The following is a 144,179-nucleotide window of genomic DNA, read 5'->3' on the forward strand; positions in this document are numbered from 1 at the left end:
GTTTTCCCAGTAGTGATGTATGGAAGTGAGAGCTGGACCATAAAGAAGGCTGATCGCCAAAGAATGGATGCTTTTGAATTATGGTGCTGGAGGAGACTCTTGAGAGTCCCATGGACTGCAAGAAGATCAAACCTATCCATTCTGAAGGAAGTCAGCCCTGAGTGCTCACTGGAAGGACAGATCCTGAAGCTGAGGCTCCAAGACTTTGGCCACCTCATGAGAAGAGAAGACTCACTGGAAAAGACCCTGATGTTGGGAAAGATGGAGGGCACAAGGAGAAGGGGACGACAGAGGACGAGATGGTTGGATAGTGTTCTCGAAGCTACCAGCATGAGTTTGACCAAACTGTGGGAGGCAGTGGAAGACAGGAGTGCCTGGTAGACTCTGGTCCAGGGGGCCACGAATATTAGGAGGATATTGTGGATATTAGGAGTCCCTAATATTAGGAGTCTGGCACTGCTATCCAGCAGCATTTGCCAATGGCTTCTGCCTCAGAGTTGCAACTTGGGTGTTTCAGGAAAACCAGGAACTGGGTGCCTTTCTTTATGACTTCTGTCATGGGCACCCGCCCCCCAACACCTCCCCTTTATCTCCCTGCAATGTCTCATTTCCTCCAGGGAGACGCCATTTCCTCTTTAGACTTCCCCTAAGAGGTCAGCCTTAAGGATTCCTGAGATTTAGCCCCCTCTCCTCTCTCTCATTTTATTACATTTATCGCCCACCATTCTGCCAAGAAGCTGAATGTGGAAATGCATTTCTCTCCTTGTCCCGTCCTCACAACAACCCTGTGAGGGAGGTTGGGCAGAGAGGGAGTGGCTGGCCCCAGGTCACTCCCAGTGGGGCTCTTGGCTGAGTGTGGATTCGAACCCTCGTCTCTCCCAGGTCCTAGTCTGACCCTCTAACCACTACACCGCACTGCAGTTTTGATTTTAGTGGCACGTTGTAGGGAAAGGGGGGAGGCAGAGAGGAAGCATCCTGAGAAAGGCTTCTAAAAATAAAAATTTCAAGATTTGGGTAGACACTTTTATTTTGAACCAGGACAGCACTGACAACTGATTATTTCACGGCAATAAAAGGGTGTGCATACATCCAGGCTCATATCCCCCTTTCTGGAGGTGATGTGTGAATGTCCCCAAAGCCTTGGACCAGCCACCTCACCCGCCGCCAAGTCAGTTAAGTGGGTTTAGAGCAACATTGTGCCCCACCGTGGACAAGCCCTGACGCTCAGAGGGCCGTGTTGGAGGACCCATCGGCCCCTCTGGCCTCCCGGGGGTAGTACTCTGCCAGGATATTCTCCGGGATCCGTTTCAGCAGCTCTTTGGGGAAGATCCGCAGCAGCTGCCAGCCGATGTCGAGCGACTCAAATACGGTCCTGTTTTCGTAGGCGCCTGGGGAAAAACCAACATCGCCGGTGGGTTAAGGACAGGAGCGAGCCAGCGGTAAATCGCCAGCAAGCAAGCTGGAATTAACTCTTGATGAGCAAAAGCACAGGAGAGTCAGGCCTAATGAGCACAGCACCTCATCTCCGGCAGGTCTTGCCCCCATGAGACTAAAGGTTCCTGACTCCCCACAGTCATCTAAGTCCCCTTCTCTCCAGGGTTTCCCCCAGGCAATTGGAGACTATGCCTGCCTGCAGCTAACCTCTCCTCCGCCCTTTTCATGCCTCTCCTGGTTCTGGGAGATGGGAGCTTATCTCAGCAGGAGGGGGAGACACCCGTGAGTCTTCCTCAGCCAGACTCCTCTCTGCCTCTTGGCCTCCCTCCTCTCCTGCTTCAGCTTCTGCCTCTGAGTCTGGACTGCTCTCTGCCACCGACTCTCCCCGGTCACAGAGCCCTGTTACCTCTTCATCTTCCGACACTCCCCTCTTCCCAATCTTCTCCCTCTGACCTCTCACCGTCGTCCCAACACCAATCCCCGGACTCTGAGCCTTCTTCCCTTGGGCAGGGGCGAAACTAGGCTTTATATCATCCGGGTCAAAGACCCAGTTTGGCACGCAAACCAATGTGCATTTGCGTGTACACACAAAGGATGGGGGCCTCAATGGGACGCCTCGGGGGCTTCATCCGGGGTTCCCCAGCTGGGGCCTCCTACTGTTCCTCTGCATCCAGCCAGTCCAAGACAGTTAATATTGCACATTCAAAAGGAGGAAAAGAAAAAGGTGATGGTTTAGAGGCAACGCTACACATTTAAGACCTTGCCGTTGCCTCTGAGTGAGGCAGAGAAGGACTCCAGGTGCATTTACTGTACAGGATGTACGTGGCCTGGTTATGACCTGTCCTCTTGATCATCCCATAAGGTCCAGATAAGCCACATTTCCTTCTGGGTAGCCTTGCGGGGCTGCATGCCAGTGGTGGTCGGGACCAGAGGAAAAAGTGGGAGGAGCAACAGATGTTTAGGGAAGTTTTTAATGTTTGAAGTTCTATTCTGTTTTTAATGTTCCGTTTAAAGCTGCCCAGATGGGCGGGGTAGAAATAAATAAATAATAAACAAACAAACAAACAAATAAAATAATAATGCCACTTTTTGCACAGTAAGGTAGTTTAAACACCTGGGACTCAGCTACACAGCTGCAAATATAACGTTTTAAGTGTGTTCTAAGCGTGTTATACAAATGTGACAGGGACGCGGGTGGTGCTCTGGTCTAAACCACAGAGCCTTGGGCTTGCTGATCAGAAGGTCGGCGGTTCGAATCCCCACAATGGGGTGAGCTCCTGTTGCTCGGTCCCTGCTCCTGCCCACCTAGCAGTTCGAAAGCACGTCAAAGTTCAAGTAGAAAAATAGGTACCGCTCCGGTGGGAAGGTAAACGGCATTTCCGTGAGCTGCTCTGGTTCACCAGAAGCGGCTTAGTCATGCTGGCCACATGACCCAGAAGCTGTACGCCAGCTCCCTCGGCCACTAAAGCGAGATGAGCGCCGCAACCCCAGAGTCGTTTGCGACTGGACCTAACAGTCAGGGGTACCTTTCCCTTTCCCTTTACAAATGTGACACTAGATGGCGATGGTGAGCTTATGGCAAATTCAATATATTTTTCAAAATGCTTTTTAAGAAAAGCATTTTCACAACGTTTTTTATATGTGTCTAGATTCCAATGCACGAGAGAGAGAGAGAAAGAGACAGACAGACAGACAGACAGACAGACAGACAGACAGACAGTGCTCTTCTTTCTCCATCCAGACAAGCAAGAGGCATTAACAAAGTCCAGAGACACATTCCAGCCCTGCAGAAACTCTCAAGGAGGATGCAAAGCAGGGGAAGCACAGGCTTCATCCTGGGGAAGGGGTGTGGCCTGGGGCCGGCTGGAGATGCCTGGAGGGCTGCATTTGCCCTGAGTTCCCCTCGCCCTGCTCCAAGGCCACGCTTCTCCTTCCTGCCTCCGTGCCGAGCGAGGAGGACAAACGTCCCTCCCAGGTCAGCGCTTCCTGGCCACCTCCGTCCCCCACCTACCTTGTGCAATGAACTGCTTCTCAAACTTCTGCAGAAACTCCAAGAAGAGGAGGTCGTCAGCTGAGAGGGCTTCTTCCCCAACCACGGCCTTCATGGCTTGCACATCCTTGCCGATGGCGTAGCAGGCGTACTGAGCGGGAAACCACAGGGAAGGCATGAGTCAGGGTCCTGCCCGAGACAAGCGCCCTGACCCCGAGGCAGCCAGGAAAACCCCAGAACCACCCTCAAAAAGAAGCTCTGAAGTCTTAGCTATAAAGGTGTGTGGGTTTTTTTAAAACATGGGCATCGTAGATGCACAAAATCTACCCTCTGCATCAAGTCATCTTCTGCATTTAGCCACAATGTTCTTATTTGTGGGGTTTGCTACAAGATTTTGGGGTGCCTGGACTGCCCTTCTAATGTCTGGGTGCTGGACACTGGATTTAGCATGTTAAAATCAAGCAAGTCTGGATTTCTGTGTTCAGGAGATCACCTGGGGTGGACTATTAAGGAAAACAACCAGCCATTAGGAATCTCACCAGGGAGACGGACCGTTCCTTCAGCTCAGAGTTAGATCAGGTCAGAGTTTCAGACATAGTTTAGGACTGGGTTTCTGCAGAAAGGTTTCCATCTATAAAAGTCAGCAAGCTGGAGAAAAGCTCAGAAGTTTTGGAGCCTGTTTTGAATCCTGGGCTGCGGCGACGGGAAAAGCAAGACTATTCAGGGGTGTCAATGATGTGAGCCCCTCCATCAGGTTGTATATATACATAAATATGGATATGGATATATGTAAAAGACTCCACAGTCTCTGCTGTGCCTTGTGATAAGATTTTTAAGGTCTTAAATATATAATAAATGTTCATAAATGTACCAAGCAAACACGTACATAAATATATAACCCACATCTCTGAGGACGAACAGGAAAACAGCCATGAAGCCATTTTGGCTCCCAAACTGACCAAATGTTTTCTCTGAAAAGTCAAAGGAAAATGGAAAAGCCTCCCCATTGTCTTTTCCTTCACAAATCCTGTCTTAAGTGTATGTCTATGTGTGAATAGGGTGAGCCTGTGACCTGGCTCAGGAACTAAGTATTTATCATTACAAAAGACTGGCCAGGCTCCCCAGGGTATCCAATCAAGTGAGCATTAACAGGTAACCTGCCAGACAGGAGGTAAACAACGCACTCAGATTTCTGTTGTAGACCGCCCCTTTCTGTGATGTAGGTATGATGTTTCTGGGGGTGGTCTTGGACTCCAGGGTGGGCAATTTAAAATGTCTATATAAGGGCAGGCACACCTGGGTTCTGGGTCCTCCTCCTTTCCTGCGTGTGAGGGGAGCACCCTGTTGCAACAGATCAATAAAGATCAAGCTTACTAGCTGCTTTGCTTCTCAATCTTCTCTGGTTGGCCTCTGTTATTTTCTCCTACCAATAGGGAACCTACATAAGGACTCTATATGGGCTCTTGGATACCCCATAAAGGAAAAAGGGTTGATTTTTGTTTACAACAGCCTCATTTCTGAAAGAAAACACGGACTCCAGGTAAGAGCCTGGAACCTTGGGTGGCGTGCAACAAAATTTGTCGCTCCGTTCTCTCGATGGCTATGCGCTCCCCACCCCCACCCCTCTTTTCCACAGAGGCTCAAGCACTCACCAGCTGATTGGAGACGTCTCCGTGGTCCTTCCTGGTCATGCCTTCCCCGATGGCTGACTTCATCAGACGGGAGAGGGACGGGAGGACATTTATGGGAGGGTAGATCTGTGGCAAGAGAAAGCAGGTGGGCACCTCTGGTTTTTGGGAATACACTCTGTGTGTGCGTGTTTAGCCCACGGGCCCATCTGTGTCTCAGCTTAAGGTAGATTCCAGGACACCCTGTGCCTCCTTGAATTCCTCCTTGCCTGTGTGGCGTATCTCTCCAGCTACACATTCTCCTCCTTAAATCTGGAAATACTCTATGTATTTGCATTTATGCCCCACCTTTGCTGCAAGGGGTTCAAATTGGTGTACGTGGTTCTCCTGCTGTTTAATCCCCACCAGGGCCATCTTACACATAGGTGCTAGGGGTGCAGGGCACCTGGGCGCCATGGTCTCAGGGGTGCCAGGCCGAGAGTCCGGGGCCCGAGAGTTGAGTCCACAGAAGAGCCCGCCTGTCGGTCGGAGCGCCACAGCGGGCTCTTCTGCTGCGGGTGGCTCTGCGCCGCGAGTTTGGGGGCGACTGAGCCAGCAAGATGCTGAGGCGGCCGGTGAGGTAGGCCAACTTTGCTGCCACATACACCCGGACAACACCATTACTGGCCCCAACAACATCAAACATACCATCTCAGAGCTATTTAATTACTCATCTTCTAACATTGTGTATGCCATCAAATGCCAACAGTGCCCTTCAGCTCTCTATATTGGACAAACAGGCCAAACCCTGCGCCAAAGGATAAATGGACATAAATCTGATATCAGGAATCAGAGCAACCAGTAGAAGAACACTTCAATCTCCCAGGACATTCAATACAGGATCTCAAAGTAGCTGTCTTATTACAAAAGAATTTCAGAAACAGACTTAAAGAGAAGTTGCTGAATTGCAACTTATGTGGGTTAAACCACAGAGCCTAGGGCTTGCTGATCAGAAGGTCGGCGGTTCGAATCCCAGCAATGGGGTGAGCTCCCGTTGCTCGGTCCCTGCTCCTGCCAACCTAGCAGTTTAAAAGCATGTCAAAGTGCAAGTAGATAAATAGGTACCGCTCTGGCGGGAAGGTAAACGGTGTTTCCGTGCGCTGCTCTGGTTCACCAGAAGCAGCTTAGTCATGCTGGCCACATGACCTGGAAGCTGTACGCCAGCTCCCTTGGCCAGTAAAGCGAGATGAGCGCCGCAACCCCAGAGTCGGCCGTGACTGGACCTAATGGTCAGGGGTCCCTTTACCTTTACCAAACTTAAAACCATGGAGAGACTTGGTCTGAATAGAGACATTGTATTCTTATCTCATTATACATGATAAAGCTATTTTTAGCCATCCCACCCCTTGCTTTTTCCTGTAAAGACCAATTGCAGTCGTTAACAGTCGTCAACAGGTTGACCACACCTATCAGCCAATCACCCATTCCCACCACCCTTCTAAGTAATACCCCTCCCCACCCTCTCACTATATATAAGGGTCTGGTGACTTCTATTTCAGTGTATCTGAAGAAGTGTGCATGCACATGAAAGCTAATACCAAGAACAAACTTAGTTGGTCTCTAAGGTGCTTTTTGTTTTGTTCCTGTGAGGTAGGTTAGGCTGAGGGGCAGCAACCAGCCCGAAGTCACACCCGGTGACATTTCCTGGCTGAGTGTGGATTTGAACCCAGATCCTAGTCTGACACCATGGGCTTAGCTAGGGTTTTTGTTAGGGGAGGGGGCAAAACCTCACTGTGCCACCACTGGCTCGCAGGGAATCTTGCTGACAATCAATGTAACTCTCCTGTTCGGAATTTATGGAAGGAAGCAGTAATACTGACAAAAGAGGAAAGGCTGATGAAATTGTGGGAATATGTTGAGCTGGCTGTGTTAACAAGCAGAGTTCGAGACCAAGAGAAGGAGATTTTAAGGAAAGAATGGGGGAAGTGGAATACATGAAGAATTCCTGTAAACATCATAAAACGCTAGCAGGACTAGAATAACCAGAGCAGAGAAAGTTTAATAAAATGAAACGAGGTGAAAATAAAATTGTAAAGGAGCATTTTGCATATGCAGTTGAACAGGGGAAATGTTAACGAAACACAGAAGGTGGGGAAGGGAAGTCGTGGATAGTGAGATGATTTCAGTAACCATTTGTAAAATGGAAAACTAAAAATGAACTGGTGTTTTTTTAAGAAACAGAATTTAAGAGGACAGGGGATCTCTGGATTCAGGGAGGAGACAGCGTGGGACAGCAGGAAGTGAACAACGCATGGGCTGAGGGTTCAAAATCCACAAAGGGCCCCCAAATCCACATTAAGCCAAGGTGTGGAAGAGCCCTTAGCTGAAACAGGAAGACATTATTATTATTATTATTATTATTATTATTAACTGAAAATTTATACCGCCCTATACCTGGAGGTCTCAGAGCAGTTCCCAGAAACTTGCAGGGAGTTTTCTAGAGTGGCTGGGGTATAAATAATAAACTATTATTATTATTATTATTATTATTATTATTATTATTATTATTAACTCCTTAGCAGGGGAAGCAATGCCCCATGTTTAATATGTTCACTTCAAAGGAAAGGACTTACTTTATAGCCACATTTATCCACATACTCAGGAAAAAGACTTGGAGGGCTTGAGAAAAAATTGTAGTCTTGAAAAGCCTTTCTATCCTCGTATTGTCTACCCAATCCGACTGCCCATCCTTGAAGATTGCCTGAAGGCTTACAGGATTGAGAGGCCAAGTTACATTGCCCACTCACCTATCCAGTCTTCTACCACACCGAGCCCCTCAGCAAGAAGTAAAGGTAAAGGTAAAGGGACCCCTGACCATTAGGTCCAGTCGTGATCGACTCTGGGGTTGCAGCGCTCATCTCGCTTTACTGGCCGAGGGAGCTGGCATACAGCTCTAGGTCATGTGGCCAGCATGACTAAGCCGCTTCTGGCGAACCAGAGCAGTGCATGGGGATTCGAACTATCGACCTTCTGATCGGCAAGTTCTTGGCTCTGTGGTTTAACCCACAGCGCTACCCGCGTCAGCAAGAAGTAGTCCAGACCAAAGTTTGAAAAGCTCAAGCCCTCACAGCAGCCCAATTACAGTCTCACCCCTAGACTAGTCAAGAGCACAGAGAACCTTATCCTTACTTGAATGGATTCTATAACTCAGAAGGATTAGGGGCATATTCTGGGTCTGCACCTTCAAGCCATCTCCCACAAGCCTTTCCCTACCACAAATTTTTGTTACCACCATATGGCATGAGCATCAACAATGTCAACCTCTTTCCAAAGATGTGTCCTTTCTACAGCAGCCTACTCAGTGGAGGAAGCATCCCCAATATGTCCACTTCCTTTTCCTTTGCAAGGATAGAACCACGGGCAGAGGTAAGGATCAAAGGGGAAAGGGAAGCCACAGGTAAACCTACCTGTCTGTTGTGGAGCTGCCTGTCCACATAAATTTGCCCTTCGGTGATGAATCCGGTCAAGTCAGGAATGGGGTGAGTGATATCTGTAAGGGGGGGGGGAAGCAGGTAGATTAGCCGCTGGCCCTGCTAACATTGCAAGTGACTTCTCCGTTCCCTGGGCTAATCGTGGGATGTTGTTTTTTGCAAGTGTAACTGATGCAACATATAACATGCAACATGGAACTGGTGCAACAGCAGCACACAGGCATTGGGTTTTGCACCGAACCATCCACACACCCTTCTGCTTTATCAGTTTTGCAAGGCTCCTCCAGGGATCACTGCATGATTGCCATCTGGAGGGGCACTGAGGATCACAGAATAGCAGAGTTTGAAGGGAACCCCGAGGGTCATCTAGTCCAACCCACTGCTGTGCAGGAATCTTAGCTAAAGCATACAGGACAGATGGCCGTCCAACGTCTGCTTAGAAACCTATAAGGGACCTTATGAGTGCGGGATGTGAAACACAAGAGCAGTCAAGTACAACATTCCTAGAGTGAACATGTTTACACATGGGGAGGAATGTTTGTCCAGCCAGCAGGTCAACTTCCTGTTTCCTTCTGGGCTGGGAGAGACTTCCTCTGCATGAGACTAGAGGTGGGCGTGGCCTCACCTGTGCAGGTAACAAAAGCATAGGACTGGCCGCCATCTCACTCTCTTTTTGACTACATGCATTGAAGAAGCAACATCTGCTTAGCCGAAGATGCTCTCTTGACTTCCAGCCAAGAGAGGACAAAGGGACTGTCTCCTTATGAGATAGTTTCCAGGTATATGTTACTTTTCTAAGCTAAGTCTGCCTTCTGGGATCCAATTGTGAACAGAATGTGAGTGAGTAAACTCTTTTTATACTTTTATAGAAGATTGTGTCGTGTCTTATCTTTTATGAGGGAATAAGGAGGAAATATCAGAACAGTTATTATAGAGGCTTTAGCGAGCCTGAGCAAATGCGTCTGCTGTGAGCTTAAAAAGGGGAATGTTACTCTGCTAAATTGTGAACTTGTTAACACAAGTTGGAAAGGCTATAATCGAACAATATATCCTCTCCTGCATCCCTGAACATTCCCACAACGAGTGCATCTGTTCCAGTTTCAAATGGCTCTGACTGTTTTACTTGTGCGTTCTGGCACAACCAAAGCAGAACTAAGAAACGTGGCATTTGTGGTAGAAAAAGGTATGGGATCTTGGTATGGGATTCCTGCATTGCAGGGGGTTGGACTAGATGACCCCTGGGGAACCCCTCCCAATTCTATGCTTTTATGAAACCACCATGAATGCACAATAAAAAAGACACCTGGAAGGTCTGTATGCCATTCCCCCCTTCCCAGTGCCCCCAAAATAATTCCCCATCTTGCACATCCACCTGAATTAGGAAACTTCCCCACCACTGACAGGTCCAAGGAGAGCTCTGTATTCCTCAAGGATACCTGAGCCTTAACTTACCTCTGTTTGCAAATACTTACCTCATATCTTAAGACTCTTAACATCATCCCCAACATTCAGAAACACCTCCCCCCCACTATATTTTACAAGGGTGTGTGTGACTTCTGGAAACACTCATCTCTATCTTATCCTCTCACATCTGCCCCTCCCTGTCTCACTTCTTCCCCTGCAGAAATAAATACCTACAGATTTCATCCTAAGGTACGTTTCAGCCCCGATGATGACTGATTTCACTAAAGGAACCGAGAGGACGTGCGGAAGACCGTATGAGGAACTAAAATTTGCTTTTTATCGCTTGCTTCTCCTTGACCCCTGCTCAAACAGAAGCAGTTCCTTTTCCTTTAAAAAGCTAAGGCAGCCGCTGAGCTGCGGCCAGGAGGGTGGTCTAAACTTGAATGGGTTGAGACAGATGAAGTGTTTTGTGAGGCTGTGGTTTCTCAGCCAGCAGTGCCTTGAACTGGGAAGTTTGTTGCAGGAGGCTTTCAAGCAACGCTCCACAATCCAACCGACCCCACTGGACTACTTGAAAGATGCTGAGGGTCTCAGCAAACGACCAAATGATTTTTTCAACCTGTAGTGGCAACTGTAATGAAGTGTGCTGCAAGGTTTTAATCCTGTTTCTGCTGCTTCTTGTGTCCCTTACATCACATTTCACCCCACTGCAATTTACATTCCACAGACTTCAGGTTGCAATGCAATAAAATTCCATCTGTTTAGGGAAGCTTTTAATGTTTAACAGACCACTGTATTTTAATACTTTGTTGGAGGCCACCCAGGGTGGCTGGGGAATAAATAATAAATTATTATTATTAATATTAAAGCTAAAGTCTGCCTTCTGGGATCCATTTGTGAACAGAATGTGAGTAAACTATTTCATATACTTTTATACAAGACTGTATTGTGTCTATCTTTTTATGAGGGAATAAAGGGGAATTACCATAGAAACTTATTTTAGAGGCTTACACAAGCCTGGCAAAGACGTTATCCGCTGTACAAGTTTAAAAAGGGGGATGTTACTCTGCTAAATTGTAGAACTTGTTAACACAAGTTGGGAAGGATATAATTAAGCAACATATCCTCTCCTACCTCCTTAAACATTCCCACAGTGTGTGTGTGCTTTTTTTTTGGGGGGGGCATAGACTCCCAGTAAAATTTGCCTTCCTCCCTTCCCCCTTGTCAGCCACTCCTCACTCCCAGCTGCTGTTGCTGCCGGACATTTCCCCCAAACCACTTTCCCCATAGAAGTCAGCGGCCCAGGCTTTCCCTGAGCCTTTTCCCAGCGCCCCCTCCCCGCTCACCATCGTTGGGCATGGTCAGGATGGGGATCTGAGTGATGGAGCCGTTCCTGCCCTCCACGCGCCCGGCTCTCTCGTAGATGGTCGCCAGGTCAGTATACATGTATCCTGGGAAGCCTCTGCGCCCGGGGACTTCCTCCCTGGCAGCCGAGACCTGGTGGGGGAAAAGGGGTGAATGATGGGGCACAGAGAGGGGGTCCATTCCCTGCCATGTTAGGTGCCCCGGCCCACACCCTTTCTGAGCCGCGGGGTGACCCTCTGACCTCGCGCAGCGCCTCAGCGTAGGAGCTCATGTCCGTCAAGATCACGAGGACGTGCTTCTCGCATTGGTAGGCGAGGAACTCGGCTGTGGTCAGGGCCAGGCGTGGGGTGATGATGCGCTCAATCCTGTGGGAAGGAGGGAGGTGTCAGCACGGGGGTCTGGAGTGCTGAGCCTTGCAAGCCGAGCATCCAGTCTTGCCCAAGTCTTCTCCTTACTACATACCCCCCAACAGTTCTCAGACGAAAATAAGTGTGTCCTATTCCATTCCTATTCCTGAAGGGACGCGGGTGGTGCTGTGGGTTAAACCACAGAGCCTAGGACTTGCTGATCAGAAGGTTGGTGGTTTGAAGCCCCTCGGCGGGATGAGCTCCCGTTGCTCGGTCCCAGCTCCTGCCAACCTAGCACTTCGAAAGCACGTAGATAAATAGGTAACACTCTGGCGGGAAGGTAAATGGCATTTCCATGCGCTGCTCTGGTTCGCCAGAAGCGGCTTAGTCATGCTGGCCGCATGACCCAGAAGCTGTACACTGGCTCCCTCGGCCAGTAAAGCGAGATGAGCGCCACAACCCCAGAGTCAGTCATGACTGGACCTAATAGTTAAGGGTCCCTTTACCTTTATTCCATACCCTCCTACATTTATCCGATGAAGGAATACATGAAAAAACATGGTTCTGGAACTGGAATATTAATAGATAATGTGTAAAATGTGCAGGGGTAAGCAAGGAAATAATAAAAGAATCAACTGAACAATTATTAAACTACAGCAACACAACAAGATGGAAGAAGTAAAAGAAAATAATATTGAGGTCACACATGGGTGAAGGGGAGTGGGGGGTATAGGGGAATTTATAAAAAATTCTAATATAATATTTCTAATTGCATTGCATTTATATATAGCAAAGGGAAGCAAGCCTATATCAATTAGGCATATTTTAATCTAGTCAGCTATGTAATAGGCTTATGTTACAAAATGAACATGGATTTTGAATTTGATGTTTGTAATTCTTTTTTGGTTTTGGAATAAAGTTTTTTTTTTTTTAAAGGGAATAAAAGAAAATGAAAATATGGCTATCCCAACATTTATCCAATTAAAATAAAGATGTTCTATTCCATACCCTCCAACATTTATCCAATGAAAATAGGGCCACCCTAAGGGAAAGCGGGACATTTTGGGATCAGATCAGAAACCAGGACAGCTTCTGTAAATCTGACGGTTCCTGGAAAATAGGGACACTAGAAGGGTCTTCATTGCAGGGCTCTGTAGCCATTATCTGCACACACCATTACAATAAGGTGTGGGTTTTTGCATGCCTGTGCCCCTGTGCGCTGTTGCACGAGGCCCCTGTGCACTGTTGCATGGATGGGCGGAGAAGTGTTATCAGCTGATGCACAGGTGCTGCTTGCAGGTGGGGGAAGCACACCTGTGCTCTGGGAAGAGGCTCCTTCATTCCCACAAGCTGCTGGTCGGGTCGTCTTCCATTGAACTCACAGAAACCCCCAGGCTGGACCGTGATTTAATCAGGGGTGCTGCCAGGCTGTTCTGATTCGTGTATTTATTTCATTAAGTTTATACAAGGCTTGATTGTAAGAAAACCCCAAAGCAGTTTACAAAAAACTCACGTGGGGTCATTGCCCAGGTTCAGAAAGAGGCAGACGTTCTCCATGGAGCCGTTCTCCTCAAAGTCCGACTTGAAGAAGCGGGCAGTCTCCATGTTTACCTGCCAGCAAAGGAACAGAGGCTGAGTTGTAGTTTGCAACAAAAACCAGATTGGTGAAGAAACAAAATAATAAAATAAAATAAATTCCTTCCAGTAGCACCTTAGAGACCGACTAAGTTTGTTTTTGCTATGAGTTTTCGTGTGCTTGAAGAAGTGTGCATGCACATGAAAGCTCATACCAATAACAAACTGAGTTGGTCTCTAAGGTGCTACTGGAATGAATTTTTATTTTTATTTTATTTTGTTTCAACTACGGCAAACCAACATGGCTACCTACCTGTAACCAGAGTGGTGAAGGTTTTAGTCAAAGACAGCTAGAGCCAGTTCAGGCATTTAAAGACCTATGTCAAAAACCTACAAACCAACAAATTTCTAAGGGTTTCCGACTGCCCAACCGGCCAACATTCCGGAACAGCGCTGCAAATATAAATTGACATCCAAGATCAGTCAGAATAGCAGAGGACTGAGACCAAGACATCATCTGTCTTTGGATGACAACAGCCCTTATGTATATAATTTTGTTTCCAGGTTTTAGCAAAACTGCAAATCCTTTTAGCCGGTCAGAAAATGTATGCTGGGTTGGCACAAATAAGTATGGTACCTCTGTGTTTAGCCAGAAAATAGGCTAGCTTTGTTTTCTTCCTTCAATATTGTCAAACAGCATTTTCAAATGGAAAGTTAAATGGAGAGTTGCTCTGGTCAGTCGTTGTGAGAACAGGGTGCTGGACTAGATGGGCCAGGGGCCTGATTCAGCAGGCAAATCTTAGGTCCTTAACAGCTGTATATAGCTTTCTTCAGGCGTGAAGTGTTCTTCTTGTGGGATGTGAAACACATGAACAGTCAAGTACAACATCCCTAGAGGGAACATGTTTACACATGGGGAGGAATGTTTGTCCAGCCAGCAGGTCAACTTCCTGTTTCCTTCTGGGCTGGGACAGACTTCCTCTGCATGTGACTAGAGGTGGGCATGGCCTCACCTGTGCAGGTAACGACAAAAGCACAGGGCAGGGCAGCCATCTCTCTCTCTGTGACTACATGCATCGAAGAAGCAACATCTGCTTAGCCAAAGATGCTCTCTTGGCCTCCAGCCAAGTGAAGACAAAGGGAATGTCTCCTTATGAGATACTTTCCAGGTATCTGTTACTTTTCTAAGCTAAGTCTGCCTTCTGGGATCTGATTGTGAACAGAATGTGAGTAAATACTTTTGTAGAAGACTGTGTTGTGTCTTATCTTTAAGAGGGAAGAAGGGGGAAATACCAGAACAGTTATTATAGAGGCTTTAGCGAGCCTGAGCAAATGCATCTGCTGTAAGTTTAAAAGGGGGAATGTTACTCTGCAAAATTGTGAACTTGTTAACACAAGTTGGAAAGGCTATAATCAAACAATATATCCTCTCCTCCATCCCTGAACATTCCCACACTTCTGAGTCTTATAAAATCACATCCACAAGAGCAGTTAAGGCTAAATACCAATAATAATAATAATAATAATTCCTTTTTGCTGCAGGTGGAGGGCAGAGCGTAGCCATCACAATTAGCAGCCATCCATAGTCCTCTCTTCTTCCATGAATTTGCCTCATCCTCTTTCAGAGCCAGTTGCTGGTCATCCCTGCCTCCGGTAGCAGTGAGTTCCATAGTTTAAACTATGTGTTGCGGGAGGAAGGACTTTCTTTTATCCCACCTGCTGATAAAGATGACCTGGGGACCAGCGTCAAAGGTGGGCTGCCAAAAGGAAGTGCTTGCAAGGACGCAGCTGTCCACTAGAGGGGAGCAAGATGCTGCCAATTAGCTCACCTGGCTGCCTGGGAGATGCTCAAAGCCTGAGGATGCGGCAGGGAAGCTTGTCTTTTCCCAGAGGGAGGCCTCTTGTGCCGCCAGTCCTGCTGCCTTGGCTGAGCATCCCTCCAGGAAATATTTCCTAACAAACTCTCCTTAGGGCTCCAGAGCCAACATGGGCCTCTGGGTTATGGTTACCAGATTTTTTTCAATGAATCCGGGAACACTTTTTTTGTTTTGAAGCTGAGTAGCAACAGGGAGTCAGTAGTGGAGATGGTGAGGCAAAAGACCCTGGGCCCAAGCACACATGCATACAGTCATACAGGAAAAAAGGCAGGGCATTAATAAATATAACAATGAAAACAAAGATTGATTCTGCAATAGAACCAACGAATTAGAAGGCAGGGACGAATGCAGATAAGGGAGGCTCTTACATTACTGGCTAGAGCATGATATTTGATGTTGTCTCCCCTTATGGCTTTGATCTATAGGCTATCACTAAAATGAGGCAGCATTTTAAACTGTATTCTAACTTATATTTTAATTGACTGTTTGGGGTTTTTTTGTTTTGTTTTGTTTTTAATGTTTTTACTGTATTTATATTCTGTGTTAGCCGCCCTGAGCCCGGTCTTGGCTGGGGAAGGCGGGGTATAAATAAAATATTATTATTATTATTATTATTATTATTATTATTATTATTATTATTATACCAATAATGCCAAGGTTGCAGGTTTGATCCCCAGACGGGACAACTTCATATTCCTGCATTGCAGGCGGTTGGACTAGATGATCCTTAGGGTCTCTTCCAACTCTGCAATTCTATGAGCAGGAAAGATACCAATGGCTCCTTGCGCGTAAATGCAAGGGGACAAAACGGGAACAAAACTCACCCCCATGGCAGCAAAGACGATGGCAAAGTTGTCCTCGTGGTAATCCATGACATCTTTGGATTTCTTCACCAGCCCTGCTTGCCTGCAGATCTGGGCTGCGATCTGAGAGGGGAGGCGGAAGGAAGACAAGGCTACCGTCTCAAGGACAGAACAGAGGAGATGGCGCACCCTCCAACATTCCTCAGATGAAAATAAGGACGTCACACACACACACACACACACACACACACACCCTGACCTTCCTCAACACCTCTCCCATTTCTTGCACACACCCCTCAATCAGCTGGTGAGTTTTTAACCCTCTGCCCCAGTTTCTGGGGTGTTTTGGACATAACTTTATGACCACTGCTCCATAGATAATTATTTCATATTGAATTGTCATTATAGTTCATGCGTATAGGTAAATGTAAAGGGACCCCTGACCATTAGGTCCAGTTGTGGCCGACTCTGGGGTTGCAGCACTCAACTCACTTTATTGGCCGAGGGAGCCAGCGTACAGCTTCTGGGTCATGTGGCCAGCATGATTAAGCTGCTTCTGGCGAACCAGAACCGTTTACCTTCCTGCCGAAGCGGTACCTATTTATCTACTTGCACTTTGACGTGCTTTCGAACTGCTAGGTGGGCAGGAGCAGGGACCGATCAACAGGAGCTCACCCCGTCATTGCAGGGATTCGAACCGCCAACCTTCTGATTGGCAAGTCCTAGGCTCTGAGGTTTAACTCACAGCGCCCCCTGTGTTCCAGTTCATGCATATAGTTTGTAATAATTTGAGTTACTGTAAGTTGCCATGTATATGCAAGTCATTGTTTCAATAATTCATTTGCAGTTTATGAAGCATTTCTGTATCCTTCTGCCGCACTGAAGAAGAATTCCACGAAACAGTGGCTATATCCGGAATCACTGCTCACTGTTCACCACTTTGGCACCGTTGGACGTCATAAGACAAAGCTTTAGGGCTTGTTTTCACCAGATAAGAATCTGACCTATTGCTTCTTTCAGAGACTTGCATAGTCTACAAAGACTTTTTAGAGACATATAAGACTTATGTCTATTTGGTTCTATTTTTTCAAGCGAATCCATCGAGAGTGCACATTTTGTGACTTTCAGAGATTTATAAGATCTCTGTTTATTTGGTTTTTCATATTGTTCAATGTTCTGTATAGATTATATAAAGAGTTCATATTGATATTGCATTGTTGGACTTGGTCATTGTGTTGCCTTGGATATTACCGTGTTTTGGACAAAGATATAAGCATTCCTGCCGCAGGAGAATGAGGAGAGGGATAACATACGGTATTTTTTTGTGCAACCTTGAGCTCCTTGGAGGAAAAAAGCAGGCTGTGTGCCAAAAACTGTGATTCTTACATTGCAGCGGGGCTCGAGCCTTTGCAGTCCTTCCCACAACTCTGCAACTCTACGAAATAAATAAATGAAGGGCCTTTGCTGGCCTCTCAACCCACCTCCCTCCGTTACTCTCCTGTCAGGCGGCGGAGCGTCCAACACGCCAGGTCCTGAGTTTATCATATTCACTCTCGCCTGTCACTCCCGATTAGTCAGAGCAGTTTCCACCTGACTTCCTCCCTGGGTGTGTATCTGTGGCAAGGAAACTGGTCTGCTTATTCATTTATCTATTGAATATATACCCCACCTTTTCCTCCATGGGGCTCAGGATAGCATCGTGGTTTCCCCTCTTCCTCATTCAGCCCTCACAACGACCCTGTGAGGTAGGCTGGGCTGGGACAGACAGAGACCCAGTGAGCTGCATGGCCAAGGATTTGAACCCAGGTCTCTCTCATGGGCTACACACCTGGCCCCAGGTGCATTCACACGGAGATGAGCCTCAATGTTTCAACTAGGGCCAGGGTCTTTTCAGCACTGGCCCCAACTTGGTGGAACGCTCTGTCACAAGAGACCAGGGCCCTGCGGTTTCCGCAGGGCCTGCAAGACAGAGCTGTTCTGCCTGGCCTTTGGTTTGGACTCAGTCTGACCCTTATGTTTCCCTCCCCTTATGGTCTTGATCTATGGGCTACTTTTAAAATGAGGCTGCCTTTTAAATTGCATTTTAACCTGTATTTTAAATTGGTTTCCCCCCCTATTATGTTTTTACTGTAATTTTTATTGGTGTTAGCCGCCCTGAGCCAGGCTCTGGCCGGGGAGAGCAGGGTATAAATAAAATTTATTATCATTATTATTATTAAGTCCGTCAAAGGGCACCGTGGGGCAAGTTAGGCTGGCGTGTCAGCAGAGGTCCAGATTTCCAGCCAGGAAAGGGACAGGAGTGTCTGTGTGAATCAGGTTCAAGGTCCTTAAATTGATTTACAAAAAGCCCAGAGCAACATCACTTAAGGGTGCCTCAGGGTCCTCCTTGTGTCCCAGATGAGATCACCTGCAGGCTGGTTTCCAAACAAGGAGAAGCTGAACCTTGAGTGTCATGTGCCCAGTCCTGTGGAACTCTCTGCCACTGGAAATTCAGCAGGCAACTTCCATGCCAATTTTTCCTTGTCTGCTGAGATTTTGGCCCCAGAGAGCGTTAATTCTGTAGCGTGTGGCTCTTTGATTTTAAAAACGAACACGAGAATCCAGACAGAGGAAATTCCGGATGGAGCAAAACAGGGTAGGGTTAGGATCCGGACCTCAGGTGCATACGCTTACCTCATTGTGGGGGAGACCTGCAGCAGAGAAGATGGGGATCTTCTGACCCCTGGCAATGCTGTTCATGACATCGATGGGGGAGATCCCAGTCTGGATCATCTCTTCTGGGTAGATGCGCCCGTGTGGGTTGATGGGCTGGCCTGGGGAAAAAGAGGCAGGAGGAGGGAGGGGGTCATAGAATCGCAGAGTTGGAAGGGACTCCTGAGGGTCATCTAGTCCAACCCCCGCAGTGTAGGAATCGCAGCTCAAATGCAGCAATCACAGCTGGCCAGTCAGGGATGGGCTAGTCACTAAGCAGAGAGCAATGATCATATCGAAGCAGAGACTATAAGGCTTTGCTGCCTTGCTGATGTTGGTAGGCCAGCGGTTGCCAAACTAGTGCCCTCCAGATGTTTTGAACTATGGCTGGGGCTGATGGGAGTCTCACCAGTTCAAAGCCTGGTGAAAGATGCAGCAGCAGCCACAAAACAGTCGCCATTCCTGTCTTCTTAAAAGTGGCAAACACAGATTTAAAGCTCTGTGTCCGAGAACGCCATTCTTTTTTCTGTCCTGGCGCTTTCTTTGCAAAAACCTGCTCTTTATTACTCAATCTGAGCAAATGGAAGAATTGGCGTCTGTTCTGATCAAATCCTAAAGAGTGGGTTTTCATAGGGAAAGATTCAGCCCCCCCCAAAACCCCACAGCAAAACCCCAAAAGCTCAGACACGGAGTTTTTAAGTGCAGACTTTGCTGGAAAGAGCAATGCCGAAGGTAAATGTGGAGAAGCCCTTAGTCTCAGCCTAATCTACCTACAGGGATGTTGCGGGGATTAAATAAGAGGAGGGAGAGAACCATGGAGACCATCTTGAGGTATAAATGCAAAAAATAAATAAAGGCTCCCTATACCAGGGACGCGGGTGGTGCTGTGGTCTAAACCACAGAGCCTAGGACTTGCTGATCAGAAGGTCGGTGGTCAAATCCCTGCGATGGGGTGAGCTCCCGTTGCTCGGTCCCTGCTCCTGCCAACCTAGCAGTTCGAAAGCACATCAAAGTGCAAGTAGATCAATAGGTACTGCTCCGGCGGGAAGGTAAAAGGTGTTTCCGTGCGCTGCTCTGGTTCGCCAGAAGTGGCTTAGTCCTGCTGGCCACATGACCCGGAAGCTGTACGCCGGCTCCCTTGGCCAGTAAAGCGAGATGAGCGCCGCAACCCCAGAGTCGGTCACGACTGGACCTAATGGTCAGGGGTCCCTTTACCTTTTACCTATACCAGGGGTACTGAAACCCTCTTTCGTTGCCTGAACTGGGTCCCTCCCTAAGACCCTACTGATTTTGGCAGTGCTGGCGAAAAAGGAGAGGGGGGAATAGAGGTGGGGAGACCCCAGCAGCCAGATATAAAGGAAGAAGATAAATCAATGTGGGGGAACAGAGGAAAAACCACAGGGTTTTCTCTGCCTAGAAAAATGGAGTTCCTTACTTGTGATGGTGACACTCTGCTTTTAGATATGGGAGACCTGTTTAAGAGCAGAGGGAGATCAGGACTTTCACCCGTTCCAGCGTCTTTTTCGGAAGGGATGGGTCCAGCTGAATCTCTCCCCACCTGCACAGATCAGACTAAGGTCTCACCATTAATGTCCAGGAAATCTTCTGCCATAACGGTTGGTCCTTTGTCGATGGGTTTGGCAGAACCGTTGAAGACTCGGCCTGCGGAGAGACACGGGTGTCAGTGTTGGAAAAACGCCCCCGGGAAAGGCTGCCAACTTCCCAGGTCTTCAGAGCGTCTCTCTGGTGGTCCTCCATGGCTATAAATCTCCCTCAGTCCAGAGAGACCTTTCTCTCCTGAAAAGACCATGCCAGTCTTCTGGCATATCATAGCAGAAGAAAGACTCAATCGTAGTTCTAAAACTACTTTATTCACAGTCTTATATACAGAGACTCCATCAGTACGTCTGTGCTCCCTGAACACCAGTTCAGAAAACCAGCGACACACACAGAAGCGAAACTAAACTTCCAATAGTACTCAGATGGAAGAGATAATACAGACATCCTTTCTCTTTTTTCAATTTTTTTAAAAAATTAAATAAATTTTATTAGTATTTTCCACACAACAACAACACGAAAAATATCGAAAAATAACAATACACAACACACAGAAACCAGCATTTGAAAAACTAAAAAAGCAACAACTAAAAAAAATCCATATCTTACAAGTTAGTAATATATACACTATAAAAGCAACAACAAAACATTGACTTCCACCAATCCCACAGCACCTCCTTTATCTCTCATTGTGTCTTCCTGTTTTCCTGTTTACCTTATCATCTCTATCCTAACATCTAGATATAAATCCCTCTTTCTTATCCTTTCACTTCACAAGGTTATTCCAGACTCAGCCAGATTTCTGCCCTCGAACCTTGACTTTTGAGGTGTTCATTTAGGCGCTCCCATTCTTTTTTTACTTCCCTTTTTGGTTTTTGTCTTATTATGTCTGTCAATTTGACTTCCTTTCTCACACTCTTTCAGACACTCACATGATGTACACAAATCATAGTACCACTCACTGGTCCAGCTGGAGCAGCTCGGATAGATAAAAATCCTAACATCACCCCCCCATTTTCAGGTAACCGTAAGCTAGTGCAGCATCAAGTGACATAAACAAACAGTTGAGTATACCCCTGTTGTACCAGTTCTACCTTTGGAACAAGCTGCATATATAGCTGTGGCTAGCAGCTCAAACCAGGTTTCAGACATTGAGGTCTTGAGTGAGGTACAAGGTTTGTCCACAGGAGAGACAAAGCCACACCTGAAGGTTGCAAGAGTCAACACTGTTTCCTCAGACCAAGGTAGAGGAAAAGCTCTAGTCCCATGGAAGTCAGGTAACCAGAGGTTTGAACTGGTCAATCCAGTTGCAGGTACACCTGGAGCAGCTCGGATAGATAAAAGCCCTAACAGTCAGAAGGAGGGCCTGGTGTGAGACACAACCTCAGGGATGTGCGGGAATCATCTTTGGACACCTATCACCCTAATAGCATGTGGAGAGGCTGCTGGATCCGGCCAATGGCCCATCTAGTCCAGCATCCTGTTCTCACAGGGGCCAACCTGCGAGAAGCCTGTAAGCACAAGAGCATCTCTCTCCTTCTGTGGTTTCCAGCAGCAATTACTGCCTCCAACCGTGGGCAGCAGAGCAGAGCCATTCCATAGCCTTATCCAACGGGCTTTGGGGAATTGCCTCTTTTTAAGGAAAGGGCTGGTGATGTGATGTTTTTGCTGCAAAATGATCGTCAGCTGTTGGTTAGAGGGTGGTGCTGACAATGTCAAGGTTGCAGGTCTGATCCCTGTTCCTGTATTGCAGCGGGGTGGAGGGTCCCTTCCACCGCTACGATGCGATGCTTTAATAGATATTTCATACGATCTTTCAATAGATCTTTCATATATGAGAACAGTCAACATGCTTTTCTCACTGCACCAGGAGAAATGTCGAAAGCAGAGACATCACCTTCATTCATTCATTCATTCACTCATTCATTCATTCATATATGTGTGTGTGTGTGTGTGTGTGTGTGTGACGAAGAATGGTCTATGCTCCAATTCAATCCTAAACTGAAGACCCAAATTGTTAGAGCCGCACTTCTGAAGCCCACCCCATACAGCTGTGTTAACCAATCTTTTAATTTTTCTTATAAACTTTTACACACCCATTAGCTATGCTTAATTAAGTATATGTTTAAATCTATGTTCGGTTCTTGCTCCTATTTATTTAATAATTATTCATTTAGATTCATACTGTTATGCTATTTATTTAGATGTTTTGCTTATACTGGTCTATGACTGTGATAAAGTACTTGACTATCTATCATCTATCTATCTATCTATCTATCCATCTATCTATCTATCATCTATCATCTATCTATCTATCTATCTATCTATCTATCTATCTATCTATCATCTATCTATCTATCTATCTATCTATCATCTATCATCTATCTATCATCTATCTATCTATCATCTATCTATCATCTATCATCTATCTCTATCTATCTATCTATCTATCTAATCTATCTATCTATCTATCTATCATCTATCTCTATCTATCTATCTCTATCTATCTATCTATCTATCTATCATCTATCATCTATCTAATCTATCATCTATCTATCTATCATCTATCATCTATCTATTATCTATCTCTATCTATCTATCTATCTATCTATCTATCATCTATCTATCTATCTATATCTCTATCTATCATCTATATCTATCTATATCTATCTATCTATCTATCTGTCTATCTATCTATCTATCTATCTATCTATCTATCTATCATCTATCTCTATCTATCTATCTATCTCTATCTATCTATCTATCTATCTATCATCTATCATCTATCTAATCTATCATCTATCTATCTATCATCTATCATCTATCTATTATCTATCTCTATCTATCTATCTATCTATCTATCTATCATCTATCTATCTATCTATATCTCTATCTATCATCTATATCTATCTATATCTATCTATCTGTCTGTCTGTCTGTCTGTCTGTCTGTCTGTCTATCTATCTATCTATCTATCTATCTATCTATCTATCATCTATCTATCTATATCTATCATCTATCTATCTATCTATCTATCTATCTATCTATCTATCTATCTATCATCTATCTATCTATATCTATCATCTATCTATCTATCATCTTTCCATCTATCTTTAATTCTATTAATCTTAAATTGTTTAAAATGTTTTTTTTCTCCTATGTTTCTGGCTGTTTCTATTTTATCTGCAGGCTGCCTTCAATAAAGGGGAAAATTGGGGGGGGGAGGAATAAATAAATATAAACAGCTAAAAGAGACTCCTGGGAGGCCAGAGGGATCTTCCTGGAACAACTCTCTTGGGTTGAGGCAACTGGCTAAAATGTTTTACAATGTTTCAAATGGTTCTAATTTTGATTCCTCTCTTTTGTTTTTGTCAGGTTGGGCTGGGTTAAATGTTTAGCTGGGGTTGGTGGTTATTCTAATTTGGGTATAACTGTAAACTGTTTATTATTGTTGTTTTTGTTGTTATTGTTATTACTGGTGTCTATTGATCGGTTGGTTGGTTGGTTGGTTGGTTTGTTGCCTGTATAGGATGTTCTATTTTTTAATGTTTGATGTTTTGTTGTGTTGTATGTTGTAATCCACCCATATGTTGTAATCCACCCAGAGTGGCTGGGGCAACCTAGCCTGATGGATGGGATAAATAATAATAATAATAATAATAATAATAATAATAATAATAATAATAATAATAGTAATAGTAATAATAATATAAATATAAATATAAATAATATAAATATAAATATAAATATAAATATAAATATAAATATAAATATAAATATAAATATAAATAAATACACCATGTGAGCTGTACAGGACTGTGCAGAAAGCAGCCAAGTTCTACCCCACCAGCAGAGGGTGCCATGGTGGGGGTGGCACATCCTGGGCAGGATTGGCGGTGTGTGTGTCTTGTGCTTTTGCTGCACCTAATCCTCAGGTGCTGGAGGAGACTCTTGAGAGTCCCATGGACTGCAAGAAGATCCAACCTCTCCATTTCTGAAGGAAACCAGCCCTGAGTGCTCACTGGAAGGACAGATCCTGAAGCTGAGGCTCCAAGACTTGGGCCACCTCATGAGAAGAGAAGACTCCCTGGAAAAGACCCTGATGTTGGGAAAGATGGAGGGCACAAGGAGAAGGGGACGACAGAGGACGAGATGGTGGGACAGTGTTCTCGAAGCTACCAGCATGAGTTTGACCAAACTGCGGGAGGCAGTGGAAGACAGGAGTGCCTGGCGTGCTCTGGTCCAGGGGGTCACAAAGAGTCGGAAACCACTAAATGACTCAACAACAACAAACCTCAGGAGGGGAGCAGGCAAAGGAGACCGGGAGGTATGTGTGTGGCAGGAGTGCCAACTTGGCCCTGTGACTGTGGGTGCCCGGGGCCATGGTGCCATGCAGCGTGCCTGGCCCTGGCACCAAAATTTGTGCCCGGCCCCTTCATGGGGAATTTTGTGGGTGCTGGGGCACCCAGGGGCCCAGGGAGTTGGCACCTATGGTGTGCGTCACTCCAAGGGGCTAAGCTGCAGATTTTGCAAGCGCAGGACACCAGCCTTGTTTTCCGGGCTGTAGGTGCTTCGGTTGAGCAAAGGTTTCCCTCTGCTCTTTCTCTCCTCCCTTATCCCTCTCTCTCTCTCTCTCTCCTTTTCTTTTTTGTGCTTCAGTGATGTGTGTCTAAGACAAATAGAATGCGTCGTGGTGAATACCAAGCTTACTGGCCTTTCATGGTCTTCTGGCTTCTTCCTCCCATTTCCATCTTGGCATTGATCTTCATTTGCTGTGACAAGGACAGTGCTTTTCTACCGTCCCTCTTAAAGGACCGGAAGAAAGTTGTTGCGTGTTGGGGGGGGGGACTCGTTGGCGAGGGGGAGGCAGGGAGGGCGAATGCAGCTATATTGATTCCTCCCCTGCGGTGGCCGATAGCCAATCTATAAAGAGGAGGTGGTCTGGCGGATGTTCAAGACGGATCTTTGGGCGAAAAGGTTAATTTGGCCACCTAAGGAAATGAGTCGGTGGGGGGCAGAGGAAGATGATGGATGGTGGCTAACAGATTGAGGTTGAATCCTGACAAGTACTGTTTTTTGGGGGGACAGGGGGCGGGCAGGTGTGGGGGACTCCCTGGTCCTGAATGGGGTAACTGTGCCCCCGAAGGACCAGGTGCACAGCCTGGGAGTCATTCTGGACTCACAGCTGTCCATGGAGGCGCAGGTCAGTTCTGTGTCCAGGGCAGCTCCATCTGGTACACAGGATGAGACCCTCCCTGCCCGCGGACTGTCTCGCCAGAGTGGTGCATGCTCTGGTTATCTCCTGCTTGGACTACTGCAATGCGCTCTATGTGGGGCTACCTTTGAAGGTGACCCAGAAACTACAACTAATCCAGAATGCGGCAGCTAGACTGGTGACTGGGAGTGGCTGCCAAGACCATATAAACACCGGTTCTGAAAGACCTACATTGGCTCCCAGTACGTTTCTAAGTAAATTCAAAGTGTTGGTGCTGACCTTCAAAACCCGAAATGGCTTTGGCCCAGTATACCTGCAGGAGCATCTCCACCCCCATTGTTCAGCTCAGACACTGAGGTCCAGCGCTGAGGGCCTTCTGGCAGTTCTCTCCCTGCGAGAAGTGAGGTTACAGGGAACCAGGCAGAGGGCCTTCTCCGTGGTGGCGCCCGCCCTGTGGAACACCTTCCCATCAGATGTCAAGGAAATAAACAACTATCTGACTTTTAGAAGAGATCTGAAGGCAGCCCTGTTTAGGGAAGTTGTTACTGTTTGAGGTCCTATTATGCTTTTAATTCTGTTGTGAGCTGCCCAGAGTGGCTGGAGAGGCCCAGCCAGATGGGCAGGGTATAACTAATGAATTATTATCATTATTATTATTATAGGTGCAGGAGATGCGGCTGTGCGCTGAAGCTCACCTTGACTCGGGTGCTCAGGCCTGTCTCCTGCTCTGCCAAACTCAAACGTGGCCTTTTCACAATCAAGCCAAAGACCCACCTGGTCCAGGTGGGCCTGTCTCCCCAAGATCCAGCCCCCTCCTACTAAAAGGTAGGAGGACAACCATGGTTGGAGGGAGGTGGCAGCCTGGGAGGAGGACAGCCATGGCCCATTTTTGGCCCAGTAGCCTCTGGTCTCCTCCTGTTTTTAGCCATAAGGGCTGATAATACCCACTGGGTGACGCCTCCTCCATGGTACAGTGGTAAGAGCATTGGTTTTGCATGCAGAAGGTGTCAGGTTCGAATGCTGGTGTCTCCCTGCTGGGTTGGGGACAGCTGCCCCAAACCCTGGAGAGCATCGCTGCAGAAAACACACTGGCGAAGTAGAACCCCACAGCCGGCTGCAGTGAACCCTGGTGAGCCGTGGGTTCAATCCTGCTGTGTGCTTTCTCTCAGGCTCTTCTTCCTCTCCTCATTTATTTATTTAGAGCTTTTGAACCCAGCTCTTGAGCCAAAAAGGCTCTCAGAGCATCCATACAATCTGAACACAGCAGCCCTTACCCTGCAGGCTTACAATCTGTTTTTAAAAATTGAATGGCATGCCATGACACGACACACAAGGAAAAGGACACAGGGATGGAAGAGGAAAACCAAAAGTCAGGCTCCAATTTCTAGCTGTTGTTCCGATAATGGGCAGCTGGCACAGTCCAGAGGCAAGGAGGTGCTCGATGGAGCTGGGTCCCCAGCAAAGGTGATGAAATGAGAAGGGAAACTGATGGGATGGCTGCGCCTGAGACCTGATGGAGCTAGCCTTTTCACAGCTCATTCATTCATTCATTCATTCATTCATTCATTCATTCATTATATTTGCCACTTTTCACTGACATGAGTGAGAATACAGTATGGCTTACATACAATAAATTGCAACATTATTATTATTATTATTATTATTATTATTATTATTATTACCCCACCCTCCCCAACCAGAGCCGGGCTCAGGGCAGCTAACACCAATAAAATCACAGTAAAAACATAATAGGGGGGAAAGATGGGGGGGGGGGAGAAAAGGAAACATAAACCCCAATTTAAAATACAGGTTAAAATGCAATTTAAAATGCAGCCTCATTTTAAAGGAGCTGATAAATCAAGACCATAAGGGGAGGGAAACAGAAGGGTCAGACCGAGTCCAAACCAAAGGCCAGGCAGAACAGAACATCACAACTGCAACATGAATCATGTAAAACAATTACGAACCATCAGTAAAACACTCGCCTTCTATAAAACACTTTGCAAAATGGCTTACAAAATAGGCAGAACCGCATAACCACAAGAAAAGTCCTATTATGAACTTCACAAAGCGTTACAGCACTCATAATCCACAAAACAGCATTGACAACGTTAACAAGCTAACAACCCACAGCAACCCGGCTGAATTCACACTCCCTCTCTCTGCCTGCAGCCATGACTCATAATCGTCCACTCGGTGCATCAAAAAACATATCCATAGCACAGTAGATCTTGGGATGGAGGGACTCAGCTTCCCAGTTCTCCCACTACTGGAATCCTCAGCTACATTCCAAGGGAGGAGACGGACCAGCCTAATCCCAGGGTCAGTGTCTAGGCAGTATTTGCCAACCTGGTGCCCTCCTAATGTTGAGGACGACAACTCTAGGGTTGCCATACATCCGGAATTTCCCAGACATTACCAGGATCCAGCTGTTGGAAATTGGGTGGAAATTGCTGAAAATCTGGGTGTAGGCCAACCCATGTTGGAAGTGAAGATTTTGGCGAATTTACTGAAGAATAGATCCAAAATTTCTTTTTATTTATTTTTTGAGATTTTGCAAAAGTTCAACAACTCTGGGCAAAACTTTAAAAAGCTCCACAGCTTTGGCAACCCCAAACCACTTTTGGGTCTGGATTTTCACTTTTTGAAATATGGCAACCCTAGACAACTCCCAAGCCATCAATGCTTATCTCAAATTCCTGTATTGCAGGGGGTTGGACTAGATGACCCTCGGGTCCCTTCCAGCTCTACAGTTCTATGATTCTAGCTCCCTTCAGCCCCCCCACCATCAAGCGTTGCTGGAGTGAACCCCCCAGATGACTCCAGGGGGGCAGAGAGAGGCAGTTGTCTCCCAAATTAATAACAATCAATAAAAACACATTGCAGGCTTGATTATTGTAACTCACTCTACGTAGGGCTGCCCTTGAAGCTGACCCAGAAACTCCAGCAGGTGCAGAATGGTGCGGCGAGACTCCTTACGGGGTCCTCGCCACGGGATCACACTCATTCAGCGCTTTACCAATTGCACTGGCTCCTGGTGGAGTACAGGGTCAGGTTCAAGGTGCTGGTTTTGACCTTTAAAGCCCTATACGGCCTAGGACCCTCGTGCCTACGGGACCACCTCTCCTGGTATGCCCCACGGAGGACCTTAAGGTCCACAAATGACAACACCTTGGAGGTCCCAAGTCGCAAGGTGCTTAGATTGGTCTCCACTAGGGCCAGGGCCTTTTCGGTACTAGCCCCGACACTTGGTCCCAAGAGACTAGGGCCCTGCGGGACTTGACATCTTTCCGCAGGGCCTGCAAGACAGAGCTGTTCCGCCTGGCCTTTGCTTTGGACTCGGTCTGACCCTTATGTTTCCCTCCCCTTATGGTTTTGACTTTTAAAATGAGGCTGCATTTTAAATTGCATTTTAACCTGTATTTTAAATTGGTTTTGTTTTTTCCCCTATTATGTTTTTACTGTCATTTTACTGGTGTTTGCCACCCTGAGCCCGGCTCTGGCCGGGAAGGATGGGGTATAAATAATAATAATAATAATAATAATAATAATAATAATAATAATAAGCCAGCTCCCGTCTCCCACTCCAGCACCCGAAAGCCTCTCCCTGCCCCAGCTCCTTCCATGGCAGCCAGGGCCATCTCCCGCTGCCCTTTGGCCTTTCCCTTCTCTTTCCTTTGTTCCTGCAGCCTCTGGCGGCCTTTTCGCTCCCCCGACGGGATTAGCTCACACTTCACTTTGCAGCTGTAGCAACGCATTACCCGAGACGGATTCCTCCTCCTCCTCCCCAGTTCCCCCGTTTTCTACGTACCGAGCATGTCCTCCGAAACAGGTGTGCGGAGAATGTCCCCCGTGAACTCGCAGGACGTCTTCCTCGCATCGATCCCAGATGTTCCAGATGTTCCTTCGAACACCTGCAAGGCAAGGGCCCCAGAGGGCAAGGACCCAATTACGGGCAATTAGGGAGGATTAACGGCAAATGAGGCCAGGCAGGTCCAGATGGGAAGGGAGCAGGGAGAGGGGGCTGCGTTTTGCGCCGGGCGATCTGCGTTTGGAGGAATTTTCGCCAGCAAGATGAAAAAGAAGTGTCTCTCTCATCGCCTCTTTCGCTTCTCCCCAGACACTTTGGCTCTCTGAGTCTCAGTCTCCCATTTAAGCCTAAGAACATAAAAACAGCCAGTGGCTTGCCTAGTCCAGCAGCCCATTTTCACAGTGCTCAAACTCTAGGGTTGCTATATTTTAAAGAGCGAAAGAGGACACATTTGCCGACTTTTACTTACAACTATGGGACCCGGGTGGCGCTGTGGGTTAAACCACAGAGCCTAGGACTTGCCGATCAGAAGGTCGGTGGTTCGAATCCCTGTGATGGGGTGAGCTCCCGTTGCTCGGTCCCTGCTCCTGCCAACCTAGCAGTTTGAAAGCACGTCAAAGTGCAAGTAGATAAATAGGTACCGCTCCAGCAGGAAGGTAAACGGCGTTTCCGTGCGCTGCTCTGGTTCTCCAGAAGCGGCTTAGTCCTGCTGGCCACATGACCTGGAAGCTGTATGCCAGCTCCCTCGGCCAATAAAGCGAGATGAGTGCCGCAACCCCAGAGTCGGGCACGACTGGACCTAATGGTCAGGGGTCCCTTTACCTTTACCTTTAGTTCTTGCTGAGGGGCTTGGTGTGGTAGAAGACTGGATAGGTGGGTGGGCAATGACCTCTCAATCCTGTAAGCCTTCAGGCAATCTTCAAGGATGGGCAGTCGGATTGGGTATATGAACCTAGGAATCTTGATAGACTGCCTCTGGAACTGAAGGAGAGCTTGCTGGATCCGGCCAATGGGTCCCAACAACTCCAGCGTCCTGTTCTCACCGTGGCCAACCCCATTCCCTTATGTCTCGAAAGACAATGGAGTTTGACTCCAGGGGTGAAGTGAAATTGCTGTGCTGGCAGCACCAAAGTGGCTTCATGAACACAAGGGTAAATAATATCAGGGCTGCAGCAATGTCTGAGTGTTTTACCAGACACAGGAGGGCAACTACAGGCATAATGAATAGGGACACCATCCAAAAAACAGAACCAGTGTGGTGTAGTGGTTAAGAGCAATAGACTCGTAATCTGGGGAACCGGGTTCGCTTCCCCGTTCCTCCACATGCAGCTGCTGGGTGACCTTGGGCCAGTCACACTTCTCTGAAGTCTCTCAGCCCCACTCACCTCACAGAGTGTTTGGTGTGGGGGAGGAAGGAAAAGGAGATTGTTAGCCACTTTGAGACTCCTTCGGTTAGTGATAAAGCGGGGTATCAAATCCAAACTCTTCTTTCACTATGTCCATGGCCCAACTCAAGACCTTGTTATACCAACTACAGTCATACCTCGGGTTACAGACGCTTCAGGTTACGCATTTTCAGCACCGAGCCGAACCCGGAGGTACTGGAACAGAAACACTAAATCATGCTTTGCGCATGTACAGAAGCGCCGAATCACGACCCACGCATGTGCAGATGTGGTTCTGGGGGTTGCGAAGGTGCCTCCTGCATGGATCACGTTCGCAACCCGAGCGTCCAGTGTACTCAATATTCTCCGTGGGGAGGTTACATTAGTAATACGTTTGAATGCTGAATGTGTTAGTTTATGCCTAGAGTCAATGGACAAAGCAAACAACATTAGGTGCCCTGCTGCCGAAGTGTTTGACGGTTCTTGCATTTGTTTAAAAACAAAGAAAAATTTGGAAGGGAAAAAAGGAAAACGAGTGTTAGTTGGATCTTTGGCACTCTATATTGACACCCCCTTCCCTGACGCTTGGAGCCCCCAGCAGAGGCTGGAAGTGAGCAGATAAGGAAGAACAGCTCAGGGAGTCTCCAGATGGACGTTTGGTTGCAGGGGGCGTATTCTGCTGCATGTTATGGACACAACAGGGGGATTCATTCCATACCCCTCAACCGTCCCAATTTGAGCAGGGTGTCCCAGAATTACAAGAGCCATCCCGGCTTCTGATTGGATCCTGGAATGTCCTGTTTCTTGGCCTGGCACTCTGGTGATGCGAGTCAGCTGGGTGGAAAATTGAGTGTCCCGATTTTGATCAGCAGGATGTTGGAGGGCATGTTCCTCTCATTTGGTTGTTCTTTGTGATGCCTCCTCAACACTACAGTGCTATTGCTGTTACTGCCTCACCATAAAAGTGGGCAACTGCCTCTCCTCTGCTAAACACTTGTGGTTTGGAAAGTTATTCATTTATTTAATAATAATAATAGTAATAATAATAGTAATACAGTGGACACTTGGGTTGTGAACATGATCCGTGCGGAAGGCACGTTTGCAACCCGCATCTGCGCACGCGTGGGTTGCGATTTGGCGCTTCTGCGCATGCGCGACTGCCGAAACCCAGAAGTAACCCGTTCCGGTACTTCTGGGTTTCAGCGCATCCATAACCCAAAAAAACACAACCTGAAGTGTCTGTAACCCGAGATATGACTGTACTTTATTTGTACCCCACCGACTGAGCTGCCACTCTGGGCAGCTTCCAGCATATATAAAAACATAGTAAAACATTAAGCATTAAAAAGTTTCACTATACAGGGCTGCCTTCAGATGACTCCTAAAAGATATATAATTGCTCATCTGCTTGACATCTGATGGGAGGGCGTTCCACAGGGCGGGTGCCACCACCGAGAAGGCCCTCTGCCTGGTTCCCTGTAACCTCACTTCTGGCAGTGAGGGAACCGCCAGAAGGACCTCAGAGCTGGATCTCAGTTTCCGAGCTGAACAATGGAGGTGGAGACACTCCTTCAGGAATATTTTATTTATAAAATGTATATATGGCCCTTCATTTGAAGATTGCAGGGCACTTTGCAGTATAGAACATGAAAATACACAACAAAATGACAAAGAAAGAAGCAAGCCAATGGGAATCGCCCAAGCAGGACCAGAGCACAGCAGCAGCAACTCTCCTCAGTTGTGGTTTGCAGCAACTGGCATTCAGAAGCATTGATGCCTCCAAGAGTGGAGGGAGGACAAAGGACAAAGGACCCCCGGTCCTGAATGGGGCAACTGTGCCCCTGATGGACCAGGTGTGCAGCTGGGGAGTCATTCTGGACTCACAGCTGTCCATGGTGGAGCAGGTCAATTCTGTGTCCAGGGCAACTGTTTACCAGCTCCATCTGGTACGCAGGATGAGACCCTACCTGCCCACAGACTGTCTCGCCAGAGTGGTGCATGCTCTGGTTATCTCCAGCTTGGACTACTGCCATGCGCTCTATGTGGGGCTACCTTTGAAGGTGACCTGGAAACTACAACTAATCCAGAATGTGGTGGCGGCCACCGTGAACACATAACACCGGTCTTGAAAGACATACATTGGCTCTCAGTACATTTCCGAGCACAATTCAAAGTGTTGGTGCTGACCTTTAAAGCCCTAAACGGCCTTGACCCAGTATATCTGAAGGAGCATCTCCACCCTCATCATTCCGTCCAGACACTGAGATCCAGCTCTGAGGGCCTTCTAGCGGTTCCCTCATTGCAAGAAGCAAAGCTACAGGGAACCAGGCAGAGGGCCTTCTCGGTGGTGGCACCCGCCTTGTAGAACGCACTCCCATCAGATGTCATAGAGATAAACAACTACCTGACATTTAGAAGACATCTGAAGGCAGCCCTGTTCAGGGAAATTTTTAATGTGTGACATTTTAATGGAAGCCGCCTATTATTATTATTATTATTATTATTATTATTATTATCTCCTCTCAAGTCTCCTTCCACCGTTCCTCATAACGCTCAGTTTCCAGACCCTTGATCATCTTGGTTGCCCCCTACTCTCTTTGCCTGAACGGCCCCCCCATAGTTGGTTGCATGAAGAGGAAAACTGAGGTGTCTGAAGACCCTACTGGGTGACCCAACGCGCCCTCCTCTCTCTCACACACATGATGCGCTAAGTTTGGAGCAACTGGCCTTGCCCGCTTGGCGCCACCTGGATCCTTCCTGGCTTCCTTGGCGGAGAGGGGACCCGAGTCACCAGCATTCCTTCGGAATTGGCATTGTTGGAAAACTACTGGAACCGTAGGAGCAGCCCAGTGTTGCTCTCATGGCCAAGCAGGCCTTGGTTAGCCGGAGGGAAAACCACCTTCTTCTAATTCATAGCTGCCAACTTTTCCCTTTTCTTCCGAGGAATCCTGTTCGGAATAAGGGTTGTTGTTGTTTAGTTGTGTCCACCTCTTCGTGACCCCCTGGACCAGAGCACGCCAGGCACTCCTGTCTTCCACTGCCTCCCGCAGTTTGGTCAGACTCATGTTTGTAGCTTCGAGAACACTGTCCAACCATCTCGTCCTCTGTCGTCCCCTTCTCCTTCTGCCCTCCATCTTTCCCAACATCAGGGTCTTTTCCAGGGAGTCTTCGCATGAGGTGGCCAAAGTATTGGAGCCTCAGCTTCAGGATCTGTCCTTCCAGTGAGCACTCAGGGCTGATTTCCTTCAGAATGGAGAGGTTGGATCTTCTTGCAATCCATGGGACTCTCAAGAGTCTCCTCCAGCACCAGAATTCAAAAGCATCCATTCTTCGGCGATCAGCCTTCTTTATGGTCCAGCTCTCACTTCCATACATCACTACTGGGAAAACCAGAGCTTTAACTATACGGACCTTTGTTGGCAAGGTGATGTCTCTGCTTTTTAAGATGCTGTCTAGGTTTGTCACTGCTTTCCTCCCAAGAAGCAGGCCTCTTTTAAGGGAATTTCCCTTAAAAAAGGGGAAACGTTGACAGCTATGTTCTAATTGGGTCCAGCGTGCCTCCCCCTCCCCTATCCATTCTGAAGGGACCCCCGAAAGGCTCCCTTTGATCGGAATAATATTTGACACCGTTTGAAGGCAGTGACCTCCGGACCGCCGGACCGCCGCTTTAATTAGATCCGTGTGGCCCCTTGCGAAAGAATGTTCACACGTCGGCCAGCTGTTGCGGCAGGGCGGGTTGGGGGGCTGGGAAGGGTGGAATAAGCCCCCCACCCCAGCTCCGTGTATATCAGGCTTTCCCTAAGCGGCTTCTGCCAAAGGCCGGGCAGGGGGTGCCGGCGAGGCTGACTCCCTAATAGGATTAGAAGGGCCCTGCAGAGGTCTCTGTGGCATTAGAGGGCTGAAGTCTGGCTGCTCGCCAGCAGAGGTCCCCCGCAGGTCAACCTCGCGGGTCCCTCGCCTCCACAGGGCAACTAGGCTCAAGGCGTTGCTCATCAGAGCAGGGCAGGCGGGAAAGGGTGTTCTGCGCGATCTCAGAGGGCGAGGAAAGGTCAGGGGGCTTGGAGAGGCAAGCATCCCTGGGGAGGCACCTGCTTCTCTGCACAGAGGGGCAAACTGGGCAGCCCCCTCCCAGCAGAGAGAAGAAGACCCTCTGCCTTGCTGGGCCGAAGTCCCAGCCAGCCACTCACCCCCAGATCCAAGGCACAGGGGCTGCGCTTAGAGAGGGTCCCCTCCTTTCACGATCTGGATAGAGCTGCTGTGAGGTCACGGAATGCGGACAAACATTCTGGGTGCTGGTGGGGGAAAGGTCCGTCCTTGTACATCAATGTTGTGAAAGGCCAATGGGGCTGGAAGAAAACCTGCAGGGATGAGATTCCCAACTTCTCTCTCTCTCTCTCTCTCTCTTCTTTCTTTCTTTCTTTCTTTCTTTCTTCTCCGGGCGCCACTGCCCTTAACAACAGCCAGATGGCGGAGGGAATTTAGCAAGGAGAGCTGTTGTCTCCAAGTGAGGTCTAGCTGGCTTCATCTGCCAAGTCTCCACAGGTCAGGCTTCTGTTAGAGGCATGGCAGCACTGCTGGCGAAATAGTTGGCAACCCTCTCAGGAACAGGAGGTGATGCGATTGTGAGGGACGGGCGCAGGTTGGAAGATTGGGGCAAGAAAGGGAAAGATTGGTGGAGGTGAGGCAGCCAACTGAGAGGTACAAATGACTAGGAGAAAAGCAACCTTAAGTAGTAGTAGTAGTAGTAGTAGTAGTAGTAGTAGTAAAGGTAAAGGTACCCCTGCCCGTATGGGCCAGTCTTGCCAGACTCTAGGGTTGTGCGCTCATCTCACTAAAGAGGCCGGGGGCCAGCGCTGTCCGGAGACACTTCTGGGTCACGTGGCCAGCGTGACAAAGTTGCTCTGGCGAGCCAGCACCAGCGCAGCACACGGAACGCCGTTTACCTTCCCGTTGGTAAGCGGTCCCTATTTATCTACTTGCACCCGGAGGTGCTTTCGAACTGCTAGGTTGGCAAGCGCTGGGACCGAACGACGGGAGCGCACCCCGCTGCGGGGATTCGAACCGCCGACCATGCGATCGGCAAGTCCTAGGCGCTGAGGTTTTACCCACAGCGCCACCCACGTCCCACAGTAGTAGTAGTAGTAGTAATAATAATAATAATAATAATAATAATAATAATAATAATAATAATAATAATAATAATTTATTATTTATACCTCGCCCATCTGGCTGAGTTTCCCCAGCCACTCTGGGCGGCTCCCAATCGAGTGTTAAAAACAATACAGCACTAAATATTAAAAACCTCCCTGAACAGGGCTGCCTTCAGATGTCTTTTAAAGATAGGATAGCTGCTTATTTCCTTGACATCAGATGGGAGGGCGTTCCACAGGGCGGGTGCCACTACCGAGAAGGCCCTCTGCCTGGTTCCCTGTAACCTCACCTCTCGCAATGAGGGAACCGCCAGAAGATGAGAAACTTATTTTTTTAAAAAAAGGTGGTTGCTGTTTTTTGAAATCTCCCCAGTGCCCCAGTTCAAAAGTCGCCCCACACAACCTGGACCATGTTCCACTGTCCTGTGTGCGAGTGTCTCTGGAGAGACTTGGCTTCCCTTACAAAGGGCCCGCCCACTTTCCCCTCTGGCCCCGCCCACCATGGCTATGTGGCCCCCGGAAGGCTACCCTGAGAGGGATGTGGCCCGAAATCTTCCCCACCCACCAACATCCTTTCCGGATTCCTGCTTTCTGTATCTGCGCTAGGGCTTTCAATTTGACTCCCGGAGATCTCAGCCTTCGATTTGCTCCTCCGAGTCTCAAGTCAGTATCCCTCTAGCGCATTATGTATTTATGGCCCTTGTACTTCCAGGTCTTCTTCACCTGCCCAGGTGTCTCAGCCTTGACTTTTGGCTTGCAGTTCAAGAACAACATGAAGCATCAGCTTCTCTCTGCTGCAGAGACATCTTAAGGAGAGAACGAACCGCATCCTGAAAAGGCAAAGGGCGAAGGCTGCTGCCCTGTCCGCTTTTACTCGGGAGTAAGGAAGGGGAAGAATACTGTCCCAAAGGAAAACAGAAAACTGCTGCCATTTGGATGGATAGCATTCAAAACTTCAGCAAACCTTGCTTTTTGAAAAGATATCCCACAGACTAAAAAGTATATGTTATTTCTTATACGAATATTGCGTGTGGCTCATTTAAATCTTATTGTCAATAATGCAGCTCACAGGGGAAATACTTTTATTTTCATTCATCTTTTATTATTTGTAAAGGGGATCTTTCTTTGAGCTGATACTTCTACTATCTCTTTGGAGCTGTGCTGGATCTTTGTGTTTTAGTCCTCCCCCCAAAATAGTTTAAATCTGCCACAATTTGCATGCTCCTACAAGAAGTGTTCGCTACCGTGATTTTCTTTGGAGCCTTCAAACATTCTGTAAATGATTACATTATTTTCTGCATTGTTTTTGACTTTTCCCTGCCACTGGAATGTGTTGAAATGACATAATTAATTATGTTGGCTCGGCCATAGCAGATAGGGAGAAAATAGCATAGGTTTTGGCAGAAGGAAAGTTGTAAATAAAAATATAAGAGCATTGCTTGATCAGGCCAAAGGGACCCGTCGGGTCCTGCACGCAGTTCTCACAGTGGCCAAGCAGATGCCTGTGAGAAACCCACTAGCAGGATTCGAACACAAGACCGACTCTCACCTCCTGTGGTTTCCAGAAACTGGTCTTCAGAAGCATTTTGCCTCTGATTGTGGAGACAGAGCGGAGCCAACATGGCTGGGAGCCATCAAGAGCCCTTTCCTCCTCCATGAATTTGTCCAATCCTCTTTTAAAGCCAACGAAGTCAGGAGCCATCCAAAACCAGTGGAGTTTAATATAAATGGTAATGGGAACCACTGTGGTTCAGTGGTTAGACTACTGGGAGAGACCAGGGTTCAAATCCCCGCACAGCCATGATGCTCACTGGACGAGCTTGGGCCAATCCTGAGGATCCATGTGGATCCGTGCTTTGTAACCACATTTTTGTGCCATTGCAGCCCCATGCAACAGTGGGTGTGTGATTTTTTTGGTGCAGGCTGTAGCCATGGACATGCAATGTGATCTGATGGTAAATTTGGGGTGACCCAATGTAAAAATCCTGAGGATCCATGGGCTTTTACCTCCCAGGCAGCCTCCTTTATCGCTAGCGTCCCTTATCTCCCTCCCGATCGTTTACTGATCAACTGGTTCCTTTCAACACCCCCTTCCCTCTTCTTTGCCTTAGTGTCTTTTCCTTAGCTGGAGCAATTTTTCGCTCCTCCTTTTCTTCTAATTTCTCTCCTCATTCCTTTAGTCTTCCTGTCTCCTCTCCTTGCAAGTTCGCTGTCTTTACCTCCCCCCTCCCCCCGGCAGCCTCCTTTTCCAGCAGCCTTATTTCCCTCCCGATCACTTGCCGATCAGCTGCTTTGTTTCAACACCTACTTCCCTCTTTCAAAATAAATAAAGAAAGCATGATCTGCTTTTCTCCCCTGGGTAATTTGGCTCCAGGGACCACACATTCGCTCCATAAGACGCACAGACATTTCCCCTTACTTTTTAGGAAGAAAAAAAGTGTGTCTTATGGAGCGAAAAATACGGCAAATGAGGATGTGGGAGAATTCAACTCTCCTTCCTTGGATGTTTTTAAGCTGAGGTTGGGTGGCCCTCTATCATGGATGCTGTAGCTGAGATTCCTGCATTGCAGGGGGTTGGACTAGATGTCCCTCGGGGTCCCTTCCAATTCTCCAGTTCTATGGTCCTCTGATTCTGTGTACAGCACCTTGCGCTTCTTAGAGAAAAGGTGGGGTATAAATGCAAAGCGATGGCTGTGCTCTGTCGAAATGTCCCAAAGGTGAGCAATGAATTCAGGGGACAGGATTATACCCTCCAATCTTTCTCGGATGAAAACAGGGATGCCCCATTCTGCCATGATAATGTTCCTATTTATACCCCACACACCTGACTGGGTCACCCCACCCACTCTGGGCAGCTTCTGACATATATAGGTAAAGGTAAAGGGACCTCTGACCATTAGGTCCAGTCGTGACCGACTCTGGGGTTGCGGTGCTCATCTCGCTTTACTGGCCAAGGGAGCTGGCGTACAGCTTCCGGGTCATGTGGCCAGCATGACTAAGCCACTTCTGGCGAACCAGAGCAGCGCACAGAAATGCCGTTTACCTGCCTGCCAGAGTGGTACCTATTTATCTACTTGCACTTTGACATGCTTTTGAACTCTTGGTTGGCAGGAGCAGGGACCGAGCAACAGGAGTTCACCCCGTCATGGGGATTCGAACCGCTGAGCTTCCGATCGGCAAGTCCTAGGCTCTGTGCTTTAACCCACAGTGCCACCTTTGTCCCTCGGACATATATAGAAACACAATAAAACATTAAACATTTTAAAAACCTTCCCTCTACAGGATTGCCTTCAGACGGGTCCGATAACTCCATCCCCTCTAATGAAAATAAGGACGTCCTAAGGAAAAGCGGGACATTCCGGGATCAAATCAGAAACCGGGACGGCTTCTCTGAATCAGGGACGTCCCTGGCAAATAGGCTTGGAGGCTCTGGTTCAAACTGAGTCCCACTGAGACATGGGGTCAACAGAGTCGTTCTCACACACCTGGATAATGGCTTTCGAACCGGACACTTCCAGCACTTGCCCGCTTCGCTGTGTGCCGTTCGGGAGAGTGAAGTTGACAATCTCCGCATACTGGGCAAACTGCAAGGAGAGAGAAGCAAGGCACAGGTTAGAGCAGGGGTCTGGTGGGATTGTAAATTTTGGGAAATGATATATAATGAATTGAAGAAAATGTTCCACTTAACATTTGTTAAAAAAACCAGAAGCATTTTTGTTACGGGTTGTAGAAAAAGACCTGCCAAAAAAGCTGAAAAACATCTTCATGTATGCGACAACGGCCGCGAGAGTCCTAATAGCACAAGGATGGAAGATGGAAGAAATTCCAACCAAAGAACCATGGCAAGAGAAACGGATGGATTATACAGAATTGGCAAAATTGTCACATAAGCTACGGGACAAGGATAACTGCGACTTCAAAGATGAATGGGAACCCTTTACAAAATATTTGAAGACGCAACAAAGTGAATTGGACTCCTTGGCAGGTTTTGAATAAACACTCACAAACTCTTTACTGACAATAATCAGTTAGATATTTTTAATACAATTTTGTAACATGCAGAGAATAGCATTTACAGAGAAACCAAAGATTGGAACTGAGGGAAGTCGGGGGGTGGGGGTGGGGTTTGTTTGGGAGGGTGGGGGGAGGGAGGAAAATGGGGGGACACCAAAGATGACATGTTTTTGGAAAATGTGTTTTGTTTAAATTTTTAATTAATTTTTTTTTTAAAAAAAGGTTAGAGCAGGGGTCAGCAAACTTACTGCGCCTTGGGCCGGTGTCTCCAGCGCCGATCGCGCGGTGGGCCGGAGGGCGGGGGAGCGCGTGCCCATACATGTGCGCAAACGCTATTTCCGGTGCATTTTCGGGTCAGAGGAGCACCGGAAATCGCTTGTGCGCATGTGCAAGGGCCTCCTCCAACCTGGATGTGCACTGCAAATAACGCTTGCGCATGCGCAAATAACTCCTCCGACCCGGAAGTGGGCAGCTGCGCAGTGCAGCGCCGGTAAGAGCGGGCGGCGGCAGCTGGCGGCAGGGGTTGCCGTAGGCCAGATAATTGAGTCCCATGGGCCTTACCCAGCCAGCGGGCCTTAGTTTGGGGCAGTGGCATAGCGTGGGGGGTGCAGGGAGTGCCGGCCGCACCGGGCGCAACATCTGGGGGGGGCGCGCTCGCACTCGCAGCTCTCTGCCCCTACCTGGCTCCACGGGTTAGGGGGCGCAAATTACTTGCCTTGCCCCGGGTGCTGACAACCCACGCTACGCCACTGGTTTGGGGACCCCTGGGTTAGAGGAATGGCAGGAGCAACTTGGCTGCCAGGAAGAGCCAAAGATGGTAGCAGGGAGTCATCCTAGTGCAGGCATAGGCAAACCCGGCCCTCCAGGTGTTTCGGGACTACAACTCCCATGATCCCTAGCTAGCAGGACCAGGGATGATGGGAGTTGTAGTCCCAAAACATCTGGAGGGCTGAGTTTGCCTATGCCTCTCCCAGTGAAATAATTCTTCCATAGGAGGATCCTGCAGGATCAGGCCAATGGCCCACCTAGTCCAGCCTCCTGTTCTCACAGTGGCCAGACAGATGCCTGTAGGAAACCTGCAAGCAGGATTCGAACACAAGAGCAGGACGCTCCCCTCCTGCAGTTTCCAGCTACTGGGATTCAGAAGCATTGCTTCTTCCAACCGTGGAAGCAGAGCAGAGCCATCCTGACTATTAGCCCATCGATAGTCCTCTCCTCTTCCATGAATTTGTCTGATTCTCTTTTAAAGCCATCCAAATTACTGGTCATCACTGCCTCATGTGGGAGGAGGTTCCATAGGTTAACTATGCATAGACTGACTGCCGAGGCTGGATGAAGGAAACAAGGGCGAAGATGTGAAGCAGCGGCTCCTCTAGTGGTTTTAAGGCACAAACAAGCTCAGGAGCTCTTTTCATAGAGTGGGAAGGGACTACAAGGATCATCTAGTCCAACCCCGTGCAAGGCAGGGATCTTTTGCCAAACGTGAGACTCGAACGCATGACCCTGAGTTTACGAGTCCCATGCTCTTCCAACCGAGCTGTCCCATGCTCCAGATCAATGTTTTAATGGAGACTGACTTTAATCACGTTACGGATTTTGGTGTTGCAAGTCTTTCGGAATGACAGGAGGGCTGCATACTTTGAACAAACACGTTGCAATATTTTAAAGAAATGCACTGACGCCCTCAAGGAGTAGTCCGAGCTCCTCACCCCATGGCTCTCACAAGCCAGCCATGAAGGTGGAAACCATCCCATTGGCCCAGGCTATCTGAAGGACCACATTCACGTCGTCCCCCCCAACCTGCCTGGGCTCTAAGCTCTTCAGGGGAGGCCTTGCTCTCGGTCCCGCCCCCCTCACAGACACACCTGGTGAGGAAGCCGGACAGGGCCTTATTGGTGATGGCTCCCAGACATTGGAATTCCTTCCCTAGAGAAGCCAGCCAGACTCCCGCCTTGCTGTCCTTCCTCCGGCGGGTGAAGACCATTTTATTCCCACAGGCCTTTGGGAACTGACAGTTTGTTTGTTTGTTTTTTAAAAAGAAAAGGGCTTTTTAATAGTGCTGTGCTGTCTTTTAACAGATCCATTTTTATATTGTTTCCATTCTGCATAGTTTAATTACTCTTTCACTGTTATCTTTCGTAAGTTTTTCTATACCGTGCTGTTTCAGTTTGCGTAAGGTGCCTTGAGTCCCTGTCATGAGAAAAGGTAGGGTATAAATATATAAACCTAGACAGCATCTTAAAAAGCAGAGACATCACCTTGCCGACAAAGGTCCATATAGTTAAAGCTATGGTTTTCCAGTAGTGATGTATGGAAGTGAGAGCTGGACCATAAAGAAGGCTGATTGCCGAAGAATTGATGCTTTTGAATTCTGGTGCTGGAGGAGACTCTTGAGAGTCCCATGGACTGCAAGAAGATCCAACCTCTCCATTCTGAAGGAAATCAGCCCTGAGTGCTCACTGGAAGGACAGATCCTGAAGCTGAGGCTCCAAGACCTTGGCCACCTCATGAGAAGAGAAGACTCCCTGGAAAAGACCCTGATGCAGGGAAAGATGGAGGGCGCAAGGAGAAGGGGATGACGGAGGACGAGATGGTGGGACAGTGTTCTCGAAGCTACCAGCATGACTTTGACCAAACTGCGGGAGGCAGTGGAAGACAGGAGGGCCTGGCGTGCTCTGGTCCATGGGGTCACGAAGAGGTGGACACGACTAAATGACTAAACAACAACAACAAAATACATATAATATTGATGATAGTTATTGACACTTTGCCCCTAAAACCAATTACTCACTGGTATAGTGCGCTGGTACTTGGATGGTTTTTTTTGCTTTAGCCACCCACAGACTGCGCCTGAACTCTTGGGATCTACTCACACCCCCAAGTTTTGCCTCGTCCTGCCCTCCTCCATCTTCCCAAATGTACCTCTTTTCTGCTGAGCCTGTACTTTGGACTTTAAGCCTTGCCAACCACCACAACGGAGGGGGAAAACCTCTGTGATCCGGCTCTTTAATTGATCTTATTAATCCCCCTTCCTGCACCTATCAGGACGAAAGGGCCGCATAGAAACGGTGTATTGTGCTGGGCACGGCCCCACAAAGCTTCAATTCATCCCAGAGCACATTCCCTGCTTGAATTTGGAATGCGGGTTTTTTAATTGGCCGTATCATAGCTCACTTGGAGACCTGTCAACTGGGCAGGGAGTGCCAGAAATTAGGTCCTTTCTACATTCCTACTGTTCCTCACTCAGGGACTAAACAGATTTGTTGGGAAGTAAGCCCCTTTGATTTTAATGGAACTTATTCCCAAGTAAGCCTGCTCACCTGCCACCCACTACGACCCTTGGCGGCTGCCAGTGGATAATAATAATAATAATAATAATAATTTATTATTTATACCTCGCCCATCTGGCTGAGTTTTCCAAGCCACTCTGGGCGGCTTCCAATTGCGTGTTAAAAACAATACAGCATTAAATATTAAAAACTTCCCTAAACACGGCTGCCTTCAGATGTCTTTTAAAGAGAAGATAGCTGCTTATTTCCTTCACATCTGAAGAGAGGGCGTTCCACAGGGCGGGTGCCACTACTGAGAAGGCCCTCTGTCTGGTTCCCTGTAACCTCACTTCTCGCAGCGAGGGAACCGCCAGAAGGCCCTCAGCGCTGGATCTCAGTGTCCGGGCTGAACGGATAGAAGTTATGATGGCTCAGTGGAACTTCCAAAGCCAGGTGCCATCTATCTTTGGACCCCAGGCACTGTGGACAAAGGAAAGGAGCAATTCATACCCGGCTTTGCAGAGGGAGCTGGCTTGCTGTGGAAGGGAAATGCTTGACCATTTGGAACCCTCTGCTGGGCTCTTTTGACCAAAGAGCTTTTTAAGCGATAATGTAACTACAGTTGACAATAATTGTTCTGCCTGGCTTTTGGCTTGGAATCAACTTGATCCCCCCCCCCCTCTTTCCTTTCTCCTTCTGTGATGGAACTCCTATTTGGGGACTTCCCTGGCTTTTTTCTGGCCCATGTAGGACCAGTCTGGATAGTTGGCCTTGGTGAAGATTTAACGTTTTCATCCCCCAAAAGTTTTTGATTTGAGTTTCTACTGAAATGAGGCTGCATTTTAATGTATTTTAATCCTGTTTTTTAAGTTGCATTTCAATCAATTGTTTTTATATTTGGTGTTGGCTGCCCTGAGCCCGGTCTTGGCTATGGAGGGCGGGATATAAATAAAACTACTTCTTCTTCTTCTTCTTCTTCTTCTTCTTCTTCTTCTTCTTCTTCATGACCACCTGGGCATGAATGCCCCTTTCTTGGGCAAGGCGGTGGAGAGAGTGGCAGACAGAGCAGTGGCAGAGTTTCTGGAGGAGAGGGGCCATCTGGATGCATTTCGAAGTGGGTTCAGGCAGGGTTTGGGGACTGAGCCAGCCGTGGTCACCCTGATGGTTGACCTCCATCATGAAGAAAGGTGGAGAAGGTGTCAGAGGAGGGCAGCCAAGATGATCAAGAGACCGGAATTTGAGGGAGTTGGGTACCAATGTGTTCTTTCTGGAAGTGGCTGAAGAGGCACACCTCTTCCATGAGGCTTATGGATAAGGGGACCAGAGACTCAAATAATTTGTTCCTTGTTAGTTAAGCCTGAGCAATGACAAACCTAGACAGCATCTTAAAAAGCAGAGACATCACCTTGCCAACAAAGGTCTATCTAGTTAAAGCTATGGTTTCCCCAGTAGCGATGTATGGAATTGAGAGCTGGACCATAAAGAAGGCTGATCACCGAAGAATGGATGCTTTTGAATTCTGGTGCTGGAGGAGACTCTTGAGAGTCCCATGGACTGCAAGAAGATCAAACCTCTCCATTCTGAAGGAAATCAGCCCTGAGTGCTCACTGGAAGGACAGATCCGGAAGCTGAAACTCCAATACTTTGGCCACCTCATGAGAAGAGAAGACTCCCTGGAAAAGACCCTGATGTTGGGAAAGATGGAGGGCACAAGGAGAAGGCGACGACAGAGGATGAGATGGTGGGACAGTGTTCTCGAAGCAACCAGCATGAGTTTGACCAAACTGCGGGAGGCAGTGGAAGACAGAAGTGCCTGGCATGCTCTGGTCCAGGGGTCATGAAGAGTCGGACACGACTAAACGACTAAACAACAACAGTTAAGCCTGGGTTGGGGTGGGAGGGGAGCTATGTCTGAATTAGAAAACAAAAAGATTGACATGCAAGCGAGGTAACAGGACAAAGAAGAACCCAGATCTTCCAGTGGAAGAAATTTTGAGAAAAGTCCAGCATTGGATAGAGAAATCCCAAATTTGAATTAAAGTCACACAAAAAAGCAACTGGGAGGACCTCTGTTATTTTTATCAGACTGCTGTGATTGCTATTCTTGTTAGATGTGATTTTTTGCAGTTGCATTTTTTGTACTTGTAAGCTTTTAGAATTGCTTTCAATGTTGTATTTTCGATTGCTCAGGTGAAGAGCGGGTAATTAATAAACTAAAAACTAAAAACAATGCACTGCTTATTATGGAATGTATTTATATAACAGTTTGAATTCTCCTGTGTTTTATGGATGTCATGTGATTATATGGATACTATGCTATTTATTAATGTATTTCTGGTCCATGCTTCATTCCAAGTGATCCCGGGGTGAGGCACAGCAACTCAGCTTAAATTTAGTTTAATGCAGCTGCTTTAAGTTAAATTGAATACACCTGCTTGTATGGTACGTTTCTCTTATTATGTTACTATGTTGTAAACTGCCCTGTGGCATTTCGGTGAAGGGACGTGAATTAATTAATTAAGTAATTATAAAGTAATAAATCAGGACTCTGCATGTGCTCGTTTACTTGTTTACACAGTGTCATTGTTAAACTATGGAAACTGCTCCCATGAGAGATAAAGATGGGTTAATTATATTGATTTTGATTTCTCTCAGTTTCCTCTCCCAGTTCTACGTTCGGTTCTTCACATAGCTCACTCGGTAGAGCAGAAGTCTCTTAATCTCAGGGTTGGGAGTTTGAGCCCCACCTTGGGCCAGGGGGTTGGACTAGATGACCCTCAGTGTCCCTTCTGACTCTACCAACTGTGATTTTTTGGTTTCCACATTCGTCTGCAAATTTTTGTTTAAACAAATCCTCATGAAAATTCAGCAGCACTTCGGTGCAAATTTCTCCTAACGTACACGTCTTTGCATAAAAATCACCCCAATATGCACATTTCTGCAGCGCAATTGACCCTAAAATAATGCACCTCTGCATGTTATTTCTGGAAATATGTGTTGATATGCACACTTTACCATTGCAGAGACATTATGGTACATGTTGCTTGGCTGAAGAAATGAACTGCAAAAAACTGGAGAGGTGAGAGTTTTGAAGGATGGCTCTGCTTCGATTCACACATTGCTTAAATAGCTTTAAACAGCAAGCTAATGAAAACATCCTCTGTGAATAAGTATACAATAACATTAAGCAGTCTATGGATAAATCATAATAAAGCTTAAGAATAAGATGACAAAAATAAAGGCAAAAATAGTGCATCTCCACTGGACTCCAGCAACCGCCCCATATAATTAAAGATTTCCATTTGCCTGCTGTTTATGACAAATTATTTATTTATTAGCCATTTAATGACATTTATGTGCCGCTTGATTGTAGAAAACCTCAAAGCGGTTTGCACAGAAGAATTTGAAATTTCTTATGTCTTGTAACCATTTGCAAATCATATGCAAGCTTTTCAAACTGCTTTGAGCATGGAAAAGCAACATACAAATTGATGGTGGTGATGATGATAAATATGCAACCCCCCCATTTTTTACCCCCCCCCCCATAATTAAGCTTTATCAAATAGTCCATTGGCCCAATAAAATGCAACTTTCCCTTCCCTTGATGAGGCATGGCTCTCTTTGGTCACTAGAGGTCACTCTTTCAAACCAATGTGTTTTTTTGCCTTCTTAAAATACAGGTAAAGCCCAGATTGTGTCCAACAGACCTGACTGAGATCATTACAGAAACCAGGCTTCCTTTTTTGGTGGGGAGGGGGGACAAGGTGGCTAGATTCCCACTTTATCCCAGTGGAAAATTCTTCTGCTCTTAGGGTTGCCCCTGTAGCTATACACCCCAGAGCTTAGCACTTGTAGGGTTTTAACCGATGGGTGTGTGTGTGTGTTTTCTGCAACATGCCAGGATGCATGGGGGGGGGGGGGGTTATACTGCACCATCCACACGCAATTCCGCTTTGTTAGAGGCTTTCCTGGTGTTATGACATTATTGCCCTCTGGAGGGTAAACCTGTGATCCATAGCTGGACAAAAATTAAATCAGAGCATTTGCAGTTTAAAAGGATGCAGGATTTCAGTGGTAACTTGGGGGCCACGCAGGGCCGGATTTAGGTTTGATGAGGATGGGGCCCTTTCTATGTCCAGCTGTCCTTTGTCAACAACAAATTGTCGCTGGTTTTTGTTGTTGAATATATGCTATATGGGACGCAGGTGGCGCTGTGGGGACACGGGTGGCGCTGTGGGTTAAACCACAGAGCCTAGGACTTGCCGATCAGAAGGTCGGCGGTTCGAATCCCTGCGACGGGGTGAGCTCCCATTGCTCGGCCCCTGCTCCTGCCAACCTAGCAGTTTGAAAGCACGTCAAAGTGCAAGTAGATAAATAGGTACCACTCCGAGGGAGCCGGCGTTCGTCCACAGACAGCTTTCCGGGTCATGTGGCCAGCATGACTAAACTGCTTCTGGCGCAAGAGGATACCGTGACGGAACCAGAGCGCACGGAAATGCCATTTACCTTCCTGCCACAGTGGTACCTATTTATCTATTTGCACTGGCATGTTTTCAAACCGCTAGGTTGGCAGGAGCTGGGACCAAGCAATGGGAGCTCACCACGTAGCGGGGATTCGAATCACCGACCTTCCGATCAGCAAGCCCAAGAGGCTCAGTGGTTTAGACCACAGCGCCACCTGCATCCCTAACATATCCATATATTTATGGCATTTCAAATGGCATTTGAAAGGCAATGGTCTCGTACCTTAACATTGTCCAGGACAACCAGTGGTCCATTCACGCCACTCACGGTCCAGTAGGCTGTGGAGAGAAAGTGGAGGAAGAGAGAATTATGGGGATGTGCAGAGAGGAAGGAAAACATGCATAGATTGGGGGGGCGAATAAAAAAAGTAGCTGTGTCAGGCAGCAGTGGAGCAAGCCAATCGGGCACCTGGCGTGGCGCACCTGCTCTGAGCCAGCTGTGGGTGGGGCCAGTGTGGGAATATTCAGGGATGCAGGAGAGGATATATTGTCTGATTATAGCCTTTCCAACTTGTGTTAACAAGTTCCACAATTTAGCAGAGTAACATTCCCTCTTTTAAACACACGGTAGATGCATTTGCTCAGGCTCGCTAAACCCTCTATAATAACTGTTCTGGTATTTTCCTCTGATTCCCTCATAAAAGATAAGACACAACACAGTCTTCTATAAAAGTATAAAAAGGTTTACTCACACATCATTCTGTTCACAATCAGATCCCAGAAGGCAGACTTAGCTTAGAAAAGTAACATACACTTGGAAACTATCTCATAAGGAGACAGTCCCTTTGTCCTCTCTTGGCTGGAAGCAAGAGAGCATCTTTGGCTAAGCAGATGTTGCTTCTTCGATGCATATAGTCAAAAGGAGAGAGATGGCTGCCCTGCCCTGTGCTTTTGTTGTTACCTGTGCAGGTGAGGCCACGCCCACCTCTAGTCACATGCAGAGGAAGTCTGTCCCAGCCCAGAAGGAAACAGGAAGTTTGCCTGCTGGCTGGACAAACATTCATCCCCATGTGTAAACATGTTCACTCTAGGAATGTTGTACTTGACTGCTCTTGTGTTTCACATCCCACAGCCAGCTGGGGCAGAACGCACCGTGGGGCCTCTGAGGAATCTGCCTGCCTCCTCCCACTCAGCCACCCTACAGCTGGGGGGGAAGTGGTGGGTGAACCGTTTGGGGCGGTGCGGAGCCTGCAGGCACCCAAGCCACAGCGTCACTCCCAGGAGAGATGCGTGGCTCAGGTGTGCTGCTGGCCCCACCCAGCATTTTCTCATCCCCCTCAGTGGTGACACCTGTGGCGATCCGCCCCCCCCACCCCCTTCCTCCGCCCCTGGTGTCAGACACCATAGATTTCAGGAGGACTAGAATAAGGAGGCAATGACAAACTTAGACAGCATCTTAAAAAGCAGAGACATCACCTTGCCGACAAAGGTCCGTATAGTTAAAGCTATGGTTTTCCAAGTAGTGATGTATGGAAGTGAGAGCTGGACCATAAAGAAGGCTGATCGCCGAAGAACGGATGCTTTTGAATTATGGTGCTGGAGGAGACTCTTGAGGGTCCCATGGACTGCAAGAAGATCAAACGTCTCCATTCTGAAGGAAATCAGCCCTGAGTGCTCACTGGAAGGACAGATTGGGAAGCTGAGGCTCCAAGACTTTGGCCACCTCATGAGAAGAGAAGACTTCCTGGAAAAGACCCTGATGTTGGGAATGATGGAGGGTGCAAGGAGAAGGGGATGGCAGAGGACGAGATGGTGGGACAGTGTTCTTGAAGCTACCAGCATGAGTTTGACCAAACTGCGGGAGGCAGTGGAATACAGGAGTGCCTGGTGTGCTCTGGTCCAGGGGGTCACAAAGAGTCAGACATGACTAAACGACTAAATAACAACCAAACAACAGAATAAGGAGAATAAGGAGGCATTATATGAGAATAAAAAGAAGTAAGCATTGAGCACTATGGAAGTCCAGCTCCAAGGGCCTTCTGGCGGTTCCCTCCCTGAGAGAAGTGAGGTTACAGGGAACCAGGCAGAGGGCCTTCTTGGTAGTGGCACCCGCCCTGTGGAACGTCCTCCCATCAGATATCAAGGAAATAAACAACTATCTGACTTTTAGAAGTCATGTTTTAATGTACTTTTAATCTTTTTGTTGGAAGCCGCTCAGAGTGTCTGTTATTATAGCCCTGTTTAGGGAAGCTTTTAATGTTTGGAAGTTTTATTCTGTTTAATATTCTGTTGGGAGCTGCCCAGATGGGTGGGGTATTATTATTATTATTATTATTATTATTATTATTATTATTACTATTATTATTATTGCAGCACTGAACAGGTAAGTTCAGAGGACAGAGGAGCTTTGCATTTTGCATGAATGTACATGGCGCTTTCTGGGAAATGAGTTGAAGAAAAATGATTAAGATGACTTTTACAAAAAGAAACAGAAGCTTTTCTTTTAGGTATAATCCTTGGAGAAGTACTCAGCGAGCAGAAAAAAATAATTCACGGCTGCTCAAAGGATTTACTCCCAAAGATGGAAGGAAGGAACAAAGGAAGATTGGCAACTAAAATCCATGGAGTTCGAAGAAATGGCGAGACTCACCGAAAGAATAAGAAATCAAGCAGAGAGGCTTTAAAAAATTGAATGGGGGAAATGTATTGATTATTTGAAGATACATGGTAAACAAATCCAAACATTAGCCGGACTGATATAAACACCTGCAGTAAGAGATACTTAAGGGGAAGATAAGGGGAAATTGGCTAATAGATTTGAATTGGATACGCAGGAATAAAAAAATAGGAAACGAAGAACTACAGAAAGGAGGGGAGGGAAGACGAGGGGAAGGTAAATTAGATTTGTAAAGGTTTTGCTTTTATTGTTTAACATATTTGTAAAAGGTGAAAATGAAAAATTTAAATTAAAATTTAAAAAGCAATTTATATCTATAGATAACAACAAAAATGGTTTGCTTATGCAAAGTTTGTGTTTCCTTGGAATGAGGGAAAGTGCAGACTGCGGTTTCTGTAAGATATATGATTATACACACACACACACACACACACACGTTTTAAAATTAATTTTTCTATTTTACAATTTAAAATACTCATTTTTACATCCTTAAAATATCAATGACTTCCCTTCTGCTCTTTCCATGGTTCATTTTGCATATCACAAACCTCTGCATATTTTACAGAAACCAAACCATTCATTGTTCCATTATTGCTTCCATCAAAACTTATTGACGCTGCTGAATTGATCTTAATGCTGCCGGCGTTTTCAAGTGTACTCAATTTCCCCCCATATATTCAATAAACGTTTTGCGATCTTCTCTAAACACATGTGCTTCTTGTTCTCTTGTTCTATATGTTAAGTCTGCAAGCTGCGCATATGTGCAGCTGTATGATATATGATTTATTCACACACACACACACATCCTGAGGGGTTCACAGCACTGACACCCCAAGAGGGTTTTGCTTCTCCCGCCGCCATGGCCTTGGATGTGAGCAGAAATCAGGCATGTCTCTCCCTCACAGCCTCCAGCCTGCTTCTTCCTCCAGCCTCAAGATCAGGGGTCCCCAACCTGTTGACCGTGGGCCAGAAGAGGCCCACGGAGGCCATTTAATCGGCCCCCAAGCTGCCCCAAACAGAGCTGCCTGCTTGGCGAGTCCCCGCGCGCTGCACTAAACTGGCGCAGCATGGGGACTCTCTTCCGTGGCTCCGGAAATCACGTCTGCACATGCCCAGATGCTGGAAATCACTTCTGCGCATGCCCAGATACCAGAAATCGCTTCTGCGCATGCCCAGACGCTGGAAATCAGTTCTGCGCATGCCCAGATACCAGAAATCGCTTCTGCGCATGCTCAGACGCCGGAAATCACTTTTGCGCATGCCCAGATGCTGGAAATCGCTTTTGCGCATGCCCAGATGCTGGAAATCACTTCTGCGCATGCCCAGACGCCGGAAATCGCACCTGCGCATGCCCAGACGCTGGATATCACTTCTGCACATGCCCAGATGCCGGAAATCGCACCTGCGCATGGCCAGACGCCGGAAATCGCTTCTGCACATTCCCAGACACCGGAAATCGCTTCTGTGCGTGCGTGATTTTCGGCGTCTGGGCATGCGCAGAAGCTATTTCTGGTGTCTCACTGTGCTGGTCCGGCCCATGTTGGATCTCCGCAGGAGCGATCTGGCCCATGCTCGGCAAGTCTTGCCAACCCCTGCTCTAGATGACACACAGGCACAACTGCTGCAAGCAAACCCGTTTTGATTGAGCTTTTCCCATCTTCCAGTTACTGGAAGGAAACCCCCATGAAAAAAGACAAGATCCCTTGCTTATTTATTGACGCCATTTGCTTCTGATCCGGCGACTTTCCAAGCTCAACCGCGATGGGGCTTATGCCACCGAAGGCCGCGCCTCTCGATTTGCCGCAGCAGAAGGCGCACGGTGACATTTTGAAGCCTGCACAGCTAATCTCTCGCCCAGTCACTCCACTGTCACTGCAAATGATGTCACCAGAATCCTCAGCGCAGAGAGGAATTTGTGTGTGTGTGTGTGTTGGGGGGATGTTGAGGAGTGCTAATCCCACGTTAATTACACATTAGGCAATTTGGCCAATGGCAGGGGTTGCAAGGCGCATCTGTGGCGGTGGAATGTGGGTGCACGATGGGGCACATGTTGCTGTGGCCCTTTAAGGAGAGGGCCAGTGCTGAGGCTGTCTATTTACAGTCATACCTCTGGTTGAAGTAGCTTCGGGATAAGTATTTTCGGGTTGCGTGCTGCGGCAACCCGGAAATAAGTAACGGAGAGTGTTACTTCCGGGTTTCACCACTCGTGCATGTGCAGAGGGTCAAAATGACGTCATGCGCATGCGCAGAAGCAGCGGATCATGACCCGCGCAGACGCGAATTGCGTTCGCTTCTGGATGCAAATGGTGCTCCGGAATGGATCCCATTCGCATCCAGAGGTACCACTGTTTTACCCTTATTTCGTCTGTTAAATTTGTTAGTCGCTTTGGTTCGATGTTTCAGTGTGTTTTTAATTCGTCGGGGCAACCCAGTCAGGTGAGCGGCATATAAATAATAACTTACTATTAATATTATTATTACCCAAGGCAACCCAATGCGACTTACAAACAGGCAACCCAAGTCAAGTCAAGCCAACCAAACAAAACAAACTGGTTATAGATTGATAGCAAGATAGATAGATAGACTGATAGATAGATAGATAGCTTCTATTAATGCTTAATTGGTTTCTAATGTTGACTTCCCTGCTGCCTCTCTGCTTTCAGTTGTTTCTGTTTTAGCAGTAAGCCCTCCCTGCCTTGAGGGGACGGGAAAAATGGGATATCTATCATCTATCTATCTATCTAATCTATATCTATATCTATCTATCTATCATCTATCTATCTATCTATCTATCTATCATCTATCTATCTATATCTATCTATCATCTATCTATCTATATCATCTATCATCTATCTATCATCTATCTATCATCTATCTATATCTCTATCAACTATCTATCATCTATCTATATCTCTATCAACTATCTATCAACTATCTATCATCTATCTATCTATCTATCTATCTATCTATCTATCTATCTATCATCTATCTATCTATCTATCATCTATCATCTATCTATCTCTATCATCTATCATCTATCTATCATCTATCTATCTATCTATCATCTATCTATATCTATCTATCTATCTATCTATCTATCTATCTATCATCTATCTATATCTATCTATCATCTATCATCTATCTATCTATCATCTATCTATCTATCATCTATCTATCTATCTATCTATCTATCTAATCTATCATCTATCTATCTATCTATCTATCTATCTATCTATCTATCTAATATCTATCTATCTATCTATCTATCTATCATCTATCTATCTATCTATCTATCTATCTATCTATCTATCTATCTATATCTATCATCTATCTATCTATCTAATCTATCTATCTATCCTCCTCATCATCTATAATCTATCTATCATCTATCTATATCTATCTATCTATCTATCTATCTATCTATCTATCTATATCTCTCTCTATCATCTATCTATCTACACACACACACACACACACACACACACACTATACTTCCCTATACCTGAAGGTCTCAGGGTGGTTCACATAAAATATAAAATACAGTGGTACCTCAGGTTACAGACGCTTCAGGTTGCAGGCGCTTCAGGCTACAGACTCCGCTAACCCAGAAATAGTACCTCGGGTTAAGAACTTTGCTTCAGGATGAGAACAGAAATTGTGCGGTGGCGGCGGCAGCAGGAGGCCCCATTAGCTAAAGTGGTGCTTCAGGTTCAGAACAGTTTCAGGTTAAGAACGGACCTCCAGAACGAATTAAGTTCTTAACCCGAGGCACCACTGTACACAAAATCAAACAGCAACCCAATAGCACCCCCCCCAACAAAAAAGAGCCAACATTTGAAAAAGGGTATAGGATGTAGATAAAGTCAAGCAAGGTAAAGGTAAAGGCCTGGTTAAAAAGGAACATTTTTGCCTGGTGCCTAAAGGTGTATAGTGAAGGCGCCCAGCGAACTTTCCTGGGGAGAGCATTCCAGAAATAGAAATAATAGAAATAGAAATAGAAATAATAGAAATAGAAATAATAGAAATAGAAATAATAGAAATAGAAATAATAGAAATAGAAATAATAGAAATAGAAATAATAGAAATAGAAATAGAAATAATAGAAATAGAAATAGAGAAATAGAGATAATAATCTAGAGAGGCCATGCTCTCTGTTTATTTATGGGAGGGAGAGAAGCAAACCCCTTCCTCCAAAAGCGCCAGGGAACATGTGCCACCCCAAAAGTGCATGTGGGACCCTCCCGGTCCCTCCGTCCTCCTGGCCTCTGGCCTCCTCTCCGCGGGGCAGTCTAGGCTCCAGCGCGCAGATGTGTGAGCTCAAGGAACCTGGCCTTGCCGAGCCCCACTGAGCAGGTTACGACCTTTACAGAAATGGTGGCTGTACGTGTCAGGCCTAATGGGGCTGAGGCTGCGAGACGCGGGCGGGCGGAAGGGTGGGGGGAAGCTGCCCGAGAAAACGCGCCTCCCCGGAAAGTCCTCAGAGGCCAGAGGAATTTCTGGGACACAGGGCTATTATCGTTATCATTATCGTTATCATCATTAACCCCTGAGATGAAAGAGGGGATGGATCCACCCAACTCTTTCCCCCCATTTCTATCTGGCACAAGAACAGCCCTCCATTTGGAGAGCTCCTCTTGGAGACCTTGGCAATCTCTTTGGGTTTTAGCAGCCCTGAGCAATTTAGGAGCGTCTGCAAAATTTGCCACTTCCCTGCTCACACCCAACTCAGTGGAACACTCTCCCGGGGTGTGTGTGTGTGTGTGTGTGTGGACTCTTCTTCCTTGAAGAGATTAGAGAACTGGGCCAAAACAAACAAGATGAATTTTAACAGGGAGAAATGTAAAGTATTGCACTTGGGCAAAAATAAATAAATGAGAGGCACAAATACAAGATGGGTGACACCTGGCTTGAGAGCAGTACATGTGAAAAGGATCTAGGAGTCTTGGTTGACCACAAACTTGACATGAGCCAACAGTGTGACGCGGCAGCTAAAAAAGCCAATGCAATTCTGGGCTGCATCAATAGGAGTATAGCATCTAGATCAAGGGAAGTAATAGTGCCACTGTATTCTGCTCTGGTCAGACCTCACCTGGAGTACTGTGTCCAGTTCTGGGCACCACAGTTCAAGAAGGACACTGACAAACTGGAACGTGTCCAGAGGAGGGCAACCAAAATGGTCAAAGGCCTGGAAACGATGCCTTATGAGGAACGGCTAAGGGAGCTGGGCATGTTTAGCCTGGAGAAGAGGAGGTTAAGGGGTGATATGATAGCCATGTTCAAATATATAAAAGGATGTCACATAGAGGAGGGAGAAAGGTTGTTTTCTGCTGCTCCAGAGAAGCGGACACGGAGCAATGGATCCAAACTACAAGAAAGAAGATTCCACCTAAACATTAGGAAGAACTTCCTGACAGTAAGAGCTGTTTGACAGTGGAATTTGCTGCCAAGGAGTGTGGTGGAGTCTCCTTCTTTGGAGGTCTTTAAGCAGAGGCTTGACAACCATATGTCAGGAGTGCTCTGATGGTGTTTCCTGCTTGGCAGGGGGTTGGACTCGATGGCCCTTGTGGTCTCTTCCAACTCTATGATTCTATGAAGGTTTTTAAGCAGAGGTTGAATGGCCATCTGATGCCTGAGTTGAGATTCCTGCATTCTTCTTCTTCTTTGGCGATCCTTCTTGGCCGAGTAAGATTGTCTTCCATAAACACGGTTTTAACAGTGATTCCGTAAGTGACTGTGGAGGCCAATTTTGGATCCAGACATCCTTCCACAGTGGGGACATTGGTTTCCGGGCGGAAGTTGATCATGGTGTGGATTTGCCATACCATATGCCACACCATACCTTCCTCTTAGCACGTTTCTCCCTTGTGTCCTGAGTTTGAGCGTCTTCAAAGACCTTCTTAGTGGTGGCACCTGCCCTGTGGAACACTCTCCCATCAGATGTCAAGGTGATGGGGTTGCCATACGTCTGGGAAAACCCAGACATGTCCTCTTTTGGGGGGGGGCAACTTGCCATTCTGGGCAGATTTTTACATTTTAAAGGAAATGTCAAGGTTTTTGGGGGGCGGGTTGGGCTTGGGCTGCTCTGCACGCTGCAGCTACTGCCAGCCTAAGCTGGGGGAAAGGCACACCTCTTTCCCTGTCTCAGGCAGGCAGCAGCCCAGACTGCCCTCTTTTTTGCTCTTCAAGGTAGGGCAACCCTAAAAATAACTATACAACTTTTAGAAGACATCTGAAGGCAAGTTTGTGCATTTCAGTCATGTTTTATATATAATTGAATATTTGTATATAATTGAATCTCCTTGTTGTCTTTCCACCAGCAGGAGAAGACAATTTCCTTTGGGAACTGACAGCGATTTAAAGGAAAAGGTTGATCTACAGATGAAGGGCAGTATACAAATTTAATTAATTACATTAATGCTATTCATATTAATAATAATAATAATAGTGCTGTGCTGTTTTTATTATCTGTATTTTAATAGATTTGGTTTTTAAAAATCTTGCTTTACCTATTAGAATTTAGTTTTTAATTACTACCTTCTATAAGTTTTTAAGGACGCGGGTGGTGCTGTGGGTAAAACCTCAGTGCCTAGGACTTGCCGATCGCATGGTCGGCGGTTCGAATCCCTGCGGCGGGGTGCGCTCCCGTCGTTCGGTCCCAGCGCCTGCCAACCTAGCAGTTCGAAAGCACCTCCAGGTGCAAGTAGATAAATAGGGACCGCTTACCAGCGGGAAGGTAAACGGCGTTCCGTGTGCTGCGCTGGTGCTGGCTCGCCAGAGCAACTTTGTCACGCTGGCCACATGACCCGGAAGTGTCTCCGGACAGCGCTGGCCCCCGGCCTCTTTGAGTGAGATGGGCGCACAACCCTAGAGTCTGGCAAGACTGGCCCGTACGGGCAGGGGTTCCTTTACCTTTACCTTTATAAGTTTTTAAACTCCTTGCATATTATTTTATTTAGCTGTTTTTAACTTGCGTAAGCCGCCTTGAGTCTGGGGAAAAGGCAGGCTATAAATAAATATAGTAATGATATGAATGACAGGCAGTTTGTAGGATATTATTTTCCCTTCCTCTCTTTGAAGCAAGCGGTGTATAAGTGTTGGCCAAATAAGCCCAAAGCAGATAAGCCGCAGCAACGGGACTTCACAGCCCAGTTCAAATCCCCGCCCAGCAAATATGCAGAGGAAGAACCGCTCCTCTCCGTGGGAGATGAAATCGCGAGATGGAACTGGCTGGATTTTGCAGAAGGAAGATTTTCCATTTTTCATTTTAAAGCAGGAAAATGAGGCGGGGAGAATGCCCACCCCCCCCCACAGCCCCACCGGAAAGCACCAATTCAGATCATTAAGGGCTTGAGCCGCTGCGAAAAAGAAAAAGAGGATTTGAGGCTTCCTGGGGGCTGCAGAGTGGGTGGGCCGTGGGCTTCCTTGGCAGAGGTGAAGGGAGTCAGGGGGAGAGGGGGAAAAGGTGTCTCCAAAGCTGTTGGGCCCAATTGTGGATGCCATAAAAAAAAAATTAAAAAAGGAAAATGTGTGTGTGCGCGCAGGGTGTTTTTTCTCCCCCCCCCCCCGGAGGCTGCCCTCTGCCCGCCCTCCTCCTCCCTCAAATTCACAGCTCCCATCCTTGACAATCTGAATTAACCCTGACCATTGTGTCCGATTAACTCCCATGGGGCGGGAGGGAGAGGCAAGGGGGGCAGAGCAGGGAGCAAAGGAAATTGACCGTGCTGACAAAGGGGGCAACCAGCCCAATGACACCAAGTCGCTAATTGCTTCCACTCCGCCAGCCCCCCCTCTCCTTCCCCGGCATCTGTTGAGTCGGTCCCCCCTTCTCAAACAAGCCTAAGGGGTCCTCTGCAAAGTTCAGGCTTCCCTCTAGGCCAGATAACATCTCCTTGTGCTTTCAGCGGTGGCACCCAGACTCTTTGCCCCCCTTTTTCTGGAGAGGGCCACATAATTCAGGCCGCTTGGCGATTTTAACCTGCTGTTACTTGATTCGTTGCCTGGTTTTCGAACCAACTGTATATTGTCTCCCTGCTTATTTAACTTATATGCAGAATTCATCATGCAAAAGGCTGGGCTGGATGAATCCGAAGCAGGAATTAAGATTGCCGGAAGAAATATCAGCAACCTCAGATATGCAGATGACGCAACCTTGATGGCAGAAAGTGAGGAGGAATTAAAGAACCTTTTAATGAGGGTGAAAGAGGAGAGCGCAAAATATGGTCTGAAGCTCACCATCAAAAAAACGAAGATCATGGCCACTGGGCCCATCACCTCCTGGCAAATAGAAGGGGAAGAAATGGAGGCAGTGAGAGATTTTACTTTCTTGGGCTCCATGATCACTGCAGATGGTGACAGCAGTCACGAAATTAAAAGATGCCTGCTTCTTGGGAGAAAAGCAATGACAAACCTAGACAGCATCTTAAAAAGCAGAGATCACCTTGCCAACAAAGGTCCATATAGTTAAAGCTATGGCTTTCCCAGTAGTGATGTATGGAAGTGAGAGCAGGACCATAAAGAAGGCTGATCGTTGAAGAATTTATGCTTTTGAATTCTGGTGCTGGAGGAGACTCTTGAGAGTCCCATGGACTGCAAGAAGATCAAACCTATCCATTCTGAAGGAAATCAGCCCTGAGTGCTCACTGGAAGGACAGATCCTGAAGCTGAGGCTCCAAGACTTTGGCCACCTCATGAGAAGAGAAGACTCCCTGGAAAAGATCCTGATGTTGGGAAAGATGGAGGGCACAAGGAGAAGGGGACGACAGAGGACAAGATGGTTGGACAATGTTCTCGAAGCTACCAGCATGAGTTTGACCAAACTGCGGGAGGCAGTGGAAGACAGGAGGGCCTGGCGTGCTCTGGTCCAGTGGGTCATGAAGAGTCGGATACGACTAAACAACTAAATAACAACAACAGTCAACTTTAAATAATTCTGCATATCCCCAAAACTTCCACATGGGTGATCTTTGGGTGCTCCCGAACCTATCACTCCTTGTGAAACAAAAAGTTTCCTTTATCAGGAGAGCTAAAATGGCTTCAGTTAATCAACTGAAATTATGATTTGATTAAGGGGCTGGGAATAAAGGTTGACTTTGGTGGCCTGTTTTGCAAACTAGGTCGCAAAACCGTACTGAATTTCTGAATTCTGGATCTCTCACCTTCTTCTTTTTTTGGCAGTGAAGTATTTACAGGAAGTAAAAGCGCAAGACATTTTGTGGTAGGTCAATGCACTTTCTGAATCAGTGGAGAAATTCAGTTCTTAAAGGAGAACTGACCAAATTTGCTCTTCCAGAAACCTGAAATTCAGCCATCCTGCAAAATTCACACTTTCTTGAATTTTGCAATGCAATTTCCCCATCTGACTAATGCACTGTATACAAAAATGCAGGTATTAGTGTGCATATAGCTGCTTATATTGGTGAAGGAGGGGAAACAGCATTGCAAAAATGTCTACATTGTGCAAGACTGTGTACAAAAATGTTTGTGCGTGAGATAAAATTCATAGCGTTAATCTGCATCAGAGATGATTGAATTCATAAACTGATGGGAAAGTGTGGAGAGCTGAATTGATGATTGTGAAAAAATTAAGGCAACCAGAATGGACAGGTTTGTCCTTCTGTACTCTGGGCATCCCACAAAAATGGCTGCTCTGTGCTCCTTTCCTGACTGCTCTCCTTTAGTCGCTACCATATTGGGACATTGTTGTCTACCGAGAGCAAAACAAGCAGCGTGGTCTCTCCTGCCCAAAGTTGGAGGGGATGTTTTCTGTCAACGCTGCTTCTTGAGAATGATACAAATGCACTTAAGCACCGTGGATTTCAAGGGGGCTTAAGGACACTTCATCTGCTCGGAACCCGAGATGCTTATGCTGAACGGCCTTGCAGCCTTCGCCATGAATTAGCTGGTATTCAGCCTGCGGAGGTTTCATTTACTCAGAGGCAGGAGGGCAGGAGTGTCTCTAGGAGGGTCTTGGCCACCTCTTTCATGGTTCTTATTTAGGCTTGCCATGTGCCTGGAATTTCCCAGACATTGCAGGGATTCGGCCGTTGGAAACAGTGTCCGGAAATCACTTAAATGTTTAGGGAAATCCGGACGTACGGAAACCCACGTCGGAAATGTCGATTTTGGTGAATTTCCTTAAAATTTGCTCAAAAACATTTTCTTTCTCTTTTTTGGGGGGTGGGGAGATTTTGCAAGCAATGCTCAACAACTTTGGCCCCAAAAGAAAAGTTCAACACGTTTTGTGTCTGGACTTTCACTTTTTGAAATATGGCAACCCTACGACTTATTTCTTGGAGCAAACTGGGTCTCTCTGTTTCGAAGAGGCAAGATGCTATAAATTTGTGAAATTACGCATGGCGTAGAAGGAGAATGGCGAGAGAAAAGTGTTTCTATTCCTGTCCTAATGCTAGAACTTGTGGACATTCAATGAAGCTGAAGGTTGGAAGATTTAGTACAGATAAAGGAAAGGATTTATTATTCACACAGAGTTGCATTCAACTATGGAACTCCCTGCCACTGAGTGCAGTGACCTAGGTGGCTTGAAAAGAGGATTAGACAAATTTATAGCATCAGGTTGGCCATTGCAAGAACAGGATGCTGGGCTAAGTATGGGCCATTGACTGGATCCAGCCTTCTGGTGTTCTTAAAGGGCCATGCAGCCCAGGAACAGTTTTACTCTCTGATCCTGGCCCTATTCTGTCCTGATGAGACTTAGAAACTTCAGGGCCTGTATTCAATTATGGCTGCAAGAATACTGATAGCCAGAAGTTGGAAATGTGAAACAACACCTACATTAATAGATTGGCAATCACTCATGCTAGAGTACTTTCAATTAGCAAAGCTGAGCGGAAAAGTCAGAGGAGCCCCAAATCAAAAAATATTCAGAGAATGGAGACTATTCAAAGAATATATAAGATTATGTTGTAAAAATGACATTATCCTAGCAGAACTGAATGATACTTGTATATAATAAACAAATATACTAGATAAATATACAGGAAAAGTTATAAAACAAACCGTGCGATAAAATTAAGACAATAGAAAAAGTAGAACGAGAATGATTGAAAGTTTCTTTCAGAAGACTTCATTAGAAAAGACAGGATGTTATAACCAATATTCATTTTATTTTTATTTTATTTATCTTTTTTCTTAATAGATTTTTTGTGCTTAATTTCGATGTAACTATTTGTAATATATATGTAAGATGATATTTTAAATGCATGCATTTAAGCGTAGTCGTAACTGACATATGGAAGAAGTTACTTATTGATTATTGCGAAGAAGTTACTTATCTCTCTCTCTCTCTCTCTCTCTCTCTCTGTACGTACACACAATTACTTTGGGAAAGCATTATAAAACTGTGTTGAACAAATAAATAAATGAGTTGCATCAAGAGCTACTCTCCACCCAGCCCAGAATTGAGGCCTGCGTGAGGATCCACAGGAGTTTAACTCTTCTTCCAGCTGTATCCCTGAATACACCCTTGGCTTTCCTCCTATATGTATGAATTGCATCTCTTCCAATGGGCTTGGGGGCAGAATCCTGCCCCCTCCGGCACTGGGGTGCATGTTGCTGCCTTCAATGAGAAGACCTATTGGGGAGAAACCCAAAAGGGTCCTTGCTGCCTGGTGACTATTTGATCGCCTGCATGGTATTTTCACGTTGTTTCTGCATCTTCATCCTTGAGGTCTGACGCTTTGGGGATTTCCTGTTGCTTTGAGTGATGGTCAGAAAAGTTGTCTCCATTGCAAGCCAACAATTAAATCAAGCCTCTTCTGTTAATCTCTTAAGGACCCTCCTTCCTTCCCCAGGCACCCCAACTTCAGATGCTAGGTAGGTGGTGAGTGGCCTTTCCTATTGTCAGTCACCTAATAAGTCATAGAATCAAAGAACTGTAGAGTTGAAAGGGACCCCCAAGGGACATCAAGTCCAACCCCCTTCAATGCAGGAATCTCAGCTGAAGCATCCATGATAGTCAACCATCCAACCTGCATCCTCCTTGTTCTTCCCATGCTTCCCATGCATCTAAAGCCCTTAGTGGCTTTCATTACTCATTTTCCCTGTCAGCTGCTTTAATATTGTATTTTACTGTCTTTTAGCAAACGGGCGCTTCAAGCTTGTTGTTGTTCTTGTTGTTTAGTCATTTAGTCGTGTCCACCTCTTGGTGACCCCCTGGACCAGAGCACACCAGGCACTTCTGTCTTCCACTGCCTCCCGCAGTTTGGTCAAACTCATGCTGGTAGCTTCCAGAACACTGTCCCACCATCTCGTCCTCTGTCGTCCCTTCTCCTTGTGCCCTCCATCTTCCCCAACATCAGGGTCTTTTCCAGGGAGTCTTCTCTTCTCATGAGGTGGCCAAAGTCTTGGAGCCTCAGCTTCAGGATCTGTCCTTCCAGTGAGCACTCAGGGCTGATTTCCTTCAGAATGAATAGGTTGGATCTTCTTGCAGGCCATGGGACTCTCAAGAGTCTCCTCCAGCACCATAATTCAAAAGCATCCATTCTTTGGCGATCAGCCTTCTTTATTGTCCAGCTCTCACTTCCATACATCACTACAGGTGTACCTTGGGTTACATATGCTTCAGGTTACATACGCTTCAGGTTACAGAATCCGCTAACCCAGAAATAGTACCTTGGGTTAAGAACTTTGCTTCAGGATGAGAACAGAAATCATGCGGTGGCAGCAGGAGGCCCCATTAGCTAAAGTGGTGCTTCAGGTTAAGAACAGTTTCAGGTTAAGACCTCCAGAACGAATTACAGTAAGTTGTTAACCCGAGGTATACCACTGTACTGGGAAAACCATAAAAGGTAAAGGGACCCCTGACCATTAGGTCCAGTCGTGACGAACTCTGGGGTTGCGGCGCTCATCTTGCTTTACTGGCTGAGGGAGCCGGCGTACAGCTTCTGGGTCATATGGCCAGCATGACTAAGCCGCTTCTGGCGAACCAGAGCAGCGCACGGAAGCGCCGTTTACCTTTCCCCTGGAGTGGTACCTATTTATCTACTTGCACTTTGACTTGCTTTCAAACTGCTAGGTTGGCAGGAGCAGGGACCGAAGAACTGAAGCTCACCCCGTCACAGGGATTCGAACCACCGACCTTCTGATCAGCAAGTCCTAGGCTCTGTGGTTTAACCCACAGCGCCGCCCGCGTCCCAGGAAAACCATAGCTTTAACTATAAAATATTATTATTATTAAAAGAGTTGGTCCATATGCAGCTCAGAACCGCCTACTCTGACTGGCAGCTCTCTGAGTTGCCACCGCGCGGAATTGAACCCAGGAACTTCTGCGCTTGCAAAGCGGGTGCTCCATCGCCGCCACCGACCTCTCCGTCCTTCCCGGCTCGCCGTCCCAAACTTTCCCGATGGTCCCTAGTGGCTCCGCTTTTCTTCCGCCTCCCTCCCTGGCGCAACCTGCTCATTGTGCGACGTGTCACTTCGCGCAGCGCTGTCAAACACATCGGCCCGTCCCAGCCGAGCGGAGCTTGTGAAAGGCCCAGCGGGGGGGCTGCACATTATGCCACTAATTAGGACCCCGCAGCAGAGGGTTCCCATACACACCTGCACGGTCATGTGACTCTACGGGGTATTCCCCCCCTTTTTTGGGGGAGGAGGGGGGTGGGGAGGTTGCAAAGAATGACCGCTCTACCCGAGCGTGAACCGAAATGTGCTGGACTGCCAAAAAAGAGAGAGAGGAAGATCCCAGCTTTTCCCAAAAAAATTAATGCAATAAACAATTTGCTGCGCTCACGGCGGCGTTTCCAGGGATGCCAAACTTTCCTCCGGATATTGAGCTGCGGGAGGTGGGTGCGTGTAACGGATTGGGGCCCTTCCCCCAGCACTTGACTCCGAGGAAAATTTGGGAGACTCAAGACAGGTATAAGAAAGGAATTTTTCATGCAAACGCCTAGTTCTGTGCACCGCCCTGAGACCTCCGGATATAGGGCGGCGTATAAATTCAAGAAATAAATAATAGTTCATCTGTGGAACTCGCTGCTGTAGCCTGTTTTTCCTTTGTTACTGTTATCGCTTTCCTTTAAACCATTCCACGAACATAAGAACTTATACATTGACCGCTGATAAGGAACCGTTGCGTTGTAGATATCACTGCAAATTTATCGTGCTGTTTTTGTGATGTACAAATGACATAGAAGAATTGGTCTGTTTATTTGTCTCATTTAAATAACTCCTAGGATACCTGTTTATAAAACCCACTAAAAAGCTTATATATATATATATATATATATATATATATATATATATATATATATAGATCTTTTCAGTGCCAGGTAAAAACGTATATCTTACCCCAGGCATTGGACAGGTCGGGATGATTTTTAATGCTATATTTTTTGCTGCTGCTTTTTTTGGTTCTGTTCTATAGGCAATTCCATGGTGCTCTCTAGATATAATAGCTCAACAACTTTGCATAGATCAACAACTTTGCCAAAAAAAAAAGCTAAACAACTTTTGCATCCAGATTTTCACCTTTTGAAATATGGCAACTCTAGGTTATGACCCGTAACAGTGGTTCCCAATTAGTTAATTACTGAGGAAGCCCCTCTTTTTCAAAAGCCAAGCCACAGACCCTCTACTTTTGAAAAGTTTGATAACTCTATGATAGTTATCTCTGCAAAGCAATTTTTGGAAGAAATGTGGGGTAGCTCCTAATAAGCAAATGATTTTAGGTATACAAAAAATCCAGAACAGACCATTATATATATATATATAAAATGGTCTGTTCTGGATTTTTTGTATACCTAAAATCATTTGCTTATTAGGAGCTACCCCACAGACAGTTTTCTCGAAGCTACAAACATGAATCTGACCAAACTGCGGGTGGCAGTGGAAGACAGAAGTGCCTGGCGTGCTCTGGTCCATTGGGTCACGAAGAGTCGGAAACGACTGAACGACTAAACAACAACAACAACAACAACAACAACAACAACAACAACAACAATATATATATATATATATATATATATATATATATATATATATATATATATACTTTGCAAAAATGCCGAAAATCAGTTGGTGGGGAAGGCAAGGGATGGGGCCACAGACCCCCTGGGTGCATTCCTGGGACCCCTAATTGGGAACCACTGAATTATAATGCCCTATATGGCTTAAAGGTAAATGTAAAGGGGCCCCTGACCATTACATCCAGTCGTAACCGACTCTGGGGTTACGGTGCTCATCTCACTTTATTGGCTGAGGGAGCCGGTGTACAGCTTCCGGGTATTATGTGGCTCTGGGCCAGTTCTGCTGATCAATGCCGTTAAGTGGGCATCTGTGGGGGAGAAGTTGTGAAACCAGCTCTCTAAACTTTGCTGGAATTCTAAATACCATCCCTCTCACCCTCCACTAGGAGTGCGTGGCTCGGGTTGTGGATGTGCATAGCCCTAGCGCCAAAATGTGTGGGTGCCTGGCCCCTTCATGGGGAATTTTGTGGGTGCTTGGGCACCCAGGGAGCTGGCCCCTACGTCCTCCACGCACATTGAGGGTGCCAATGTTGCCCTCCGCTTTTGGTGGCTCTGGGGATCTGGGACGACTAAATGCAAAGGTGGTATTTTTTGGCAAGGTCTGGCTGTGTCTCTTCTGCCAGCCAGGATTTGACCTTCTGGGCCTTTGCGCTCTCCTGGGTGCCCCTTGCCGCTCTTCCTCCTCCTCCTCCTCCTCCTCCTTTACGCTGGTGTGAATGCCTGCCCTTGAAGGGGCTTCAATTGGAAAGACACATTCTGACACAGTCGTAACCCCCTGACCCTGCCGTGGCTGCACCCATTAAGAACAGTGTGTGCCTTCACGCCTGGCAGAAGACGGGTCTCCGGGGTTAGGGGGAATGGAAAGGGAGGGGGGAATGTTCTTCAGCTCACCCATGCACGATCCTTGCCTGCGCCCAGGGAGAAGAAGCCTATGCAGGCTTCCTTACCTACGCACCTATAAACTCTGCCATTTTGCTGGGGACACAACCCCCTATAACTCCCGGCGTTCCTGGTTTATTCCACACACACCCCTTTGTGGGTTAGCCTCTGCTTCTGCTAGAGTTGTTGCCCATCTGCCATGCATGCTTCAGATCATAGAAATTAAGGGTGTTTAGATTAGGGCAGGGATGCGGGTGGCGCTGTGGGTTAAACCGCAGAGCCTAGGACTTGCCGATCAGCAGGTTGGCGGTTTGAATCCCCGTGACGGGGTGAGCTCCCGTTGCTCGATCCCTGCTCCTGCCAACCTAGCAGTTTGAAAACACAGCAAAGTGCAAGTAGATAAATAGGTACCGTTCTGGCGGGAAGGTAAACGGTGTTTCTGTGTGCAGCTCTGGTTCGCCAGAAGCGGCTTAGTCATGCTGGCCACATGACCTGGAAGCTGTACACTGCCTCCCTCGGCCATTAAAGCGAGATGAGCGCTGCAACCCCAGAGTCGGTCACGACTGGACCTAATGGTCAGGGGTCCCTTTACCTTTTCCTTAGATTAGGGCAGGGGTCAACAACCTAAGGCCCATGGGCTCGAAGTGGCCTGCGGAGGTTGTTTGACCAGCCTACGAGCCCCCCCCCCGAACTGAGCTGCTAGCTTGTGCACTGCGCTAAACCGGCACAGCATGGGGACTCACTTCCATGGTGCCGAAAATCGTGTCTGCAGAGATGCAGATGCCAAAAACCACAGGCGCGCCTGCTCATGAGCTCCCCGAGACCAATCCGGCCCAGACAAGGTAAACCTTGCCAACCCCTGGATTAGGGTTTCCATATTTCAAAAAGCGAAAATCCAGACACAAAAGTTGTTGAGTATGACATGGGTTGCCATACAGTCGTACCTTGGAAATCAAACCAAATACGTTCCGGAAGTCTGTTCGACTTCCAAAGTGTTCAGAAACCAAAACGCAGTTTCTGATTGGCTGCAGGAAGCACCTGCAGCCAATTGGAAGGCCGCAGAAGCCCCATTAGATGTTTGGCTTCCAGAAAAACATTAAAAAACTGGAACAGTCACTCCCAGGTTTTGGTCGTTCGGGAGCCAAAATGTACAATTACCAAGGCATTCGACAACCAAAATATGACTGTACTTCTAGATGTTCCCGGACATCAGCAATTTCTGCCTGGACACTGTTTCCGACTGCCACAATATTCAGGAAATTCCGTATGTATGACAGTCTTAGTAGATGTTAATTCTCAGAACACAGACTGGCGCAGCTGAGGGGTACACAAACCCAAATGCAAGGCCCAACTTGACACATCACTCATTGCAGCTGCCCTGGTCTGCTTGTTTGTTTATTATTCATTTCATAAAATTTATACGCTGCTTTATGGTTAAAAAAAAAACCCAACACGGAATTGTAGAATCGTATCATTGAATCAACCCCTCAAAGCAGTTTACATTTTAAGAAATAAGCAAATTATCAATAAGGAAAAGGTCTATGGGGTTGCACTGTTTGGGAAAATATCGCAGACAACTTTGGGATTTTCATTTAGATCAACAAAAAAAACCCCCATGCTCTGAGAATGATGTATGAGGAAGTGGGTGGAGATTCACTCAGGACAACGCCATGATCCAAGAGGCTGGGTTCTATAGCCTCTCTCTGTAAGTACTGAAATAAAAAAGGACGGTAGGAAACTTTTCCTTGTCTTTATCATTTCTTGGGCAACCAGACGGGAGCCGCCGGGAACACCCTGAAAGGGACCCAGGGAGTTATCACCTCTGCTTCTCCCAATGTACCAGGGGCAGCTCAAGGCATTTCAACACCCTGCTGCACAAACTTAATAATAATAATTTATTATTTATACCCCGCCCATCTGGCTGGGTTTCCCCAGCCACTCTGGGCGGCTTCCAACAAAACGCTAAAATACAACAACCTATTAAACATTAAAAGCTTCCCTAAACAGGGCTGCTTTCAGATGTCTTCTAAAAGTTTGGTAGTTATTTTTCTCTTTGACATCTGGTGGGAGGGCGTTCCACAGGGTGGGTGCCACCACCGAGAAGGCCCTCTGCCTGGTTCCCTGTAACTTGGCTTCTCGCAGTGAGGGAACCACCAGAAGGTCCTCGGCGCTGGACCTCAGCGTCTAGGCAAAACGATGGAGGTGGAGACGCTCCTTCAGGGATACTGGACCGAGGCCGTTTAGGGCTTTAAAGCTCAGCACCAACACTTTGAATTGTGCTCGGAAATGTACTGGGAGCCAATGTAGGTCTTTCAAGACCGGTGTTATATGGTCTCGGCGGCCGCTCCCAGTCCCCAGTCTGGCTGCCGCATTCTGGATTACTTTGTAAGGAAAGATCCTTTCTGGATCCCGCGCCACCCCCCTTCCTAGCAGCGGGGCTTTGCATCAGTTCCTCACTGCATGAGAAGCCAACGCAAAGTCATGATGGAGGGGTTGGAATCTCCCCTCTCTCCCCAGTGTCAAAGCTGGGAGGTGAAATGGGATGCCAGCCTTTGCGCAGGCTGGCTCTGCTACGTACAGCACCTGGCACCCATGTGGAAATCTAACAGTGCCTGAAATAACAGCAGCAGCAATATTCTGTTTCTCCCTCTCCCTCTCACGCCCAGCCAGCTCGCCTTCAAGACCTGGGGGGAAATACCAGCCCTCCTTGTGACTCGAGACTCCGCCTGTTTGCTGTGGTTAATAATAAAACCCTCTGAGCCTGCCAGAGCCCATCCGACCAAGTTGGGGCAGCTCAGAACTGTTTCTGACCTGCTGCGCCGAGATGCAGACAGGCTGGAACCGCAACCGGGAGATTTCAGGCCAAAGCTGTCACCTCGGCCAAGGTCATTGGGGAATTGCCTTACCAAAGGTGTGTGTGTTTGTGTGTGCTTGCAGACCATAGGTTCCACCTCGCCCAGAAGGGCTTAAACTTTGTTCATTGACTTTGTGGGAGCCCAACCCCACAAATATATTATAAGTCCAGTGTTGCAGACTTAGGTCCCTGTTCTCACATGTATGGAGCTGGTTTCTTCAAACAGGAGAGAGCAGCTGAGGCAGCCCAGCCCGATGGGTAGATGATGATGATGATGATTTCATGTTTCGTATTCACACAGAGAGAGGCATGAGCAGGCAGGTGAATTGAGAAGAAACACTTATGAGCTACCCAGCCAGGGACACATTACTTTATCCTAAAACTCAGAACAATATCTGCATTCCAACTGGATGAGGCACATGGGAGCCAGTGTGGCCTAGTGGTTAGAGTGTTGGACTAGGACCAAGGAGACACGGGTTCGAACCCTCTCTTGGCCTTGAAGCTCATAGGGTGACCTTGGGGCAGTCACTGCCCTCAGTCTGACCTACCTCACAGGGCTGATGGGATTAAATGGGGAGGGGAAGAACCCCCTATGCTCTTCTTGGTGGGAAAGTGGGATATAAATGTAAAATAAAAATTAGAGTAATCAGTGGTTTTTTTCTGGGGGGCGGAGGGGTACGCATACCCCTAAACATTTTGTGAATCTTTGTACTTTTTGTCCATTTACCATATTTCTTTCCCCCCCGATTTAAACTATAAAATGGTGGTTTTCTTGAGTCAAAATGAGAGTACCCCTAAACATTTTTTTTAAAAAGAAAAAAAGCACTGAGAGTAATGATACAATACAATACAATAACCACTGCCTTTCATGGGCATAGCTAGGATTTGTGGTGCAGAGCCATATTTCAAGAAGTGAAAATCCAGACACAAAGGTTATTGAGCTTTTTTTGGTCACAGTTGGCGAGCTTTTTCTTTTTTGCAATCGTATGGCAGCCCTACCTTGGTCAGTTATGCAATTTTATTTATTTCCTTGATGGGGGGGGGGGAGGGAATCAGGGGCTACGCCCATGCCACCCTCATCACCAACACCTATTACTGGCTGGAGTTTTTCAGCAATACCCAGAAGCGCAACACAAACACACACCAGTGTGTTGCACTCTGCAGCATGCCTGTGCAATTGGGGATCAGGCCCCCGGAGGCAGACTCTGAAAGAGCTGCTCTGCTTTAAAGTATTGCCCAGCCAGACCTTCGCCAAGGCTAGTCTGAAAACCCCAGTCCCAAATCCTCCCTCTCTCATGCAAAACCTTTCCTGGGGTTTGGAATTGGGGGTGCTATTTCTTGTTCACCTCATTCTCCAGGCAACATATGAACGCATGGGATGCCAGGTCCCCAGGCACCCAGGCTACCTGAAGGAGCGTCTCCACCCCCATCATTCTGCCCGGATGCTGAGGTCCAGCGCTGAGGGCCTTCTGGTGGTTCCCTCCCTGCGAGAAGCGAAGATACAGGGAACCAGGCAGAGGGCCTTCTCGGTGGTGGCGCCTACCCTGTGGAACACCCTCCCACCATATGTCAAAGGAATAAACAACTACCTGACATTTAGAAGACATCTGAAGCCAGCCCTGTTCAGGGAAGTTTTTAATGTGTGACATTTTAATGTATTTTTAATCTTTGTTGGAAGCTGCCCGGAGTGGCTGGGGAAACCCAGGCAGATGGTCAGGGTACAAATAAATTATTATTATTATTATTATTATTATTATTAGGTGCTGCCCAGGAGGCAAAGGCTGAACAGCACCCAGAGAGAAAGAGAGAGAGAGAGAGAGAGAGAGAGAGAGAGAGAGAGAGAGAGATCTCCTGCGCTAGTTTCTCACACTCTTCCTCTTCAGTTTGATAATATGTTTTCCATTATCCTCAGCATCCCGGTCTTCTCCCCTCCCAGGCACTCTCCCCCAGGAGAAGGAGGAAGCCACGGAAAGTGGGAGAAAATGGGCAGTTATGGAGAAGGCAGGCAGGCAGGAGAAATGGACCCTGCAAACGGGAGGCTTCTGGATCTCCTCCGCTTGAGATCTTAAGCAGACCCACAGTCTATCTTTCAAGCGCATTTAAGGCATATCCCTCCCTGCAGAGAATTCTGGGAACCGTAGTTTTTTAAGGGTGCTGGGAGATTCGCCTGGCATGGCTTTTTGGGGGGAGAGGTCTTAGCAATCGCAGCATCCTTTTGGAAGTGCGCACGGGCAAGAGATTTCTCACGCTCCCTGTCTTTCTCTGACGCCTCCCGAAAATACTCACTCAGTCTCGGGTGGGTGATGTAGTTCCTGGTCACTGCTTGGACGTGCTCTCGTGCCCCGGCCAGGACTCCTCCGGGGTGCCCGTTGACCCTCACTTCCACCTTGGTGGCCATGTCCTTGGGGAGTCCAGGCAGACGCGAACCGAAAAGCAATAACTAGTCTCTTAAGTTTTTATACCTGATCTGCCTGACAGAGGCCAGCTGCACTGATCTCCCTCCTCCTCCGTGTTGTCCCTGAACACAGAATTATTTGTTGCCTGTAAACTGTCCGGCAGCTGCAGGTTTGAGATGCATGTTGCAAAGGTCTCGCTGCAAAAATCTGGGGCGTGTAAGGCTTCCCCCCCCCCCGCCCCCAAGCAGCGATATTCTCACTGCCATGGCTTTATTCAGGAAGGGGATTGTGAAGGTTCAGAAAAGGGCAAGCGAAATGATCGAAGGGATCCCCCAGGGAAAGGTTGCAGCCTTTTTTAAACGAGTAAGAGGCGACAGGATAGGAATTTACCTCTCTTTTAAATCGGAACCAGTGAAGGCAGTGAAGGTCCTGTGTGAGTGTCTGGAGGTGGTTGGAGGACGGATGGTGGCTAACAGATTCAGGTTGAATCCTGACAAGACAGAAGGACTGTTCTTGGGGGACAGGAGGAGGGCGGGTGTGGAGGACTCCCTGGTCCTGAAAGGGGTAACTGTGACCCTGAAGGACCAGGTGCGCAGCCTGGGAGTCATTTTGGACTCACAGCTGTCCATGGAGGTGCAGGTCAATTCTATGTCCAGGGCAGCTGTCTCCCAGCTCCATCTGGTATGCAGGCTGAGACCCTCCCTGCCTGCAGACTGTCTCACCAGAGTGGTCCATACTCTAGTTATCTCCTGCTTGGTAGATTACTAAAAGATAGAAAAGGTTTAATAATGGGACCCACAGAGGAAGAGGAGGGAAGTTCAGAGATTCATGGGAATCTTAGAATCATAGAATCATAGAATCAGAGTTGGAAGAGACCACAAGGGCCATCGAGTCCAACCCCCTGCCAAGCAGGAAACACCATCAGAGCACTCCTGACATATGGTTGTCAAGCCTCTGCTTAAAGACCTCCAGAGAAGGAGACTCCACCACACTCCTTGGCAGCAAATCCCACTGTCGAACAGCTCTTACTGTCAGGAAGTTCTTCCTAATGTTTAGGTGGAATCTTCTTTCTTGTAGTTTGGATCCGTTGCTCCGTGTCCGCTTCTCTGGAGCAGCAGAAAACAACCTTTCTCCCTCCTCTATGTGACATCCTTTTATATATTTGAACATGGCTATCGTATCACCCCTTAACCTCCTCTTCTCCAGGCTAAACATGCCCAGCTCCCTTAGCCGTTCCTCATAAGGCATCGTTTCCAGGCCTTTGACCATTTTGGTTGCCCTCCTCTGGACACGTTCCAGTTTGTCAGTGTCCTTCTTGAACTGTGATGCCCAGAACTGGACACAGTACTCCAGGTGAGGTCTGACCAGAGAAGACCTCAGAGGTCTGACCAGAGCAGACCTCAGATCTTGTACCTGTGGAAGGTGTTGTGGTATGATTGTAACCTTTAATGTGTAAAATCAAATAATTAAATTTGTAAAAAAAGAAAGAGGTTTGTTTTTTCTTTTGTCACATGGCTGGTTCTGGGCAAGCAGGTCTGGCAGGTTCAACCAGGTTGGGCAGGAGCTATCTAGCCAGTGTCTGAATGGGACACCCGCCAGAAGCCCCCACCTAGGACCACCTTGAGCTCTGAGAAGGAACAAAAGGTGGGAGATCATTTGATGGGAACTTGGGGTGTGTGTGTCTCCTTCCAGCAAAGGTCAGTTGCTTCAAGTTGCTTCAAGCGATGTTGCTCTCTCCAGAGGGAAACACTAATCTTTCCTTGACAATGTACTAAGCTTGGGCTGTTGAAAGTATAAACAGCACATGTTGTGAACGCAAAATATTGTCGTTGGTGGCAATGGGTGCCAGAGGGGGAAGGAGCAGAAACAGGGAAGAAATGTCCGTATTTTCCAGAGACATCCCTGATTTGGAGAATCTGTCCCAGTTTCTGATCTGAACCCAGAATGTCCCACTTTTCCTTAGGATGTCCCTATTTTCACTGAAGAAATGTTGGAGGGTATGGAGTTATCTGACCCCCGAGCCATCTGAAGGCAATCCTATACAGTGGTACCTCAGGTTACAGATGCTTCAGGTTACATACGCTTCAGGTTACAGACTCTGCTAACCCAGAAATAGTACCTCGGGTTGAGAACTTTGCTTCAGGATGAGAACAGAAATCATGCAGTGGCGGCACAGCAGCAGCAGGAGGCCCCATTAGCTAAAGTGGTGCCTCAGGTTAAGAACAGTTTCGGGTTAAGAACGGACCTCCGGAACAAATTAAGTTCTTAACCCAAGATACCAGTGTATAGGGAAGTTAATGTTTTACGGTATTATGTTTTTATATATGTTGGAAACTGCCCAGAGTGCCTGGGGCAGCCCAGTAAGTTTTGTGGGATATAAACAGGAAAATTATCATTATGGAATGGGACGTCCCTATTTTCATCGGAGAAATGTTGGAGGGTGTGTGTTTGCAGACATCTTTGTAACACAGAGCCGGTCTGCCAATGGACCTGGTGCCTGAAGCCTGCTCCCCACAGAGCCCCTCCGTGGGGATCCTGCCATCATATATATATAGTTTCTTCGAATCTTTTAGAATAAAACACAGCAGCAGAGCTGCAGGAGGCATTAGCACTGCTGTAGTCCTCCTTGCAGAGGGGCTGATCCTCTCCTCCCCTGCTACGGAGGAGATCTTAATGTATCTTCAGGGTTGCACTAGGCCGGCAGAAGGAAGGCGTCTTTGCCCAGGAATATTATCTCGTACAGGGCTTTGCTTTTAGCACTTTTTCCAGCAAGGCGCCCCATTCTGCTATAGACAACGCCAGAGGAGGAACGGGCTGCCCACTCAGCCATGAGGTAACTTCAACCTCCAGCCGGACCACCAAACCGTTGTGCTAAGTGGCTTGGCAGTACCCGTGTTCCCTCTCTAACTCGATCCCAGGGGGGGAAATGCTGCTAACTCTCTTTGCTTTCTGCTTTCTGTTAAACCACCAGCTGATTGCAAATGCATCCTTTCTTCTGTTTGCAAAAGAAAACACCAAACAGGGATATTTTGGCAGCCTACCTTGAAAGACTTGGGGGCTTTGTACAGCCGCTGCTGTTGGTTAAAAATTCATGGAATTCCCAGGCAAGGAATGACAACATCCCTCTCTTTCTCTGCTCCTGAAAAGGCCAGGGAATTTCCTTAAATTATTACTATGACAAAAGTTATATTTATTTCACTGAGACAGAGATTGGCAGCCTGGTCTTGCAAAACAGAGGAGCCAAAGGCAGGGTTGTATCTGGGCTTTGAACACTGCAAGCTTTGGAATTGCCCATAATTCTTCGTCTTCACATCAAGCAAGAAAACCTCATTCGGATCTGTTTCGCATGGTGTATAATTCAGTGGCGTAGCATGGGTTGTCAGCACCCGGGGCAAGGCAAGTAATTTGCGCCCCCTAACCCGGGGCAAGGCAAGTAATTTGTGCCCCCCCCCCCCGCTGCACTGTCCCTCCCCCAGTTAGTCCCTCGCTCTCTCTCCGCACCGCACCGCACGCCTGGCACCCTCCCCTCCACAGTGGGCGGCGACTCGGCGGCTCGGATCGGATTCGCACAGCCAGCACTGCAGTGAGAGAGAGAGAGTGAGCCAGGTAGGGGCAGAGAGCTGCGAGTGCGAGCGCCCCCCAGATGTTGCGCCTGGTGCAGCCGGCCCCCCCTGCACCTCCCACGCTACACCACTGGTATAATTCCTACAAGGACAGCTCCTCTGTGGAAGCAAGTCGAGAGATGGTTGCCATGCATGATTGTGACAGCTGCAGAGTTTCAACGGCCTGCACATGGTTCGTTGCTCATGCTTTATGGGTCCTGCTGATGGTTTTTTGTCTCTGCGCAGAGATGGGAGAGTCCGGGAAATCTCATTGCATGCTCCCTTTTTGGTGGTCCAGCTGACCATGAGGGCCTTCAGAAAAATGCGGGTAGCAGAGAAACATACCCGCCAACATTTCTCCAATGAAAATAGGGATGTCCTATTCCGTAATAATGGGACGCGGGTGGCGCTGTGGGTTAAAGCACTGAGCCTTGGGCTTGCTGATCAGAAGGTCAGCGGTTCGAATCCCCGCGACGGGGTGAGCTCCCGTTACTCGGTCCTTGCTCCTGCCCACCTAGCAGTTCAAAAGCACATCAAAGTGCAAGTAGATAAATAGGTACCGCTCCAGCGGGAAGGTAAACAGTGTTTCCGTGCGCTGCTCTGGTTACCCAGAAGTGACTTAGTCATGCTGGCCTCATGACCCAGAAGCTGTACGCTGGCTCCCTCAGCCAGTAAAGCGAGATGAGCACCGCAACCCCAGAATCGGTCACGACTGGATCTAATGGTCAGGGGTCCTTTACCTTTTATTCCGTAATACAGTGGTACCTCTAGAGGTGAACAGGATCTGCTCTGGAGCCCCGTTCACATCTAGAAGCAAACGTAACCAACGACGGCACGTCTGCGCACGCGTGCGGCACTTTTCGCCACTTCTGCGCATGCGCGTGACGTCATTTTGAGCATCTGCACATGGGCAAGCGGCGAAACCCAGAAGTAAGGTGCTCCATTACTTCCGGGTTGCCGCAGAGCGCAACTCGAATGTGCTCATCCCGAAGCACATTCAACCCAATACAGCAATACAATAATTGTATTGTTTATACAACCCGAGGTATGACTGTAATAATAATAATTGTATTGTTTATACGCCACCCATTAAACATTAAAAAAACCCCAAAACCTTCCCTATGCAGGGATGCCTTCAGATGTCTTCCAAAGGTTGTATTCTTGGCTCAGGGGGTCACATAACTCCATCCCCTCTGACATTTCTCCAATGAAAATAGAGACGTCCTAAGGAAAAGCAGGACATTCTGGGATCAAATCAGAAACTGGGGTGGTTTCTGTAAATCCGGGACTGTTCCTCTCCCTTGTTCATTTGCTCTGTTGCTGCTGTTCAGAACAATGGTGAGAGGCTTATGTTGTGGGTGAACAGTTCATGCCCCTCTGGGTGAGAGTCAGGGTGGGGGGGCAGTGAAAGGTGTTAAGCTGCTCATAAGCTGCCCAGAGTCTGTTGACCCATTGGGACCCTCATTGAGAGAGAGAGAGAGAGAGAGAGAGAGACAGACAGGAAGTGCCCCATGTGAGAGATGCAGGGGAGGGGACTGTTGCTAAAGCCATTTTGGTTGTTTGAGTCAGATAAATGTCCTGTCTTCTCTACAACCAGGAATCTGGAAAAACTAGAGATTCCTCTTCTTCTTCATTCAATTTGTATAACACTCTATACCCGTACATCCCAGGGCAGTTCACAACACAAAACCACAATGTAAAACACAAAATACATAACAAAAATGAAGACAACCTAATAATCTTCCCTTTCACGACATGTTTTAAAAGGGCATCAGATGTTTTAAAAATGGTCCCCAACTGGTTTTTTGTTTGTTTGTTTGTTTGTTTGGTTTTTAATAATATTGTATTGAGAAGAATCACAAACTCCTTAATGGCAAGAGCCAAATTTTATAAGGCAAATGTAAGAGTCTACTGGAGAAGGCCGGCTGTTTCAGCTATCTTTTATTTTATTTGTGTGCATCCTGTTAATTATATTTAAGATACTGCCCATAAAGAACTGAAATGGGAACCTGGTATAATGGAATTTAAAATTTAGGAATGTGACCAGTCAAGCTGAACCTAATAGTCATTTATCTAGTTAGCAGTCATTTAACTAGTTGGGTCAACATCCAGGGCTTTATTGAGTTGTGCCAATTTATTTATCTCATTAGATAAAGTCCATCTTCCCAGTTTTATATGGTGATGGCCTCTAGTTATAAGTGACACATGTGAACTGAAGTGAAACACAACTTGCGTTGATATGTAAGATGATGGCAGGAGAGGCATCTTCCAATATCTGAAGGGCTTTCGCAGGGAAGATGGAACAAGCTTGTTTTCTGCTGCTCCACTTAAGAGGCCGGGGGCCAGCGCTGTCCAGAGACACTTCCGGGTCACGTGGCCAGCATGACGAAGCTGCTCTGGCGAGCCAGCACCAGTGCAGCACACAGAAACGCCATTTACCTTCCCGCTATTTATCTACTTAGGGACGTGGGTGGCACTGTGGGTAAAACCTGAGTGCCTAGGACTTGCTGATCATAAGGTCGGCGGTTCGAATCCCCACGGCGGGGTGAGCTCCCGCCGTTCGGTCCCAGCTCCTGCCCACCTAGCAGTTCGAAAGCACCCCTAAGTGCAAGTAGATAAATAAGTTCCGCTTTATAGCGGGAAGGAAACGGCGTTTCCGTGTGCGGCGCTGGTGCTGGCTCGCCAGTTGCAGCTTTGTCACGCTGGCCACGTGACCCGGAAGTGTCCTCCGACGGCGACGGCTCCCAGCCTCTTGAGCGAGATGAGCGCGTAACCCTAGAGTCGGTCACGACTGGCCCATACGGGCAGGGGTACCTTTACCTTTACCTATTTATCTACTTGCACTTAGGGGTGCTTTCAAACTGCTAGGTGGGCAGGAGCTGGGACCGAGAGACGGGAGCTCACCCCGCCGCGGGGATTCGAACCGCCGACCACGCGATCGGCAAGCCCTAGGCGCTGAGGTTTTACCCACAGCGCCACCCGCGTCCCTTTTTGAATTCTATATTGTTACATGAATGAATGGATGGTCCTGAGTTACCCAGAGAGAAGAAGGTGATGGGAGTCTGAGGATGGGAGTCTGCAAAGTATTTGTATACACGCTTTGCAAGATTGCAAAATGATGATGATGTAGTAGACCTTTATGGGTGAGATAGATGGAGAGGTACAAGAGAGAGCATGGAAGGAAACAGGTTTAATGTTCATGGGCTCTCCTGAACTTCTCATATAGTGAAATCCCTCAAATAAAACCGCTGTGTACTGAGCCAGACCAAGCGTCCATCTGGCTGGTTAGTTGGCAGCAGCCCTGCTGAGTGTTGGACTAGGGCCTGGAAGAGACCAGGGTTCAAATTCCCACTTGGCCTTGAAACTCACTAGGTGACTTTGGGCCAGCCACAGTCGCTCTGCCCAGCCTACTCACAGGGCTGTTGTGAGGGTAAAATGGGAGGAGTGGAGGGAGAAGAACCGTGTGTGCCATCTTGAGCTCCTTGCAGAGAAAGGTGGGCTGGGAATGCAATATATAAAAATAGGTAAATAACTGAGGTTGGGACATTGCGCTTCCCCTTCAGATTGTCTTTCCTGGGATGTGGAGCAGGATCTTGATTTCAAACTGACTCAAATAGGTTATCTCACCTTGCCCCAAAATAGGTACCAGCTAAGTAAAGACTGATGAGCTCAGCCTGTGCCAACCTGGTGCCCTCCAGCCATTGTTGAACTACAACTCCCATCAGCCCCTGGGCATCACCCAGGAAGGTTCTGCAGGTGCGTCTGTGTGTGTGCTCTACACCTTTTACCGTGTTACTTCCCTGCTGGTTCCTGATGTTTTGTTGTATTTCGAATTGCTTTTCTCCTCTTTTTTATTTTAAGTCACAGTAAGCTTCCTCGCATCGACTTTCCTTAGACAGGCAAGGCAGCGATCCTAGTATAAATAAAAGATGGGATGAATGTATAATGAAACTGCAGCTTGCTTGTCAGGGGCAAGGATTTGGAAAATGGATACGTCGTGATGGGCAGAGATTGCAGCACAAATGGAGAGGCAAGGCAGAGCCTGATAGTGGTATCCAGCAATTGATGCCAGGATTAGGGCCCAAGTAGGCATGGAAGTTGTTACAGAGTTTGCCCCAGGATGCGAGTGTGCTACTGGGGAGAGTCTGCTGGAACCACCAAGGGCAAGTTCCTCCACTTGCCTTGCCCCACACCCTGCTGTGTGGGGTATTGGTTTTGCTGCTGTTTGTATGTGTCATACTGTATTGTTAGGGCTAGGCATTGTTTCATAAGAACATAAGAAAAGCCTGCTGGATCAGGCCAACAGCTCATTTAACATTGCATCCTGTTCTGGAGATGCTTCCATGGGAAACCCATAAGCAGAAAAGCACAAGAGCAACTCTCCCATCCTGACCTTTCCAGCAACAGGAGTTCAGGAGCAATGCTGCTACTGACTGCAGAGGGCAAGACACAGACATCTTGGCTAGGAGCCATTGTGGGATGTGAAACACAGAGCAGTCAAGTACAACATCCCTAGAGTGGACATAAAAAGGGGATGTCTGGACCAGCCAGTCGGAACTTCCTATTTCCTCCTAGGCTGGGACAGATTTCCTGTACATGTGACCAGAGGTGGGCGTGGCCTCACCTGTGCAGGTAACAAAAGCATAGGACTGGCCGCCATCTCTCTCTCTCTGACTACATTCATCAAAGAAGCAAGATCTGCTTAGCCTAAGATGCTCTCTTGGCAGAGGACAAAGAGACTATCTCCCAGCAGTTCTCAACCTGTGGGTCCCCAGATGTTGTTGGACTACAACTCCCATCATCCCTGAGCTCTGACCTTGCTAGCTAGGGGTGATGGGAGTTGTAGGCCAAAATCATCTGGAGACCCACAGGTTGAGAAAGACTGCCTTGTGGGATACATTCCAGATATATTACTTTTGTAACTTAAGTCTGCCTTCTGGGATCCATCTGTGAACAGAATGAGTGAGTAAACTCTTTTTATAATTTTATAGAAGACTGTGTCGTGTCTATTTCTTTTATGAGGGACTAAAGGGAAAGTTACCTGGTAACTTATTTTAGAGGCTTTAGCGAGCCTAAGCAAACGCATCCACTGTGCAAAAAGGGGAATGTTACTCTGCTAAATTGTAGAACTTGTTAACACAAGCTGGAAAGGATATAATGAAACAATATATCCTCTCCTGCATCCCTGAACATTCCCACAGCCATCGACAGCCCTCTCCTCCAATAATTTGTCTAATTCTCTTTTAAAGCCATCCAAATTAGTGGCCACTAGTGTTCCAGCATTTCTTAACGTGAGATATTTGTTTGCCTTGTTGACATTAGCGTGCTTTTCTGTTCTGTTTTGTAACTGTTAATGCACTATCTTGAATTGTTGCTATATTTGATTCTCTGTGTGCCACTTTGAGTCTGGTTCTGCTATGCAAAAGCGACATATAGATATGTTTGAAAAATGCATAACCTGGCAGGGGCAGGGCATTAAACATTTTTTGGGCCCTTTCCTCCCATTGCAAGTATCTGGTATGGGGAGGGGAGCAGATTCAAATCAGGATGGCAGCAAGAGCAAAGGGTTAAAGGCCCCTTTCCACACAACACAGTCTTGAACCAGGTGTCGGAAGCTGAAGGGGTAACAGGGTTTAGTGAGCGGGTAGAGTCTGTTGCAGAGAGAAGTACAGACTTAGAGGCAGAAGCTGAAGCAGGAGAGGAGGGAGGCCAGGAGGCAGAGAGAAGTCTGGATGAGGAAGAGTCACAGGTGTCTCCCCCTCCTGCTGAGACCAGCTCCCATCCCTGCTGGTCTCCCAGGACCAGGAGAGGCATGAAAAGGGCGGAGGAGAAGTTAGCTGCGGGCAGGCATAGTCTCCGATTGCCTGGGGAAAACCCTGGAGAGGAGGGGACTTAGACAACAGTGGGAAAGCTGGGACCTTTTGTCTTAGCAACTGATCCATGGAGCAAGACCAGCTGGGGATAAGCTGCTGTGTTCATTGGCCCGACACTCAGCCAAGTCTGTACACAGTGTGTTTTTGATAATAGTTAACTCCAACTTGCTCGGTGTGATTTAGTGCTGGCTCACTCCTGACACCTGTTAGGACTGATAGGGCGGAAGGCAGGGTGACCAGAGGGGAGCCAGAGCAGGAAACTCGGGTGGTGTTTTTGGGTATATGTGCCATCTCCAGAATGGAACCCCCGGGCATGATGCAATCGTGCTGTATAGGAACACAGGAAGGTGTCTTGAGTCAGGCCATTGGTGCATCTCGCTCAGTGTTGTCTTACACTGGCTGGCAGCAGCTCTCCAGAATTTCAGGCAAGAATATCTCCCAGCACTATCTGGAAGTTCCAGGTACTGAACCCGGGACCTTCTGCAGGCAGGGCACGTGCTCTACCAATGAGCTAGGTCCCTATGGGAAGCTGCTTGCACCAGGTTAGGCAACATAGAACGATCGAATGGTAGAGCTGGAAGGGACCCTGAGGGTCATCTAGTCCAACCCCCTGCAATGCGGGATCTCCAATGCACTGTCCCCCATTATATATCGAGCTCAGTACTGCCGGCCTTGGCTGGCAGCAGCTCTCCATGTTTTCAACTGGAGGTTTTCCCCATTACACTCGGTCTGGTCCTTCAAACTGAAAACACAGGGGATTTGACCTTCAGCCTTCTGCATTCCAAGCAGGTGCTCTGCCCGTGAACCGAGGCCCCTTGGTCTGTTGACAGCAGGCCAAGAGAAGCCATTTGCTTCTTGGGGAATGGGAGAGAGGGCCTTTCCCAACCTGTCATTCTCAAGGAGTTTTGGGCTTGGGAATTGTAGTCCAAAACATCCAGAGGACAAAAGGTTTGGGGTGGGGCTGGATTAGGGTTTCTAGCGCTTGTGCAGACTGATCCTGAGAGAATCACAAATGCCCTAACCTGGGTCCATATGGGCCGAGGGGAAACCTCCTGAGGACGGCCTGCACACCCTGCCATTTTGCTGTGATTGCTGCCTCAAAAACATGAGAAGTATGCAGAATCAGGCCAAGGGGCCTATCCAGTCCAGCCTCCTGTTCTCAAGCAAATGCAGTGGCGTAGTGTGGGTTGTCAGCACCCGGGGCAAGGCAAGTAATTTGTGCCCCCTAACCCCTGGATTTTAGCACTGCGACTGCGAGCGCCCCCCCCAGATGTTGCGTCCGGTGCGGCCGGCCCCCCCTGCACCCCCCACGCTACGCCACTGAGCAAATGCCCCCATGGGAAGCCAGCAAGCAGAATTTGGCCACTTTGACACCCTTCCCATCCAAGGGCCCATTCCGCCAACTGTTTCCTGCTGCTAATATATTGAAGGAACTTTTAGTTGTTGGTTTTAATGCTTTCAGCAATTCCTCAAAGTCTTTGGGTGCATCCGCCATTGCCGGCTTACACTTTTCGCCAGAGTTTTGTGTTCCTTTTTGCAGAAGAAGACTTCAGTTTTTTTGAAGGAAGCCTTCTTGCCTCTAATGGTTTTTTGACCCTCTTCATCAAGCATACCAGTGTCCTCAATGGTCCCTTTCCTGCTCCAATGTACACTCAATTTGAATTTCTAATGTTGTGTTCTTAAACAGCTCCCTAGCCTTTTGGAAGGCTATCCATTCTGAAGGAAATCAGCCCTGGGTGCTCACTGGAAGGACAGATCCTGAAGCTGAGGCTCCAAGACTTTGCCCACCTCATGAGAAGAGAAGACTCCCTGGAAAAGACCCTGATGTTGGGAAAGATGGAGGGCACAAGGAGAAGGGGACGACAGAGGACGAGGTGGTGGGACAGTGTTCTCGAAGCTACCAGCATGAGTTTGACCAAACTGCGGGAGGCAGCGGAAGACAGGAGGGCCTGGCGTGCTCTGGTCCAGGGGGTCACCAAGAAGCGGACACGACTAAATGACTAAACAACAACAGCCGTTTGGAGTGATTTGACCCCAATGGCTTTGCCTCTCAACTTCCTTTTTACCAACTTCCTCATTCTGGGTAAAGTTGCCTCTTCCCTCTCCCCCTCCTCATTTTGCAGGGGGTTGGACTTGATGACCCTCGGGTACCCCTCACCCCACTGCCGCCCAGCTCTAGAACCCTACGAACCCTGTGTACGTCCAAATGCCCTTGCCAAAGGAGTCACCATACCAAGCCAGCTTTGTCTGTCGATGTCGTTTAATTTCCGTGAAAGGAGCACACACACGCACACACACCCAGGCACGCACGCAGAGGCACACATCACATGGTTGACATTTGGTAAACAGTCTTCGAACACACGCACGCACACACACACCCTTGCGAAAGAGAAGCCCCTGGTGGGGTTGGGTGTGTGGGACTCAGTGTGAGGTGGGGTGGGAGGACGGGCGGTCAGGGGGACGGCGGCGTGGGGGGGCGTCCTTTTGACACTTCTCTTCGTCGTCGTTATTATTAATTAATGAATGAATGATCGTTAATCATCTCTCTTCTTTAAGGGCTCGGCTTCTTGCTGGCTAGCGCACCACTGTCTTTCCTCTCCAGCCGCGTGTAAGGCTCAAAGGCGGAGGTGCCCAGTGCGTATCCGCTGGGGAGCTCGTGGAGGGTCCCCAGCAAAGGGCCGCCAAAGCAAAGAGGGGCCGCCGGCAGCCGAGGGGACGCCGAGGGGGCGGCCAGCGAGGGGACCTGCAAGCTGAAGGCCCCCGTCCCCGGAGGGCTGCCCCCGCCACCCAGGCCTGGCGAAGTGTTCCCTGACGCGCCCATCGAGGACCCGTTTCCGGAGGGATTGCCGACGGGGTTGGGGGCAGGGGAGAGCAGGCTGGGGGGCCCCCCGGGGACCGACAGGAGCCTCCCCTGCTCCAAGAGTCTCAGGATGTTGCAGGTGGCAAAGGACTCCGAGGTGGAAGTGGCGTGCTTCTCTGAGTCCCTGCTCTGGTCCTTCTTCTGCTTGGTGCGGCGGTTCTGGAACCAGACCTTGACCTGGGAAGGGAGAGAGAGAGAGAGAGAGAGAGGTGAGAGGAGGTCACATAGCAGCACCCATGTTGAATCCCGTCAACACTATCCCTACTAGAAAAATTAACCAATACAGTGGTACCTCAGGTTAAGTTCCGGAGGTCCGTTCGTAACCTGAAACTGTTCTTAACCTGAAGCACCACTTTAGCTAATGGGGTCTCCTGCTGCCGCTGCTGTGGTTAAACCACAGAGCCTAGGACTTGCCAATCAGAAGGTCGGCGGTTCGAATCCCCGCGACGGGGTGAGCTCCCGTTGCTCGGTCCCTGCTCCTGCCCACCTAGCAGTTCGAAAGCACGTCAAAGTGCAACTAGATAAATAGGTACCACTCTGGCGGGAAGGTAAACGGTGTTTCCGTGCGCTGCTCTGGTTCACCAGAAGCAGCTTAGTCATGCTGGCCACATGACCCGCAAGCTATACGCCAGCTCCCTCGGCCACTAAAGCGAGATGAGCGCCGCAACCCCAGAGTCGTCTGCGACTGGACCTAATGGTCAGGGGTCCCTTTACCTTTAATATAGGTGGGGGAGGTCTGTTAGGGAAGATGGAGCCACTGGTGCCATCTCCAGGGGGCCCTGGAGACCCAGGCCCCCACAAAATGTTTGCTGTGGGTACCCATGGGTGCCTGGCCTCTACTCCTTGCCACCGCCATGCGCCACCTCCACGGCCGCCTTAGCCTATTGTTATTTTAACTTTTCAGATGTCTTAATTTATGCTTCCATTTTTTCCTATTTATAATTTTTATTGTTTTATCCTTTTTGCAAACCGCTTTGAAGTGGTGGCGGCGGTTGTTTTTGCAATCAAGCAGCGTATAAAGTTCAACGATTAATTGAAACAAGTCCAGGTATGTATTTTAGGGCACTGTTTTGTGAAGTACCGTATTTTTCGCACCATTGGGCGCACCGGACCATAGGGCGCACCCAGTTTTAAGGGGGGGAAAATCAAGAAAAAAATATTCCCCCCCCCAAGCCCCAAAGAGCAGCGTACAGGCTGCACACAACCTCTCCCTGCCAGAGGGGTTGCGCGCAGCTATGGAACAAGCCAAAGCAGCGAGCGGGATGGATCCCGCTCGCTGTTTTGCCTTCCCCTTCAGCCCCGTGCAGCCTCTCCTTGCCGGGAGAGGCTCCGTGGGGCTAAAGAATCCATAGCCCCGTGCAGCCTCTCCTTGCAGAGGGGCTGCGCGCAGCTATGGAAGAAGGCAAGGCAGCGAGTGGGATCCATCCCGCTCGCTGTTTTGCCTTCCCCTTCAGCCCGTGCAGCCTCTCCTTGCCGGGAGACGCTGCGCAGGGCTAAAGAATCCATAGCCCCACGCAGCCTCTCCTTGCCGGAGGGGTTGCGCGCGGCTATGGAAGAAGGCAGGGCAGCGAGTGGGATCCATCCCGCTCGCTGTTTTGCCTTCCCCTTCAGCCCCGTGCAGCCTCTCCCTCCTGGGAGAGGCTCCGTGGGGCTAAAGAAGCCATAGCCCCGTGCAGCCTCTCCTTGCAGAGGGGTTGCGCGCAGCTATGGAAGAAGGCAAGGCAGCGAGTGGGATCCATCCCGCTCGCTGTTTTGCCTTCCCCTTCAGCCCCGTGCAGCCTCTCCTTGCCAGGAGACGCTGCGCAGGGCTAAAGAAGCCATAGCCCCGTGCAGCCTCTCCTTGCCGGAGGGGTTGCGCGCGGCTATGGCACAAGCCTGCATTCGCTCCATAGGACGCACACACATTTCCCCTCAATTTTTGGAGGGGAAAAACTGCGTCCAATAGAGCGAAAAATACGGTATTCTCTGCATTTCCCCCATGCTTTTTGAATCTCTTGTCTAGTGTGATCTCTAACTGCCTCTGTTAATCTAGCCAGTTCAATATACTCTAACAGTTAGTCTTGCCGTTCCTTTTTTGTTGGCGCAGTTTCTTTTCCCCAGTTTTTAGCAGTTAGGATCCTTGCCCCTCCTGTCTGCAGAAGACTTTGTGGATATTTAAGTTATAATTAGAAAAATCTTAATAATTACTCATAAAGGAAACAGCTTTTAAGAAGTAAATAAAGAGGCCAGATACAGGATAAAGGAAGTCTTTTATTTGGTTGTTCGTATTGTTGTATGTTGTACTCATTGTATGTTATGTTCATGTTTATTGAGGGTGGAGTTCTGTATTGAGGGGTTTATGTTACGTTGTAAATAAAATTACCAATAAAATTTATAAATAATGAAAAGGAAAGAAAAAAGTTCAACGATTAAGTAAATCTCCATGAAACTGGGGGTTTGAGTTCCATGAACCAGGCCTTGCTGGATACAGAGCAGCCAGCAGCCCGACGAATCAGTGGCAAAACCACCGTTGCTTGTGGGATTTGTGATGCTATAAATAGGGCTTGGGCGACACTAATCTGAGTGAGTCAACGAGGTCTAAAGAGGATTGTAAGAGACTCCAGAAAGGGCGAGTGATGGTGGAAGAGGAGAGAGGCAGGGGCCAAGGAAGATGCTCTAAAGACTCGACTTGTGTTTCAAATGGACTGGGCCACACAAACACACCCCGAGGGGAAGAGGAGAAGCCCACCACTCGGACGGCACAAGAGTGGCTAAGTAGAGATTTCTGTCAAGTGGCAACCGGCCTGAGAGAGCAGGAGGAAATCAGGGCATGATGTTGAACACCAAACAGACTTCCTTTCATCAGTCCCGTTCTTCCAACATTCAGCTTCATGGGATGTCTGCGGTTCAGATGTTATTAAAGAGGGAGAAAACACTTTCCCCTATGCATATGCCTTCTAGGGTTTCAGGCAGGGGACATGCCCAGCCCCAACTGAAGATGGGAAGAGCCACGGCTCAGTATCAGAGCCTCTGCCTTGAAGGAAGCATCTCCTGGGTTCAAACCCAGGTAGGGCTAGGAGAAAACCTGAAGAGCTGCTGCCAATCACTGTGGATGATCCTGATGGACCAATGGTCTGAATGAGTAGAAGGCAGCTTTTTCCATTCCCATGACTGAACCTGGGACCTTCTGAATTTCACACTGAATTATGGCCCTTCCCCAATGAGATTCCTTGATGAGACCAGTATGTTTCTTCCTATATACATAAAAACGTAAGGCAGTCATCATGCAGCCCCCTTGGAGGATTTGCAGTGCTGCGTCGCAATCCTAGATTTGCATGAAGTGAGAGCACAGCCCCTATTGGTGGGCCTGTAACGCCACGTCACAATCCCGGATTTGCATGTAGAAAGGGGATTGGGAAGAGGAAAAGTCAGTTTAGCACTTGTGTGGGGTGAGAAGGGGAAGCTTGCAGTGGTTCTCAACCTGTGGGTCCCCAGATGTTGTTGGACTACAACTCCCATCATCCCTAGCGAGCAAGGCCAGAGCTCAGGGATGATGGGAGTTGTAGTCCAACAACATCTGGGGACCCACAGGTTGAGAACCGCTGCCTAGGGGGTTAGTTACATGGGAGAGAGGAATGGGGGGGGGGGAGGTTCATGAGTGGCGCAGTCAGGATGAACCGAAGCCCATACGAAGAGGCCTGCTGGATCAGGCCAATTGCCCATCTGGTCCAACATCCTATTCTCTAGGAGCGGCTGCCAAGACCATATAACACTGGTCTTGAAAGACCTACACTGGCTCCCAGTACGTTTCCGAGCACAATTCAAAGTGTTGGTGCTGACCTCTAAAGCCCTAAATGGCCTTGGTCCAGTATACCTGAAGGAGCGTTCTCCACCTCCATCGTTCTGCCTGGACACTGAGGTCCAGCTCCGAGGGCCTTCTGGCAGTTCCTTCCCTGCGAGAAGCCAAGTTACAGGGAACCAGGCAGAGGGCCTTCTCGGTGGTGGCGCCCGCCCTGTGGAACGCCCTCCCACCAGATGTCAAAGAGAAAAACAACTACCAAACTTTTAGAAGTCATCTAAAGGCAGCCCTGTTTAGGGACGCTTTTAATGTTTAATAGGTTATTGTTATTGTATTTTAGTGTTGGAAGCCGCCCAGAGTGGCTGGGGAAACCCAGCCAGATAGGCGGGGTATAAATAATAATTTTTTTTTTTAATTCTTCTTCTTCTTCTTCTTCTTCTTCTTCTTCTTCTTCTTCTTCTTCTTCTTCTTCTTCTTCTTCTTCTTCTTCTCGCTACCGTAAGCATGCAAACATGACCTGAACTCAACAGCAACTTTCAAACTTAATTTCCTGGATTAAAGGGCATCTGACCCATCTATAGAGAACCTCTTCCCCTCGAGTAGACTTCACATACAAGGAATCACACCATTTCACCTGGCAGCTAATCCACAGGCCTTTATTTCTGGCTCCGGGCCACCAACCTGGCGACTCTTGAGAATCAAGCCTGGGAATTCAAGCATTCTTGCCTGCCCTTGGCTGTTGCGGGAGACCACAGGAGGAGAGAATGCTCTGGCGGGTTCCCCACAGGCGCCTGGTGGTGGGCCACTGTGAGAACAGGATGCTGGACTTGATGTGTCCCCAATGGCCTGGTCCAGCGGGTTCTCGTCTTCTGTTCTCCCCAGCATGAGCTGGGCGGTTTGGCTTCTACACTGCTGGCGACGGCTTCTGTTCCTGCCTCCTTGGCGCTCTCTCAACACGTTTGGTGGCCTCACGCCGCCCATCGCCTCTCGCCGGAAGAAAGGAAAACACATTTGGCGTTCTGGGCATCACCTGGGGGCCCTGATTGGGCAGGGAGGGGGAAAGCCACCTGCCGCTCATTGTCTTACGGCAGACCAAGGCAGAGGCTGCCAGCTCCAGCCTGGTGTTTCTCCTTTTTTGTTGTCGTCGCAATGACAAAAGCTGGATCCGGAGACATTTATTTTATTTTTTAGAAAGGGTCTTGTCAGAGTGAGAAGACTTAATTAGGCATCCGGGGGAACTGGAGAGAAAGGCTGGGCGTATAATTATTTCCATCAGCAGCCAAGCTCTGAATCTCCCCCCTTTCACCCTACTTCCCCCATCCCCTCAATTAACTGGGTCTGGGTGGAGGAATAAAACCACATCAGCCATCGTGGGAGGGGGGGAGGAAGATTGAGCTGGGGGCGCTCTGAAATGACCCCCATCGCACAAATAACACACACACAGAGGCAGCCCCAGTGCATTTTCTCCTGGCTTCGGGAGAAACAAAAGCTGGAACTGCAACCCCAAACAGCGTCGGCCGTAACTGCGAGGCTCCCAAGCCTGCTTTGATCGGCATGTGAAAAGGCCGGTTTGTGTGAGCAGAGGCGTTCAAAGGAAGTGTTTGCTCAAGCTCCGGATCCGGTGGGGAGGGGGCACAGGCGTTGCACCTTGGGCTGGGACCCGAGTTCAAGAACAGTTAGCCCTCTCCACAGTTCCCCACCACAGAGATACAGACAGACAGAGGCAGGTTCTGGGAAACTGGGCTTCCAGGTCAAAGGTTGGGGTAGGCTTATCTGTCCATAGGAGAGTCGCTCCCTGGTCATTTCGCTTGTCCTTTTCTTTTTCTTTTTTTGTGAGAGGAATTTTAATCAGTTTCCTCTCGCAAAATTCATCAAGGGGAAGACACTAGCCAAAATCAACATACTAGCATCTTGAGACTGTTTGGAACAATCTAGAAGCGCCCTTACTATGAAACTGTAATAATGAATAATTAGTCAAACCTTCATTTCAAAATCCCCCTCCCCCCTCACTTTAATCCCTCAACTACCTTGCCTCAGTATTTAAATAATGTCAGTATATGTGTCCCAGAGGAGAGAGACTATGGAATTTACAGCTATGAGTACAATGTGCAATGGGGAAATAAAACTTTCATAAATTACCAGGCAAGTTCTTAAAGAAATGAGAGTGCCTGATCACCTCATCTGTCTCCTGAGAAATCTCTATGTGGGACAAGAAGCTACAGTTAGAACTGGATTTGGAACAACTGATTGGTTCAAAATTGGGAAAGGGGTACGGCAAGGCTGTATATTGTCCCCCTGCTTATTTAACTTATATGCAGAATTCATCATACAAAAAAAAGGCTGGGCTGGATGAATCCCAAGCCAGAATAAAGATTGCCAGAAGAAATATCAACAACCTCATATATGCAGATGACACAACCTTGATGGCAGAAGTGAGGAGGAATTAAAGAACCTTTTATTGAGGGTGAAAGAGGAGAGTGCAAAATATGGTTTGTAGCTCAACATAAAAAAACCCCCACGAAGATCATGGCCACTGGTCCCATCACCTCCTGGCAAATAGAAGGGGAAGAATGGTGACAGCGGTCACGAAATTAAAAGACGCCTGCTTCTTGAGAGAAAAGCAATGACAAACCCAGACAGCATCTTAAAAAGCAGAGACATCACCTTGCCAACAAAAGTCCGTATAGTTAAAGCCATGGTTTTCCCAGTAGTGATGTATGGAAGTGAGAGATGGACCATAAAGAAGGCTGATTGCAGAAGAATGGATGCTTTTGAATTCTGGTGCTGGAGGAGACTCTTGAGAGTCCCATGGACTGCAAGAAGATCCAACCTCTCCATTCTGAAGGAAATCAGCCCTGAGTGCTCACTGGAAGGACAGATCCTGAAGCTGAGGCTCCAAGACTTTGGCCACCTCATGAGAAGAGAAGACTCCCTGTAAAAGACCCTGATGCTGGGAAAGATGGAGGGCACAAGGAGAAGGGGACGACAGAGGACGAGATGGTGGGACAGTGTTCTTGAAGCTACAAACATGAGTTTGACCAAACTGCGGGAGGCAGTGGAAGACAGGAGTGCCTGGCGTGCTCTGGTCCAGGGGGTCATCAAGAGGCGGACACGACTAAACAACAACAAATTACCAGGCTAACAAAAATCTATCCATATATTAAATCAACCCAATGACAGTTGCAGGATGTGCCCCGGGGTCATGATCACAAACAAGAGGCTATTTACAAGACACAAGAGGGAAGGAGATGCAACCAGATGCCAAAGGTGTTTTCTCCACTATCATCCTTCTCCTTCTCGTAAAGCTGCCCCATTGTCAGGCTGGATCGCAGGACAGTCCTGTCTACAAAAAGGAATATTGCCTTCTCAGACGGCAGTTGAATCCTCTTCCGGATGATCCACCTAAACTGAGCCACAGTTATGCCAGATGGAACCAGGTACTTCCGTTTGTCAGTGTCCACAATCTGAGAGCCTGAGACCTTTTCAACAATCACCGGGACGCGGTCAGGGTACTTGGCCCGGATCTTGGCGGACTCCACGCAGCGGTTCTCCAGCGTGTGGTCCTCCTTGAACAGCCACTTCATGGCACCGGTGCAGGTGAAGGAAGGGAGGGGCCGGCCTGTCAGTCTTCCTCTTGGTCCGTCGGGCCCATAGTGCCACCGTCAACAACAACCTCACTTGTCCTTTTCTGAACTTTTTCTAACGCTCCAGTATTTTGGAATTCACCTTTTCCACGGCTGCAGTACACTGGGTCACCGTTTTCACTGAGCTGCCCACCCAAACCCCAAGGTTCCTTTCCTGGTCAGTCACTGCCAGCTCAGACCTGATCAGTGTTTATTTGAGATCTTAGGGGTGTTTGTCCTGATGGGAACAATTTCTTCCCAATTGAACCACTTTTGGCCTTTTAATGCCCTTTCACCCACTAGGGAGAGAGCCTTTCGGAGCCCCTCGCAGTCCCCTTTTTCTTCCTACCACCTTGAACAATTTGGGGGGTCATCAGCAAGCCTGGCCACCTCACAGCCAACCCCTGACTCCAGGGTCATTCATGAGCAAGTTAACAACGACCAGTTCCAGTTCAGGCCCCTTGAGAGACCCCACTTCTTACACCACGGTTGCACTCAGGGGCTCCTTGTGGGCTTCCCATAGGTATCTGGCCTAGTCCAGGATACTGGACTGCGTGGGCCTTTAGCCTGATCCAGCAGGGCTGTGAGTACTGCCCATTTATTCCTAGGGTCCCTGGGGGGTGCCCATTCATCATGCATTCATGATTATTTGTGCTCATGATGATACCAGGGTGCTTTAGGCTTGCCAGGTCTGGAGCAGCCCAGACCCTGAAATTTCAGGGCCCAAACCTGAAGCCTGGCGATATTGTGGGAGGAGACCTCTGGAGATGGAGGTTAATTGGGAGAGGGGAGCAAAGGAGGGCAGACCCCCTATAATTTGCAGCCAGCTCCTCCTCTTCAGTTAAATACATTCTCACCCACCCGGAGAGTCAAACCTGGAGGTCCTGTAACCCGAGGGTGGTTATACGCAACATCCATTTCAATACCATTTGTGACTGCAAACATTCCAGAGTGGTTGTTGTACTGCTTTGTTTCCAATCAGCGCATTTCTCTTAACTTGCTGCTGAAAACCCATAACCTTTTCTACCACCATAAATGATCCAGCTTATTTTTTTGTTGCTCTACAGTGCAAAAGAGCCCCTCCAGGAAGCAATAGCACAATAACCTTGGGGGAGCGTCACAAAGCAACTAATAAAATGGAATGAAGTGTGGATGAGTCAGTATTAATCCACCACTAATGCATTTTTATTATTGCATCTATGACATATTGCAGAATATATCCCCCCACTCCCGCAGCAAAAAAGAAAAAAAAAAAAGAAAAAGGGGGGGGGGGCAAGGCCCTGCAATCTGGAGATGCCCAAATTTTCTTCCTCCTGATCCTCAGCCAGTTACCGGCCCATAAGCCGTTCTTATCCCATGTTCCAACAAGGCTTGGCTTATATTCTTATGATCTGCCATACGTTCCTATGCAGATACCCATCGAGTCACATGAAATCTGCAAGTAGATCTGTACCTGCCTGCTATTTGGCTCTTATCTACATAAAGATGCTTTAAGAAGCTGCACGTTTTCCACACATGACGAAGCAGCAAAGGCCCTGCTTGTTCAGGTCTGAGTGCTGATTTCAGTGCAATTCCTGCATGAAAGCCCTTTCCACATTGCGGGAGTTTTGCCATGTAGGAAGCCACAGGGTGTGTGAAAGATGCAAAGTGTCATTCCATCATCTCTGTTGCTCATGGTAATGAATTGTTAATTGCTATTATTGCGATTAATTTTTAACAGAGCAGACTTCGTTGTGCAGCTATAAATAAAATAAGCTGCTCCGACATCATAAGAACGTGACTTCTGCCAGCTTGGGGCTGCTCAGCTGACTAGAGTCACATTCTGCCTGGAAGCATCTCTCCAGGGCCACCCTCTCCATCATCCTTTGAAGAGTCAGCATGGGATAGTGGTTAGAGTTACGGACTAGCACCTGGGAGACCAGGGTTCGAATCCCCTCTTGGGTATGAAGCTCACAGGGTGAGCTTGGGTCAGTCACTCCTCTCAGCCTAACCTACCTGGCAGGGTTGTTGTGGAGGTTAAATAAGGAGGAATAATAATAATAATAATAATAATAATAATAATAATAATAATAATAATTTATTTGTGCCCCGCCCATCTGGCTGGATTTCCCCAGCCACTCTGGGTGGCTTCCAACAAAGATTAAAAATACATTAAAATGTCACACATTAAAAACTTCCCTTCAGGTGTCTTCTAAAAGTCTGGTAGTTGTTTTTCTCTTTGACATCTGGTGGGAGGGCATTCCACAGGGCGGGAGCCACCACCGAGAAGGCCCTCTGCCTGGTTCCCTGTAACTTGGCTTTTTGCAGGGAGGGAACCACCAGAAGGCCCTCGGAGCTGGACCTCAGTGTCCGGGCTGAACGATGGGGGTGGAAACATACTGGGAGGGAGAAAACCTTGAGCTCCTTGGAGGAAAAACTGGCGTGTGAATAAGCAATCAACCAAAATAAATCCCTGCTTCTACCAGAGATGCAGCTGAGGACTTAACTACATACAAAAATGCAGAGGGCAGTTCCTACCATTAGGCAGAGTGATCCAACTGCCCCAGGCACTAAAGGCTGGGTGGCTCTTCCTCCTGAGCTCTCTGACCAGACCCTTTTGTTGGAGAAGGTAGCTGTACCTTGTCCTCTACCCTGCTGGTCTCCCTAGGGTGCAGCGCAGTGCCCCATTGCTTGCACTGAAGTACGGTAGGATTCATGACGCTATGTAGAATGGGTGGCTCTAAGTCAGGGGTCAGCAAACCTTTTCAGCTGTGGGCCAGGCCACCATCCCTCAGACCATGCGGTGGGCCAGACTATATTTTTTTTGGGGGGATGAGCGAATTCCTATGCCCCACAAATAACCCAGAGGTGCATTTTAAATAAAAGCACACATTCTACTCATGTAAAAACATGCTGATTCCTGGACAGTCTGCGGGCCGGATTGAGAAGGCGATTGGGCCGCATCCGGCCCCCGCGCCTGAGGTTGCCTACCCCTGCTCTAAGTGTTCTACTGTCCTCAGACAGCAAAACACCTTCCAAATGTGTTTGGTGCCACAGTGAGATGGGGCCTTTTGCTTCTTCCTCAAAGTGATAAAGGGGATGGAGAGCAAGCCTTACGTTTAAGGGCATTGAGGATGTTTAGCCTGGGGGAAGAGAAGACTGTGGGGTGATGAGAACCACCTTCAAATATCTGAAGGGCTCTCACACGGGAAATGGAGCAAGCTTGTTTTCTGCTGATCCCAAGGCGATGACCCGAACCAATGGATATGTTTCCGAGCACAATTCAAAGTGTTGGTGCTGACCTTTAAAGTCCTAAACGGCCTTGGTCCTGTATACCTGAAGGAGCATCCCCACCCCCATCGTTCAGCCCAGACACTGAGGTCCAGCCATAGCTTCCCTTTTTTTGTGGGATATTCCCTTATTCCAGCGCTGTTTCCCACTGCTTCCCGGTGCTATCCCGGATTGTTAGATATCCCGTAGACTGTCTCTGGGACAGGTGAGGCTGCTGATCCCTTCTTTTCAACTATGGGTCCAGCTCTGAGGGCCTTCTGGTGGTTCCCTCATTGCAAGAAGTGAGGTTACAGGGAACCAGGCAGAGGGCCTTCTCAGTGGTGGCGCCCGCCCTGTGGAACGCCCTCCCACCAGATGTCAAGGAAATAAGCAGCTATCTTATTTTTAAAAGACATCTGAAGGCAGCCCTCTTTAGGGAAGTTTTTAATATTTAATGCTGTATTGTTTTTAACATTTGATTGGGAGCTGCCCAGAGTGGCTGGGGAAACTCAGCCAGATGGGCGGGGTATAAATAATAAATTATTATTATTATTATTATTATTATTATTATTATTATGGATTCAAATGACAAGAAAAGAGATTCTGTCTGAACATTAGGGGGCGGGGGGCTTGTTTGACAGTGGAATGGACTCCCTTGGAAAGTAATGGACTCTCCTTCATTTGGAAACAGAGGTTAAAGGTAAAGGTAAAGGTACCCCTGCCCGTACGGGCCAGTCGTGTCCGACTCTGAGGTTGTGCGCCCATCTCGCTTAAGAGGCCGGGGGCCAGCGCTGTCCGCAGACACTTCCGGGTCACGTGGCCAGCGTGACAAGCTGCATCTGGCAAGCCAGCGCAGCACACGGAAACGCCGTTTACCTTCCCGCTGGTAAGCAGTCCCTATTTATCTACTTGCACTTTGATGTGCTTTCGAACTGCTAGGTTGGCAGGCGCTGGGACCGAGCAACGGGAGCACACCCCGCCGCGGGGATTAGAACCGCCGACCTGACGATCGGCAAGTCCTAGGTGCTGAGGTTGGGTGGCCATAAATCAGGGATTGCTTAGCTGTGATCCCTGCATTCCCTTCCAACTCCCTTCCAACTCTACAATTCTATGATTCCGAGTATTTCGCACGATCCAGAAGCTCATTTGCTTCTGGGCACCACAGGACTCAGCCCTCAGGACAGGCTTCCAGTGCTAGGGGCATGGGACACTCAAAAAGATGCTTTTATACAGCATCTCTGTGACCAAACAGAATTCCCCTCCCCCTGGTCTCTCCCAAGTCCTGGTCCAGCACTCTCTAATCATTACACCACACAGCCACATGACTCCAGTTTCCTGCCTGAGGTGACTCATGCTGAGTGTCTTGTGGGTACTGGTGCAGTCAAAGCGACATCTGTTGCTTGCTAAAGCTCAAAATAAGCCAAAAGAGTCCCATTGTGTCATGAAAGCTGAGAGAGAGAGAGTGTGTGTGTGTTATGTACTAAGCTTGGATCCTAGAACAATAGGCAAGCAGGATCCTAGAATGCAACAACTGATTGGCCTACAGGAAAAGACCAATCAGGCTTTAGGAGGAAAGCAGAATCAGCCAATCAGACGGGACTCATTGTGTAAATAATGTATATTAGAGAGGCTCTATCTTTCAAATCAGAACCAGTGAAGGCGGTGAAGGTCCTGTGTGAGTGCCTGGAGGCGGTTGGAGGATGGATGGCAGCTAACAGATTGTGGTTGAATCCTGACAAGACAGTAGTACTGTTTTTGGGGGACAGGGTGTGGGTGGGTGTGGGGGATTCCCTGGTCCTGAATGGGGTTACTGTGCTCCTGAAGGACCAGGTGCGCAGCCTGGGAGTCATTTTGGACTCACAGCTGTCCATGGAGGCGCAAGTTAATTCTGTGTCCAGGGCGGCTGTCTGCCAGCTCCATCTGATATGCAGGATGAGACCCTTCTTGCCCGCGGACTGTCTCCCCAGAGTGGTGCATGCTCTAGTTATCTCCCGCTTGGACTACTGCCATGCGCTCTACGTGGGGCTACCTTTGAAGGTGACCCGGAAACGGCAATTAATTCAGAATGCAGCAGCTAGACTGGTGACTGGGAGTGGCCGCCAGGACAACATAACACTGGCCCTGAGAGATCTGCATTGGCTCCCAGTACGTTTTCTGGGCACAATTCAAAGTGTTGGTGCTGACCTTTAAAGCCCTAAATGGCCTCGGTCTTGTATATTTGAAGGAGCTTCTCCAACCTCATCGTTCTGCCCGGACACTGAGGTCCAGCTCTGAGGGCCTTCTGGCGGTTCCCTCATTGAGAGAAGAGAGGTTACAGGGAACCAGGCAGAGGACCTTCTCGGTAGTGGCATCCCTGTGGAACGCCATCCCTTCAGATGTGAAGGAAATAAGCAGCTATCCTATCTTTAAAAGACATCTGAAGGCAGCCCTGTTCAGGGAAGTTTTTAATATTTAATGCTGTATTGTTTTTAACACTCGATTGGGAGCCGCCCAGAGTGGCTGGGGAAACTCAGCCAGATGGGCGGGGTATAAATAATAATAATAATAATAATAATAATATGTTATGTACTGAGTTGAATAGGATCCAAACTGCAGCAGTCTGATTGGTCCTAGAACAATAGGATCCAAATCGCAGCAGTCTGATTGGTCCTAGAACAATAGGATTCAGAATGCATCAGTCTGATTGGTCCTAGAACAATGCAGCAGTCTGATTGGTTGGCAGGAACCACCCAATCATGCTCCAGATATAAGTGAATCCACAACCTGATTGGCTTACAGTAGAATTCCAGAATTAGCCAATCATGTGCAGCCCATTGTGTAAATAATGTATATAAAGCAGATACTTTGAGGGGACTTTCATTCATTCCTCCTCACCACTATGAGCTGAATAAAGAGCATGAAATCACTTTGCGACTCTGAGTATATTTCACTGGCGACGAAGGTGGGATCCCGCTGAGCTGACTGCCACACACCGCACCGCAGCACCGCCACCTGCCGCACCGCTGCCTCGCACCGTGTATCCAGGCTTCAGCTCCGGGACACAAGGAACTCAGAATGGCAACCAACAGCAGCTTCTCGCCGTTCAACCCAGCATCTGGAGACTGGGAAGCGTACGCCTCTCGTTTCACCTTCCTCCTAGAAGCCAAAGGGGTCACCGATGAAGAAGATGCCAAGAAGAGGGCAATATTCTTCAGCGTCTGCGGAGAGGAGACGTTTGAAATCGCCCGGGCTCTCCTTGCACCTGAAGACGTCGCTACAGTTCCATACAAAACAATAATGGAACAGCTGAAGGGGCACTTTTCGCCACAGCCCTCAGTGGTGGCTCGTCGAAATGCCTTCTACGCAAAGCGGCAAGCCCCTGGGGAAACCATAACTGGGTTTGTGACCTCTCTCCGCCAAGCTGCCCGGTTCTGCAACTTCTCAGAGCTGGAGAACATGCTTCGTGACCGCCTCGTCGGTGGCCTGAGGGATGAGAAGCTGCAACGACGCCTCTACGCTAAGAAGAACCTAACGTTCCAGGTCGCTCTGGAGGAGGCCCTGGCAACGGAAGCTGCTGAGAAGTCGACGCAAGAGGCACGGCCGAGCCAGCCATCCCAACCGAGGGTCCACCACGAAGACCTCACCGACGACTCAGGATCCAACAGGGAGGAGGTGCACCGAGTACAGCAGCGCACTCAAGCAGCCCACATACCACAGCTGCCTCGACGAGAAGGAGGGAACTGCGCAAGCTGTGGAGAAAGTCACGAGAGGAGGACCTGCCGTTTCCGCAACGCAGAGTGCAGGCAGTGCAGAAAATCGGGGCACATCGCCCGGGTGTGTCGGGCTCGGCCCACCCGACGCCAGGCATCAGATGACCAATCCAAGAGCCCCAGGTCCCGGGGCCCAACGCACCAAGGCAACTCAACGGAGCTCACGGACTTCCAGGTATACCAGTTGCCCCACCCCAACGTAGAGAAAATTTATGTAGAGGTACAGATAGAGGGGGCCCCATGCCGCATGGAGCTTGACACGGGTTCAAATCTATCCATAATCTCGGCAAGGACCTTAAGGAAATTGTGTCCTACTGGGGGTCCCAAACTCAGGCCGGCCCCATTCACCCTCCGGGACTTCCAGAAACGTAAGGTCCCCACAATGGGGGTGGGGACCTTCAGGGTGCAATACCGAGGGCGGACGCGGCAACTGGACTTGCTTGTGGTCAAGGGCCCCTACATTAGCTTACTGGGATTGGCATGGTTCGGACCACTGGGGCTAGCCGTCACCGGGGTGAACAACACTAGCTTACAAGTGGACGTGGACACCATATGCAAGGAATTTCCGGGGGTTTTTGAGGGGAAATTGGGACAGTATACGGGCCCCCCCATTGCTCTACAGCTTGACCCCGCAGTACGACCAGTCAGGCTCAAGGCCCGCCGGGTCCCGTTCGCCCTGAAACCCCGTATAGACGAGGAATTGGACCGGCTCGTGGAGCAAGGAGTGCTGGAGCCGGTGCCTAATGCCCCCTGGGAAACCCCAATCGTCACACCCGTCAAGCCTAATGGTTCGGTCCGCATCTGCGCAGACTACAAATGTACCATAAACAAGGCCCTCACGGCCCATGCATACCCAGTGCCAGTGGTCAGCCATGTCCTTGCCACCCTGGCTGGGTCGAAAATTTTTGGCAAGCTGGACTTGGCCCAAGCATATCAACAGCTGCCAGTAGATGAGGCCACAGCAGAGGCACAGACGATTGTGACGCACAGAGGAGCGTTCAGGGTAAAGCGGCTGCAATTCGGCGTCAGCGTGGCACCAGGCATATTCCAGAACCTAATGGACTCTCTCCTTAAAGGAATTCCTGGAGTCACCCCCTTCTTCGATGATGTGTTGATTGCCGGGCCCACACCAGAGGAGTTTGAGGACCGCCTCCGCACCGTTCTGCACCGTTTCCAGACGGCGGGTCTCAAGGTGAAGAGGGAAAAATGTCTACTAGGAGTGCCTCAGGTGGACTTTCTGGGATTTATGGTGGACGCAGAAGGGGTACACCCGACTGGGGACAAGGTACGGGCCATTTGTGATGCCCCAGTGCCCAAGAACAAGACTGAACTTCAGGCCTTCTTGGGACTATTGAACTTTTACCATTCCTTCCTTCCCCACAAAGCGGCGGTAGCAGAGCCCCTACACAGACTTCTGGACAAGCGGGCCCCTTGGGTGTGGGGCCAGCGCCAGGAGGCTGCATTCCAGGCAGTCAAGGACTTGCTTGTCTCAAACTCGGTCTTGGCACACTTCGACGAGAGGCTGCCGGTGGTGCTAGCATGCGACGCCTCACCCTATGGCATTGGCGCTGTCCTGGGACACCAGCTCCCGGATGGAAGAGAGGTACCAGTAGCATACTTTTCCCAGACACTCAGCGCAACCGAACGGAACTACTCACAAATAGACAAGGAGGGGCTGGCAATTGTGAAGGGAGTAAAAAAATTCCATGATTTCTTGTACGGGCGGCCCTTCACCGTGGTGACTGACCACAAGCCGTTGCTTGGCTTGTTTGCCCCCGAAAAGCAGACCCCCCAAGTGCTGTCTCCTCGCGTCCTCAGGTGGTCAATTTTCCTTGCCAGCTACCAGTATGCACTGATTCACCGACCTGGGAAGGCGATGGGCCATGCAGACGCTCTCAGCAGGCTACCACTACCGGAAACAGGCCCCGACCCAGCACCTGCACAAGAGGTTATGAGCCTGGAGCTGCTTCCCGACCGCCCCATTCAGGCACAAGAAGTTGCACACCATTCCAAGAAAGACAGGGTCATCTCCCGGGTCCTGGACTGGGTGTGGAGGGGATGGCCCAGCAACAGCCCGGGGCCAGAATTCGCTGGCTACACAACCCGCAAACATGAACTGTCGGCCCACAAGGGGTGCCTGTTATGGGGAAGCAGGGTCGTTGTTCCCCAGCCCCTCCGCAAAAGGGTCCTCACAGCCCTACACGAGACACACCCAGGGGTAGTAAGAATGAAGGCCCTGGCCAGGAGTTATGTGTGGTGGCCGGGGATCGACGGAGACATAGAGGCCTGGGTCAAACACTGCCAGGCCTGCCAAGAATCCCGCCCAGATCCCCCAAGGGCCCCAGTCCAGTCCTGGGAGTCCGCCCGAGCACCATGGTCACGCCTGCATGTGGACTTTGCTGGCCCCTTTCAGGGGAAAACATTCTTCATAGTGGTGGACTCCTACACCAAATGGCTGGAAGTCGCACTGGTACCGTCCACTTCTACATCCGCAGCCATCCGGGTACTACGCAGGCTGTTTGCAACCCACGGGCTCCCTGACACTCTCGTCTCAGACAACGGGACTGCATTCACGTCAGGAGAATTCCAAACCTTCACAGCGCAGAACGCCATCCGCCACATCCGTTCGGCGCCATTCCACCCTGCCACCAATGGCCAAGCAGAACGCATGGTGCGGACCACCAAGGACACCCTTCGCCGCATGACGCAAGGGGATTGGGAGTACCGCCTTGCCACATTCCTCCTAGCACAGCACAGCACCCCCAGCTCAACGACTGGCCGGAGCCCCGCTGAACTACTAATGGGTCGGCGCCTTGCAATCAGATTGGACCGCCTTCACCCCGATAGAGCTCAGGATGAGGTAGTGGTGGGGGAAGGCAGGAACCCCCGGACCTTCGAGGCCCAGGACCCAGTGTACGCAAAGAATTTTGGGGCAGGCCCAGCATGGGTACCCGCCACAGTCACCAGGGTCACTGGCCCCGTGTCGTATGAGGTGCTAACGGATGGGGGGCAATGCTGGCGCCGCCACTGCGACCAGATACGGCGACGATTCCCGGGAGAAAACCAGGAGGAGGAAAGGTCAGAGGAGTCCCAAGGGAACAGAGCGGCAGTGAGGCCCATAGAGCAGGAGGGGCCAGCAGGAGAGGCAGAATCAGTAAATACAGAGAGGACCCGCGAGGCCGAAAGGACACCGGAACCAGAACCACGACTGAGCGAGCCGGTTGCGCCAGACCAAACAGGCCCATCACAGCCAGCATCCTTGGAACACGAGCCAGAACCTGAACCCCGGACCAGGGAACACCACAGGCCGCAACGCACACGTAGGCCGCCGGCGTACCTCGAGGACTATGAATGTGACCTCCCGGGCAGGACTGGAACTTAGAGGGGAGGGGTGTTATGTACTGAGTTGAATAGGATCCAAACTGCAGCAGTCTGATTGGTCCTAGAACAATAGGATCCAAATCGCAGCAGTCTGATTGGTCCTAGAACAATAGGATTCAGAATGCATCAGTCTGATTGGTCCTAGAACAATGCAGCAGTCTGATTGGTTGGCAGGAACCACCCAATCATGCTCCAGATATAAGTGAATCCACAACCTGATTGGCTTACAGTAGAATTCCAGAATTAGCCAATCATGTGCAGCCCATTGTGTAAATAATGTATATAAAGCAGATACTTTGAGGGGACTTTCATTCATTCCTCCTCACCACTATGAGCTGAATAAAGAGCATGAAATCACTTTGCGACTCTGAGTATATTTCAAATAATAATAATAATAATAATTTATTATTATTATTATTATTATAAAAGCCTGAGGTTTGGGGCTCAATTCAATCACAATAAAGATTGTGCAATAAAGAGCTTGAAATCACTCCAGGACTCCGAGTATATTTCAGAGAGAGAGAGAGAAAATGAGAATGAAGGAGGAAGAGAGAATGAAAAGGAGGAGGGGAAGAATCAGTGTGGGGTGGAAAAGAGTGATGCCTTCTTCGGCAAAGGCACTCATCCCTCACCTGCGTCTCGGAGAGGTTGAGCTGCCGGGCGAGTTCCGTCCTCTCTCTGCCCACCACGTACTGGCAGCGCTGAAACTCCAGCTCCAACCGGTAGAGCTGCTCAGCGGTGAAAGAAGTCCTGGTCCTCTTCGGCCGGTCCAGGTCCAGACCTTTGGGAAGGACGATCTCCCGGATGGTCCCTTTGGCATCTGGGGGCAAAAGCAAAGGGGAGGTCATCGGAAAAGGAGAGGAGCCCACGCTGGATCAGGCCAGTGGCCCATCCAGCTCAGCATCCTGTTCTCACAGGGTCTGACCCTGGGGAAACAGCAAGCAGGATTCGAACGCAAGACCACCTTCTGTGGTTTCCAGTAACTGGTGTTCAGAAGCAGGGCTGCCTCCAACTGTGGATGACAGAGCCTAGGAATCCTGGCTAGTCGCCATCGACAGCCCTCTCCTCCATGACTTTGTCTAACCCTCTTTCAATGTCCCGGCCTCTTGTGGGAGGGAGTTCTATAGTCTGTGCTTCCTCTGCCTCTTTTATCTGTCCTGAACCTTCCAATATTCAGCTTCATTTGATGTCCATGGATAAACAAATAAAATAAAAATAAATAAATAAATTTCATTTATACCCCGCCCTCCCCGGCCAGAGCCGGGCTCAGGGTGGCTAACACCAATAAAATCACAGTAAAAACATGAGGGGGGGGGGACCCAATTTAAAATAAATTGCATTTAAAATGCAATTTAAAATGCAGCCTCATTTTAAAAGTAGCCCATAGATCAAAACCATAAGGGGAGGGAAACATAAGGGTCAGATTGACTCCAAACCAAAGGCCAGGCGGAACAGCTCTGTCTTGCAGGCCCTGCGGAAAGATGTCAAGTCCCACAGGGCCCTGGTCTCTTGTGGCAGAGCGTTCCACCAAGTCGGGGCCAGTACTGAAAAGGCCCTGGCCCTAGTGGAGACCAGTCTAACCACTTTGCGACCTGGGACCTCCAAAGTGTTGTCATTTGCGGACCTTAAGGTCCTCCATGGGACATAACAGGAGAGGCGGTCCCGTAGGTACGTGGGTCCTAGGCCGTATAGGGCTTTGAAGGTTAAAACCAGCACCTTGAACCTGATCCTGTACTCCACCGGAAGCCAGCGCAGTTGGTAAAGCACTGGATGAATGTGATCCCGTGGCAAGGACCCCGTAAAGAGTCTCGCCATGGCATTCTGCACCCGCTGAAGTTTCTGGGTCAGTTTCAAGGGCAGCCCCGCGTAGAGCGAGTTACAATAATCAAGCATGGAAGTGACCGTCGCATGGATCACTGTGGCCAGATCAGGACGAGAAAGGTAAGGGACCAACTGCTTAGTACGACGGAGGTGGAAAAATGCCACCTTTGCTGTGGCTGCAACCTGCGCCTCCATGGAAAGGGAGGCAACAAGGATTACACCCAAACTCTTAACGGAAGGCAATGGCACTAACTGGGCCCCCGCAAGAGATAGGAGTTGGGCCCCCAAGGGGTGACAACTTAAATAAAATATTGGGGGGGGGGCACAGTGCATGCATACCATTTGAATGGCAGTGCCCATAAACTGGGGGGGGCAGCCCCCTCAAATATTTTATTGCCCCCCCCCTACGAGTTTTGCTCCTATGAGCTGATGCTATGAGAGGGGGGGACAACTTCACTCCTCACCTGGAGTACTGTGTCCAGTTCTGGGCACCACAGTTCAAGAAGGACACTGACAAACTGGAACGTGTCCAGAGGAGGGCAACCAAAATGGTCAAAGGCCTGGAAACGATGCCTTAGGAGGAACGGCTAAGGGAGCTGGGCATGTTTAGCCTGGAGAAGAGGAGGTTATGGGGTGATATGATAGCCATGTTCAAATATATAAAAGGATGTCACAGAGAGGAGGGAGAAAGGTTGTTTTCTGCTGCTCCAGAGAAGCGGACACGGAGCAATGGATCCAAACTACAAGAAAGAAGATTCCACCTAAACATTAGGAAGAACTTCCTGACAGTAAGAGCTGTTTGACAGTGGAATTTGCTGCCAAGGAGTGTGGTGGAGTCTCCTTCTTTGGAGGTCTTTAAGCAGAGGCTTGATAACCATATGTCAGGAGTGCTCTGATGGTGTTTCCTGCTTGGCAGGGGGTTGGACTCGATGGCCCTTGTGGTCTCTTCCAACTCTATGATTCTATGATTCTAACTTTCATGTGGGGTGGGTTTTAATATTTTTTCTCTCCACTTTCTCCCTGACATGCATCGTTCTATAAACTACTATTGTGTCGCCACTTACTCTTCTTTTCTCCAAACTAAAAAGTTCCAAAATACGGCAAGCTTTCTCCATGGGGGGGGGGGGGGTCCCTTCATCCCCTTGATCATTTTGAGGGCAGTTTTCTGAACTCTACAATATCCTTTCTGAGGTGAGGCAGCCAGAGGTGTGTGCAGAATTTCAAATATGGTGGCTCCCAGTGCTGTTTTTCTAGAAAAAGAGGTGCAGGGACTCACCACGGACACCTGTCTTCTTCTCTTAGAATGGCAATGACGCCCACCTGAGAAGTGCCAGAACTGGGTTCAAGCAAGTTCCGTCTGGGAAAAAAGCCCTGGTTGCACCATAGACTTGTATGACAGCATTATGATATTGTCCGTTTTACATTCAATGGACTCACAGCTGTCCATGGAGGCGCAGGTTAATTCTGTGTCCAGGGCAGTTGTCTCCCAGCTCCATCTGGTACGCAGGATGAGACCCTCCCTGCCCTTAGACTGTCTTGCCAGAGTGGTGCATGCGCTAGTTATCTCCCGCTTGGACTACTGCAATGCGCTCTACGTGGGGCTACCTTTGAAGGTGACCCGGAAACTACAACTAATCCAGAATGTGGCAGCTAGACTGGTGACTGGGAGCGGCCGCCAAGACCACATAACACCGGTCCTGAAAGACCTACACTGGCTCCCAGTACGTTTCCAAGCACAATTCAGAGTGTTAGTGCTGACCTTTAAAGTCCTAAACAGCCTTGGTCCAGTATATCTGAAGGAGCGTCTCCACCCCCATCGTTCAGCCCAGACACCAAGGAACTCCCTCGTGCTGGAAATATGCCCCTTCCGGCATATCACATCAATGTGTCTGTTTCAACAGGCATTTGGCCACAGCTGAGACTGTAAGGGATGAGCTGCTGCATGTTTCTATGCACTTCTTGAATCACAGAACCATAGAATTGTAGAGTTGGAAGGGACCCCAAGGGGTCATCTACTCCACCCCCCTGCAATGCAGGAATCACACTACTTGTGCTAAGGAGCCCCCGCTGAACTACTAATGGGCCGGCGCCTTGCAATCAGACTGGACCGCCTTCACCCCGATAGAGCTCAGGATGAGGTAGTGGTGGGGGAAGGCAGGAACCCCCGGACCTTCAAGGCCCAGAACCCAGTGTACGCAAAGAATTTTGGGGCAGGCCCTGCATGGGTACCCGCTACAGTCACCAGGGTCATTGGCCCCGTGTCGTACGAGGTGCTGACAGATGGGGGGCAATGCTGGCGCCGCCACTGCAACCAGATACGCCGATGATTCCCGGGAGAAAACCAGGAGGAGGGCGGGTCAGAGGAGTCCCAAGGGAACAGTGGGGCAGTGAGGCCTGTAGAGCAGGAGCGGCCAGCAGGGGAGCAGAATCAGTAAAAACAGAGAGGACCCGTGAGGCCGAAAGGACACCGGAACCAGAGCCATGACTGAGCGAGCCAGTCACACCAGACCAAATGGCCCCATCACAGCCAGCATCCTCGGAACACGAGCCAGAACCCGAACCCCTGACCAGGGAACACCCCAGGCCGCAACGCATATGTAGGCGGCCGGCGTACCTTGAGGACTATGAATGCAACTTCCCGGGCAGGACTGGAACTTAGAGGGGAGGGGTGTTATGTACTGAGTTGAATAGGATCCAAAAGGCAGCAGTCTGATTGGTCCTAGAACAATAGGATCCAAATGCAGTGGTCTGATTGGTCCTAGAACGATAGGATCCAGAATGCAGCAGTCTGATTGGTCCTAGAACAATAGGATCCAGAATGCAGCAGTCTGATTTGTCCTAGAACAATAGGATTCAGAATGCAGCAGTCTGATTGGTCCTAGAACAATAGAATTCAGAATGCAGCGGTCTGATTGGTCCACAGGAGCCACCCAATCCAGCTCCAGGTGGAAGTGAATCCGCAACCTGATTGGCCCACAGGAGAATCCCAGAATTAGCCAATCAAGTGGGGCCCATTGTGTAAATAATGTATATAAAGCAGACATTCTGGGGGAACTTCCATTCCTCCTCACCACTATGAGCTGAATAAAGAGCATGAAATCCACTCTCGACTATATTTCATCCCCCATGCCAGCATCTTCTGTTTCAGCCAGCAGGGCTGTTTGTTGTATTCTACAACTGCTAATTACAAAATTAACGGGGCTGAACTTTCCTGCAACTCATTTCCCTCTGATATCTCACTGTCTATGAAATCTTATGCCGGGGTAATTACTGGTCTGTGACCGTAATAAATCGCTTGGCTTGACTAATGTGATGATAAACGTTTCTTCGCCTTTAAGGCACCACAGGACTCTTGGTTGCTTTTCCTGCAAGAGAGGGGTGCAGATTCTACTTCTATGGAAATTGAGTTCGGTTCATATTGCATGAGCGGGAGAGAGAGACATTGCTTTGCTGCCATCTCAGAATACGTCCCAACTGTGGTGGCTTGAAAGAGATTGGCAGTATCCTAGCACTTTAAATGTGTGGGATGAATGAGGCCTTAGATGCTCCTCTAAAGCTCTGTTCACACTCCTTATGCATTCCCAGAGGTGGGTTTTCCATCTGTGTTCACACAACCCTTATCCAAAATGCAAATATATCCTGTATTTTGTTGTAAGATGCTGCCTTTCGATGTGCTGTAGTTCAAGCCAGCTCCACACCAGTGGGAGCCCTTAAGCTTTCCAAACTTTTCATGTTGGTGACGCACTTTTTTAGATACAGTAATACAGTTTTACTAGCAAACTGGAGGTTAAATTAACCATTTTCCAGCCCTGGGAGGCATGTGGGGAGCATTCAAGTCCTCCTCGTGACACACAGTTTGGAAAGCTCTCCCTTAAGCTGTTCCTGTTTCCTCTCTAGCCAAGGTGTGAACAGTTTTGCATGGGGTGAAGACATCAGTCCCTGAAAAACAACAATTTCGCTACATCCAAGGCAAGGATGTGAACAGACACATCAAGGCAAAGGGACACCTGCCGGCTGAAATCACACACTGCAAGTCAAACAACAAAGGCAGAAGGTGCCTGGTGGAAAAGCAAAACAGAAAACTCTGGTGGCAAGGGGTGAATTGGGCTGCCGGAGCTCAAACTCATCTCTCTCTCTCTCTCTCTCTCTCACTCACACACACACACACACACACACACACACACACACAGAGCAGGCCACTTGTCAATCCTCTGATGTTCCCATAATGCATGGTGGTGGCCTTATCACGAATAAGTTCCATGGAAGTGAGAGCTGGACCATCAAGAAGGCTGATCACCGAAGAATGGATGCTTTTGAATTATGGGGCTGGAGGAGACTCTGGAGAGTCCCATGGACTGCAAGAAGATCCAACCTCTCCATTCTGAAGGAAATCAGCCCTGAGTGCTCACTGGAAGGACAGATCCTGAAGCTGAGGCTCCAAGACTTTGGCCACCTCATGAGAAGAGAAGACTCCCTGGAAAAGACCCTGATGCTGGGAAAGATGGAGGGCACAAGGAGAAGGGGATAACAGAGGACGAGATGGTTGGATAGTGTTCTTGAAGCTACCAGCATGAGTTTGACCAAACTGCAGGAAGCCGTGGAAGACAGGAGTGCCTGGCGTGCTCTGGTCCATGGGGTCACAAAGAGTCGGACATGACTAAACGACGAAACAACAACAACAACAAGCTTTTTTTATACAGTAACAAACTACACACAGCTGATGAAGCTCCTTGGGGCGAAACAGGGGAATAACCAGGAATCCTTGTCTTGTCTGCCTGTGCCAGCATCTACCAGTGCCAGTGTTCAAATGATTTAATGCTGTACTCTTCTAAGGAATACATCAGATAGAAAAAGACAAGAGAAGATAAAGAAATTAGAATATGAATGTACTACGGGACTGACAAAATAGGAATTGCATTTTGTACATGCTGGACTGGGTAGTCAACTGAATAAGCTACATTTTAATATGTTACGTCACGATGTTGATTTTAACATTATGAGAAGCTGTATCTAATTTTGAGAAGTAGTTTCTAGTAAATAACTTCACAGTTTTTGTTATACAGCCAATTATGTTTACGCTTTCTTCAATTGGATTTGTGTAATATAGGCATTCTAGTGGTTTTGATTTTGAGCCTGAGTTCAAGTCACGCTGCACAGGGAGATCCATGCTGACCCAAGCAGTGCTTGAAGCCACCCTTGGTCAGCTGATGGACGGGGACTTCAAGCCCCGCTTGGATCAGCTACTGATCGGAATAACGAAGCCTGGGTAACCCTAGAGAAGCTTGAAGTCAACACTGACCAGCTGATTATACTATGAGGCTGCCTGCTTTCCATGGATGAGGGAATGGTTTCAACAATAAGAAGAGCCTGTTGGATCAGGTCAATGGTCCATCCAGTTCAGCATTCTGTTCTCACTGCGGCCAACCAGGTGCCCTTGTGATTTGCAGCAACTGCTGCCTCCAAATGTAGATCCAGACCGTTAACTATTAACAGACCTATTCGTCATGGATTTGTCCTACCCTTTCAAAAAGCCACCTAACCCAGCACCCCTTTCTGCCTCTTGTGGCAGTGAGTTCCATAGGTCAAATATCCATTGTGTGGAGAATAACTTCCCATTGCCCATTTGAACCTCACGGCCATCCTGCCTCCTTGTGTTAATGGATTACCTGCCACGGATGCTTTAGCTGAGGTTCCTGCATTGCAAGGGGTTGGTCTAGATGACACTTGGGGATCCCTTTCCACTCCACAGTTCAATGCTTCTTAGTGTATTAACTTATGGTCTGTGTGTGTGGTTTGGGAGCTGCACAGTCAGGGAAAAAACAATGCTGTCCAGGGTTGTAAAGACTGCGGAGAGAATAACTGGGTGCACTCTTCCCACCTTGGATCAAATCTACGCTTCCAGGTGCCACAAGAAAGCTGCAGAGATAGCGCAGGATAGTGCGCACCCCGGAAATGATCTCTTTCAGCTTCTGCCTTCTGGATTACAGGGTTATAAAGACTAGGACCAGCCGCCTGAGAAACCGTTTCTATCCAAATGCGATTTTGGTTTTAAACACAGTGTAAGGTAGTCTCTATGGGAGTATATTGTATTTAATTATGGGGTATCAGAGTTTTTAGGGACTAACCAGGCTGGGATAGGAGGCTTGTTGGTTTCTGAATGTCTGATGTAGATTTTTTCAATTTTGTTGTTCTGTACGGGACAATGACAATAACGATTATCGTATCGTAGTATTAGCATAGCATTGAGGCACTGTAAGAAAACTTTCCTTCCATTATCTCCACCCCCATTCATACTTCACAAACTACACTTCTCAACCTCAGCAGGGATTCCTACACTGTGGATCACTGAGCTCCATGGAGAGAGACTGTGTGACACAGCTGCCACTGTTCTTAAGTGTTTTAAATACGTTTTTATTTTATTTATTTTATCACTTTTGTATTTGCCACTGTGAGCTCCTTTGGGAGGAAGCAGGGGGTAGACGTTTAATGAGCAAATGAATATCTAAAGCACAGATTTAAAGATTGCCAGTCCAACTTGCACTTGGGAACAAAACTGCCCCTTCCTTTCCTTTACATTGTGGTTCCCAAAGTGGGAGGTGCCACTTCCTGGGAGGCAATGGGATTACCTGGGAGGGGGTGCACACATATAATTATGTGTACTGGGGCAGTAAAGGTAAAGGGACTCCTGACCATTAAGTCCAGTCATGAACGACTCTGGGGTTGGGGCGCTCATCTCGCTTTACTGGCCGAGGGAGCCGGCGTACAGCTTCCGGGTCATGTGGCCACCAGGACGAAGCCGCTTCTGGCGAACCAGAGCAGCGCACGGAAACGCCGTTTACCTTCCCGCCAGAGTGGTACCTATTTATCTACTTGCACTTTGACGTGCTTTCAAACTGCTAAGTTGGCAGGAGCAGGGACCGAGCAACGGGAGCTCACCCTGTCGCAGGGATTCAAAACGCCAACCTTCTGATCGGCAAGTCCTAGGCTCTGTGGTTTAACCCACAGCACCCCCCACATCCACTGGGGCAGTAGGGAGGCGTAAATGACTACCAGACTTTAAAAAGCTGAATCAAGTACATCCATCTTGTTGAATTAAAGATTCTGAATGACTGTGAAAATAAAGTTTTACTCTTTTGAATTTTATTGTGTTAGAATAGAACTCTACGATTCCATGACCTTCCTTATGTGGGTCATGCAAACCACTCTCAGAATCACAGAATTGTAGAGTTGGAACCCAAAGGTCATCTAGTCCAACCCCTGGATAAATGGTTTTCGTAGGATAGGGGGCATTGGGAATGAGTTTCTGGAACCAAGGAGCCGATGGCTCCCCCAAAGTTCAGGAGCCTGTTTTCGAGCTGGGCTGGTCTTTCTAAAAGGCGCTTGGAGGAACAAATCCTCAGAAATCACCTCTGACCCTCTCCTTGGACTACCTCTGTGGATAGGACCCACGTACCTACGGGACCTCCTCTCCTGGAATGCCCTGCAGAGGACCTTAAGGTCCACAAATAACAACACTTTGGAGATCCCAGGTCGCAAGGTGGTTAGATTGATCTCAACTAGGGCCAGGGCCTTTTCAGCTCTGGCCCCGACTGTCACAGGAGACTAGGGCCCTGCGGGACTTGACATCTTTCCGCAGGGCCTGCAAGACAGAGCTGTTCTGCCTGGCCTTTGGTTTGGACTCAGTCTGACCCTTATGTTTCCTTCCCCTTATGGTTTTGATCTATGGGCTACTTTTAAAATGAGGCTGCATTTTAAATTGCATTTTAACCTGTATTTTAAATTTGTTTTTCCCCCTATTATGTATTTACTGTAATTTTACTGGTGTTAGCCGCCCTGAGCCTGGCGAGGGCGGGGTATAAATAAAATTTATTATTATTATTATTTATTAGAAGAGGCGGTTCACAAGTCACTGAGCTCAGCCCCATCTTTGGAAGGGCTGATAACTCATTATACTGACTTCACAGTTTAAAACCTTTCTAGATTCCTGCCTCTCCCCTTTCTTGGGTCAACTTGCCAAAGCAGCGAAAGGACAAACCAAAAGGGGACGCAGCCACTTTAAAATCTTGAGTTTCAAGACATTGGCCTCAATTTATCTCGTTTATTAACAATGGTGCCGTAATCTCTCTTCCAACTCAGTCGCAGCAGCCATAACGGAGAAATTATCTCAACGCTCTCGATCTGAGGGATATTATACCCTGCGGATGGGAGCTTAATCTGTAATGTAAAAAAATTCTCCAAGTCTGTTTCGATGCCATACGGAGGGGACTGCCTGCAAGCCTTAACATCTGTATATGCATTAGTCCTGGAAGACAAAAACCTTATGCTTAGCAATTGCTCCTTAAAAGCAATTTCAATGAAGTTTGGAATAAATAAAATAAAACGTCTTGTGCAAAAGAAGAAGGAGGTTAAAACAGACCCTAAAATCCATTTCATGAATTTGTATACCATTTTATCAAAATGGCTTAGATTTCTTTTAAAAGATTAAGCTTCAGTGCATAAAGATATATTAAAAATTGAAGGTATATAAAGAGCCAGCGTGGCCTAGTGGTTAGAGTGTCGGACTAGGACCTGCGAGACCTGGGTTCAAAACCCCATTCAGCCATCAAGCTGACTTTGTGTGACCATTGGCTAGCTGCTCCCTCACAGAGTGGCTGGGGAAGCCCAGCCAGATGGGCGTGGTATAATAATAAGTTATTATTATATTATTATTATCTCAGCCTAACCTACCTCACATGGTTGTTGTGGGTTTTAAATGAGGAGGTTCTTGGAGAAGAAGCTGGGATAGATAATCAATAGATCAATACATATTGTAAAACGAAAAACAAACGAAGCATAAAAAAACCACACGTCCTAGACTGAAAACTACCATGTCATATTCCCCATCAGAATAAGATGATTTTCCTCGGGGGGGAAATGTTGAAATATACATTTGTTAAGAAACCAGAGGCCTTTCTTCTTGGAATAATAGGGTTGGAATTGCCCAAAAAAGATGTTAGATTGTTTTTGTATGCCACAACTGCAGCTCGAATTTTATTAGCCAAGAATTGGAAAACACAAGAAATACCAACAGTGGAGGAATGGCAGATGAAGATGATGGACTTTTCGGAGCTAGCCGACCTGACCAGAAGAATCAGTGACCAGAAGGAGGAGGAACATCAGGAAGAATGGAAGAAATTTAAAGACTGTTTATCAAAATATGCTAAGATAAATTAAATAGAAATACTTGCAAAATAACAGATAGGCCAAGGATCTAAATATGTGAAATTAAAAAACAATATGTTTAAAGTTAAGATGAAAAGAGATAAAGATGTTAAGAGGATTAAGTAAATCTTGTGAAATACTATTTTGGAAAACCGTTACAATGATATATAATGAAATTCAGTCAAGGGAATTTGAGGAAGTCATTTAATTATGATATTAAAAATGGATTAGGTTCAGTTATGATTTGTGTTTGTTTATTTGTCTAATAATGTGGAAAATTAATAAAAAAAATTGGGGGGGGGTATTATTTTCCTCAACCCCATTCTAGTTTCTGCTGCGACGCCTGCAGATTTTGGCACTGTTATTTTGTGGAAATGTGCCCATCCCTTTTAATAGGGTCTCAATCTTACGTATAACAGATTGTTACTGAGTTGTTATTGTTGTTTTTAAAAAGGAGGAGGAATATTGCACCCTTTCTCTTTTGGATAATTATAGACCAGGGCTGTGGCAGAAAGTAGCCTGTCAAGCCATCACCTGCCATTCCGCTATTCATGCAAAATCCTTTGCACAAAAGGGCCCTTTCTTCAAAGGAGCATCGGAGGAAAGCATGCTTGTTCCCTGTGTCTGTCTAAGACTTCTGTCCCCTGCCTTTCCATGTAGCATGGAAGGAACACTAAATGCAACAATCTAAAAAGAGAAGAGTCAATTCAATAAAATTTGAAAAGCAAGCGGCTAAAACAAAACAAAATTGCGTACGTCAGGTGAAAACCTTCCTTTTCAAACCAGACCTTTGGCTTCTAATGTTCTAATAATATATAATAATCAGTGCAAGTAAGAAAAATGTTATTTGTTTGTTTGTTTGTTTGTTTATCTATCTTTCTATCTATCATCTATCTACCTACCTACCTACCTACCTACCTACCTACAATACTCTCTTATTTTATAGTACAGTACATCGATTATTGCTTTCATTTTATGGATCAATCTGTTTTGTATTACTTTCTATGTTGGTTTTGGAACGCTTTGGTTTTGGAACGGATTAAGAACCAAGGTATCACTGTACATAATTCTAGGGCAACGGCTCTCAAACTTTCCCCCCTGCACCACACAAAATTGGCTTGCACCAGGCCAAATTTTTCATTGATAAGAAATAACGCTGGAAAACACAGCTAGAATTGTCCTCAGTATGACTTGATGCTCTTGCTCTCGTTTTGAAAATATATCTATCCATATTCTGCAAATAATAATAAAACTGATACTGCTCCTGCCCACCCTTTTCTCTGATGAAAATAGGGACGTCCTATTCCATAATAATGATGATGTTATTATTTATATCCCACCCAGCTGACTGGGTTGTCCCAACCACTCTGGGTGGCTTCTAACATATATAAAAACATTAAAAATTTAAAAACCTGCTTATACAGGGCTGCCTTCAGATTTATTCTAAAGTTTGTTTAGTTACTCGCCTCCTTCGTCAAAATCCCCTTGGTTCCCAAAAGTCATCCCCCACCTGGTTATCCATGATGCAATTGGTTGGTTAATTAAGTATAAAAATACTTAATTAACCAACCAATTGCATCATGGATAACTTGGTTCTGTTCCCCCTACCCACAGCATAAAGTCTGCCCCCGCTAAAATGAATCTTGTCTATGCGCATGTCCCCAACACAACCCTATAAAAAGTATCATTCATAACAGAAGTTTCCTTGACTCACTAAGGAAGATAATAACACAATAAAATCCAAAGCAGTCATAATTAATTGCACGCTAATTGTCTATTCAAAATCCAGTTAAAACTATTTAGTTTGATTGATTCAACAAAATTGCTGAACTTGAAGCTGTGATACCAGCTAGGAGTGCCAACTTGGCTCTGAGGCCATGGGTGCCCAGAGCTGAGGGTGCCATTCAGTGTGCAAGGCCCTGGCACTGAAATTTGTGGGTGCCCGGCCCCATTGTGGGGATTTTGGGGGTGCTCGGGCACCCCAGGGAGTTTGGCACCTATCATACCAGCTTTTCAAAGTCTGGTAGTCATCTACACCTCCACAACCCCTTGGCTGCCCCTTTGCCTCTTAGCACCCCACTACAGGGAACGTGAGTGGCACTGTGGGTTAAACCACAGAGCCTAGGGCTTGCCGATCAGAAGAAGAAGAAGAAGAGGAGGAGGAGGAGGAGGAGGAGGAGGAGGAGGAGGAGGAGGAATTTGGATTTGATATCCCGCTTTATCACTACCCGAAAGAGTCTAAAAGCGGCTAACATTCTCCTTTCCCTTCCTCCCCCACAACAAACACTCTGTGAGGTGAGTGAGGCTGAGAAACTTCAGAGAAGTGTGACTGGCCCAAGGTCACCCAGCAGCTGCATGTGGAGGAGCCAGACGCGAACCCGGTTCACCAGATTACGAGTCTACCACTCTTAACCACTACACCACACTGGCTCTCAGGTAAGTGGTTCGAATCCCCGCGAAGGGGTGAGCTCCCGTTGCTGGTCCCTGCTCCTGCCCACCTAGCAGTTCGAAAGCACGTCAAAGGGAAGTAGATAAATAGGTACCGCTCTGGCGGGAAGGTAAACGGCATTTCCATGAGCTGCTCTGGTTCGCCAGAAGCGGCTTAGTCCTGCTGGCCACATGACCTGGAAGCTGTATGCCAGCTCCCTCGGCCAATGAAGCGAGATGAGCGCCGCAATCCCAGAATCAGCCACGACTGGACCTGCTGGTCAGGGGTCCCTTTACCTTTACCTTACCCCACTACAGAATGCCCCCCCCCCCGAGGAGCCGTCCCCTCTACTATGGGAGCAACTGGTGTAGATCTACTGCAAAAAAAGGATTCCTGAGAACCTGCTTTCATTCCAAAAAATACAATATCATTGGAGGTTGATGCTGCAAGCTGATCCACTTTGGTTACTGGGACGCAGCTGTCCCACATTGCAAAAGGCCAAGCCATTTTTAAACATTTCCTCCTTCAAATCTCAAAGCCACACACTTTCTTTCCTGCCCCCCCCCCCCCGCGCACGTCTTTGAATCTATAAAGGCGTTTCTGCCAATCTCCTCAACCCTCAGCACGACTCAGCCAATCCTCATCCAAAAGCAGAGCAAAGAGGTGTCCCCACCGATGCTGTCATGTGTCCCTAAGCAGAAATGTTCTGATGTGCCGTAGCTCAGAGGAACAACAACAAGAGGAATAGTTTATTGGATTCATTTAATTTAGGGGAAAGGGATTTGGATAATGAATAGTTAAATTGATTTGGGGGGGGGCAGGGACTGCATGCAACTGGAAGCAAGTTTTCTTCACTTGTTACAAGTTTTTCAGTGTTTAGGTTTTGGGCAACGGGTGCGAATTGATGGGTTCCAAGAGTTACGTCATAGATACAATCATAGAAGTGTAGAGTTTGAAGGGACCCCAAGGGCCATCTAGTCCAACCCCCCTGCAGTTCTGTGACCACAACTAAAGAATCCCTGACAGAAGCCAAAATATTGCCAGCCACCAGTGATTGCTCTGCAGTGTCCGCATTTGAAAACGCAATGGGACCTGACAACATGGTGGTTGGACATAGACCGAAATCGTGATTGCCACTTCCTTCTTCATTTACCTGGGACATGTGCAAGAGTATGGACAACTTAGGGGTGTTTCAGGTAACCACCCCCACTCTTATGGGTGGCGGGATCTAGAATCAATCAGGATTGAAAGCAGATTGCAGATAGGCCTGAAAGGTTCTGGAATGGGAATCCTTTGTGCTACAAATGGGTTAGTGAACCACCCTGAGATTGGTGGATGAAGGATGCCATCATCATCATCATCATCAGTACAAAGCCTTACGCTCAACATCCAGGATGCTGTGACATGTGTTCTATTCTGAGCAAGCACATCATGATCCCAGAGGTCCCTCCTAACATCATTTTGCAAGAAATCCCAAGCAAACTCTGCTGTGTACACACTAAAGCCCAGTAGTTTCTGCATACTGGCATGGACGAAGCCAGGATTTATGTTGGGGAAGGACAGGGTTTATGTTAAGGTGCGGAACTGAGCTATCTGTGACAAGATTAGTCAGTCAGTTAAGTATTTTTATTTATTTACTTGATGGGGGGGGCACTCCCTGGGCTATGCCCATGCGTACTGAAGGTCGCTTTTAGCATTGTGCAACCTAAGCCACCCCCAGTCCAGACACACCCCATTTCTTTCTGTGCCGTAATGTGCTTCTTCACAAACTGGTTTTGATGTGAAAAGAACCCACGGGCAATTCAGCCCACCTGTCTGCAAGTGACGGCACTGTCGATAAATGATCCCAGCTGGACCAGGACAATTCTGCTGGGCCCGGGGGTAACCTGAGTAACACAGTCCAGGTCCAGTCTCCAAGGGTTCCGCTAGGAGTCAGTCTGACATGGCCAAGGCAGGAAACCAGGCAAGGACAGGTACAGGATCACAGGCAGGTTCTGGCAAACAGCAACATTGCTCCCGCAACCTGGGGCAGTGTCCGACAGCCTTTTATCTTTGTCGGGGTAACTGCCGGTCCTGATCCCTCGGCAACTCACCTCCCTGATTCGCTCGAAGGCAAGCACTCCTCCTGCAAGTAGTCTGGTCTCTCCTTCTCTCAGACCTTAGTCCCTGCAGCTTGGGAGATGTTGGTGGGTTACTAGACCCAGGGGCCACCTCAGCCTCCCCTGACCCAACCAGTAGTGGAGCAGTTGTAAGTGATGGCCCAGCTGGAGGCAACGAGGTCATCCCCGCATCTGGAGCCAGGGCAGGCTCAGGCCCCTGACTGGGGTTTGTTGCAGGGGAACCTGTCCAGACTGGGGCTCTTCAGAATGAGGCCCCAGACTAGGTTCAGATGCTGCCTGAGGCAAAGGATCTGGTGTGGATTGAGACTTCTCCAGCTCCAAGCCCGAGTCCCAGGCCATCACACCAATGGCCCCACCTGGTTCTGCATCCTGTCCTCACAGTGGCCGGCAAGATGCCCTAATGGGAAGCCAGCGAGCAGGATCCGAGCGCAATAGCAGCCCTCTCCCCTCCTGTAGTTTCCGGCAACTGATATTCAGAAGCATGGCTGCCGCTGGCCATGAAGAAGGAGCCTAGGAGATCTCGATATCCCTCTCCTCCATGCATTTGTCTAATCCTCATTTAAAGCCATCTATGTTGGTCATTGCCTCTTGTGGCAGAGAGTTCCATAGTTTAACTCTGTGCTGTGTGAAGAAGTGCCTTCCTTGTAGTGGTGACATCACAGTGGGTGGGTGTACACCAAACAGGGCTCCCACTTCCTTCCTCCCCTAGGGACCATCAGGTAGCTTCCAGTTGTTCATTCACCTCTGCCTTGACCTTAAACTCAGCTCCTGCTTCACCAGAAGGCTGTTGGTGGAGCTGGACGTGACACACTTAAAAATAAAAATAAAAAAAACCCTGCCAATTTCTGAAAACTTATATCTCAAAAAAGGAAAGGAAAGGAAATTGGTTTGCTTGGTTTGCAACGAATCTCAGGGACTCCGGGTAACACACACACATTTTATCCAGACATTTAACCTGCTGTTTTTGTATATCAGAAAACTTGCATCTCAACAATTTTTTTTATTGCATTGCACAGGGAATCAAACACCTGCGTGCAAGATCACAATGTGGCCTGGAAACACTATCACCTGTGAAATCGCCTCGCCACCTGCATGCCCAACACTTCAATCTGTGCTGCTGCAGTAGGCGCCACACGTAATATTCATTTATATGAAATCAATGTTTTCTTGCAGCAGCACACACACTTTGGAACTCCCTGCCACTTGACATCAAGGCAGGTGCCCTCCCTCATTTTGGCCCCTGCTAAGAATATTTTGTTTTTGTTTAGACAAGCATACCCAGATATGCTGGCATGTTTTAATCTGTTTTCTTTTAGCTCATTGTTGATTTTTTAAAAAAATGTTTTTAATTGCAGTTTTATGGGTTTGTTTTGTTTTGTTTTATTCTTCTTGCAAACAGCTTTGAGGTTTCTTCTTGCAACCAAGCGGGGTGCAAATGTTATGAAATAAATTGAATAATTGAGGGGAGGTAGTTGGGAACACTTCCCGACTACCTCCCCTCAATTATTCAAAAATTATTCCCCTCAATTATTAAAAAGCAGAGACATCACCTTGCTAGCAAAGGTCCGTATAGTTAAAGCTATGGTTTTCCCAGTAGTGATGTATGGAAGTGAGAGCTGGACCATAAAGAAGGCTGGTTGCCAGAGCATTGATGCTTTTATGCTTTTGAATTATGGTGGTGGAGGAGACTCAAGAGAGTCCCATGGACTGCAAGAAGATCAAACCTCTCCATTCTGAAGGAAATCAGCCCTGAGTGCTCACTGGAAGGACAGATCCTGAAGCTGAGGCTCCAGTACTTTGGCCACCTCATAAGAAGAGAAGACTCCCTGGAAAAGACCCTGATGTTGGGAAAGATGGAGGGCACAAGGAGAAGGGGACGACAGAGGATGATATGGTTGGATAGTGTTCTCAAAGCTACCAGCATGAGTTTGACAAAACTGCGGGAGGCACTGGAAGACAGAAGTGCCTGGCGTGCTGTGGTCCAGGGGGTCACGAAGAGGCAGACACGACTAAACGACTAAACAACAACAACAGTCACAAACCCTGATGCACACCAGCAGCAAAATACACACCCAAGGGAATGCAATGGTTTTAGGAGCCCAAGTGAATCTGACAGGTGCTCAGGAGGTATGATCCAGGAAACATCTGAGAAGACTCCATTTATTGTATCTTTATGCCTGTGTTTGTGAACTGCCCTGTGAACTTTGCGGCTAAGGGTGCTTGGCATAAATCCCCACCATCAATCAAATCCATCAGTTTATAAGCTCATCTTGTATGTGCATAAACAGACACTGAAAATGTAAAAATGGTTTTACTTCCAGAGTGATGGGAAACAGAGTGGAGGGAACTGACCCTGTGCAGTTTGGTGAGTTTTTGAAACCAGTGTTTCTTCCCCAAAGGCTCTGTAGTCCAACCTTTTCCAACCGGGTGCCAGGTAGCCTAATGGGAGTTGTAGTCCAAAACACCTGGTGAACACGAGGTTGGGAAAAGGGGCCGCCATTTCTGGATGCAGGAAACAACCAAACTGCTGGAGAGGTTCAAGTTTAGTTCCTAAGATTATTCTCATCCTTCCTTGGAAACTCAATGTCAGGCCTGAAAACGGACACCTTTTTCATTATAACCATAAGCAAATTATTCATTTAAACTGCAATCTATGGGGAATGGAAGGTTGGTCAAACTATGTGGGAAGGAAATGATCGGCAGGAGCAGCCTATATCCATTTCTTCCTTCTTTTGGCAGATCCACACAATTATGAACAGATGAGGAGCTTTTTGCGGGAATTCTGGTTGAGTCAAGGATAACGAAAACTAAAACGCTCTTTGAAAAACAGGCCAGTCAACTTGACAGTACTTCAAGCAGATGCCGTGGTGAGCCAGATTTTATATTTTGAAGAAGAAGAAAATGTTTAAACGTCTACCTCGCGAGTTACATTTTACCTCCTATATTTAAGATTGGGCAGGTTTCTAAAATGGTTTAGTTCATTTTGACTTCAGAAGAATGGATTCAGAGGTAAAATTTGGCAGATATAAAAATGATCAGTTTACTATTGTCATTATTATTCATAATAATAATAATAATATTGTGTTTTGGTGGGAGTTTTGGGCCTAGTTGCTGATCAGACTGTGATGAATATATTGATCTGTATCTTCATTCCTTAGCCTTGTGGGGTTCATTCTTCGCTGATATGGGGTTCATTCTTCGCTGATATGGCCTTTTGGCTGTGCCAGGATTTCTCTGTTCTCAGATAAAAGGGAATTTTGTCAGCAGCAAATGTTGAGGAATATGTTGGTGGGTTGTATGCTACTGGCTTTTGTCCTCGTTTTGAGATGCTGAATTCAAAGACCCTGGACTGAGTTGACAGATCTATTATTCTTAAAAGAAAACAATTGTTTGATGCTGTACAATAAAAACATTGATTAACTGATGGACTGATTGTGGGAAAGAGCCATTTTCATAGGAGACACTAGAAAGCAGAACGCATTTTGTTTCTGTTTGGGGCGTGTGTGAATTCTGAAAATGCCCCACATATTTATCCCTCTCTGTGTATGCAATGGCAATGTATCTTGTAGTGCCAGTGGGATTTAATGGTGCTGCACTTTGAGTAGGGAGATACGGATTCGAATCTTCACTCTAACACAACATTCAAGGCATATCATATGTTCTTGGGGGGAAGATAGCCACAACTAATTAATGATAAAGGGTTGGATCCTGATTTTGCCATGCTTAGAATATGGCTAGCCTCCCCAAAATCCTTTTAAGTGGAGCTCTTCATCTCAAATTGCATTCTGTATTGGATTTGGAACTGCTTATACATATGAACTTGGTTTTTTAAATTGTTTTTATGTATGAAATTATTTTTAAATTGTGTTAACCAATGAAAAGTTTCTGTTTTTAAATTGCTATAATTGTTTTTAGGTAAGAAGCTGTGTAATCGTTTTACAGCTTATAATCTTATTGTGAAATGACCTTGAGATGTTTTATGTAAAGCACTTTGTTGATGCCATTAAATAAATATTTGAAAATAGTAGGCCTGTTAACTCCTATTATTATTATTATTATTATTATTATTATTATTCACACACACATATACATACATGTGTGTGTAGACCATTTTTCAAATAAAATGTTCCCCAAAGTGGTTTACAAATATATACACACAAAAAACACCATAATACAATTTTTAAAAGCAAGCTAAAAACAGGCATTTCAAAACAGTCCTAAATATTTCTAAAACCAGCATGGAGTGACATGTCCATACCAAAATACCCAGGCACCATCGCAGACTAGCCATTACAAGAAAGGATTTTAAGGCCGATAGAAAGATGGAACCTGCCAAACTTCAAGCAGAATCAAATAACAGATCAGTGGGGCCACCAGCAAAAAGGTCCCGTTCTGTGGGCTCCTTACTCTAGTTGCCTTTGTATGCAGGCAGCTAACTGGGGCCTCAGAAGCGGCTCTTAAGATCCATTTAGGTTTCAATAGCATCTCCCCCCCAAAAAAAACATTTCTCCAATGAAAATAGGAACATCGTATTCTACATCAAGAAGCTTCTCCCATGTTTGATCTCCCGCACACATTGGCATCGTCAGTGCCAAATTTACGTATAAGCTAAACAAGCTATAGCCCCCCAAAAAATTAAAGGGGAAAAAACCTGGGTGTACATTTCCAAATTATAAGATAAAAAACAAATAAAATAAAACCTACCTACAGCAACAGTGTTTGTGTGTTGTGTAGGCACCTATGATGTAAGTCATGGGCCCCGCCTGCTAGTCTGCTCCCTAAAATATCACTGGTTTGCTCATTTCTATATATAGGGTGCCTACATTCTGCACATGGGACACGGGTGGCACTGTGGGTTAAACCACAGAGCCTAGGACTTGCCAATCAGAAGGTTGGCGTTTCGAATCCTCACGACGGGGTGAGCTCCCGTTGCTCGGTCTCTGCTCCTGCCAACCTAGCAGTTCAAAAGCATGTCAAAGTGCAAGTAGATAAATAGGTACCGCTCTGGCGGGAAGGTAAACGGCGTTTCCGTGCGCTGCTCTGGTTCGCCAGAAGCAGCTTAGTCATGCTGGCCACATGACCTGGAAGCTGTACGCCGGCTCCCTCGGCCAATAAAGCGAGATGAGCGCCGCAACCCCAGAGTCGGCCACGACTGGACCTAATGGTCAGGGGTTCCTTTACCCTTTACCTTTACTATAGTATCATAAGGGGGAGGCGGTGAGCGAACTGCCTGCAAGTTCTGTGCTGCTTTTTCGAGGGCTTGTGTCTGCCCACCGCCTCAGCCGCCCTACAGCTGAGAGGGGGGCTGCGGGGAGGGTTCATGCAGTGCACCCTGCCCTGGTCACTTTCAACCCTCCCGTGAGGGAGGAAAAAAAACAGCTGTGAGAATATTGCTAGCGAAGAATTGGAAGAAACAAGATTTACCAACTACCAAAGAATGGCAGATGAAGATGGGAGACTCCAAGACCAGAGAGGGGAGACAGTGGAAGAAGATTGGAAGAGGTTTAAGGAATATTTGAAAAAAAAGATGTTAATATTTAAATCTTTGAATAGCTTTGGAAGTGGATAGGCTGTAGGGTTAGAAGTAGAAGATAGTGTATTTTAAAATACTATTATTTGTAAGTGATAAAATGTGAAGTTATTTTAAGTGTGATAAAAAAAAAGATGGTTAGAAACTATGATATATGTAAATTGCTAAAGATGAAGTAAAATGAAAATCAGATAGGTGGGACCTGGGGAAGCCCAAGAAAGAAAGAAAGAAAGAAAGAAAGAAAGAAAGAAAGAAAGAAAGAAAGAAAGAAAATAGGGACACTTGGAGGGTATGCAATAGGCCTACTCTAAGCACAGCAAAGTCTGGATCCAATCCAATCCAATCCTGATTTACAGGAGTTGTTTTTGATTCATGATTGCAACTCCAAATAAGTTTTCCTGAAGCTCTTTGGAAATGAAGCCATGAAGGAACTCTCTTGAGTTTTTCTGACTTTCCCACTCATTTGAAAGAATTTTTGCAGGAGAAAGTACACCATATATGGCCCCTAAGCCCATTTACTTGGAAGTAAGTTTCATCTGCTGCCAAAAAAGAAGAAGTTTTAATGTGCAAAAGAAAAGTAGTCCCGGAAACAGCACCAGGCTAAAAGTTGTTTATAAAACTTTCAGAAACAAATGATATAAACAAGACGTGTAATTAAATCATGCAGGTGGAGCTCCTTTACAAATGTCACTGAGGGCCTTGTGCAAATTTGAGGTGTGTACATTGAAGCCATTGACACCGAGGCTTCAGAATGAACAGAGACGCCACATGAGATCAGCCCAGGTTCAGTTCGCTGCAAAAGCAGAAGATTTTTAGTGATACGAATTTGCGCCTTTGCAAAATGTCTCCAGCTATGTATGATGGCCCAGCCAGTCCAGGCAGTCAGAAAACGATAAGCCGAGCATTCAAGGTAATTTTGCTGAGAAAAGGAGAGAGGGAGAATGGAAAATCTGATGCGATTTGAAGGAGATATATAATTGATAAACGCAGCTTTCAAGAGCTGTGGGGGATAGCCATTCTTACGGGAAGAAATCAACAATTACATAAGTGAACTGTGGTGTGCCTAGCAGACAACCCTTTTATTCATCATCAGCCCTTCATAAGCCGCCTTGGAGACCCCATCAGAACTTCACTGCAAAGATTTCAGAGTTCACAAAGAGATGCCCTTAGCAAGTTGAACACAGACCCTCCAAGTGTGCCTATTTTCCAGAGACACTACCAGATTTACTGAAGCTGCCCCGGTTTCTGATCTGATCCAGCAATGTCCTGCTTTTCCTTAGGATGACCCTATTTTCTTCGGGGAAATGTTGGAGGGTATGGAGTTATGCAACCCCCGAGTCAAGGAGAGAAGACATCTGAAGGCAGCCCTGTAGAGGGAAGGTTTTTTTAATGAGATAGCTATATATTGGAAGTCGCCCAGAGTGTCTGGGACAACTCAATCAGATGGACAGGGTATAGATAATAAAATTATTATTATTATTATTATTATTATTATTATTATTATTATTATATTTGACACCCCTATTTTCATCAGAGAAATGTTGGAGCGTGTGTGAGCATGGGGAATTCTTTGAGGCAGACACACCTTTCTGTCTCAGTGAGAGGCACACCACAAGGATTTGGGTTTAGGGACAACATTTAGTTCGTAAGAGGCAGATGATCTGGAAAGGTTCAAGCCATGTGCTTGCATCTTCAAATCCACATCATCAACATCATCATCATTATTATTGATTTTGATTTCTTACCCGCCCTTCTCCATAAAGTCCCAGGTAGAGTTGCCACAATATACAAATACAAGATTAAGATCCGTTAAAACCATTTGCGATGGGAAGACCAAGGTGGACTCTGAAAAAAGGTTATCTCAGGGGTGAGAGACAGGCTGAAGTGGTGCATTTTCAGAATATTATTAAAGCTGTACAGTTTAGGCACCAGACAGACATCTGGGGGAGGAAATTCCACAGCTCAGCCGCCACCAAAAACAGTAGCCTCTCCTAGGTTGTTACCACCACCATCCTTAACTTCCTATGTTTGTTCAGACAAGTCTGCTCACCTATGTACATAGAAATTTGGTGTGAGTTTTAATCTGTTTCCAGTTTACTGTTAGAAGGGACGCGGGTGGCGCTGTGGGTAAAAGCCTCAGTGCCTAGGGCTTGCCGATCGAAAGGTCGGCGGTTCGAATCCCCGCAGCGGGGTGCACTCCCGTTGTTCGGTCCCAGCGCCTGCCAACCTAGCAGTTCAAAAGCACTCTCGGGTGCAAGTAGATAAATAGGGACCGCTTACTAGCGGGAAGGTAAACGGCATTTCCGTGTGCGGCTCTGGCTCGCCAGAGCAGCGATGTCACGCTGGCCACGTGACCCGGAAGTGTCTCCGGACAGCGCTGGCCCCTGGCCTCTTGAGTGAGATGGGCGCACAACCCTAGAGTCTGTCAAGACTGGCCCGTACGGGCAGGGGCACCTTTACCTTTACCTTAGTTTACTGTTATTTTAGCTTTCCAAAAGCCTTAAATTATTGATATTGTATGTGGGCTGGAACTGGTCTGTGACCGAAATAATAAAATTCATTCATTCAAATTATTGTTTTTATTAATATTATTATTTACTGTTTTATCTTTTTTGAGATTTGGTTGTTGTTGCTTTTTTACAATCAAGCAGTCTACAGATTTTATGAACTAAATAAATAAGGGTGGTCTTTCAGATATTCAGTTCTGCATGGTGTGTTTTCTCAGACTTGCGTATGTTCAGATGATTGTTCTATATACTCCTTAAGTGCCAAAGTGGCTTCTAAGCAATTTACAAATATAAAATACCAATTAACAACAAAAAGTGCATACTTAAAGCATGCAAGAAAACAATTCCATAGGCAAACAAACAGGCACAAGAACTTAATTCAAGTTCATACACCAACTATCTCACAATATTCTGCCCTGAACTATTCCCAGATTCTTTCCTTCTTCTTTCAAGGGAAATATTAGCTTCCTCTCACCTTCAAGGGCTCTCAGTTCATCTCCTCAAAACAAATTTAGAGAGTTTTCTATTTCCTTTCCCTTCCACCACCTTGACTTCCCTCCTCCCATTTCTCATTCCTGCCCTCCCAAGGATCTCCCAAACAAAGACTGCTCCTCAAATTTCACTCAAACCCGGTTGGACTAACTGAAAATCCCCACCGCCACCATTTATTTTATTTAGTTTTATTTGTTTAACAAAGTGTATATACTTCTTACGTGTCAAATACCTCTCAGTGGTTTGCAAGAACATAAAACTAAACATGAAAAATACTGCTAAACCGCTGTTAAAGCGGGTCTTTAAAATATCGAAAAGATTATTGAAATCAGCAGTAGCCAAAAAGAAATAAAGCAAACGTAAGTTTTACATGCTGAGAGCAAAAACGTTTTAAGCAGACACCAAAAGGAGTACAGTGATGACTCCAAGCCTGGCAACATCTTGGTCCATTTTTAGGCACTGGGCTAAGATATGTTCATCTTCTCGGGCTTTTCATAAAATCATAGAATCGTAGAGGTGGAAGGGGATCCCAGTGGTCATCTAGACCAACCCCCGGCAATGCAGGAATCATAGCTGAAGAATCCCGTGTGTGGGTTAAGTTAGCCTCTCCACATCTTTTAATAGGATGGGGGCAGGACTTGTATTGTTGGCTGAGCATCGCAGGAAGCATTAAGCATTAAGATGTTGAATTATTTTTGTATGCCACAACTGCTGCTCGAATTTTACTAGCTAAGAATTGGAAAACAGTGGAAGATTGGCAGATGAAGATGATGGACTTCTCAGAACTAGCCGGCCTGACTGGGAGAAATCCGCGACCAGAAGGAGGAGGACTACCGGGAAGAATGGACGAAATTTAAAGATTATTTAGCTAAACATGTTAAGTTAATTTAACTGAAAAAGCTTGTGAATACCAGATAGGCCTAGGATTTTAATATGTTAAGTGATGAATTAAGATGATGTAAAGCTGAATTGAAAAGAAAGAAAGATGTTAAGGAATAAGTTAATTTTTTAAGAATATTGGTGTTGGGAAACCGTTAAAATAATTTACACTGAAATTCAACCAGGGAGATACGAGGAAGTCGCTTAACAAAGTTACTGAAGTTTGGTTTAAATAGAGTGAAGATTTGTGTTTGTTTGTATTGTTTGTCTATTTGTTTGTTTGTTTTAAAACTTTGTTGAAAAACTAATAAAAAATTTTTTGGGGGGGAAAAGGAATTTATCATTGCATGCTGTTGCTTTGGCACGGCTTCGCAGCATTGATTTCGCCTGTTTGTATTTTATCTTGTTACTCGGTTGCCTCCAGATTCTTCTGTATAAAGTTACTAACAAATGCAAATAAAGAAGAATGTAGCCCAGTCCAACAACTTGCTACCTGTTAATCAGACTCCTTGCTCAGCCGACGCCCCAAAACATCCCTTCCCATCTGAGCCTCCCCATCTATTCCCACCCCCTGCTTTATCCTCCTTCTCTAGCTTGTTATTTTCTGCCTCCGTCTACCTGAAAACAAATACTGGATTTTCTATCCTTCCGCAGTGGCCACAGCCTAGTAACAACAGAGGCATTGTTTAAGGTGGTGGACTCCCCTTCCTCAGAGATTTTGAAGCAGAGGTTGGGTGGCCACCTGCCATGGATGCTTTAGTTGAAATTCCTGCATTGCACGGGGTGGGGCTGGATGACCTTTGCGGGGCCCCTTCCAACTCTGCAAATCTATGATTCTATGACTTATCAGAGCGTCCTCTTTTTGCTGGATAGTTTCGCACCTGCTTTTCAAAACTCTGCATCTGGGTTGGACTGTTCATCCTACCCTTCTCTTCCCTGCCTGCTCTTGTTTATAGTGTCATTGTGACAATGAAAATTTTAAATAAATTGCTGGTTTTCTTCACATTGTGGAAGTCCATAAAATGCATGTTTGTTGTTTGTTTGTTTGTTTGTTTGTTTATTAAGTTTGTATACTGCCCTTCATCCCTAGATCTCTGGGAGGTTCACAACATGAAAATACAATATAAAAACACCAAATATTTTAAAACGCAAGAGTGAGAGGACAGCGGGTGACTTGGCAGCACCCACAAATCCCCATAAGAAGGATGTGGGTGCAAAGGATGAACTTGGGGAGAAGAAAAATGTCTGTAACCCCTAACCTAATTTGTTTGGATGGGCAGGAGAGAGAGAGAGAGAGAGAGAGAGAGAGAGAGGAGAGAGAGAGAGAATATTTTTGGAGGAAGCCAAAGAATGCCACCTCTATCAAGAGCAGCCCAGGTCATTTTAGTGGGAGTAAAGTTCCACTTTTTCCAATCCTAAAGACACGACCCAGAAAAAAATGCCATTGATTCCAAATGTTGTTTCCAGAAGCAAGAAAATCCTCTGCAGCTATTTGTCTGACCTAGACAACAGGACATCTTGTTGCTCACTCCGCAACAAAGACTGGCTACAAACTAGGAAATTTCGTAGGCTTCCAGACTGTCACTATTTTCTTGGAATACCAGCCATTGATTAGGAGGTCTTGCACAACAAGCCTGCTATCTCAAAAGATCAGAGTTTTGTGATAAGGAATGTGATGGAGAACCCGCACTGGAAAGTGTGAAGTTAACACTCTTTGTTGTCTAACCTCCCTGCAAACTTATCAGAACAAATGCCCATCGAGGAGCAAATATCCAAATTCCCTGCAAACAGATCATAAGGAATGCTCAATAAACAAATCATCTTGAAGTGTTCCATATGGTATCTAAGGGGGAATCATTGGTTATGGTTGATTGGGAACATCTCCTGCACAAGTCCCTTTGAAGTCACTGGGTGCTATGCATGTGGAAGGTGCTACTACTAGACATCTCCCATTCATAGCAATGGGTCTTGTGCAGGAGACCTTCCCAATAGACGCTGTCCACTGGCATTTTATGTACTGAAAATTACCGTGGGGCTTTTGCCATCTGTAAAGAACAGAAAGATGCATGAAGAGGCAGATTTGCAAAATACGTTATTAACCTCTTCATCTACACAGTTCCAGCAGTACTTGTCAAAAAATCAACAACCCAGATATACCAAATTAGAGATGCGGAAGGTGAATGATTAGTGAAGCCCCTTCCACCCCACATATGTATCGGATGTGATATGAAACCTGATCATTCTACCCTATATCTGCCTCGGTCCAGTATACCTCCACCTCCATCGTTCTGCCCGGACACTGAGGTCCAGCGCTGAGGCCTTCTGGCAGTTCCCTCCCTGTGAGAAGCCAAGTCACAGGGAACCAGGCAGAGGGCCTTCTCGATAGTGGCACCCGCCCTGTGGAATGCCCTCCCACCAGATGTCAAAGAGAAAAACAACTACCAGACTTTTAGAAGACATCTGAAGGCAGCCCTGTTTAGGGAAGCATTAATGTTTAATAGGTTATTGTATTTTAGTGTTCTGTTGGAAGCCGCCCAGAGTGGCTGGGGAAACCCAGCCAGATGGGCAAGGTATAAATAAATTATTATTATTATTATTATTATTATTATTATTATTATTATTATTATTATATTTGGAATGCTCTTCCCAGCCATCCTTCTCCACTTCTAGCTGCCAGGCAAGGACTTTCTTCCTCTTTATTCATCATCATCATCATCATCATCATCAAATTTATATACTGCCCTAAGTGCAGTTCACAACATAAAAATACAAGATTAAAAACGCTAGAATTTTAATTGGGGCCATACCCCTTGCCTGTTTGGGGGTTCATCAGGGTGTGGCTGGCTTTTTCCTTTATATAATACTGCAAGATGGACACTCTTAGTAAATGAAGTTGGTTAGTTCCCTGTGGCAATTGCAGGTGTTGCATTTTTATAAGTCACATTGAGATATTCTGTGTCGTAAGTGGCTGATATTATTATGGTGCAATTGTTGTTGTTTTTCCTGTTGGGATGCATTGTGGTGGGATATAGAATCATCGAACTGTAGAATTGGAAGGGATCTCCACCAACGATCGCTTGGTCGAAACCCCTGAAGCAGCGCAGGAATCAAAGCTCAAATATATAGATAAATAGAATGCTAATATATAGAGAGATATGGAGAAGATAAAGAAGATGAATCGCACACACACTTCTGGAAAAGCACGGCCTCTTTTTGCATACTCCGAGGCGACTAGCAGGAAGAAACGGTCATTTTATGCTTGCTGGTAAGAGCCAAGTCTCTCTCTGAAAAACAGAGGGGCGGCTGCGCGCAGTGCAGCGCTAAATACGATTTATTTAGCCGGGGGGGGGGGGGTCAGGGCTGCAGCTGTAGCAATTGTAGCGTGCGCATCTCAAGCTTTAACGTATTTCATCTGAGCGATCTTCACACCAGCCCTGTTTGGTAGGCCAGCATTACTATCAAGATATTGCAGAGAAGTTGGTGATGGGAAACGGACCCAACCTTTGCATCCTCTTTCGCTATTAAAGGTATTGGGCAGATGATCTGGACCAGGCCGCGGAGCCGGGGGGGGGGGGCAGATCACAGCACTGGGTGTTATCCAGAAAAGGCCCCGCCCTGGAGGGGACTGATCGTGTGAAGGAAGGACGCCAGGTCAAGTGTCCATCTCTCTCCTCGCAAGAGGCACACCAGCTGCTCAATTCTCCAGACTACTAAAGAAGATCTGCCTCTTGCACTTTGTTTTTTTTAAAGGAGAGGTGTCTCCATGTCTGCCTCTCTGGGCTGGCACTGTTTTTAGAGGTTTGAGTTGTTCGCCGCCTTGGGCTCCTTTGGGAGGAAAGGCGGACTATATCAATGTAAGCATTAAAGAAATGCATCTTCTGCATCTCTCATTCGTTTCAAGGGGGCTTTCTCATGAGAAAGACGGTCAAAAGAAAACACAAGACGCACCCCATCTTGCACTTACTTTCGAGTAAAGTCGGGGCCTTTACCGTATACTCTTCCCTAGGACTGAACTCCTATAGTTAAAGCTATGGTTTTCCCAGTCGTGATGTATGAAAGTGAGAGCTGGACCATCAAGAAGGCTGATCGCCGAAGAATTGATGCTTTTGAATTATGGTGCTGGAGGAGACTCTTGAGAGTCCCATGGACTGCAAGAAGATCACACCTCTCCATTCTGAAGGAAATCAGCCCTGAGTGCTCACTGGAAGGACAGATCCTGAAGCTGAGGCTCCAAGACCTTGGCCACCTCATAAGAAGAGAAGACTCCCTGGAAAAGACCCTGATGTTGGGGAAGATGGAGGGCACAAGGAGAAGCGGACGACAGAGGACAGATAGTGGGACAATGTTCTCGAAGGTACCAGCATGAGTTTGACCAAACTGCGGGAGGCAGTGGAAGACAGGAGTGTCTGGCGTGCTCTGGTCCAGGGGTCACGAAGAGTCGGACACGACTGAACGACTAAACAACAACAGGACTGGACTCAGGACCTCGCAGCCCAGCCGTTTCCAAAATTTGCAGCGGCCAGCAGCTCCGGACGGACACTCCAGGCCAGGCCTACCGGTGCAGCTGCGGCCTGAATTCTGCCTTTTTGCCTTCTCGGTTTGCAGCCAGGAATGCACACATAGCTACAGATGCTCCTTTTAGTATCTTTCCTTTTAAAACGTATTTTTCTGTCCTGCCACTGTTGCAGAGCAACACAACGGCTCTTAATTCCAAAGGAAATGTACTCGACCTCGGAGCTGCAGAAACCGACCCCTTTTTTATTCCCACAGTCATGATGGAGCTATAATTTAAGCGAGTTTTAAAGGCCAAGCTGCTCATGCTGAGAGGATTCCCCACGCCCGTCTAAAAAATAAAATAAAATCGGGCCTGGCGAGCTGACCCGCACCTCCCTTCTCGGTGACACTCCCCCCCGCCCCAAATATATCAGGAAGTTGTAAAGCGGGGAATGAAATTTGAATGGTGCGCTTCACACGTGATGGAATACCCCAGAGAAGTCCAGCGTCCCCAAGGGTCATTTATCAAACGCTTCCCATAAAATGAAATAAAATTTCCGGAAGCCGTTTCACCATAAATGCACTTTTTTGGGGGGTGGACTAGAAACGACCCAGCGGCAGCCATCGTCTCCCAACTGGGGGAATGCGGCAGATTCAGGGTCACGGGCGCACGTGTGAATCCGCTACTCCCACCCCGGGCCAAGAACCAGACAGAGATCTTTCAAAAGTAGGGGCGCCAAGAGTGTTCGTGCGTGGTGATGGCGCAATAGTATTTTCAGTTTGGCTTCTCTTTCTCTCCTCCTTTTCCCTCCCTTTCTTCTCTTTTGAGTAAACGTTGTGATTGTTGCCAATTTTTAAAGGAGGCGGGTTCTTCCTCCGCGCTGGGAATGAAGGCAGCGTAAGGGGCGCAGGAACGGGTTGGATTCGGCTGTCCAACCGGAATTATGGCAGCGCAGTTTTCTCCCCTCGCAGGACCGCGAAGGCGGCAAAGCTTGTCTGATATTTCCCAGCGAATTCTAGAATTCAACTTGTCTAAGGAGATCTATCGGTTGGTAACAACAGAGGAGAAGGAAACGGATTTATCCCACTTTATCGTGCCAATTTATAGGTTTTTATATATGTGCTGTAAGCTGCCCAAAGTGTCTCGGGAAACCCAGCCAGATGGGCGGGGTATTATTATTATTATTGACTGCTGCAAACTTTTCTTTTCCATCAGGCCTGGGCAGACAATTCAAAATACAATGTTTAATTGATGTTTTAATTTTTTTTCTGGTCTTATTGCATGGTTTGATGTTTAAATTGCTGTTAATCGCCTGTGTGTGTGTGTGTGTGTGTGTGTGATATGATCCAGCGGTATACAAATATTTTAATAACCAAATAATGGTTTCTGCGCTAGAAACGAGGTGTTTTTTCTCGGTGGTGGGAAACACAACCATCGCAATAAGGAATTTGCATTTCGGAGTTATGGCCGAAGGATCAGTGAAAACTTTGATTTTTGAGGAGGGAACCATCGATCGATCGATTGATAAATTACAGCTCGTGTGTTATTTACACACACACGAGTATTTTATGGGCAAAGGGGCCGCTTAGCGCAGCGGGCGCTGGGCAGACTTTGTGTAAAATAAAAATAAAAATGCAAAATTCCTGAAACGGAGGTCCGTGGACTAAAAGAGCTCTGACGGCGGCCTTGGTACCTTCACAGGTACCTGTCCACATCCACACCCGCGCACTCTCTGGAAGCTAGTGATCCGCGTGTCTGGATTTTCTTCTCTCCCGATATCAGTTTCCCATCAAACGAGAAATATGGGGCCGCTTTCTGCAGGCGGCTGAAGCCGAGGATCGAGGGAGGTGATGGGAAAACTCCCCTAGCAAGCAGATCTTGCCATGCCAGGGGATCGGGGCCGTGACGAGGAGATGACGCGGTCGCTCGCTGCGCAAAAACACAGGCAGCTATCTAGTTAGATTTCTTAAAGCCGGAGGGGAAGGAGAATGCAAAGGCCTCGATCCACAGGCCCTTTCAACGGCCAGCCAGATCTCATCTGACTTCGAGGAGAAAGGCCAGAGACATGAAGTATATCCGCTTTCGAGAAAAAGCAAGGGACGTGGCGGGACAGCCGACCATATCTTGACATATTCGCGCATCGAAAACGGCGCCTCGCCTGTGGGTTCTGTTTTATTCTTCTATCATCTATTATATCTCCATTCCTTCCCACCTGTGATCAAAATCACCTCTCTAGGAAGGAAGGAAGGAAACTCTGGTAATATTTCCAGATGAAAGTGGAAAGGGTTGAACCACTCTCATCTATCTATCTATCTATCTATCTATCTATCTATCTATCTATATAATCTATCATCTATCTATCTATATCTATCATCTATCTATCTATCTATCTATCTATCTATCTATCTATCTATCATCTATCTATCTATCTATCTATCATCTATCTATCATCTATCTATCTATCTATCTATCTATCTATCTATCTATATCTATCTATCTATCTATCTATCATCTATCTATCTATCTATCTATCATCTATCATCTATCTATCTATCTATCATTACAAATATTATCTCTATAATTATTAATATAAATTTCATAAGCTTTGCACATCGCTTGATTGTTAAAAACAAACCACTGTTTCGTTATTTAAAATAACCATGAAACTTCCAAAAAATTAAAATAACGCTGGACTAAAAGCCGATTTAAAACTCCCCTCAACTTTCTAAGAATCTGGGTGGGTTTGTCTCAGCAGGAATGTTTTTAGCAGCCGCCGAAAAGGCAAAGAGAGCGCCTGCCTGATTATCAAGAAGCAGGGAGTTCCAAAGTGCAGGTGCCGCCACACTAAAATACCGAGTTGTCACAAATGCGGAACGTGGTGCGTGGCACCTATGAATAATCCTAATATAAATAAATAAATAATAACGCCATTTGTTGGATTTCTTCCCCGTCTTTCACCATCAGGCCCCAGGGCGGGTGACAACAATATCAAAATTAAAGATTCAAACCTGTTAAAACAAGTTTACAGTCTGGAGATTAGGGTGGGCCCTGGAAAGATCTCTCTCCCGCGAGGAGCCTGTAGATTCCCAGCACCGCTCGGGTTTTGTATCTGACCGAAGGGGAAAGAGATCCCCGAAAACTTCCGCCCTAATAAGTATATGTCTCTCTCTAGGTGCCACCAAACTCTCGGGGGTTTCTGTTTTTCATCAGTCCAGCCGAAGCCCTGGAGTTTGGAGAGCTGGTTTGCAGGATCCGGGTCCTCAGCCCCCGGTGTTCCTCTGTGGGAGATGGGCTAGGCCACAGGGCGGGACATCCCGACAAGTCCGTGGACCGGGCAGAGGCCCAGAGACCCCCTTGCGGAGCAAAACGCTCCTCCGGACAGTGCAAAAGTGGCCGCGAGGCCTTGGATCGACTGGATCCCTTGCCGCTTATTTTTGCGCCTCGGGTCCTTTCGATTCTGCGTGGATGCCTCGTCTGAAGAATTGCGCTCGCAAATTATACGTCTGCGCGAACCCTGTACAGTATGTCGTGTGTGCGCTACTTGTATATTATCTGCCAGCGTGGTATTACAGAATTTCCTGCACTATCATATGTATAGCACCTTTCATGTTGCTTGAGCACCAGATAGATAGATAATGTCTCTCTCTCAACACACACAATTTATCCATATAATAATTACAAAAACGGGCACATGGGAATACAGTATAAGATAAGCCAATGGACTGCGCCGCTATGGGTGTTGCTGGTGTATATTAAAAAGCAAAGTCGTAACTGGCAGGTTCCTACCAAATTTTATTTTATTCGGTTCTGATAACATGTGAATACCCATGGCTATCAGCCCTCTTCGCTTCCACGAAAATATCCCTATCCTTTTGACTGATCTTGGACTGGACTTCTTTATGTTCCGAAGGAATATCTAGCCGCTTGGTTCTTTGCTTTGCTGCGTTTGGATCGCTCAATAAAAGTCTTCAAAACTGGGGCGTATTAATTATCCAGAAATATTCAGAGTGCCCTTGTAAATGTGAAATAAAAACAGTTATAACATGACGGGGGGGGGGAGAGGCGGAGTCGACTTTCTCTTAGCAGTTACCCGCAGTTTTTGAAGATAGAAAAAAATAATAATTTCGAAATAAAAGATAGTAATTAAAGCTCTGTTTTCATGCCACAAAGGCAGGCATGAAGCGAGTCTCAGTGAATTTCTGTTTATTTAAGTGACGCCCAATAATTTATCCCTGGATAAATTGCATCCCTGGACTGTGTTCAATTCCCACCCCCACCCCCCGAAAAGCATGTTAGGGTGGAGAATCTCTCCACAGGAAGGAGTAGGAGCGCACATACACACACACACAGAGAGACACACACACAAACAAACACATGCACACTTCATATCGTTTCAAAAACAAAGAAATACACTATCTGGGATCTATCATTTAATAGTGACTATTCATGCACAGTTCTCGAAGTTGAGGCAATAATAAAAATATGAAATTCATGAAATTATCTGAGATAAATAAGGAAGCGACGCTCTCAATCGGCCGAGCCGGAAGGTCTCCGTAAGCCCGGCGGAAATTACTGCGCAAAACCGCTACGGTGTTCCCTGCGTGGGTTTCAGCAGCAGGCCTGGAGGACAGATCCGCCCCGAGTGTTTTGGTTTCTTTTTTGGGGGACGGGGGACGGGACACCGGTGTATATTTGCTAATATGAAATTTGTACATTTAGCCCCCGAATCCGCAAGAATTTTCCATTTTTCTCACAAAAGCAGCAACAAAGAAATCTATATCGGAATTAAAAGAGAGAAAGTAGGGGCGGAAATTGCGAGAGAGTGAGAGCATTTGCTTCCCGAAGAAAATTCCAGGCCGGATTTCGGAAAGGAAGACATCCTCAAATCTCGATTTTTGAGACCGAAGCAGTTAGACACATAGAGATCATGTATTGGAGTCGCTAGGCCAAAAAGGCTATAAATATAAATCACACTCAGATACACACATATGAACCTGCGGTGGTTTTGAAAGTGAATCTAAGACTGAAATCAGTGGGTCTTTGCGTAAAAGCGTTGTGGAGCTGCGTTTGCGCGCTCGGGCCTTGATCACAATCCGGCAGAGTTATGGGCATTGATCCCAAGGGATCTTAGGACTGTCTCTCCGGGTCCTTTTTATGGAATTACCCCCTTTTTGCCTCCATTTTGTCAGAGCTGGGGGGGGGGGCGCCTTTGCGGCAAAATGGAGGGAATCTGACAGCGCGAAGCGGAATCTCCTCCGGTTCTTCATTTCTCCTTTAACTTTTGCAATCCAGATCAAAATCAGATGCCGCAGGAAAAGGGTTTCGAAGAGGGGGAAAGAGACGAGGAGTTGGGAAGGCAAGTGGCGTAGGAAAAATGGTCCACGAAGGCCTCTGGCTGCTTGTTTGGAAGAGCAAACGCGGCTCCACGTCCTCAAAATGGCACCGTGGGTGCCTGGAAGCAGGTTTGGAAAAGGTTCAGGCGTTCGCGCAACAGAGAAAAGCGCCCTAGAAATCGTTATATGGTCAGAATTAGGGTTTGTTCTTTTATTCCTTTTCGGTCGACACCAAGATGGGGCCCGATCCAGCTGGTCGAGCTCCTGAGCAGAGTCTCCTGGAGGCCAGGGGCCTACCACTGCTGGGTTCCTCGGATGTAAAGTCCAGTCCAGCCACAATCCACCGGAAAGAAATCAACAGACTTTCAAACGCCTTTTCGTGGTGTGTGATTTTAAAAGGCCTAAATATTTCAATTTTTTCAAAATCACATATTAAAGTTGTGAATTGTAAGCGATTTACGTCAGTGGATATAGGACGGGTCCTCTATAAATTATATATAAATTAAAGAAGTCGTGTGTGTCCCCACCCAAAACCTCGCCAATGCAGTGTTAGATATTTGCAAATAAATCACCGATCTGTTTACACACGACAAGGATTTTAGATAGCACACAACTTGAGCAGAAATAAAACCGCATCACGTGTCCTGGGAGGGCGTGTTGGCTTTGTTGGCAAGCGAGCACTGGGCCCGATTCATCCAGAGCTCAGCGCTTTCCACGGGTGGGATTTCAAGGCGCGCTTAACCCTCTCATTTAAATCAATGTGACTTGGAAGTACTTAGAGCCGCCCGGCTCTTTTGCGGCCTGTACCGCTGGCCCGGTGCGGATTCTAGCTACCAATGAGACCCTCGTTTCCCCCTCTAATTCCACTGTGCAGTAATCAGCCTGCCTACCTACCGACCCACCTACCGGCCTAATCTGTCTCGATAACTTAGTTTCAAGCCAGGCTGATTAGGATCTGATGAGGCACGTCCCAGCCCAACGAGCGTCCAGGCTTTTGCTTGCTAAAGTGTTTGGCAAGGGAGCGCAGGAGCTTGTAGTATAAGCGTCCCGGTGCCCTCGCGATGACCCCGGCTTCTCTCAAGGTATCCGGTGCATCCTCCGAACGTCAGCTTTAAAATAAGGCCAAACCCTGGAACACACTCCAGTTCCACACACGTAGGCACGCAAACACACACAAACACACGCGCACGCGCGCGCACACACAAACTCGGGTCCCCTTCCCTCCCCGCCCTATATTCCCTGCAGCAGCAGCAGCAGCAGCAGCCCGCCCCCGCAAGATGCAAAATTTGAGATCTGCGCTTACACAAAGCCATGTGCCTCGCGGAAACTAAACAAAACCCACCTCCCCATAAGGTCCTAGGGCGAAATTGACATGATGAAACTGAAACATAACAAGAGGCCTCCTTGGCTTGTTCCGCCCCCCCCCCCCGCCTTGTGTGTGATGCCAGAGCCAGGCCAGACGCCCTCAGAAGCAGGTCATCTGTTGACCACGTCGGGGGAGGGAGAGTGCGGGTCCTCCTAAGGATATATTTGTGTTAACGTTTTGTTGCAAGCTTCCCGGTGTGGCTGGGACAACCCAGTCAGATGGGCGGCATACACATAACAATATCATTACTGTATTATTATTACTGTATTGTATTGTTATTACTGTATCATCATCATAATCATCATTACTGTTCTCTGTCAGTAGGAAAAGAAACAGGGGACGTGTGGTGGCTTTTAAACAAGGATCTTTCAGAGAGGGAAGCGAGGAACTAAAAGAGGAAGCCTTAGAGAAAGAAGGAAGGTTGGTTCGTAGTTAGGGGCATTTTTCTAGAGAAGAAAATTAAGGGGTGCCTCCGTGTTAGGGGGAAAACAGAGGTGAGCGAGACTCAGGGACCTCAGGGAGGATCCAGGATGTGCGCGCGCGTTTTAATGCAACTTACATAAAAAGATCATGGGCCTAAGAGGTTAGGTTACACAACTGTCTCTCGCAAATGGTCGTAGATGTAGGTGGAGAGGGAAATTGAGAGAAGGGGAAGGTGCAAGGGAGGCTTACAAACACACACACACAAGCAAACAAACACACCCCTTGCGCAACCAGCTATACTGTATTTTATAACTGCTCTGTTGAGTAAGGCCAGCTCTACAGACCAGATTTCCTCTCTGTTTCGCCAGTGTAAGGGATCCGAGCGTTAACTCTGGGCAGGTCAGCGCGGAAGATCCCCTGCGCAGACAAGCGCAGTTACTTCCACCGGTTCTGGCGCAGGAGACCTTCCCGGTGGATTGGTGCCCTAGAATCAATATGACTTTCAAAGCTGTTTTCTCTTAGCCTCGATTGCATCCTCAAATGACAGCGAAGGTCAACTCAAACCCCTGCCATTTCCCTCACCTTCCCTTCTGCCTTCTTACGTGAGCAACGCATACAAATATACAAATCCTACTTAAAAAAAAAAAAAAAAATCATCAGTGGAACAAATACCTTCTTTGGCAAAAGCCACCGCACCCTGCAGGGTTAGATAATGCGAAGGCTGCAGTTCCGCACACGCTTTCCTGAGGGTAAAGAGCCTAACGGGAAACGATGGGACTTACTTCTGAGTAGACACGTGCAGAAATGCACTGTAAGCTGCCTAACCAAAGCAGGGCACGATCCAGCCCCAAAGTAAGCGCCTTCGCGTAGATTTCGATTAGGAGACCCTCGACTCTCCCACCGAAACCAACGAAACTATCCCAAGTGCCTGGGCGATCCGACTGAATCTTGCCCCCTCTGACCAGATCCCATCACCCATTTGAGGTTATCTGGATCTAAGTTGATTTCAACTCCCGTTGAAAATAACTGCAAACAAAGCGTGCCAAACGGCCAGGCCTCGGGGTACAAGCGAGCCTCTCTCTCTCTCTCTATTGCCTATTAAATTTATTTCCATATGTGTGTGCATGTGAATTTAAATCAATCACTTATTTTAAACAAATAATGCACATTCCTGTCGCAGTGGCTCTGGAAAGCGCCACGGTTTTTGTTTTTTTTTTTTTTTTGCAATTTTCTCCGTGCAAATGTCAGGGAGTCTGCACGGCCGCGTGGATCCGTCCTGTTTGACCATCGAGAGTGACTCGGCGGTGTGTACAAACGCACAGTACTTGCCTTCAGACCTATGGCTCTACGGTTATCTAGCCATCCTTCCATCCATCCGCCAATTCAAACACGCATCAGCCACATATTCCCAGCAAGCAGGCGAGGAGGACGGAGAAAGAGACGGTGACGCGGAAATCTTTCTAAAAAACCACCTTGAATTCGCGCAGGCTTCGAGGCTAAGCTGGGAAAACGGAAAGAGAAACGGATGAGAGCGAGGGCGCCATGGAAAAAAGATGGCTGGAGGCTTCACTGGGTGGGCCAGACGGCGACGGGAGAACAAGGGATAGGCAGGACCCAGGAAGCAGAAATGCCGAGATTTCTTTTTCTCCTTCTGTGGGATTTTCTGCAAATACTCGCCGTTTAGGCCCAGGCTTCGTGCCAATCTCTCAGGGGCAAATTATCTTTCAACACAGACACATACACACAATTCAAATCTGCAGAATTCAAGCCTCTCCCGCCTTTTCCCTCCTCTTCAATTTGGGTGGGTGCCAGAAAGACATAGGGGTTGCGGGCGAGCTTGAGAGGGACACAGGGCCGGTCGCCACTTTAGACAGGTCTCCGATCTTTTCGCTCCCGCCGTTGCAAAAATATATTTAAAATCTTTGCAAGGAGAATGCGCCTATTCGCTTCAAATATTTTGAGGTTTCGTTGGGAAGGCCTCGTTGCAAAAGGAGATAAGCAGTTGTGTGTGGCGTGCGCATGTACGTGGAAGGACTGATGTCTCTAGGGCGCAAAACCCGGCGGTGACTCAAACAATGAAGGGCCGTGGTTTTGCAGGCCCAGCAGACAAGGAGGGCTTTCTCGGCCCTTGACTTTCCTTCCTTCTTTCCTATCCTCCCTCCCTGCTCTCTTGGGGATGCATCTTGGCTATGGCTCCTCCGCCACCGCAGCCCTTTGGGGTGGTTTTTGCAAAGAGCAACGGGGCAGCTCCAGAGAGGATCCGGACCCTGCGGTAGAAGTCACCAGCCGGCCCTCGCCAGGCGCAAGGCCTGCAGCCCGCCCGAGATTTCTTTCCGAGAGTCTCCAAAGGCCTCGGAAGCCTCGGAAGAAAACCAAGAAGTTGCATGGATGCATTTCTCAGTTATCATACGCGATTCCTTTTATTTAATTTTGCCCAACTGCTTTGAGCGCAACTGTGGGCGAGAGGAGTCCGCGGATCCTCGACAAGCAACAACAACTCATCTATCATCACGAAACGCAACGAAGGAGAAAAACAACGAAACGTCACGAAACGAAAATAATTAGATTCGGGCGGGCGGAAAAAGGGGACGGGTCAATCGAGTAAAAATATATAGCAAATGTAGCTGAAATGTTGTGTTTGTGAGAAAAAGATTCACGCGCCTCCAGACTAAATCTCATAACAAGGATACCTGATAAGCATCGGGGGGAAACGAGAGAAAGAATGGGGGGAAACAAGCCAAACCAAGACAGAGATTTATGATTTATGGCGTGCATCTAATGAAGATTGCCGTGGTTTTTAGGATTTACACACCCACACACACCCAAGACCAATAGATCGAAAGATAATCGGGAGAGAGAAATTGCTGGCTGTGTGAATCTTCTAGTCCTGCATAATTGCTACTGCCATCTTCAGCAAAACCAGCGCTGAACTGAGAGAATATTCTTTGTGCTGCCTTTGGATTCAGTCTATTGTGCGTCTACAGGGTAATAATTCGGCCTTCGTAACAGGGGAAGCATTTACAGCTCGGAATCTCAGCCTTGGATTCCAGTGAAAGGGTCTCCCCCCCCCGACCCCCTTGCGCAGCCCACTTTCTGTGGGGTCCCGTCCCCATCCTCGAAAGACTCGGGCAAAGGGTTGAGCCCCTTTTTGAGCGGGCAGAGCCGGGGAGGGTCACGAGCAGAGGGAACCCAGGGGAACGTTTTCAGCCTCTGCCTTCCTTCCAAGAGCTCAGTGCAGGATGTGTGTGCTCGAGAGAGAGAGAAGCGGGGAGAAAATAGCTTTTGACTTGCTGGTGCTGCAGTGACGCTGTTTTCCTGCGACAACAGCTTGCCAGCCAAGGCAGCCACCTGGAATTATTATCACGCGCGCACACGCGTTGCCCCCCCCCCCAAAAAAGACGGGCAGCTCCGGGGAGAGAGAGAGACGAGGGCAAGACCGATTTCCTTAAAAAACATCGCCTCCATCTGCTGCTTCTGTTGCAAATGCCACCCCCGTGCCATTGCCTGCTTGCAGTGTCCCAACCTCCCCCCACCCGCGCCAGAGCCCAAATCAGCCCCCCACTCGCGCCCTTAGCAGTAACCATGCGATCGGGCTCCTGTCGCTAGCTGTGCCCCTTCCTTGCTCCATCGGGAGGGTCCTGGAAAGGAGCATATGGGGCCAGATTTGGGGAGGCGGGAGGGATGTGATGGGAAGTAGGGATACATGGGGGGAGAGGAGGGCCGCTTTTTTGGAGCAGGGAAAGCGTTCAAGGAGGGTGAGATGCTGAGGGGGAAGGGAGATGATGGCTGGCTGGCTGGGCGGTGGGAGGACACAATTGCAGGCCAGCCACGGTTGGAGACAGTGAACTGGGCAGCCGAGACCCGGCCGGGTCTCAAGAGGGCGAAGGAGACTGGCAGCAGAGAGGGACCCGGCGCAGGCTGGGGCAAGGAGAAGCGAAGGCACAGCGGGGTTTGGCGTCTGGAGAGCTAGGGGGAAAGGGCAGGAAGCGTTTAGAGAGGGGCAGAGGGAGAAGGAATGGGGGGCAGAGTGTGGCTGGAGGGCGATGGTAGGATTGGCACGCATCTTTGCAGAAAGACAGAGGTGTTCTGGTTTTTAAAATGCCCCCCCCCCCCCCAAGAACAGGTGGAGCAGGAAGCGTGCAAAAAGGGTCCACCGTGGGGTTGGGTGAAGAAGTCTCTGGAGCCGGACTTTGGCGACAGATGTGGAGAAGGGGGAGGCAGATCTTGACCGCGCGGTGGGTGGGTCGGGATACATGCAGCAGGTGTGCGTTTTGGTTGAAGGAGTTGGATTTGGGATCGGATGGAAGGCCGGGGTACAAGAGCCGCCGCGCGCCCCTCCGCGAGTCGGGGGCCCCTTTCCCTTACCTCGCACCAGGATCCGGCGGCAGTAGTCCGCCTCGCCCGCCGAGGGCTGGCTCTCCGTCTCCGGGGCGCACTCCTTGGAGGAGCCGGGGCTGGCAGCCGAGGTCCCCGCCGTCAGGTCCTTGATTCCTCCTCCTCCTCCTCCAGGAGCCCCTCCGCGCAACTTTGCGCTCTCCAGCGCGGCTGCGCGCGCCTCCTTGTCCCGGGCTCGCTCCGGGGCGCCGCCGGGGTCCCCCAGGAGGAGGGCGCGTCGGCCAGCCTCGCTCCCCCCATCGCTCATGCCTGGGGGCGCCCCGGCCCGGGGATGGAACATCCGCCGGCTGCCCCCTCCACTTTCCCCCGCTCCTCTTGCTGCCTCCCGTTTGCGCTCCCCGAAAGTGGAGGGTCAGCAATCGGGGGCCGGGAAGCCCAGCCAGGCGACCCAGGCCGGCAGCAGCAGCAGCATGGTGCTGGGAGGCGGATCTGCCCCCCAGTTTTCCCCGTCTTGAGGTGTCCAGAAACCCCTCGCCTCGACTGATTTCTTCCTTTTCCAAGCTGCTTTCCCGGGAATGCTCTCCTTTAGGAAAGGTGCGGAGCCAAAGGATGTCAATCGGGCAGGCGAAGAGTTAAAAACTTTCCCCGCTCGGATCCCGGCTCCTGAGCTGCCCCCACCCCCATTGGAACTGCCGCTGCCCCTCGGCTCGGCAGCCCCGGCCAAACTTCACCGGTCCGGCCTGCTGGCGAGAGCTTCCCTGCCGCCCGGTTCCATCCCTCTCTTGCCTTCCTCTCTCTCTCTCTCTCCCTCTCCCTCTTTCTCTTTCTCTCCCTCCGTCTCCCTCTGATGAGCAAAGGCAGAAAAGGAGGACCAGGCGCGAGAGGCGAGAGCGCAGCTAAGCGAGCCCTCCCTCCCTCTCCCTCCCCCTCCCTCCGGCTTCTCCCCCCCCCCCGCACTTCACATCCTTCCAGGTTGGACCTTCCGCGGATGGGAGATCGATGCGTCTTTGGCAACGTGGGTGGAGAGAATTTCGGCGTGCGAGGGGGGGGGGCAGAGGAGGTGGGGGTGGGGAGGTGGGAGGGATCCGGCGCTGAAGAGGAGGAGGAGGAAGAAGAAAAAGAAGAGGGAAGGAGGCAAGGAGACAATCCATAATTCCTCTCCACCCACCGCTTGGTTGTTGTTGTTTTTTCCTATTCCCAATTCCCATTTATTTGTTGAAGAAAGGAAATCCTTCTCTCTCCCCCCCCCCCATTCTACACGCATACACATTCCGTCCCTGGCACTTTAATGTTCCTCTGAGGGGCGGGGGGGGGGGGAGGAGGGAAGCAGAGCGAGCTGGGGATAAAGAGCCAGGCGAGGAAAGGAAAGGAGCGATTTCAAATGGACTGGCGGCCACACACGTAATTTCCTGCTCGCGAGTCCCTCGCCATTCATTGGCAAAACAAAGAATCGCCACTCGGCTCTGCACGCATTCTCGCCCCCCGCTCCGCAAAGGAAAACTCCCCCCGGGTTTGGACTTTGTCAAAAGAAGCATTGCCAGGGAAGGAATAATAATAATAATAATAATAATAATAATAATAATAATAATGCAGCGTAAGGAACAATTGGTGGGCTTGCTTCAAGCTCTCCCTTTCGGGCAACTGTGAGCACTGTAAAGTGAATTAAAGTGCGCCACTTTCAAGCTGTTGCTCTTGTCAAATAGAAGGCAGCCAGTCAGTTTCAAGCTCTGAATGCTTGGCCAGTTTGGGCAAAGTCGTTTCAGCAGGCCGAGCAAGGACCAGGCGCGCGCTCCCCTCCGGAGAGATGGATGGATGGAGAGGTGAATGGCGCTTCTGGGTGTTTTTGTTGTCGCTGTTTTCAACAGACGGGTGAAAACGTCTCGCCCACTTTGGAAGGTG

The 144,179-nt window shown here is 47.8% G+C and overlaps 2 protein-coding genes across 2 annotated transcripts; both read right to left on the reverse strand.

Moving 5' to 3' along the window:
- Positions 1-969: 969 nt before the first annotated feature.
- On the reverse strand, positions 970-71,403 carry ATP6V1B1 (ATPase H+ transporting V1 subunit B1). Its single transcript, XM_083398475.1, has 14 exons — positions 71,126-71,403; positions 47,732-47,787; positions 39,188-39,286; positions 29,168-29,270; positions 20,169-20,246; positions 18,567-18,706; positions 15,915-16,016; positions 13,152-13,249; positions 11,533-11,656; positions 11,273-11,423; positions 8,499-8,581; positions 5,077-5,181; positions 3,446-3,575; positions 970-1,388 (listed from the first exon to the last, which is right to left on the reverse strand). Exons 1-14 carry the CDS (start codon positions 71,235-71,237, stop codon positions 1,225-1,227), a joined length of 1,545 nt encoding a protein of 514 aa, XP_083254601.1. The 5' UTR covers positions 71,238-71,403; the 3' UTR covers positions 970-1,224.
- An 11,549-nt stretch (positions 71,404-82,952) lies between these two features.
- On the reverse strand, positions 82,953-143,163 carry VAX2 (ventral anterior homeobox 2). The gene is made up of 3 exons (XM_083398641.1): positions 142,311-143,163; positions 101,983-102,170; positions 82,953-83,747 (listed from the first exon to the last, which is right to left on the reverse strand). Exons 1-3 carry the CDS (start codon positions 142,618-142,620, stop codon positions 83,262-83,264), a joined length of 984 nt encoding a protein of 327 aa, XP_083254767.1. The 5' UTR covers positions 142,621-143,163; the 3' UTR covers positions 82,953-83,261.
- Positions 143,164-144,179: the final 1,016 nt, after the last annotated feature.

This window comes from Podarcis tiliguerta (genome assembly GCF_965153285.1).
Source record: "Podarcis tiliguerta genome assembly, chromosome: 9".
NCBI lineage: Eukaryota > Metazoa > Chordata > Lepidosauria > Squamata > Lacertidae > Podarcis > Podarcis tiliguerta.

Bases quoted from the DNA above. Each gene is read 5' to 3' on its own strand.
- VAX2 (XM_083398641.1), bottom strand. From the start codon at position 142,620: ATGTTCCATCCCCGGGCCGGGGCGCCCCCAGGCATGAGCGATGGGGGG. The intron at 102,171-142,310 runs GTAAGGGAAAGG...TTTTGCCCCCAG, and splicing joins CCGCCGGATCCTGGTGCGAG to ATGCCAAAGGGACCATCCGG. The intron at 83,748-101,982 runs GTGAGGGATGAG...CTCCCTTCCCAG, and splicing joins TCAACCTCTCCGAGACGCAG to GTCAAGGTCTGGTTCCAGAA.
- ATP6V1B1 (XM_083398475.1), bottom strand. From the start codon at position 71,237: ATGGCCACCAAGGTGGAAGTGAGGGTCAACGGGCACCCCGGAGGAGTC. The intron at 20,247-29,167 runs GTACGTAGAAAA...GTCTCTCCGCAG, and splicing joins TGTTTCGGAGGACATGCTCG to GCCGAGTCTTCAACGGTTCT. The intron at 11,424-11,532 runs GTCAGAGGGTCA...TTCCCCCACCAG, and splicing joins ACGCTGAGGCGCTGCGCGAG to GTCTCGGCTGCCAGGGAGGA.